The sequence below is a fragment of the Onychostruthus taczanowskii genome, unplaced genomic scaffold (genome assembly GCF_017590055.1).
Source record: "Onychostruthus taczanowskii isolate IOZ18803 unplaced genomic scaffold, ASM1759005v1 scaffold1, whole genome shotgun sequence".
Classification (NCBI taxonomy): Eukaryota; Metazoa; Chordata; class Aves; order Passeriformes; family Passeridae; genus Onychostruthus; species Onychostruthus taczanowskii.
Window position 1 is genome coordinate 25,985,101 of NW_024496525.1, and position 144,179 is coordinate 26,129,279.

The window sequence follows — 144,179 nt, forward strand, 5'->3', positions numbered from 1 at the left end:
AAGGTCTCCCCGGATTCTTGGTTTCTCCAGGCTGAAAAACCCTCAGCCTGAACTCTCTCAGCCTATCTTCATAGGAGAGGTGCTCCAGCGCTCTTGATCGGCTTTGTGTCCCTCCTCTGGACTCGCTCCAACAGGTCTATGTCCTTCTGATGTTGGGAGCCCCAGAGCTCATTGCAGTACTCCAGGTAGAGTCTCAAGAGAATGGCGCAGAGAGGGAGAATCACCTCCCTCAACCCAACTCAGTCCCCCCAGATTCTGTTAAGCTCCACACTTCAGATTTTTGAATGATTTTATGATGCCATAGTTACTACATATAGTACTGCTGTATAGCCAAAGACCAGAATGAACCAGTACGGCTATGGTTTGTACCGATATAAAGAAAACCCCAAACAAAATCACTCAAACCACATCACCTGTGCTCATTTGGAGAAGGACATGGATTTTCCTTTGGTGTCAAAGGCTCAGTTCAATAGTATTTGGAAGCTGATATGATTTGATAGGTAGGAATTATCAAAGCTCAGTTCACAGCTTAGAAACCTTTAAAAGACATCCCCTGTATAACAAATGTCTGTACAACCAACTAGGACAAAGTCAGGAGATCAATAGCTGCAAATTAAGTTGTACAGTAAAACAAAGAAGAAAATAAGAATGTGTTTAAAGACCTGAGGAAGGCAGGTGGTCCTGTTGCTGATGTGTTAAGACAAATGACTGAAGAACAGTTTGTGCATATGAAACATGACCCCAGTAACTCTGTCCAGTTCAGTCAGCTGAGGGACAGTGTGATTTGTTGGGAAGGGACAAGCAGTGCCACGGTGCTCTGCAAGATTTCATTTACCAGAAAGAGCACCACATCTTATGTGATCAGCTTAATTACGACTTAAAAAACAAGACTCAAAAGTGACTGCATGTTTCTCACACTGCCTGGCTGCCTCTGTCCTGGCCCCCTCTCTTTACTTGGAGTGTCCTCACCCAAAACTACTTTGTGGGGTCTCTCCTCTCATGTTTATCATTGTGCAGAAGAGAGGACAAAGCATCAGGCACGTGGAAAAGGCTGTTTGTGCACCAGTCCTGGAGTGAATCTCATTAACTCATTAGCTGTTAACAGGCACTGCTAATGCTGAAACTGCTTCTGAATGTACACAGGGCTTTCTGAAACTGTGGAGTTGGATAGAAAATGAAACTGACCCTTGAGATAGTACAACAGCTCTGTAAATACCTGTAAAATGAAAGTCACAGGGTTTGCAGCCTAGAGCTGCACTTTGTTCTCTGTATCCTTCAGCTTTCCTAGAGGCCAGGATCATTCTGTCTCTGCAAATAGCAATGCCAGCACCTCCCAGGGAAAGGAAGCTGAGGGGGTCCCTCAGGATCTCATCCTTCAGACAAGAATGACAGCTGCAAATGTAAAATATGACTTTTCAGCAGCATGACAGCTCCTGTTTTGACTGCAGTCTTTCATGTTTTCAGAAATTAAATCAGAATTTTCCACTGAATGAAGCATTCTATTTCAACAACATTTTCCCTGGCTTTCCCTCTTCTACCAAAATGCTTGGAAGGATTTCAATTAAAACTGTAAACTACTACATACATTTTTAAATTTTTTTTTTTTTTTTTTTTTTTTTTTTTTTTTTTTTTTAATTTGGCCATACTAAGTCCGTTTCTATAAGAAAACCAAATTTTTGGAGCTGCTGTGGTCTTTCTTTCTGTGACAGACCTGCAAAGCCAGAATGGTGCCCATGCCCATTCCACCATGACATAGTTCCTCTGGTGGAAATCAGGAGCTCTGACAATTAAATGAACAAAATTCAGAAATGTCTCATTCCTCCTCTTTGCACCTTTTTTATCCTGGGCAGTGTAAAATGCAATGAAATTGCACTGGCCCCAGGCAGCTCTGGGTGCTGGGCAGTGGCAACCAGGTGCTCCTATTCCTTACCTACAGTTCCCCACCACCTTCTTCCAGCTCCCATCAAGACTCCTGCCTTCAGATGCTCACCATTGCCCACTACAGGAACATGATTTAATCCAGCCCAGGTCATTTTACACTTGAGCAAATTGGGATTTAGCTGCTGCAGCCTCTTGGGGGAAGCCAAACAGTGGGTAGCAATGTCACCTCTGGCTCATGTCTGTGGATTGCCCCACTGCACCCCACTGCATGCAGCCAGATTCCCATAGGAATCCCTTGTGCCGCCCCACAAGGATCTACGCACAGCCTACCAGTTCAAATGGAGAGCTGGTCTCAGATTGCGAGGGCATCACAATTAGGAGTCTACAGAGTGCAAGACTGAAACATCTGAGTGAGATTTACAAAAGAGAAACCCACAAGAAGTGTCTGAGTCTATTTATGAACAGACACTGAGACTGTTTATGAACAGAAGGGAGGAGAGTTAAACAGTCTTTGTTTCAGGCAGGAGGCAAATGGGGAAAACAATCCAGAGCTGCTGTGTCTCCACAGCTTTGGGACAGGAGCTGGGTTTATCCATCTGATAACAAAATGCCAGTCCTTACTGTCTGTGCCCACATCTGCTTGTTTCACACTTCTGTCTGGCTCAGAAGTTTTCCAGTTTCCTTCAGCCTTCCTCACTGGGGAGAACATAAAGAACAACTGTGATCATTGTCATCCCCGGGACTAAACACAACCAGATCAACATGAGGGCACAAGAAAAAAAATGGCTGAATTATTCGGAGGATTTACGTGAGGTTAAAGTGCAGTCTGCTTCATCTTTGTTGCTGAGACAAACAAATTACCAAAATTTGGCAGATTTGGGCCAGGTAAAAGGGGCAGTGCAAATACCCAATGCTCCTCATTTCACTTGCGAACCGAACACAGGAAGATTTACAGAGAGGTAAACTTGGCCAGGGACACCTCTCAGAGGCTAAGGGAGCGGAGGGAATGCCGCTGGTTGTTGGCAATGGCTCTGCCCCGTGGGCCGTGGGCCCCGTGGGCCGCGGGCCCCGTGGGCCGCTTTGGCCGCAGAGGCCCAGGCTTGGCCCGGGGCAAGGGGCGCGGCAGGCTCGGCCCGGAGCCCGGCCCGGAGCCCGGCCCGGAGCCCGGCCCGGAGCCCGGCCCGGAGCCCGGCCCGGAGCCCGGCCTGCTTTCCCGGCCCAGGGCCCAGCCTGAGCCCAACCTGCTTTCCCGGCCCTGAGCCCAGCCTGCTTTCCCGGCCCGGCGGTGCCTCCCAGCGCCCGCTGCCCGCTCAGCATCCGCGGGCGGGCAGGAGTCGGGAGTGAGCTGGCTGTGTCCTAATGAGCTTAGCTGGCTGAAGATACAGCCGAGACAGAAGCAGCACAAGCTCCATTGCATTCATAGACACACGGCCACTGTGACATTAAACACCAGAGATGAATGCTGGCCAGTTATTTCATAGAGTCGTGGAACAGTTTGGGTCAGAGGAGACCTTAAAGATCATCTTGTTCCAGCCCCTCTGCCCTGGGCAAGGACGTGCCCCATTAAACCAGATTGCTCAAAGCCCTGTCCAATCACCCCACAGGAAAAATTTTCTTCCTAACAACTAATCTAAAATTTCTTGTAGGGCCCTTTGGCTACTGGTCTAGTGGAAGGTGTTCCTGCCCATGGCAGGAGGGCAGGAACTAGATGATGTTTAAGGTCCCTTCCAACCCAAGCAATTTTGTGATCCTACATTTTCACCTAAAAGGTAATCATACTCCACAACACAGGGAAGAAAGAAACAAAACAAAAAAACCCAAAAACCAGCCCTGAATAATTCGTCCCCCCCCCAATCCATCAATTTCACTTATCCTGAATTTTACTTTTAGTTGTTTAAACAAGACATCAGAGTTTTGAATTATTTTTCCAATCCAATAGAATAGAGCATTTTATCTGACATCACATCTGTATGGCTTCAGAACACAAAAAAGCTTAAGGATTACAGAACAGTCCTTCTTTGAGGCTTGCAGAGAACCAGTACACTGAAATATGGAGCCTGCTGCCTCCTGCAGGAGACAGGAGAGTGGCCCAGGCAGGCCTGCAGCCCGGCCAGAGAAGCCATCGATGAGCACTGCCTGACACAGGCAGAAACAGAGTCACCTACCAAGTAAAACTGCAGACAGTGCTGATGTTTTGATGGGAACCCAAAGAGCATGCCAAAGCTGGCACATGCAGCAGCTTGAGACACCTTTATTGCCACGTGATGCTTTCAGTGGGTGAGAAAAAAGCACCAGACAGCCCAGGCAGACTGTGGTGTTTATGGGCAGAGCAGCTGATTTCATCTTTCCACGGTGAGTAATGTGCTAAGCTGAGCACTGCTGTGGCTGCACCTCCAGACCAGGCTGCAGCTCTGCCTTACAAACTGCCCAGAGGATCACCTGCTTGACACAAGCAGCAATGAACACAGGCAGAAAATGAGACGGAATGTGAGCAAAGGCACTTCAAGAAATCAGCAAGACTCCAGGAAACTTCTACTTGTACTACAGCTGTGGCTAGTGGAGCCATGTTGCAGATCTGAAACAAACTCAACTGTCCTGTGAAAATCTCTCCTTTCTCTTTTTCTGTCAATGCTTTGGTCTGTCCCAAGTCCTGCCCCATTTTGGTTCTCTCTGCTGTGGGAGGTACAGGTCTGTGCTGGCAGAGGGCAGCAGCCACCAGCACAAACACAGCCGTTGCCAGTGGGAGGATGATGGGAACAGCAGTCAGCGTTTCAAGGTGTGCCAGCTGTCCAGGAGATAAAATGTGGGAGGTTCTGGTGATATAAATAGCTATTGCCTTAGTGCTGGATTAACAGGAGAAAGGCCAAGCTTAATCCCTCTCTTAGCGTGCTCCTGCATGCTGGGAAAAGGGCTAAGGAAGAGACTCCTTTCAGAGGTGAACTGACAGGTACAGAGCATTTTGCTTGAAAGAGAGAGACACTGAAGGAAAAGACATCACCTGGAGTAGGAATTCCCTGGCTGTAGTCACTTACATTTAAACAACACTGTCCTATTGCAATTTTTATTTTAAATCATATTAACAAGAGATAACAGATGTTTTTGCTATGAGTATTTATCATCTTTCAAGACCTTCTCTTGTATTCTCCATCACTGCAATGCAACAACACTTGGCAAGATTTGGTTTTAGTGCAATAACTGAACAAATAAATATAAGGAAAGCTAAAATATAAAAAGAGAAGGATTTCTATAGTGATAAGGCCTAGGGAAGCAAGGCAGAAAGGTGGGTGGTAACTACAGGCAGTGGTGAGGGACTTTGACATACAAGATGCAGAAGCAGAACTTAGAGGAGAGCAAGGTTCTGCCTTTCATCTTAATGGATTTCATTTTCCTCGTGCAAGGAGGGAGGATTCCACACAGGGGATAACCACTGCGTGTGCAGCAGCATCACTCTGGTTAAGTTTTGTACATGAGACAAAACAGTATGTCCACAGAAGACCTCTGTGTGAAATTTGTACAGGACTTAATCACTGCACCAGCTTTACCTCTCAATGTATCCACTACTGCAATGTGTTATGCACTTTGTAGTCCAACACCAAATGGAATTTATTTACTTTAAATTCCATGCTGGGTAGGGAAAAATATACTATCAGATTTGCCAGGATGGATAAAACCAGTGGCTAAAGCAGAGAGAAGGCCTGTTTACTACTCACAGCAGCAGCAGCCTTTTGAATTTGATGGTTTCCTTCAAAACTTGGGAAAAGATTTGAAGGATCATGGAATTTTTCTGCAAAGGACACAATATTCACCAGTCACCAAATATTAACAGAGGAAGACACCTGTCTATCCCCTGGACACCAAGCAGCCTGCTGAACAAACAGGGGTTCAAAGTGACAAATGATTTGGCACCCAAACAGGTTCTGACTTAGGGGGTGTGAACAGCCTTTTGATCTGTGCTTGTTAAGCACACAGGAACCTGATCTGCAGCTGGTGCTTCTGGCTGTATCAATAGTGCTGGATCAGTAACTAATGAGAGCTGTCAGGAATTAGCAAGCACCACTTATAATGCTGTCACTCAAATCTAGTTCCCTCCGCACACTTTAAGGTATTTAATAAATTTTTCTAAATGAGTGCTTACTTTTCACATTAACTCATCCGAAAAGTTATGCTAATAGTTTAAAAATAAAGCAGAGAAAAAGAACATGAAGTTCCAGTAACTGCAAGGTCACAGAAATTTTTTCTTGAACTGCTTCCTTGCTAACTCCTCTGCTTTGGCTGTTGTGTAGAGCAAGGCACATTTATCAGCCCTGTGTGTACCTGTGCCCTGTCCATTAGTCCTCTGCTGGGGAAACAGGGCCGTATATGCAAGTGCCTGACTTGCTTTTCAGAGCATATAAAATGGTCATAAATATAAGTACACCAAGGAGCAGAAAAGTTAATTTATGGCATTGATTGCCCAGCAGTGGAATCAGTGTCTGGCTGTTTGCTCTTGCACAGTAACTCAGCTCTGGAAGGCCACAATTCATCATAAACTGGGTTCTGGTTTCATCATCTGTGTAAGGAACAGTTTAATTAAAATACAGGAATAACAGACAGCTTCCAATTGTATACAATAAATAAACTTTTCCCAGTCTAGGGGTTTGGGCTGTTATTTGGTTTTGTTTTTAAATAACAAGGCATAGCAGTAAAATATGAATGTCACATAATGGAAACTGCAAACATTTTCTTTATTTGAAGGAGGAAGTTGTCCCTCGTTATGGGTAACACCAAGACTTTTGTGTACAGAAAAGTGCTTTTGTGTACAAAAATGGTGGTACCTTTTCCTAATTAAACAGTCCCTGATAAATTTACTCAGTGTTTATTTTTGTGCTCACACTGATCATATTTTAAAAATAAGAAAACAACATTAAATTTCAACTTGATAAACCTGTCCTAAGGTTTTTATACCCCAAATATCAGGTCTTCATTCCTGGGGTTTTTTTGCCAATAAATCAATGTAATTTTTATTGTCCTTGTATAGAAAATAGGAAGAAAAAAGGTAAGACAATAAGAGGAATCATATTTCAAGGCTTAAAGGAAGCTGCATTTTTTTGGCTCAGATTTAGTTGAGATAGAACATTGATATTTTCCTGCTTCTTTTGAAATCTGTGATGGCAACACTTTTTCCAGTTCACTTTCATTTATCATTTGGTAAACATATACTTTATTTTATTAATGAATGAAACAAACTACTCCCAGGGGAATGGAGCTAAGGATAATGATTTTTCTTATATAAAAATATGTAGTTTAATTAGCTAAGAAATCACACCATATGCAAGTATATACACATATATAGTTGAATAATGTACTAGAAAATAGACTTTTGAAAACTTCCATAATGAAAGGGACATTATTTCCAATCATGTTTATACCTGCATATATGTGCAAGAAACTGTTTTCCCAGCTGGAATTTAGGAGATTTTGAGATCTAGAAAAATAAAGAAAATTAGTGAGAAATATTTCAGCAAGTTAATTCTCCCAATTTTTTTAACTTTCCAAGAAAATCACACTGTGATGTCATTCAGAACTGTGATGATGGAAATGGCCTCACTCAAGCCAGCATAGAAATAACTTGATAAGAAAGAGCAGCGACTGCACCTTATACTTTATTCATGTGTTATAGAAGACATTAACTGTTCTTTCTGAATAGACTAATTTAGATTTAATTGCTTAGCACCAGTAACTAAAGCACTTGAAGCTCTGACTGCAAGGGCTGACTGAGAGCAAATTTTTTGAGAAAACAAGTGCTGCTAACACAGAAGTAGCAGAGTCCAGCAGATGTGAGAGAAATGAAGAAGGTAAGGACAAGGAGGAAAGAGACAATTCCAAGAGAAGGAGGTAACTTCAGAGGAAGGCCAGGCCAGCAAGAGTGAAATCAAATAAGAAATCAAGAGACCACTGACCAGGATTAAGGGACTGGATGTATGGATTGGGTAGTGGGTGGTGCAGCTATAACTGAGGGGCTTGTTCTGGGGTAGGGGTTCCTCCAGGGACTACTAGGTTTTGCCATTCCTGCAGCACAAGGCAGCCAGCTTCTGTTTGCATTTATATGGAAAAATCAACATGGACCCTCCTGCCCCCATAGCTCACTGGCTCTCCTACTATATTCTTCAGCTTGTTTAAAAATGACTTGAAGATATTGTGTGGATTTTTAGGCACAGCAGCATACTGCAGAACCTGGATATTGGGGGAGAAGCTACAAAGGCAAAGGCAGTGGGGATCAGAAATATATATATATATATAGTATCTATTTCTATATATAGCAATATATATAATATTATATATATATATTTATATATATATATATATATATATGTTCCTTGTTTTGTATATACTATACAGTGGGATCCAGAAAGAGGAAAGTATTTCGAAAGTACAAAAGGAGCTCCTGCTCCTGCCCTGGGATTGCTGTATTATTCCAGATAATTAGAACGAAGTGTGAGAGCAAGGCGGAGCGGGCGCAGCTGCTCCTCGGAGCGTGGCCACACCGCCGCCCCGTGGCTCCGCGCCGGGCGGAGCTGGGTCCTGCGCGGGATAAACTCCGCGGGAACGGAGCCTCGGGAGCCGCGACCGTCACGGAGAGCAGCAGAGCATCACCCCCGGCTCGCCCCTCAAGCCTGAATGCCCCCCATGAAGTAAAACTGATTTTGAAGAGACATGCTACGCAAGCATTGTCCCCACAAACGGCACAGCACTATGATTTAAAATAATTTCACTATCCTAAATGAGAATAATGTTATTTTAAAGAGATATAGTGTTTTGAATCCAGCAACTTTACTGCCTGCTCCTTATGATGATGGGCCCTGTTGTGATTGTGCTAAGGCTGTGTTTCACTCCAACTGCACACAAGATCTGCTGGATCAGCATCTAGAGAACTCAAATCTAACCCTTATCATGGACAGATCTTTATGCTACATTAATGGAAAATGATATGTAGGCTATGCAGTGGTGAAAAAGCCAGAAATACTTGAAGCAGAATCTCTACAAGCTTTGATGAATTAACTGTGTTAGCATGAGCAGCCTAGTGGGGACATCAGCAGTGTTTATTCTTATTTTAAGTTTTCGGAGAGTGTCATGCAATGGGTATGCTATAGAAAAAATGAAGGTTCCTTACCTCAGAAAGTATATTTCCAATGGAACTGGAATCTGAATGCTCTTGGAAGCTATTCAGCTTCCAAGGGAAATTCCTGTAGTGTGCTGTCCAGCCCAAATCAAAGGGTACAGCAAAAGCAGAACAAATAATGAACTGGCAGATAAAACAACTGCTGTCCAACAACCTATAATGAGTGTGCCACCATAATAACTACCTCTGCTGATGGTTGACTAGAGATCAGTAATCCACCCCAAATATATGCAGAGGTTATTCAGGACAAATGGGCTTGATTGGAAAGTTGGGAGGCTGTGAAAGACAAAACTGGAATTTGGACTACTGGGAAATAACCTATTTTACCAAGAAAGTATTTAATGAGTTTGGCTAAGTGGTTTCATGATAAAATACATGGAGAGATGATGGCAATTGTTAACCAGATTGAAAAAATGCGAGCAGTCCCCAGAATATATATGGCAATGAAAAGTATTGTGATTTCTTGTCCCACACATTGAAAGTTGTCCCACACAAAACACAAACGAGATTGAGGTATGATCATATTTGTTTTTCCCATTTTCAAACTGGTTATGCTGACATGCCTCTTATGAGCACTGCTAATCATGGATCAACTTGGATAGAAGCTTTTCCCATCAGGAAAACTGTTACTGTGGGAGTGATTAAAACATCCTTACTAGATATGGAATACCTGAAAATATGGAATCTGCTAGAGGTTTTCACTTTCCAGCAGGAATACTAAACAACATCTATAAAATTTTAGGAACACAGTGACAACTAAACATTCAGTATCATTCACAGTCCTCAGGAGAGGGGAAAAAAATTAATAAGACTCTCAAAAATAAAATTACTTGAATTTGTAGTCAGGTAGCTTGGAAATGGCCTTCAGGAACAGACTATTAGAAACACCTGCCACCAGCAGAAATAGTGTTTGGCAGGCACTTAGCTGTATCTGCCAACCCTGTCTCTGCTATGACCAGTCCCTTAGATGGAGAGGAACCAAATTTATACCAGGGACACAAAAACATCTACAAGAAAACAGGCACAAGACAGATGGTTTCAACTAGTTTTATTATTGGGCTGTCTTCTATACCTTAAGATACTAGAATTAAACACTTCATTGTATAGATGTTTTGGTTCCTTTTGTTTTCTAGAATGCAAGGACAAATGAGACAATTCCAAGAGAATGAGGCAACTTAAGAAGGGCCAGCCCAGTAATAGTGAAATCTATATGAAATAAGAGATCGCTGAGCAGAATGAAGTGATGTGTAGATTGGGGGATGGTTGGTATGGGTATAACTGAGGGGCATGGTCTGGGCAAGGGGTCCCTCTCCAGAGGCACAGAGCTGTAACCTGAGAACTAACAAAAGAGGAACTGGAAACCTTCCCTTGGATGTGACATTAATTAGTGAGATCCTAGAGTTGGACCCTGTTAAGATGGCCAGTGTGTGTAATTCCATAACACCTGTCAGATTTTACTGCTATAGATATTGCAATGAGTAAAGAAAAAGAAACTTTACTTCTGAAAAAAACATCCCCACTAGTGATTAGACTCATATAATCACATCAATAATAAAAAATAAGCAGACCTTTAACTAGCCCAGTGGTACTAAAGCCCCTATGTGCTTTGTAGTGCCTGTTCTGCTTTTGCAAGCCAGGTTTTGTATTTATGTTCTGTATGTGCAGCTCTCACCTACAGAAAATTGACAATTTGTACCATCTAAAGTTGGTTGCTCTGGAAACTGGCTACAATTTCTTCCAGTTTCACAGCAAGAGCTGCTGAACTCCAATGCAAGGAAGCACAGCAGCTCTTATTCACTTGCTTCCCCAGGCCAATAAACTTGCCACAGGAGTGACAGATTATTTTCTTCTTTTTTACTCACTCTGGGAGGCCAACCCCAGGAGGAGCTTATGACTGACTTGAGAAAACACTGAAGCATTTCAATACCTTTCACAAAAGAAGCTGAAATAGAAAATCTCTCACAGGCCAGAACAGTATCAGACATCTTCCAGAGTGTCAGAATGGGCTATAGAGGGAATCTATAGAGGGTTACAGAACCAGGATGATTTTCCTAAAGAGAGCCCTTCTGTCTTGTGCCTCCCTTCTACTTCCCAAACCTATGACCACTGACAACATCCTACTTTTCTGCAATGACTGTTGGGTATTATTTACAGATTGTTGCTTGCTATATCATCAGTCATTCATTTCATGTCTTCTGAGCTCCTTCTTTCACCAAGCCATTCATCAAAAAGTCTGGGATAGCTCAGGCACCCAAAAAACACATCCTGCTAGCACAGGACATAGCAGTGTGTTTCAACACCCAGGAAAGCACAGCATTTCCTACATTTTCCTTTTTGTCAGGCTGTGTGAGGTAAGGCTGTCAAAAAGTCTCCCTTTCCTATCTCCTGTCCCCTCAGGGAGCTGATCCACACTAATTGCAGTAAGTGTGGGGTACCCGGCCCTCTCTCAGGAAGGTGTGAATTACCTCCCCTGTGCCACATGGCCAGCCCTGTGCCTGGGCTGCTGGCATATGGCAAGGCACCACTCCAGCTTCTGCTCTGCTAATTTACTGTTTTATTAACATACAAGGGAGGAAAGAAAAGGCATGGGGAATGTCAGGAAACTCTCTTGTCTAATACATGAGATCCTGTCCAAACTATCTCCTCAGCAGATGCCTTAAACTGCAGGGACTCTTCCTTTTCTTTATAGAGTATGACAGAGCAGGAACTCTGTGGCAGGGATGAGATCAACTGACCCCATGCATTCAGAAAATAAAGTTCAGAAGCTATTGTTTCACCTTTCTGTTAGGTAGTACTGGTTGCTCTGTATCAGCTTGAAGCCTACCACCACTCTGCTGAAGTCATGCTTTTATTAAACTACTTGGAAGTTGCTTTGACAGCTTAAATAGACTTAATAAGTCCTTTAATGATGGGTATTTCAGCAGACATAAGCTGCCACAAAACACGAGATTACTGGTTAGAGGCCTTAGTATAACTGCTGTGCCAGCACAGCATTAGAGAAAACATTTGCTACTATGTATCTGATAAACACTAAGATTACACTGCCCATATGGACTTGATGTAAAATTCTTCATGTCTAATATGCACCAGTACACATACACATACAAATCAGAGATAGAGAAAACATTCCACTTGACTGTCCTCTTTCTGCAGTAACTTCATTCACACAGGAGTGGGGCTGCTAAATGGTAATATCGTTCAGTTATAGATTTAACAATTTTTTTAAAATTAGCTAAAGCAAATATAAGGTTTTTCCTCTAGCTAGAAGACTCAGGGTATTCTGATAAGATAATGACAAGGCAAAACAGACAGCCACAAGAGAGCTTTCAGAGCTCTAGACAAGTGTTCTTTTTAAGACACTGAGATATTTTTAGGGTCCAAGCTCTGCTTTACTTCCTGTGGGGGTGCAGCATCAGTAGATTTAAGCATTGAGAGTTCATGCAGAGCACATAAGAGGCTACAGAAAACCAGCCCCAGAGCACGTCCCACAAGCAAACGTGAACCATTAAGCACTGGAACAGGCTCTTCAGGGAAGTGGTGCAGTCAGCACCCCTGGAGTGTTCAAAAAACAAGTGGATGTGGCATTCTCCTATTGGGCATGGTGGAATTAGGTTTTATGATTCTATGAAAGCAGCAAGTGCCATGCTCCATCCTGGATAGACTTGGCAAGACAGTGGGCTGGGAGTACGAGAGCTGGGTTAAACACAAGGAAACAGAAGCAGCTGAAAAACTTCATAGCAATGATAGAAATGAAATAACAATACTCTCACTGTCCCCCAACTCAGTTCTCCTCATGTTCTCACGGAATTAGAAATTGCCAAAACTCATGCAGATTCAGACAGGGAGATGCTGAGCTCTGTTGTCAGGATCCAGACTTGATTTTGTTAATGAAATGGAAAGAGAAATGCATCATAAGATTCAGAAAAGGCTTACCTGATCTTCAAGCCCTTCAGGATGCAAAACCAAAACAAGTTTCCTTTTTATAATGTAAGAGTCTGGTTAAAAAGGTACAGGAAAGAAAAGAGGGCATGCTCACTTTTGTTCAGTTCCTTTTTTCAGCCTTCCTTACAAAGAACTGTCATAAAATTGTTTTTATTTTTAAGATGTCACATTAACTCCAAAGATGCATCTCCTCATGTGAGAGAGGAAACAGAACTTTCCCATCTCTTCTCCCTAAAACTTTCCCCTCTGCTCCCAAGGGCATGAGACAGTGCACTGCAAGGAAAGTCTCATACATCATTGACAAGCTCTGTACGCTTTTGATTACACTGTCAGAGCTCTTCTTCAGTAATGCATGAAAACAAGAGAAAAGCCCTCCAGAGACAGAGGGCTTCAATTATTTACACAGATGAAAGAATAAAGTTTGCTATTCTCACATATCTAGGAAGTCTCAACTCCATAGACAAATTTCCCTGGGTAGCTGAGTAAATTGGTGCTTCTTGTCATGGCAGTGACACTGGTTCATTCCACACTGTTTGAGACACAGAAACCAAGCCTCATCCAGAGCCAGCAGGTGAAGGTTACCTGTCCTCCCGCCAATACAGATTCCAGACTCCACTGTCTTATGTTTTGGGTGCTTTTACCCTCTCTCCTTGCCTGCTAAGTGTAAACAGCATCAGCTATGAAGGATTTAAAAATCTCACGTAACTGAAAACAGAGACAGGTTTTGAAGTTTATGGCAGATATAATTTAACAAAAATTTAAAATATATTTTTCTGACATATTTTTAAAAACAGTTTAAAAAATATTTGCCCAGATCAGGTTAAAATTATTTAAAAGCATAATTATCATGGCACAATCTTCAAAATTGACATTTCAAAACATCATCTCTTCTAATACAGTGAAGATCATGGTTCTAACATGTTTCCAAATACAGGCTTAACTTCAAATATTAATCAAGAAAACACTGAGTAGCAACACTTATTTCTCAGAAATCTACTCATCTCCCAAGGTCAGTCCTGGTCCATTGCCACCCCAATTTTTTTTGTATTAATTTAATGTATTAACACAGGACTAAGAGAATTAAACCTGGTGGAGAAAATAATTGAGAAATATTATCAGAGGAGAAAAAAAACTTGGACATTTCCATAACCAGAACTGTAGACTTACTTGCAGCATTATCTGTATTTTCTGCCTTTCACACTGAGCTGGAGGCAGTAAAAGCCAAACCTCCCACTACCACTCAGACTGTACTTGCAATGTATATAGCTGACCTTCCCCTGTCCTTCAAAACATTAAAATTCAAATCAAGTTTTACCATTAGAGTATGCCCACAGTGAATTCCACTCAGTAACTCTTACCCATCTCACAAAGTGGAGTAATTATCAGAACTATGTGAAAACTAATTAACTTCTATTAATATAGAGATTTATGAAAAAAATAAGAACATAAAAAAACCAAGATCCAAGACAAGATTCAACAGTAACTAACCAGAAGTTAATTAGGCCTTTTAAATCAGCATTTTGTTTTGTGCCTGCACAACCAATACACAGGCAACAACCTTACACAATCTGTCTTCTAGCTGGGCTCCTCCATAAGCACTGACAACCTTGATTGAGGATAGTCCTTGCTTCTGTGATCTTGCTGTTGTCTAATTTTATTTTATTGATTTCTTCTTCTTGGCTTGCTTTTTGGACATGGCACCTAGAGCTGAAATGCCCTCTGATGTCTGAGGTAAGAGTAGTTTTCCAGACTGTGTTGGGTACTTGGTTTTCATAAGGACTTTAAACAGTGGCTGGGACAACATATGTTTCAGTTGTTTTTTCATCCCCTTCAGCATCTTTTGCTTCTGGCTTTCTTCTTGCTCACTAGCTTTTCTTCCTTGGGGCAGAAATCAAAGATACAGAATGTTACAACAAGAAAAAAACTTGCATTGCAGGTGTTTGTAAGACCTGATAAGGGCAGATGCTGACCCCAGCTTTCTCTCTCTAACAAGGTCACTCAACTCCCAGTCATCTGTGACTTTTTCAGATCACCCAGGCAGTTCACAAGATAATGAGATTGAAAAGAATCCTGACTACTGAGTAATGATAGTTAAGGCATGAACTGAGGAGAAAAATGAAATCAAGCTTGCTGTAAGGTAAAATTGAAAGCACATTACTGAATCTATGGTAACTGTGTAAGAGGCACTTCACTTATGGCACGAATGACTGGGAGTTTAACTGGTCTCCAACAAGCTACACAAGAATTAGAGACTGTACACTTTAAAGCATAAGCCTGGCAGGTTTCTGGGTGACAGTTACAAAGTGTTTCACTTGAGAGTCACAACTTACTTGGACTGGATGTGCTATTTGGAAACTCATTCTAAAGCACAGCATACTCAGATTATGTCAAAACAAGACAGCAGAGTGCTAATTATCTGAAAGCACTCCTGAACAATGCAGACAGAGATGGTTAGTGTTTGCTTGCAAAGTGGTTGAGAAGCAGCTAGTCCAGGCATGAATAAAGAAAGCCATGATTCTACACATGTTTCAAAATTAAGGCATTGGCATATTTAGCAGCTTACAGGTTAGAGCCAGACTAATCTGAAGTAACCTCTGCAGTAACCCTATTCAGCCTACCTTCAAAGAACTAGTAGGAAATCATACCTTCAGCTCCCAAAACATGAACACACAATGGGGCATTTTACAGTGCATCTAAGCTTTGCAAAATTTCATGGCATTGAACTAATAGCTACTTGCAGTTGTATAGCTATACACATTCTCTCAGCTACAGCCTGCAAAATATTTAATTTTAAAAATGTAAAAAATTATTTACTCCTAACAAACCACCAAAAACCTTGTCAACTTCAATATATGTATCGGCCATTTAGCCCACACAGCTCAACCTACTTAAGGCTCACATAATATTTGGTGTTCCCTAGCACTTCCTGGTTGTTCCCACACAGAGCTGTCAGGCTCCTGTCCTGATGCCTGACTACAAGAGAGTGGGAGAGAGAAGAAGAAGTGTGGAAACAGCTTTTTCTATGACAAGAGGGGACAAGACTCAAATCAGGACATACTGGGCTGCTTAGATTACTCTGACATGTTTGCCAGAAGCTCAACAGTTCTGGTCTGTTCAACATGTAGACTTGTCTGCAACTTGCCAGAACAGTCACACCTCACTTCCTCAGCTCCAGCTGCACAACCATCCTGAAAACACCACTAACACCATGCACCAACACCCCTTTCCTTCCCCCCAGCCCCTGCCCTGCAGCTTTTGAAGCTTCTCTGCCATGGTAAGGCTTCTTCTGGACACCAGCACTATCGACCCTACTGAGCATATCCATGAAAAAACATTTTCTACTTGCCCATCAACATGTCATCATCAAGATCAATCTCAAGAGCCTCTGCAGCTTGCTGGAGCCAGGAGTTGTGTTGCTTTGCCCGACTGTTGAAAAATTCTGCCTTCTCAATCTGCCTTGCCAAATTCATCCGTTCCTGCAATGAAAGTACATTTAGACAGTACATTTAGACATTATGATCAGGTTTAAACGTGGGGTACTTCAGCAGAGTAAGTGTTTGAGAGTATGCACTGCAATGCAACTGGGGTGAAGAGACACTTTTGTTCCCTACTCACATCCCACCTAATAAACACATCATCATTCACTAGTGTTCTCCTTCCTTAGATCCATGATAGAATCTGACTTCTAAAACATCTCAATTACTAAACATACCTGAATCTTAACTTTCTGTGAATGAATCATTATAAACATTCGAGAGACATCAAGAACAAACCCTGATTCAGACACCAATCATTTCCAAGTTACATATTTATATAGTACAGCTTGATCTCAGAGTTATTAGTCTCAGCAGTAAGGAGCAGGCACTACTCTCATTCCACTCTGAAGAAAGTGAACTCTGCAGGCCATATGAAAGGAACAGATATTTTCAGGAATGCATCTGGATCTTGTTTAGGCACAGGACAGAATGTCCTGTCCTTCTTCCCAGCTGCACACAGGTGGAACAAAGATGTCCAGCAAACTTAACCTGACCTGCAGGTTTCCAGCTGGGCCAAACAAATAACTAATTCACTGCAGAAAGAAAATGTGCACTAACAGTAATTATGAACCACTAGAAGCAAGTTCTGCTCTTTGGAATGTGCCTAAAGTTGCATAAAACAAAACCATGCAGGAATCTGCATAGTCAGGTGCTGCACAGTAGCAGCAGCAGCCAGGACTGCAAGGGTAATTACTACAGAGAGAGAGAGAGAGAAGAAATAACACTTGGAGTGGACTACTAAGTCAGTCACTTGTTAGATCATTACAAGAAATTTAAAGTAAGCTTTTCCATCTCTGTAAAATTTAAGTCCTCTTTAAATCTATCTTGGTTCAACAATTCTATTCCTCTCAAGTGAAATCCCTTCAGACTTTTCCTGAACTTGAATGAAGGCATGCAAAAGGAGGGAAGGACAATGGGACAGACATAAACAACAGCACTATTAGTCCAAACTACAATGACTTTGTGATTAAACCCAGGAGAAAGCCTAAATAAGGCCTGACTGTTGCAAGGGCTTATGAGGCTGGAGTCCTGCAACTACAATTACAAAGATCTCTTCTGGGGAGAGGAGCACTATTGCAGCTAGGAGAGATCATTGTGAGATGGCGACTGGAAAAAGAAAGTGTAGAAACGACTTTTATTTGCCCATCAATTGATAGAGCATTATAAGAGCCAACAACTACTCATCAAGAAACACAGAAGGATCCTCTGAAGCAACAGTCTTCAAAATAACAGATTTCTCTCAGTAACTAGAAACATTTAGTGGGTGGAAGGGGACAATGGGGGAGACAGGGGTGGAAATCAGATTCTCTTCATTACTACCAAGAGGAGAAAAAAATGAATCCGTGGAAGAATTTATTTGGTTTTCTTTCCTATTTCAGAAAGCTGCATTTCCTGAAAGGAATACCCTATTTGCAGCAAGCCTGGGTTTTGAAAATTCCTGTCATCATTCCCAAGGTGAGGATACTGCTGTTGCCACTGGGGTAGACCCTGGGCTTAGTCCAATACAAGTAGGTAAGCTTGAATCAAAATAACATGAGGAAGATATCTGCTGCATTATCTGACTGTCTTTACTCTTCCCTGTTCTCAATGATTGCACAATATTCAGACACTTCTACCCCAGCTGGATTCCTTTAAAATCTAGTATTTAAATATGTCCCTTTTGTGTATGACTGACAATCCAAACTGCTAAGAGAATGCTGAGACATGAAATAGAATTCAAGAAGTAGAAAATCTGCAGTGACTAGATGCTTTCTTAAACACACTGTTTTGTAAATTCTAACCATTGTCTGCCTTGTGAGTTAGTGAATGACTAACTCACTAGCTAACTTTTAAAGAATCCTCTTTAAAATGGGCAATAACCTAGGAAAGGGAAACACACAGTTTGACAGGGTTCAGTGGCAGCTGTGGCCTCACAGTACAAAAACTTTTAGAAATGCATAAAACTCACAACTTCAGATGGGAAGAGGCAGGTGAAGACCACTGAATATCCCTGAACCTGCTAGTGTTCTCTAGTCTGTTCCTAACATAAGAGGCTTTAAAAAATGTACTTAGCAGTGCCATCCCAGCTCCACAGCCACAAAACATATCCACTTCCTTACACTGTTTCTGGAAAAACGCAAGTGATGTTTATGTTTGAACAACTTTCTTGGGCCAGTTATTGACGAGAAATCATAGATATTGCTTAAAAAAATATAAAGTGTAATGAACTTAATTTTCTAATCCAGATCCTCAAGAGTAAACTTCATCTGAAACCTGGAAAGAACACAACAGGCAAAATCATATCAGTAATATAAATAAGCAAGCAACTAATCATGCTGCAAAAAGACCATTATTACTTTACCTTAATAGAAGTCATGCACTTGGCATCAACTGGGAAAAATGGCAGCTCTTCACTCTTCTCCAATGTTTTATAGATTTTCCGAAAATTGATCAAGTCCTCGGGGCCAATCAGCAGCAGGCTGAGGCCTTCGTTGGCAGCTCGGGCCGTGCGGCCGCTCCTGTGCACGTACAGCTCCGAGGTGCGGGGGACCTGCAGGAAGCCGGAGAAGCCATGAGCGGGCCAGCACAGCTGCCAGCAGCCTGGCATGCCTTGGACAAGAGGCTGCCAAAGAATCTTGGCTTTTACACACACAGTACATTGCACGTAACACAGATGAAAATAATGTAAAAGATGATGTCAGGACACACTGTGTTCTCTGATCCAGAACTTTTCCTTGTGTAACCTTTTGTGAGTCTCTCCTAACTTCTGACCCTCTGTCATTTCACTTGCAAAGCAGGAAAATATTTTGTGTGTCCTCAGAGAATAGTTATAAGGCTGAGTAATTTGACACCTTTGTATATAAAAGGTAAGCAAAAAGCAAGGAGGATCATATCTATTATGTCATTTCTTATACATAATCACACATTCATAAAGTGCTACCTATTGCAGTCAGTCACTGCAGAAACGAGGTCTTTAAGTACAAAGCACTGAGGACAGTTAAATGATTTAATCTCTATACTTGGGACTATACTATACATGGGACCAAGAATTACAGCTTTACAGTGTTCAAGATTTGGATCAGCAAAAACTCATATCAAACCAAAACAGTAAAAGGAAAAACACTAAAAATGCTTAACCTGGTAGTGGATGACATGCTGGACATTAGGAATATCAAGACCACGAGCTGCAACATCTGTTGTCAGGAGGACACAGCTGAGAAGTGACAAAATGTAATGAACATAAAATTGAAGAGTAAATAATTTGCCAAGGAACATAAAATACAACAACTTAGAATTCTACCAGATCAGTTTAAGAAACAGGTTTATACTGTATTATCTGTAGGACATATGCATTCTGTTTGCCCTTACAGAAACAATACCCAATTTACCTCAAGGGCAGTCTTGAAACAGTAATTCTTAAGAGTAAAATTTAAAATGCAAGTGTTGCCTTCAGCATGTCTACTCTGTTTTCAATAAATAAATGCACTACCTTGCTGGATCCTGTTTTCCTATGTTCTTCTTCTCTCTCAGTTCACAAGAATGCTAGAAAAAATTGCTATTCAATGAGGAAGGGGGTGCATATGCCCCTGCATTACACTTTTCAGTGCACTGTCCAGATTCTAAAGAATTTCTTTAGCTTGCCTTGACCCCACCATTAACAACACAGTTGATCCGCTGGCAGTACAGACATGTTATTAAGAGTTTCACCAGTTGAGAAAAATAACATTATTAACATTATCTATTTAAACAACAGTTTTTGGGGGTGAAGTATCTTTTACCAACTTGCACTCAAATACACTCTCAGTAAATTAAAACCTAGAAAAAAGGGGGGAAGTTCTGTTCTAACAATTACTATTTCTCCTTATCCCTAGAGAAGATGAACAAAAATGTTGTTCTTTTATATAAGCAGTCTCGACAGAGACAAAAGTCTCCCCAGGATATGGAACAGTTTGTTTTAAAAACATCTCCCAGCAAGTGAAATGAGTAACTTTCAGGTGATGGAAATTTGTTAAGATTTTATGGCATCTGACTGCATACTCTATTGCTACAAGGTTCAAAGCAGATATAACAAGAGAAAAATTCTACAGCTAGCAATCTGCAGAAGGCCATGACAGATGGTCTCAGACTTCTTGCCTGCCTTGAAAACACTGCAGGCTCTGAAAACACTTCACCTGACCAATGCAAATGCTATCAATACATTTGCCAAGGGATGCTGCAGCTCCATGACAGCAATTCAACCTTTGTTCTCCATGCCTGGATCTATTAACAAGGTACAAACTCCTAGACAGCATGCAGCAGTTCACAGCAGGACTAAACTGTGAGGCTTCTGGACTATGGAAGTAATGACATGAAAAATCTCCTCCCAAAGGCCATGCCAAAGAGACCCCAAAACATTGTTTCATAAAATGGCAGGACAGGTCTGCTTGGGTAAGCCCTGGCTGCCCACTACTGCTGAAAGGCACAACTGCCCTTTCTTCTGCACTGCTCAAAGATACTTTGACCCTTGGGATACTAATTTATATAATTAAACCTGCAAATGAGTAATAAGTGTTAATTTTCTGATGGTTTAGGGAGATTCAATAACTTACAGAGGATCAAATGACCTGAGTCAAGATCCAGGCAGAGCTGTGCAGGACAGTCCTAAAATAATGTCTGAAAATAAGGCAAGTGACAGCTCCTTCATCAGCAACAAGCTCCTGGACCACAGACTATTTCAGGCTCTCATGGGCCTCAGGAGGTCTCTAGTAAAACCTCCTCTTCAAAGCAGGATGAGCTGCAAGACTGGACCAGGTTGCTCAAGGTTTTTATCCAACTGAGCCTCAAAAAACTCCAAGACAAGCAGCCTGTTCCCATGCTCAGCTGTCCTCACAGAGAAAAAGCTTTTTCTCATATCCAGCCTGAATCACTTATTTCAACTTGCACTCATTACCCCTCATCCTCCCATCAAGCACCACTCTGAAAAGCCTGGCTCCATCTTCTGGATAACCTTTTTTATGGTGTCAGAGGGTAACCACTAGCTCCCCACAAAATACTTTTCCTCGGTAATAGAAACACCCAGTCTCTTCAGCCTCTTCTCTTGCAGAGCCAGTGCTTCTTGAGTATCTTGGTGGCCTTCCACTGAACTTGCTCCAGTTCATCACCTTAACTGTGAAACCTCATCCTCAGTCGTTAATATCTTGAGCTCATGAGCAGGGGATTCACATCCTCAAGTTAATTCACATCCCAAGTTAATATCTTGGGCTCATGAACAGGGGATTCACATCCTCAGCGAACTTCCCCAACCTACTCCTACTCTAACAGAGTTGCTTCCCCTCACCACCACCCTTCATGCAATTTCATTTTTTCTCTACTAGGAAAAAAAAGAAGGAAGTTCTTTTTGGAACTAAGAAGTAGAAAATCAACTCACCTCTCTCGCTCAGCAAATCTTTCCAGGTTTTTCAGCCTTTGCTTTTGGTGCATGTTGGCGTGCAAAGGAAGAGGATCACAATTTAAGATTGTGAGGAGAGAACTGAGGCGTTTTACACAGTCTATGCTGTTTGCAAAGACCATGGTTCTTCCTGGATACTGGAGAAGAAAGTAATAGAGATAATAGTCCTTCTCATTTGTGTTACAGTGGATTCTGGTTTCTGTCAGTGTCTCAACAGTAGCCTCTTTCCTTGTTAAGTCTATTACTTTGGGTTTGCCCTTTATTCCTACTTTTTCCATTAACAATTCTAGTTTGGTCTTCTTGTCCATCTTTTTAGCATTCTTTTTTTGTAAAACTCTTATGGGAGTCTGATGGACTAAAGTCAAAGTGGCAGAAAAAACAAAAGTCTGTCGTCGAGGGTTATACTGTGAATCATTTAAGATTTCCAGCAACTGAGACAGCTCTAAGAAGTGACCTTTCTCAACCATTCGGTCTGCTTCATCAATCACAAGGCACCTGTCAAGTAGAAAACACACAGTAAAAATACCCTTGTGCAGCTAAATACAAACCTGATACATTTAAGAACAACTTTTCCTGCTAAACACATAAAGGATATTATGCATATAAAACCAAAAGGAACACCAGGTATGCTGGGGCAGCTACAGTAGCCTTCTGCATTTCTTTTTGAAAAATCAGGTTTTTACTACTGTCTTTAACTGACATTTCCCTCCATCAAAATAACCAATGTGCATTTCAATAAAAAACTCACACAGAAATAGGTGATCTTGTGTAGTCTAAATTATTTAATCTGTTAGTAAACCTAACCAGTATGCAGGGCTGCCCAGTTCAGTATCCAGCAGTCATCTGAAAAGGCACCTTTACCTGAGCTGACGAAGATTTGAAAGATGTGGGTGTCTCTCTTTAATTAACTCCCACAGACGGCCTGGGGTTGCAATTACGATTTCTGGCTTTCGATTCAGCACACGTTCTTGCTTCTGTGCAGCCATGCCTCCTACTAGGATTGCAGTCTTAATGCCTAGAACATATAAATAACAGATTTTATTTCACTAATTTACCAGTGAATGTTTTTATATAAATCTGCTTCATGAAGTGCTATAAACAGTCTACCTTGCAACTTTCAACAAGCATTTTGCCCAGGAAACTTCAGGGGTTTTATGTAACACTGAGCTTATAGAAATGCACTCAATTTTACAGAAGAATCCTCATTATAGTTAGATGCCAAGAATTAGTGCACCAGTCTTTCAACAGCATGAAGAATCACATCCATAGCTGTTAGTTTTATTTATACAAATTTCTGAGTCTCGTGTTTTCTCTATTACATTTGCATGAACAAACATATTCCTGTTAAGAATAACCAGAAGATCCTTTCAAGAATAAGACTGAGAAATGCTTGTCTTGCTAAATAGCTGCTTATTTGCTATGGAATAATCCTACCAAGCATGCTCCCATCCGATTACTGATTCTTGCACAGTAGCACAGGCCTCCTTAGCTTTAAGTAGTTTGCAGAGGTACTAAAAAGAGTTTATCTTTGGAAGCAGACTCCACACATGGCTTATTTCACCCTACTTCTTCAAAGAGTACACTGGCCCATGATAAACTCAATGCTACTTTGCAAGACCCTTCCAATATACAAGCTTCCAGATCTCTCTTCTGGACTACTTGTGAAACACTACAGCAGTTTATTTTTCCCAAAGTGAGTTTGAGGCAAAAATAAGTCCACATCAAAATACTGCCTCTCCTGCTGCACCAACTGTATTATCACTTGGGCAGCAGATTTTTATACATAAATAGCACTGCTCCTATCAGAACTGTACGACATAAATTGTTTACTTCAGCCTGGCAGTTAAAATAAGCCTTCTAATCAGATGCAGACTGATGAGCACAGCAGGACATACAGACACCAAAGGAAGGTGGACTTAAAAGTAGTGTGTTGCACTACATATCCCCTTTAATAAATAAACAATTACTGGTACTGGAGAGGTGTAGAGAATTGGGAAAAACTCGCTGTCTTCAAGTTTCATGGCCTCACTCATTCACTTAATAGATGTACTGATTTCTGGTTTGGAAAGGAAAAGAAGAGGGGGGAATTGCTTTTGTCAGGCATGTTACTCAGTAACACTTCTGTAGCTTGACTGCTGCAGGAGGTAAGTCAGGCAATCCAGCAATGCCATCCACCCTAAATACTTATGGCCATAACATTTTTTTTTAAATTAGGCAGAACAAAGTTATACATATACAGTATATACAAAGATTGATATGCTTGTTAAAAATGAAATTATATATACATATAGATATATAAAATAAAAAACTTACAGATAATGAAATTATTAATTATATATAGCCTACATTACCCAAAACTAGAACAAGGTTAGCTGTCACCAGGTATCTAGTACTGATTCTGTGTTGTGAGAGTAGGAATCAATACCTATTTGATGGAAGACACATTTTAAAATAAACAGCTCACATTAACTGCTTACTTCCACATGCATGTCACTGAAGAATCTCCACGCATTTCTGACACATCAGTGGCTAAAAACTCTAACCCCCTCAAAAGCTATAATAATTTTATGATTTTATGGAAGGAAGTGTAGCACACATTCTGGCTCAACACCAATGCCAAGATCCAAACACAGTCTAATCTGGCTGTGGAACATGGCCTCTGGGATTTACATACCTGTAAACTTTGCAACTGCATCAATGTGGTGCTTTACTTGTACAGCTAATTCTCTTGTAGGAGTAAGGACCAGTCCTAAAAGAGGTCTGTTTTTATCAGAGTCAACAGTGTGTGTCTCGTCATCAGAATCAAATTCAATGTTTTCCAGCACCTTCACACAGCCTGTAGTGAAAGATGCATCACCTTCATCTCCACTATCTTCAGCCTGCTGATGGGTTAGTTTTTCTGCTTCATCCTCATTTTTCCATCTTGGTTCATCATGATGCTGATGGGACTCTTTAGAAACACTGTCATTTCTGGTTGTTGAGTTATTTGATTTTTGCCACTGCAGCACAGAGTGAATCATTGGAATTGCAAATGCAAGTGTTTTGCCGCTTCCTAAAAAAAAAAAACAAACAAGAATAATAACACAGACTGACAAGTCATTTATTTGAAAAGATGAGAAAAGCAACAGCCAATCACACACTGTTCTTAAAACACACCATTGTAACAGATGCAAACTCATGATCTTTAGAATACCAGAAACTTGCAGCAGTAGCATCTTTTCTCCTGTTCCCTTTATACATCTCCATTCCCCTGTTCCTGGGGAACAGGTATTTTTCCAATCTCTAGCAGGTCAGGCATATTTATTTATTCTAGAAGTGTTTTTAAAAAGCTGTAGTAGCAGTCAAGATATTTTTAAAGAACTGTAAGCCCATAAGGAGAATACCATGCCCTAATTGAAAGTTCTAATCAACATTCTCCAAATAAAGGAATAGCAAACGAGGCCAAGGACAAACTGGAATGCACTTGAAGGATTAGCTTCCATCTTCAATTTATAGTCCTGTATTTACAACTTTCTAAGATACTGTATTTTGAAACACTCCACTGTCTAATTTCCTAACCTAGCACTGGGTCATACTTTTATAATCAGAACACATACATCTAAGTTAGAAGAGAGAATCCACTTTGGAGTGATAGGGCTTGTCAAAAGCAAGTTTAATTGCAAGGGTTCACTGTACTAACTACCAGTTACATCCCTGCCACATATTCCCTTCTGAACTATCTATCAGTAATAAAGACATTAGCAAAAGCCTGGTAGCACATCCACCCCAGTGAAGCTTTTCAGATGTAGCAGTTCACTAAACATGAACGCAGCATCCAGAGTACAAGACACTATTACACCATTCCTGTAATAGGCCACTGCTGGAAAGTAGTCCTCTGGAAATCTCTTCTCAATTCCTTCCATATCAAAAAGCTGTAAAGGTTTGCCTAGCAATACAGAATTTTGCCTGTTTAAGGAGAGAACTGTATTAATATGAGTTAATACAGATAAGCTCAGTGTCATCATCCTGACCAGGGCTGCTGCAAAGTCTTGTATCCACTTACCCACCTTTCAGCACGGCTGGGAGGTATTTTACGACTTCTGCCTGCACTTGAAGCAGAAAATATTTATAACCTGTATTTAGAGCACTTATACAATAAGGTTGTGGTAATACAGAACATATGTCTTGAAGGTGAAGAGCACTGCTGATTTTGAATTAAACATAATGCAGTTTGCTGGTGCAAATGTCAGACCAGACAGATTATGGCTGTGACAATCAGGACTATTCTACAGACACTAGATTCACCCACAAATTAAACAAATTATCACCTCACTGGACATGTTATCGTTATAGCACACAAACTACATACCACAGACAGGTGTGCAAAACCAGGAAGAAGGAATATACTGGTACTACAGTTCAAGCCAACTCGTGCTCTTTTAAACAGTTTCATATTGTATAATTTCATGTAGATTTGGCTCCTTAACCAGGAACCTCAGCAGTTCCACATAGTAATGAACAGCAAGGGTTAGACCCACTGCAAAAACAAGTCTTGACATTCCCTTTGTCTGATCTGCACATGGATCTACTGCCATATCAAAATCTTCCCAGTCTTCCCAATGTTGCTACTAGAAAAGATTATTAGTTCTTTAACTTTGCGTATTCCTCCCTCAAGCCCAGTGCTAAGAGGGGCTGCAGAATGTAGAAAAAAGAACTAGAGAGTTTCAGCTTGTCTCAACTGCAGCACCTCCTGACAAGCAGTTGTCCACATCTCCCAAGTTTCTACAAGAACATGATGATCCAGCAGACTCTCTAGAGAGAATATGGATTTCACTTATGAAAGAATAAATGAGCAAAACACATTCCTACTGCCTCAGGGTTATACAAAGTTATAAAGCAACAACACAGCCTGCCAACAGCCATGCTTTCCATCCTGCAGCTAGAGAGGAATTTGCTTACCAGCGCTGCCAAAATGGCACTTTTTTGCAATACAAAAACACCATTCAAATTTTCAGTTCCATTTTTAAAAACACTCCCTGTGGGGCTTTCTAATCTTACTAAAGCTAACAGCATCAATGCAGCTTCTAATTAAAATAAAAATGCAAATGACTGCATATCTTATTAGTTACTATACCGCCTTGCTGGAGAACAGTAAATGACTTTACAGAGAAGCAGTGAGATAAAGCAACTGGAACAAATGAAGACAGTCTAAAGGAAGCTTTTAAACCAAGGCAGCTTTCAATTATGCTTCCTATCTCTAGGTGTGTTAGGGGAAAAAATGTTGCTAAAGACAAAACTTCAAAGGTATGAACTGCAAACAAAGTTTGAGGGAACATAATGTTCTGAGACTTCACAGCATTAAGTAAACAAGAAGCTATAACATATTTCATGAACGCTAGCAATGTTGAAAGCATGAGCTGAGCACAAGATGGATGTGAATCTACCTCTCAAATCATTAATGTAATAACTTACTTCATGCACTTTAAGCAGGGAGAAGGGCTGGTGACAACATACAGGCAAAGCCAGGGGACACAGCACAGGGTGGGCCCCTTTAGCTCTGAGCAGGGCCTGGGTCATATTCACATTTAACTCTGTGCCCAGTGTTTATTCACTGCTCCACACTAGCATGAATTACCTCCACAGATATCTCCACAGATTGTGTTTGGCTGCTGCAGAAATGGCCCTGTTTGCTTCACCAATCCTGCCTTTTTGCAGAATATCACCTTACCATTCCCAAAACAGGAAGCAGTTTGACAAACAGGAAAACAGACTTCTGCCAAAAGAAACTCATTGAGACTCCAAAGCTTTGCATGCTTTTTAAAGATGGGAGTTCCCATGGTTGTAAACATGTAAGTTTCAACATGTAAGTTTGTAAACATGTAAGTTTCCATGCTTACAAACATGTAAGTTTCAAAGTTTTAAAACTCTACTAATACGCTGGATATGCAAAAGACAAAAGCTCTTCTCTTATAAAACATAAAAGCTGCTTCTTCTGCATGTAAAAACTTGCAACCATGGGCTACATTTTAAGGAGAAAAACGGATGCTCCCAGCATCCAGGATCAGTTGAACAGACTTGTACCTGTTTCTGCAGCACCAAGAACGTCCATATTATCCCGAATGGCAGAAGGCAAGGCTAAGGCTTGAATAGGAGTTGGAGCACTGAACCCCAGGTAGCTCAAGGCTTGCAGCACTGGCTCAGGTACAAACAGATCTTTCCATGCAGACACATCAGCTTTTTGATCAGCTGAGGCAGATAAAACTTCTGTTGTCCAGTTTTTGACTTTTTTAGAAGTAGCTACTGATGGAAGGGCTTCCTGTGCTTGAGAAGCCTTGTTTTTAGGCACCTTCTTTTTCTTCTTCTTTGGAGTGTCTCTTCTGCTTGATGTGCTCTCAGTCACATGTCCATGGTCTTCACAATTAGCTTCTTCTTCGATTATTTCATTACACTTTGCCTCTTTATCGACTAGCACATCAACTTCTGCTGCATTAGGAATATTACCTTTATCTGTCTGGCTTCTCAAATCTTTGTTTTTCTTTTTCTTTTTTGGAGGAACAACAGGCTCTTCCACCTCCTCATCGCCTTTTTCAGAAGCACTCTCAGCCTTTCTCTTCTTCTCTTTTACTTTCCCCACTTTGGAAGAACTTACTAGCTTGTACTCTGTGAGCTCCTCCAAGCACACTATGTCTCGAAACTCCTCCTCAGCAAACAGATTGGGGTCAATCGGCACGGTTTTCCATTTTCCTACTACTTCAATGCCTTTTCGCTTCAATTTAAAGGAAGATCTAAATCTCCCTCCTTTTCTGGCCTTCATTTTTTACCTAAAAAAGAAATTGAGGGAGAAAAAAAAAAGGCCTTAAAATCCAAGGAATGGAGACTACCTTGGTATTCAAGTAAACGGGTATCCACGAAATAATTATGCTACTTTTTTAAATATATCAATTACACAATTTAAATATAACTTCAAACTAATATACATGTTGCTAAAATATAACTTAAACTATAATATAACTAAGTACAACAGGCAGGCCAGGCCTACTGCGTCCCTCCTGGAACACCTCCGGAGATAAAACAGAACCGTTGGATAAATTCCCTGAGCAGGCCGCGCAGCGCTCCCACCCCTGCCCGCCCCGGGAACCACCGGAGCCGCGGCGGGGCCCAGCACGGCCTCCGCCGCCACACGCGGGAGCTCCGGGCACTTGCTCCCCCCGCCCCGCCCAGAGCTTACCGCGCTCAGGAGCCCCGGGACGGAGAGGGACGAAGGGGCACAGAGGGGCACAGAGCGGGACCGCCCGGGCCCGGCCTTCCGCTAGCGCCGCTGGCCCCCGCGTGCGCTCCTGGGCGCCGCCATTGCCGCGTGACGTCACCCGGCGCGGGGCGTCACTGCGCGGCGCCCGCCGGGGCCGATCCTGAGGGAAGGCGGGAGAGGCCGCGGGAATCCCGGTTGGGATCCGGGCTGCGGCCGCTCGGTGTCAGCGGCGCTGCTCGTGCAGCCACAAACATCTGTTATTCAGCCTTGGTGTTCGCGTGGTGCTAACTTTAATGCCTTGTACGGGCAGAGTTACGTGTTGCAAATAGCTCCAGGGAAAGAGCGAGCGCCGCCGAGGTCACGGCAAGGGTCTTCTTTCCTCTTGTGTGATCCCGGCTCTTCGCAGCCTAGGAAGGGGACGGCATGAATGATAATGGAAGGTTTTTGTTTCTTCTGAAAGGTTGGCTGATGTTCAGAAGAGCGTCTTGCTATGAGACGGAGAGTGAGTTAAAAGCCCGGAGCTTTGGAGGTGATAGAGACTGGGAAGGTTGAAGTACAATTTCAGGTTGAAGTACAATTGCAACAGCAGTTACAATTGTTTCTTCTGCTTGGTGTTTGGAGGACTTTACTGGTTCTGTGAGAAGATGGGAAAACAGAGGATTGTTTTCTCTAGCTTTTTCCATTTTTTAAATGTCTTAGGACCAAGGGCAGAAATAAGCATATTAAATATTTTCAGTGACAGTTTCAGTTCCAGGTGGTCATCGCTAATGACATCACCATGCACAATAAGGTGTTTCTTTCAATTCATATTCCATGAGCGAGGCTATAGAGATTTGATGCTGGGTCCTGATGTTCTGTACAAGATTTATTTAAATCAGTGATGGTCAGGAAGTGAGTTCAGGGAGCAGGGACTCACCTGTAATTAATTTATGGTGTATTTCATGCAAAATATATCAGTGTAGTTTATTAATAGTCTAATTATCAGGATTAAGTGTATTTTCTGGCACTACTCAGAATTTTTCCTGGGCTTGTCTGGACAGAAATATGTACACACCCTTGAGTTTACTTGCTTGTAAATATGTGTTGTGATGTGCACAGTAAACATGTCTCAAATAACTAGAAATCCCCCCAAAAATGTGTAAAATACTGTTCTTCCCACACAGAAATACCAGGGCAGTGTGCCTGTGGAGATGGAGACAGTGCTGCTGTTTTTTGTGTGTAGAACAGACCCCAGTGAGTAAATTGCTCTTTCTGTGGCAGAGAGGACATGTTGCAGGAGTTTTCCTGGTGAGTGGATTTTGGCAGAGAGGGGAAGGTCAGGCTGCCAGTCAGGAGGGAGCAGTGTCACTTCTGCCACCACAGCGAGCACTGCTGCCCTGTGAGCTGAGGCAGTGACTTTGGCACGTGGCAAAAACCCCCAGCCTCAGCTCTGGGGCACTTAGAGGATTCAGTTTTCAGATTCTTGGTGTGCGTGGTTTGCATTTACATGGTGCCTTTCACAGTACAGCCATCAAACCTTATTTACGTAGGACTGAGCTGGAGGCAGCGATGGCCAACAGGACTCTCACCAACAGGAACTGGGACTGCATCCTCATGCCAGCCCTGAGGAGGGGTCTCAGCACTCTTCATGCATTCCTTCATTAAAAATACTTTTCCCTACACGTTGTTTAGATTCAAAACAAGTGACAAAAAAGCTTATTTATAATATTTTTCATTTTTTCTCTTCTTATTTATTGCATGTAAGCAAAAGTAAATTTGCAGAAGCAAAAGGAACAGATTACTCTGAAATTCTGGTGTGGTTGACTTAACACTGACACTGAATAAAAATAATGAAAAAAACTTGGACAGAAGAGTTCTTCGCTGTTACTCCTAGGTATAGTTACATGTCCTTTTGTAGTTGTAGAATTTCCAGCTTTGTCCTGAAAGATTTAGTATGGAAATAATTTGCCAAATTATGTTGAATTGTGCTTTCTAATGTAATTGTGCACATGTTTTTACAGGAGATAGGAGTATTCTGATTTTTTCTTTAAGAATGTGAGGGGTGCAGCTGGTTTTCTTCTTGATCAGTACTGAGCTCTATATTCTAGACTGAGGGACTGAATTACAGGCCATTGGTTATTTGAGTTGCTTTGAAACGGGATAACCAAGGGAACTAAATATTTGCTTAGTATTACAGTAACAATAATCTTTCTAAGCCTTTGTAACGGTAATCTTTCTGAGCCTTTGTGACCTGAAAGAGGCCCAGCTTTGGTATGTTGTGACAAGGCTTTGTCAATGAGAAGTTCACCTTCGTGTCTAACAGAGAGTCAGCTGTTAAACTCTGGGTAAATACAATTCCATTACTGCCAGTGCAGAGTGATCTCTTAGTAAAACTGTAAATGACAAATGAAACAGGTCTGCTTTACCCCCCTAGGGCTTCTTTAGATCAGCAGTTATTTAAATACCAGGAAATTGTGAATTGAAGATAATAACCTGTATTAATAAGTTAAGGAATTATGTCATTTGCTTGCATAACTCATGTCAGTACATGCATATTTTGTTATTTTATCAGTAGTTTCCAAGGTATTTAAGCCTTGTCTGAGAGCCCAAGAGAACTTGAAGGGTTTGATGTCCTCATTACAGAACTTTACCTGGTAACAGATCATGTTCTTCCCAGCTGTGAATTTACATTTCTGCAGATCAGTAGCCCAGGGATTGTGGTTTGGTCCCTACTGTGCAGTATTACATAATAGATATTATATGTTTCTTCAATTAATATTTTGATTTTTTATAAAATATGGAAGACTTCTCCTAAGAAAGCTTAAGCCAGAGAATGTTTTGACCTTTAATTTTGGGATTCATGTAGCTGAATTCAGCACCAGGAACAGCTGAATGTGCATGTCAGCAACTGTCGTAGGCTTTCACTTAGTAATCAAATTCTTTGGTTTCTCTCTTTTTTTTTTTTTTTTTTTTTTTTTTGTCTCTTGCAGGAATGTCAGTATGTGCTTAATTACTGAGTTTGATAGCTATTTCTGCTAACAAAAGAATGTCCCCGTACTGTGATTTATATTAATACTCATAGTGCACTGTGCACCTGAAGAATGTGCAGCTGCTGGCCAGTGGGGGACCTGATGCCTCCTGTGCTTTGCAGACTGTAAAATGTGCTCTTCTCTCTTTTCTGTCATGCAGCCAGATGAGGCTTGTTGTCCTGGTCCTGAAGTGGCAAGGTAAAGCTTGGTTCTTTGGCTTAAGGCCTTTGTTGTCATTTTCAGAAGTTCTGGAATACTGTTCTAGGACTGACAAGATCTTATGGCATAGCACCATGGAAAAAAATAACTCTCTGATGTTAAGCCTCATTTGAAAATATATACCACTTTGCCTGTGCTGCCTTTCTTTACTTTTTCTCTGTTTGTTCTTCCATCTTCACAAATGCATTTCTTCCTCACCTCTGTGAAGACAGCATGCTCCTCCTTCAGTTAATGTGTTCATAAAGCCAGGAGAACAAGATAATCTGTAAGCATGAGATTTAAGAGTACTGGCATGTTTAACTCTAGTTGTAGTAGCAAAGACTTTTTCAAGTACATATTTTTCAAGGTGAAGATTTTTCTGTGTGATTGAAGAATAGCAAAGACAACTCCATTTAATATGAGAGAAACACTTGGAATGGTTGCAAATGTAGTCAGATCCAGTAGATACTTCAGAAGATACTTCAGAATGTATTTTCAAGGAAAAAGGAAGGAAGAATGCTAAAGGAAGTTATGAAGATAACAGGAAATTAAATAAAAGTCAGTATTGGTTAACCAAGGGGAAATGGGAAATCAGGCCATGTCCCTTAAGAGGGTTTTCTGGGCAGAAAAATAAAGTGCATGTAATCTTGGACAACCTCAAAATATTATTATTGGGGGAAAAGGAATAGGACAGAACTTCAAGGGAAATGAAGTTGGCTAAAGGGGAAGGGAAATGTATGTTTCTTTTGGGGGAGCACATTTCTGTGTATATTGATAGATTAACCCATCAGCTATATGGAGTTTACTTGCATTTCTTAAAGTCTTGTGGACTAATCTTATTTAATGAATAACTGTGATACAGTATTAAATTTGCTGATGACACAGTTATTAAAACAGAGGGGAATTATGATATCAAGGCCGATTGAAAGGACCTTGAGGACCAGTATAATTGGATGAATTGTATTATCCAAAGTACAGCACTATTCAGCTAAAGCTAATACTGAGAATGTATACCACTAAGATGGGGCTTAATTAATTTTTGGTCACTGTGGATGACAGTAGTAATTGACCACAAGATTAACTGTGAGCTGCCAATATAGTATATTTGGTAAACTAACTCTTCAATAGCTATTCATTCTTTGCAAGATGCATTTCCCAGATATTTTTTATTTTCAATACTATATTCTGATCACCTTAATTCAAGAGAGGTGAAGTCAAACTGCAACAGACGCCAAGGGAACTGCTAGGGTGCTCAGGAGAATGAAGAGCCTGTTTTAGGAGTGAAAACTAAATTCTGAGTTAGCTGGTTTAATCCAGGATTAGAGCAGATATGACTGCAGTCTTTACATACCAGGAAAGGAAGAATAAAGTAAAGGACTCTAGCACAAGAAGAAACTTGGTAAAGTCGCCAACAGTAATTTTATGTAGGAAATCTTAAGTTTCTATGACAACTAATGAGTAAAGAATACTTGAAGACAAAAATTTGTTAGTTTTAATATAATATTTGACATGAGTGTGACAGTGTTCATGGTTGTCATAGGAAGGAACTGGACTCATCATCTTCCTCTTATGAATGTAGCAGAGCCAGTTTTTACAGTAGAAAATCATTCATTTAAACTTTGTAAAGTAGTTGGGTATTAGGTCCTACTGCCAGGTAAAAAAAATCATACAAATAGCTGGAAGATTTGAAGAAAAACAACATTTTCTGTTTTCTCTGTTGTTAGTCTATCTTTTTGCATGTGCTTTTAACTACTTTTGGACAGAGGGCAGCAGATTAGACACTGTAGGAGCACATTACTAGTTCTCAGGGAAAGACAGGGTGAGCACAATGACTGTGATATTACAGATTTTATATGTTACATAAAAATAAATTTAAGGATCTTTTCTGTGATCTCGTAAAATAATCTATTTGATTTTTTAGATCTTTTTGGAGGGAATTAAGTTACAGGAAAGAATATGGGAGACCAGGCTACAGATGAAAGCACATGGAACACAATCCAGTGCTTTTCCCTTTAAAATCCATTTATTTATATAGCTGTTACAATGAGATGACCAAAATGGCAAAAGAACAATCAAAATTTTTCTGCAAATGACAGTAGTGAAATGAAGCAACAGTTTCTTAGCAACAAACTGGAAAATACACTAAATAATATCTTTTTCCTACTGAGGTTTGGGTATGCTACATTCCAAGCATTGTTCTGAAGTAGATTCCTATTTTTGAGCATGTTTCTTTTCTATTATTCTCGTTACATGTTTGCCTTGACACAGAGATTTCCTGAAGAACCACTGTTCATGACTACATTTTTACTTGGAGTACAAATTGAATAAAAACAACCTTGTTTTGTAAGGCTAAGGGATTAGATTGAACATCAAAATTGCATTTTTTAAGAGAATGGTGGACTGTAAAAACCAATTCCAGTCAGAGGTCGCTCATTTGGAGTGGTGAGTGACAGCTGCTGCAGCTTTGGCTGTCTCTCAGTGGTGGTGAACAAACAAAATTCTGAATTGAACTTCTGCACAGTTCAGGTGCTGAGTCCTGAGCGGAATTGTAATTACACAGTGCATAAACTACATTGAGTACATTCTAAAGTGGTATTTATTTTTCTTTGGACTATTAAATTAGGGAAAATAGGAAATTAAGAATGATTTTGTTTTTGTGGGTTTTTTTCACAACATAATTAAAAAATATTTTGCTGAATTTTTCCTTCTTCTTTGGTTTGGCGATGTGTGAAAAATTCTGGCTCTTAATCAGGAGCACGCATGTTTTGCCTGAAAGCTTTTCTTGGCATGTCTTTATCCCCCAAACCAGTTCCTCCATATTTCAGCTGATTCAGGCATTGCAGTACATTCTGAGACCTCACAAGTTTTCAATTTCTCTGTGAACAGTTTAATTTAGAGGTAGATTCTTTTGGTACGTGTAACAGGTATGGTGAGAAACACAACTTTTTCAGAGCAGTTTCTAAAAGGCAGACACCTCACTGCTGGGTAGTAAAGGAGAACTGTGCATCTGTCCAACCTGACAAATCACCCCAGAATCCTTAGGTAGAGTCAGAGTACCTGAAGGTACAAATTCCTTCTATGTATGTTGTCTTTCTGAAGGAATGAATAACATCTCTCTCTTCTTCCACTAGGTATGGGTGCCACTTTCCCAGGTGCTCTGCAGTTGTCTTCCTCAAGGAAGGATTATTTCAAATCAGCCTGGTACTATCTATCCAAGGTCACATAGCCCCTGTGTTAAAATGAAGGCTCTAATTCACTCGGGATTTCACTAAAGCAGCATGAAATAGCTCTTGATTCTAATACAATAGCTATGACAAGGTTAGAGTGAAGCTGAGAGTAGAGTTTCATTTGAGAGAAGAGAGGAGTGGAAAAGGGAGGAGCTGAGAGCAGCAGCAGTGGAAGGGAAGTCATACGTGACTTTAATCACAGATGAGAATGAGAGACCACTTGCCTGCAGGTTTACTATCAGAGGGAATTCATTTTTATGTATGTGGTTTTGGAACAAAATATGCAAGCTTCATTTTTTCTGTCAAATGTATGTGTCACAATGAGATATGTTTCTATTTAATTCCTTCTGTGTTCTTTATTCTAGTCCAGTACTATATCCAGTGAAAAAAATATTTTTGTATTCTGCTTTTCACATTTCCAGGATATTTGTAGATATCTTTGACATATCTACAGATTTTAAAGTTAATGGGAATCATGTCTGCTCTGTCTTTCCTGGACTGTTCCAGTACCTTGAGGGCATGATATGAGTGACATGGCATGGAACGAGACCACGATAAAATGGACCAGGATTAGCTGAGGCACAGTGCAAAGGGCCAAAACATGCCAAAACAAACCTCAGAGATGTTGCAAAAGCAGGAGAAAAAAAATCAGGGAGCAAGACAGTACTGAGGACTGAGTTAGAAGAACAGTTTTTTAAAGGCAGTAAGGAAGAGATTTGTTTCTAAATGTTTACACATTTTTAAAAAACTCTCTTCCTTAGTGACTTACAAAGTTTATGTAAAATATAACATGAGAAATCAGTCTAATTGCATATTTAAACTCTGTATTCTTCAGTCTTTAAAACTGTATTCTGGAATTCCTTCTTTCAAAACTGCATTGAGTTCCTAGTTCAAGGCCTTCAAAAGAAAATACCTGTGATCTCAGAAGATCTCTGATTCATGAGAATTACTTGCAAGGTGAAATAAGCATAGACTGGTTATTGGTATTGATCTGTGCAAGTACTTGCAAAAGTATTTTCCTAATTAATTGTGTTTGGGATTTCAGTATGTTTTCCTAATACTTGTCACTGGCAGAAACCTCCATGTCAGGATTCTATATTTGAGGAGGGAACATTGTCTAAAACTCTTTTTTTCATTTCCTCTCACAGAGCTAGTTCCTTACCTACTCCAAGAGGACTTAGGTTCAGTTACAGCTATTTATTGTATTTCTTGTCTAATGATGCTCCCTGGTTAAACAAAGGAGATGTTCAAAAAAGTGTTTCTCATTTTAATTCATCATCCTGCCTTGAAAATTCCAAATGGTTTTATTTTCTATTACATAACACTTTAATTATTTATATGTATATTGGATTAGATTTTCCTGCTAATAGTTCTGTTGTACATTTGAAATTAATGGAGATCCTCTAATTTTTTAATATTTTACTAGTTTATTCGAGCACAGGATTTGGCCTAACTGGTAGACAGAGAAGTAACACATAGGGGACAAGGGTTATTTTTTGCTAGATAAAAGCTGAGGTATAGAATAAAAATTAATAAAATTCTGGGCAATATATTACGTAGTATCATATAATCATTACGGTTTCTGGTATTACTTATAATCTTTCATCAACAAAACTCATTTGGTCACGTGGGCATTTCACAAGTATAAAAAGACATTGCACCCCCTCAAATAAGCCCTTGTGAAATATTTACAGGTTTTTTAATTCCTGGTCTGAGTATGACTGATGTGTTCATATAAACACTGCAAAGGCCACTGTCTAGAGGTCTGGTGAATTACTTGCATCATTAAATGCTGAGTCTAACTCTGTATGATAATTCTTGTCCTGTATGCATTTTGCATCCCCAAAAGAAGCTTTCTTACTAAGTTTTTATAAATTATCCATGCTTATTTGTATATGAATCAGAGGTAATTAGCATACATTTATTTTGAAAAAAGTACTCTCTCTTCAACCCCCAAGGCTATCCACATTTGTGAGCCAATCCAATGCCAATTAGGCATCCAAGGCCTAATTGCATATATCAGGAAAATTATCGGTATGGGGATCTGCGCTGCTGCTGTGTGAGTGGTGCGTAACCTGCGTCTAGAATGCAAAAGGTGAAGAATAAGAGTTTATGAAGGGTGTGATGTCTTCATCAGAATTTCACAGTTTACTGCCAAAGAAGTATTTTTTTTTTTTTTTAATGCATTAATGTAAAAGCGTTCATTGGGGAGGAACCTGTTTTGGACTTTTCATTAAAAACAGCACTTGTTTTCAGTTTCCCCGGTGTAATTTGATTTCACACAGCTGTGAGACGGGCCGCACTGGTGGGGGTCTCAGCGCCCTGGCTTGGAACGCGGTGCCCCGCACGGGAGGTGTCGAGGAGCAGCGGCCGAGGCCCTGCCGCCGTGCGCGGGGGAGCCCCGCGGGGCCGGGCGCTGAGGGGGCCGCGCCTCCGCGCGTTCCGCCGCTGCCACGCCCGGCCCTGCCCTGCCCTGCCCTGCCCTGCCCTGCCCGCGGAGGCCGCGGTAGCGCCGCGTTGCCCCGGAGACCGGCTCGGCAGGGCTGGGGCTGGCCCGGCCGTGGGCTGCGGCGCCCACCCGGGGAGGGAGCCGAGGGGCTGCGCCGTGGGACGGGGGCGGGGAGCGTCACTGCACCGCAGCGACCGTCCCTCCTCCCGGGCGGGCGGAGAGGCGGCACCCGGGCGCCGCGGCGGGGCTGTTTCGCTCCGCTCCGCGCCCTGCCCTGCCCTCCTGCCGCACCGGTGAGGAGCGAGCCCGCAGCCCAGGGCTCCGGCCGACCCTTCTGGCGCCCGGGGGCGCTCCGGTCCCCGCGCCCTCGCTGCGGACAGCGGTGGCCAGCGACGAGGGCAAACTTGGCTCGAAACTCCCGCCCGCCGAGGCACCAGCGGCCGCAGCGGGCTCTCGGGGCTGCGGGCGCCGGCCCCGCCGCCTGCCCGCCCGGGCGGAGCGGAAAGTTTGCCGGCAGGAGGCTGGGCGGGGGAGGCGGCCGGCGGCGCTGCCGCAGTGTGCGCGCCGAGCCGGGGCTGGCGCCGGCCGCGGGAGCGCCCCGGGGCTCCGCTCCGGCCGCCCTCGCTGCGATGTGAGGCTCGCGGACAGCGTCGGCTGCCGAAGGCTTTAGTTGTTACATGCGCCCAATAATCTTCTCCAAAATGGATTTTAGTCATAGCAGTCTTTTTGGATACATAGAAGACCTGCAGGAACTAACTATTATAGAGAGGCCAGTACGCAGGAGCCTGAAGGTATATACCTCGGAAGAGAACCATGCTTTAAAATCCATTTAAAATTTGGTGTGTTTTAATTACGGAAAATAAGTGAATAGAACGTTTTTTTGGCGTTTGTTTGGGTTTATTTGTCTGATTGGTTGTTTGGTTTTTTTTGTTTGTTTGTTTTTTTTGTTTTTTTTTTGTTTTTTTTTTTAATAGCACCAGGATATGAAACATTGTTGTCAGTCATTTTAGAATAAACAATCTCGAATTCTATATAGCAGGGATTTGATGTTTTCAGCATAAGAATGTGAAGATGGGAACAAATAGACTAGCTTGGGTCTTTAGATTAAATTATATGCCACTTGTTTAATAGTGATAGTGTCTGACTTGAAACTGTACTTCTCTGACATTCCATCTTTTCCTGGTGAAAGATTTATTTGATTGAATTTGAAATGTTGGCTTGAGGTTTCATGAATAAATTCAAATTACTCATGAAGCTAACCCTGTATGTGTGGGGAGAAATGGGTTGTTTTAAGATTAAAACAGTGAAGTAGTCAGGCATTGTAAACTCATAATCTCTATTTCACACTTGACAGACACCAGAAGAAATAGAAAGATTGACAGTTGATGAAGACCTCAGTGATATTGAAAGGGCTGTTTATCTACTCAGGTATTTCCTAAAATGTTCCTGTGAAATATTGCTGATCATTGTGTTTACATACAGCTTTTTTAGTGTTTTACTCTTCACTCCTTTAATTTTCTGTCTATTAGTAGTTCTTCTACCTTCAACTATGTTAAGCATATAGGCAAAATGAAAGTAGGTACTGTAATTTACAAAAAAATCACCCTATAATGGGGTGTCTCTATAAGAATGTACATGTATAAGAATTTCTGAGCTTTTAATATGTTCCTCACCAGCACAGAGTTGTACTTAATCATCTTTTCCCCTGCAGTTGATTTTGCAAGATTCCCTGAGTGCTAATGTTATTAATACCAATAATTCAGGGAGTTCATACTCACACCAAGCAAATACTCACTCATGGGCAGTTAAAAGAGGCTGGTAACAGAGCTGTTCTAGCATCCTGTGTGTGTTTGAACTTTCAGATGAGAAAACTTGAGACATTAGTTCTATAGTCCTTAGAAATTACTGTGGTTAATACTGTGTTAATACTTCCCTCTGATCTGGTTTTCATCATCTTACCTCCTTCTTATTGAAAGTATTTATTTGCAGCTATTTGAATTCTTTAAATTTGGTAGTTTAAAGTATGAATCTTTCAACTACTGTATAAGTCATCTTTGAGAGTACAAATGTTCTGGGGAATTTTGAGTTGAATATGCATTTTTAAACAATACCTGATAATTGGAGAACCAGCTGCAGCTCCCTCTCAGTTTGCTTATTCTGCTATTTTAAGTGCTTTTCTAGTCTATGCCTGCGCTCAGTATTTAGAATAGATATTCTTGGTGATACAGTTTTCTCTTTGTAGGGTGCATGGCATTATCTGTAAGTTATAATTTTTGTCCACTGATACTGCTTTTGATACTGACTTCTGTTTATGGTTTGGGTATTTTTTTATGCTGAAATTTACTAAATAGAGGATTTTAAAACTTGCTGTGCTCTTAGTTGCTGTAATCAAAGCAGTCTGTTGACTGTAGGGAAATTTGGAGGAAACAGTTTGCTAGTGGTACATATCACTGAAAGGATGTGTATCCATCCTGGGTTTTACCTCACAACAACCAGCATAGGTAATTTTTTTTTCTTTTCCAATGTGGCAGCAAATTTCTTTGCTCTTTTTCTGGTTAAACATCACATTTCCAGCATATATGTCCTAACTAGATCATTGCCTTTTTAAGTGGCAAAAGGTTCCACTTCATGTCTTTCATCTTATCAATTGCTTTTCAACCTGGCCTTGACCTTCCCCTGACATCTTTATCTGATTTTTTCTACTGGAGCAGCTGTTTGAGACATAACGTTCTTTTTCTTTTAATGAAGCATTCATTTTTCCCTCTGCATTGTTCTCATTGCTGAAAGGTACCTTCAACTCTGCTTGGTAGGCTTTTTGTGAGCTAGTTTTACTGTGCATGTATGTTAATACAGTCATCCAGTGGCAGCTGGTGCTGTTGAGTAGCATCTTGCTGTCCTTGTACTGAGTGGAGTAAAAGCAGAGTTGAAAAGCTGCCTGTAACCTAGTAGTACCTTTTATATAATGTACAAGAGTATGTACTTTTGGCTTGTCAGGAATTTTTCGTCTATTTAGATACAATATGCCTGCCTATTGCTGTTTGATAGTAATGTCAGTCCAGTCTTTCCATGCCTCATTTTCTCACACAGATGCATTATTCACTGTCCTTCAGGTTATTCCTTACATGGGACTAATCTTGATCTTACCCAAAAAGCCACTGCCTTTTCTGAAAATCTGTCTATAGAAATAGCTTTGCTGAGATTGAAACAAACTGTTAATGACACCTCTGTTGTGTCCCATTTGGAAAGGATGGTGTTATCTCCATATACATTAAAAATATACAATAATAGGAAGCAGATCTTAAATATCTACAGGTAACATCAAAGTACTGTTTTTGTCACAATGTCTTTTGTATGGTCATTTACTTATTTCGCCCTAATCTGCAAGTTGAAGATTTTCAATTTACTAAGGTGGGTATCTTCAGTGTTTCTTGTACAGTGCAATGGAACTGATTAGTAATGGGTAAAACCTTTGTATGCTATAGTGAAGCTAATGTTTACTAGTGATTTTCTGGGAAAGTTCAGAAAGAGTCTTCACATTTTAAAGGCTTTCATTCTGAACAAAAAACCTCAACCACTTTCTTCTCTTTTCACATCCTTTCCTTCTAAAACCTGTCCACAACTTCTCCTCCCCACTCTTGAACTTGGATTTTCTTATATGCAGAGTTGTTGTATGTTTGTTAGATACTTGTTTATAGAAGATTTCTGCTCCTGAAGTCTTTACTATAGTAGCCTGAAAATGGCTACATTGAGATCCAAGTTGGAGAGATTTTCTTTTTTTCCCCTACTGACTGATTCTCACTTACTGTATATGGGAGAAGGTATTAATTTTCCAACTCTCAGACTTTCATCAATTATTCTTCTGTTTTCACTTCTTGTGTTCTTTGCTTCTCAATTGCCAGTAGTACCATAGAGTTTCTGGTGTGGACTTTTACTTGATATTGTAAAGTTAATTTAATTAATTGTAAAGTTTGCTTTGCTCATCTGGTATGTATTTGTAACCATCTAATGATTATTTTGTATTTCCACAGTGCCTTGTCTGTGTCTAGCCATGATGTATGGTCACAGATTTTGTAAATTGCTGTTCATTGTGTTCACTTAAGTATAATGTAATTGTAGACCTACAAATGTTTTTAGCATGTGGTGAGTACATTGATAGATTGATCTTGTGTGAGATCTCAGTTCCATAGAGACATGATTTCATTGTAATTGTTTTTTTTGTTGTTGCCTATCATAATTTAGTTTCACATTCTAAAGTGATAATTGTAATTTTGATAATCCTGAAACGTTAATCTCTCTCATTATTATTTCTAGTGAATGTCTTTGCTTTCAGTCTCCCCTTTTGTGCTAATAGTATTTTTCACATAACTATGTAAAGAGGTAGATTGATAAGAAAATCTAGGTAAAGCTGATAATTTCTAGTCGCATTGATTTTCAGATAAAGCAACTCTTTGATTTGCTACATCATGTGGATATAGAAACAGTTCTGCAAGCAAAAGGAGAGGATGTAGTAGCTCTCCTGGTGCCTAGGGTTATTTTAATATGATTTGAGTGGAAGTGAACTTCTGCTTTGAATCACTGATGCCCAGATTACTCCGTTTTAATTAGGTAACATTCTGCAATTAGACAGAGCAAGTTCTAATTTAATAAGAACGTGGTAATAAAGTGGACTGTAATTTATTTTAATCTCATTTAACCTTGATTGTGATAGAGGAACTGGGCTTCCTTAGACCAGACTGTCAGGGATGTTTATGAACTTCTCATTGAAACCAAATGGGTTTAGGGACGTAGGGAGGGAGGGGCATTTGGGTGTCTCAGATCTATGTATTACAGCTTCAGCTTGTGTGTTTGGTGGTTTCTGGAGCCTTAACAGGAATCACTTAAGAGTTGTATTCTGTCTGTACTTTGCATGATGCTGGCCCAACAGAAGAGCAAAGACAGCAAAACAGCTGTGTGTCTCAACCAAGTCAGCGTCAAGATTGATGGCTTATCATAAAACCATCAGCAGATTAAGAGAAGCTGCTGGACCACACTGAAGCAACTGAATAGTTTGCATTCCACCTCAGGGTATCGTGGCCTCTACCAGGCCAGTGGCAATAAGCAGCTCAGGGACAATAATTTTTATTCATGCTATGGATTTTTGCCTGTAATTAGTTTCCATGTTTTCTGATGCTTGATTTGTGTTATTACTTATATTAATTTGTCTTACCGTAGCTCACTCTTTTATGGTATACAGCTCAAAGTAGGTATTCTTTGCCTGATGAGAATCTGGTTCTGGATGTTTACTGGCATGTGCACTGCAGGGTGGTTTGTTTTCTGGGGACTTTTCTTATAGATTTCCCTAGGGCTTTTACATTGTTGTGTGTACTGTGTGATTTTGTATTCAGCTACTTTTTTTTCTCATTTGTGCCTGCTTAGTGTTAAAACTTTCAGACCTTGACATTTGTGTCTTACTCAAAATAACACAGTAATAATGAGTTATCAAGGTGGAAGACTGAATTATTCACCCTTTTGGGAACAAAACCATTGTTTTTGGGGAGATCCTATCTATCAGTGTAGAAAACAGCAGAACCCCTTTCTAAAGCATTTAACACAGTTTTTGAAGACACAATAGATACTCTACCTAGACTGGAAAGAATTCAATGTCTCTAAAGTTATGGTGACTTGAAAAGGCCACAGCAACAAGAAAAAGTTGTACTTTATTGTACAAGGTATCCTTGATTAGCTAGAGCATTCTCAAATTCTGAACATATTTAAATGCATTATATGTTGTTGATTGTGAATGTTAAAACCACTACTTTTTAAAAGTTTGTGGTTTTTTTTTTTTTGTCTGGTTTTTAGTGATGGTGTTAGTTTTGGAAAGTTTAATTTTTCAGTAGGTGCAGGCAAATCACTTTAAAGTAATTTGATTTTAAATGAAAGCTTTCATTTACGTGTAACTTTAGGAGCCGATTTTCTGCATTGTATCATTTTTTTTTCTGTGTGTTACATAATCATGAAAACTGGCTACTCTATTCTACTTATACAATTTATGGTTCTGATGCATACATGGTATACTGAACAATCCAGCTGTAGTGCTCAGCATATTGGAAAATAGTTCTTCCATCTGTCCTGTCAAGCTGTAGATATTAACGTAAAAAGTATTTCTTCATTTTCCCCATCCTTTATTTTTCAAATTGCAACTTATGATAAAAGTTTCATTCTGATTCACCTAGTTGGGCAGATGAACAATTTGTTTGACCTTAAATATGTTATACAAATAAACTAATTGATTCTTTCACCTTAAAGTAAAAGGTGTACCTGTAGACTCCTAAAGTGTTGCTAAGTCACATACTTTTATTTAAATTTAGATTGGTGCAAATACTTCTGTTAGTCATATTTGCTGAGTTGAAACTGCAGCTGAGGAGCCAGCTGTAAATACCTAGAGCAGAGTTCATGTAGTGCATTGAGAAGCATTAAAAAAAAAAGGAGAGAGAAAAATTTCAGTTTTCTTTCTCAGGCTACAGTGCAGGAAGATGGCAGTGCCAGTCCTCTCCCTAGTCTAGTGTTTGAACTATGTTTGCCCTTTTGCCTGCACAGCACACTGAGGACTTTATCTGAGGCAAACCCTGAAAATTATGCTTAATTTTAAAACTGATCAACTGTGTGGTCCAGGACTTTGTATACTTTAAAGAAGACCTGTGCCAGTGCAAAAGAATTGAATAGCAGCATGGAATAGTGCTTGGGAAACGGGTGAAATGCTTGAAACTTTGCCTGGCTTATGGTATTTATGAAGCTATGGTTTCCTGGTGTCTGGTTTTACAGTCAAGTTAAGATGAAAGAAGCTTTCCTGATATCAGAGAGGAGCTCACCTCTCCTTTCATTATGTGACTGCATATTACTGATAAATTACCAGCACTGATGCTGTTGCAGCCATACAATCTCACAGTCAGATTAGGGAATACATTCTAATTCTAACAAAATTTTCAGATGGTTGCTTCCAACGAAGTGTGCAATAAAATGCAACTGCTCATGCTGCTATAAATGGGAGCATAAACAAGAAGTCACAGCTGGTAGATGACTCTCCTATCAATAGCAAACCAGATTTAGTTCTTGTTACTCTAATTTTGAATGTATACTTTGAATCGGTGAAGTTAAGTACTGGTTTAAATGAGCAGAGGATAGAAAGTATCAGTTGTTGTTTGTATAACAAGGCCTTGTAAGAAGTCTTTTTTTCAGCTTTCCTGTAGGGATTCCCTTAGGTACTGTAGGGCTTCTGTAAGAGGCTGCTCTCTTCTCCAGTCTGAACAATCCCAATTCTCTCAGCCTTTCCTCCCAGGAGAGGTGCTCTATCCCTTTAGTTGTCATTGTGACCCTCCTCTGGACAGGGTCTTTGTTTCCCTTCTTCTTCAAGCATGTTGATGTCCTTTCTCTACTAAGGAAACCTCATTCAGCACTCCAGGTTGGGTCTGATGAGAGCAGGGTAGAGGGACAGAATCATGTTGCCTTGCTAGCCACACTGCTTTGGATACAGCCCAGGAGACAATTGGCTCTCTGGGCTATTGCACAGCTCACATCCAGCCTCTCTCCCACAAACACTCCCAAATTTTTCCCAGCAGGGCTGCTCTGATCTGTTCCTCCCCTGGCCTGTATTGATACCAGGGTTTGCCCTGACCCAGGTGTAGCACCTAGCACTTGGTATTGTTAAACCTCATGATGTTCTAGCAAAGCTCAGCTTGGTGTTGGTGGCAGACTTGCTGAAGCAGCACTCAATCCTTTTGTCTGTACCATTAATGACACTGGTACTGAATGACACTGGTTCCAGTATGGATCTCTCAGGGACACCACTCATCACTGATGTCCATAGAGACTCTGAGACAATGACCACTATCCTCTAAATGTAAACATCCAACCAATTCCTTATTTACTGAATGTGTCTTTCTTGCAAATTCCTTTGGTGTTTTGAGGACTACTTTGTTGTAGGCATTGGAAGCCCTTCACATGTCATGATGTGATGCTTCTGTGGCCCTGCACTCTGACTCCTTATGTTGCTAACACAAAGAAGAAGCAGCAGTTAGTACTGATTCAGCCACTCTTTCCCTAAAAGCAGGTTAGTAGCATACACCACTACCTGTCCCAAAACATCCGAGTACTCTGAAACTCTTCAGAAGAGTGACCCTTAGTGCTGATATGCTGATACACTCTGTATTTTTGCATTCAGGGCTGTTTGAAAGCTTTTCTGAATCTCTGCAAAGCAAGGTGGATAGAACTCCACTATATATTGGTTCATATTGCTACACTGTAAGCTTTATGTGAAGTTGTTTTACTGAGGTGAAATTCTGATTATAATTTTAGGACTTCAGGAACTAGGATTGCAGTCTTGGGCCTGTATCTGTGCCTTTGCAGATATGCTGTGACAGAAGAATTTGGAACAAGACAAGAAATAGCTTTGTTGAGATTTAAAATTAATCCTGCTCTCTGGGGTAAACTTGTATAATAGTTCATTTAGCTATTTTTAGAGTTAACTTTAGTAATATTAATGTTTTTTTCCTTGTTCCACCAGCTGGTACTCTAAATGCCAACACTGAGTTACCCTGGATTTTGTCAAGCCTTGGAGCCCAAAGCTTTATGTCACAGGAAACAAAACGAGGATAATTTAATCACTTAGACAGAAATTTTTTAATAGTGAAGACAGAATGGGAATGTAGACAGTCCTTGAGACTAAGCAACTCAAAGAGGTCTACATTATTCTCTGAGAAGTTCTCCAACATTGGTAGGAACATCTTATTTAATCTTTTAGGGGCAGTTTTTTGTATAACAGAAGTTCTGTTTAGTTCTTGAGGACAAACAGAAAAGGAAATTGTAGTGATTTCTATAGCAAGGGTTTCTATTGACATAGTCTGGCAAAACCCATATTACAGCTAAAGAACCAACTGTTTTAATTATACACAGTTGTAGGGCTCTGTACCTGAATAAGAAGGTCACTTCAGATTCAAAAACTGAGGCCAGAACTGGCAAAAGTTCTAGCCAAAGACAGTTATGTCCTCAGAGAAAGATTTTTTTAAAAAACACCAGTAATACAAAAGCACATTGATGGAAATTGTTCATAACTGAGGTTTTCTTGAAATTCACCCTTTGAGAATTAATGTGTCACTGGCATTCTTACATCTTGAGTCTCCTCTCCTTCCCCACAGTGAATCTTCACCTTCCTGGATCAGGTTGTGGATGTGTCTTTGCAGTCTGAATAGTAACTGAATCCTTTGCAGGCTTTGAAAACCAAACTTTGACAAGATGAAATCTTTGCCTTTGAATGCTAATTCCCCATAGCCTATCCACCCTTGTATACAGAAGAAAAATGTCTTTCTAATGTAAGAGTGATATTTAAACTGAATGAAGAAAGGGACCACTTGAAAACTTTTGCTAGATCTCCTGGACACATCTGTCTGAGGCTTTTTTGCCGCTGCCTGGTACTTTTACACTAGCAGAAGGTACCAGATGTTTCACAACCATGTTATTATTTGAATGGACTCTTGATGATGCAGGTATTCTTATTTAAATTATTCCATTTAGCTTCTTTTAAATTCAAATAAATGTTTCTGCATGTTTCTCTTTGCAAAACATTACCCTATTAGGGGTTAATGTTAAGAAATAAAAATATCAGGCTTGGGATATGTCCCTGTATCTTGGTAGCAGTTGTTCCAGCAGCAGTTTTGTTTATTCCATGTTACATGACTGTGGGTGCTGGGAATGTGTACAATTCTCATGTACAGTGTAGCTGAGTCATTCCTTGTCAGTCATATCAATTCAGAGCAGGACCAAGGGTAATTGTTCTGCTTTGCTGAACTCATTAACTGTTGTTGGAAACGTCTTCCCTTCTATCCCTTATATATTACTTTTCCTAATAGACTACACAAAGACAGTTTTTCTTAGTCATTGCATGATTCCAAAATTGCAGTTGCTCTGTTTACAGAAACATGCTACAGTGTGAATTTGGCCTCAGTGTTTCTATGTAATGCCTACTTTCACGTTCTTCTACTTGTTTTTGAATTTACTATAAGAAAGTTAGATGTAGGCTGTGTGTAAGCAGGGATAGATGAACTGGCATGAATGGAATTGCATCATTTTAAGTGTGTGTGAGTCCAAGCTGAGTATAGTAACAGAGGTTTGTTGTAAGACTTCAGATTTTTTTTTTAAACTGACAGTGTTTGTAAGATTCTATGAGTGAAGATGACCCACATTGCTAAGCCAGTATAATGTGTAATGGTGAAGAAAGGCTGCAGTCCCTACATTCTTTCTAATAGGGAAAAAAAGTAATTTATGTATTCTTCTTTTCCTTATCTGTTTTTCAAGACTCATCCAGTTTTAGAGAATACTTCTAACTTTGGAAATAGACTAATAGGGTATTTTTTCCTAGGGAATTTTTCTCATAAGTTTTTAGAGTTAAATCTCCTATTTGATTGTTGGGGGAAAACAAAAAGTATTTTTTTCTTTCCCCAGTCTATCTTAAATCAGAATGATATAATTTTTTTTTAGTTTTTTAAATGGCGAAGCAATGCAACTTTAAATAAAATTACATAAGTTTCCACAGGGTTTTATGTGATAGTCCAAGAGAAGAGGTATAAGCAGAAAATCTTGGAGGACTTGGGGTTTTTTTTGTTTATCGGAGTAGCTTTGTGTCCCAATTTTCAATTATGCATCTAGTAAAAATATAACATTTTTTGAAGTAAAACCAGTAAATTAATTTAGGTAGGCATCAATTTGCTTCTCCCTCTCCCCACCCCTGCAGCATCCCCATGGCTATTGTTGAACAGCAAAGAACAACATTAAGCACTGGAGCTACCAGCTTATGCTACGATTAAATAAAGGCTGTTCAAAGCTGGTTGTTTAATTCCAAAGCATTTCTCTTTACCAGTTGGAATAGACCAGGAAAGCTGGATTCCAGGTGGACCAATGCATTTTATAATACAATTGATATTAACAGAGCTACACCGCAAAACTGATGTTGCACTCAATAAAACCATTGCATTTTGCTTGCAGTAGTTTATGCCTACAAAATGCGATGATTTACTGTCTGTGCTGCATGAGAAGTGCAGCTGACCAGCTTGTGGTCAGATTTTCTAAAGTGTCTGCACTGGCTTTTTTCCCTTCCTCCTTAGTGAAATTGCTTGGTAACTTCTGTTACCAAGAGTATATTGAAAGTCTCAACTAGGAACAGACAGAAAATGCTTTAAACATGCTAATTATATTTGTGTTGTAAATAGGGATTGATTGTAATGTTTCTAGCAGAAAAAAACATATGTAAAGGAGAAATGTGAAAGGCATCTACTTTAATACACTTTTTTGTATGATAATATTGCTTACATTGTTGGGCAGGCTTGGAGATAAAAATCCTGTCTTTAAAGGGAGAAACAGAAAAGATGCCATTTTCACTGCTGAAATTGTAACTGAGCTTTTTGAGGGGGAGGATTTATGTCCATATTAAATAGCAAAACATGAGTCATTCCCTGATTGCTTCTCACACCAAAATTCTTCTGTTAGAAACAGTTAAAATCTTTTATGTAATTTTATTTCAAAGCTCAGGATTAGGACACCTATTTCTCTGCCATTTTGGGAACTAGAAGTTAGTTAGACTAAAGTTAGTTAGATTCAGGGCAAGACTTAATTTTAGTTTTGGGTTTTTTTTCCAACTGCAGCAATTGATAGTCATTAAATCAATGGAGGAAAGAATGATAGCTACTTAAAATTAACCTGCTTCTTTACTACAGGTTTTAACCCAAGAGCATGTCTATTTCTTCTTGTTTTTATTGCCATGTAAAGCAAACTTAGGTGTATTTTAAGGGTTACTTGTAAATTCTTTTGAACCCTGCATGCTTGTTGCATTGCAAGAATATACTTGCACCATGAGTTTGTAATGAATCATTAGATGCATACTGGTATGTAAAAATCAACTCTTATTGTGGATAAATACACTTGTGCTTTGATCACTTAAACTGTCCCACCTATTTGAGAATGATGTGTTAGAGGGTAGATAGATCAATAAAACTAATTTACAGATTTTGTATCTTACTTATTCATTGAAAATTCTGAGGGCATTAAGTAAAAATTTCTTCAGTGTCTCATCTTCCTTATTAAATGAAGAAATCGGTTTTGGTCTTTTTAAATGAACAGTTGGAACATGGCAGCTTTTGGATCTGTTTGGTATAATGTCCCACACCTGTAAAACCCACGAGCTGAAAAAGATTCTAAATAGAGTTTAGTACTTGATAAGTCATTTGAGATGTTCATGACTCACTTTACCTTCTTTTTGGTAAAGGATGTGTGTACTTTTCCCCAAGTGTTATTCCTTCCCCTTTTTTTCTTTCATTTTCTTTGCCCTCATTGCTGTGACTGAGAGTTTGCCTTAAGCTCATTATTTTCAGGGGACTGCACAGTGAATACCAACTGGTTTATATGACAGACTATGTTGGCCCAGTGAAAGTTGTATAGAACTTTGGAGTTCTTTATGCACTAGAATAACATAGATAGCTTAAGTACTGTGGGCTGTGTTTACAGTAAATTCTGCCACTCGATATCCATTTGCATGGGTGCCTCTTCACATAGCTAATAAAAGTATTGTTCATGAAAGTAATATATTGTGTTAATACTACACCAGAGCTTAGACTAAAAATTTGTTCTTCCATACCTTTCAGTGATCAGTTAAAGTTCTTTTTCAGTAACAAACAAACCATAAGGAGGAGGGCAAGGGAATGGCAAGCAAATAGTATTACATCAATGGATGCTTTTTAACGTAATTTTTCTTTTTTTGTTTTACTTTTTCTTCCATAGAATGATATTGATATCAACATAGTAAATACATAAGCCAGAAATTCTGGTACTTAACACTGAATATATGCTGTGAAGGATCTATGCAGCTGAGCATATTTGATATGCATTCAAAGGAAAGAGATATTATTTTCTTCAGAGTTGGTTCTGGACTAATTTTAGTAAATGTGGGTGGAATTACTGGTAAATGTCTTTGTTTATTCTTTCTATTGCAGAACGTCAAATTTTCTGGGATAACTGTACCACTAGAAATAAGTTAATATGACTATGTGAGGAAAAAATAGTGTAGCAAAAGGCTATTTAAGATTATTGTAGTGATTTTGAAGATAGGGAATGTTACTAGGACTACTACAGTTACCTAAACCTAATGGAGTAGTGTCTTGGATTAACCCCAGACAGCTGCCAAGCGCCACGCAGCCACTCACTCACTGGGGGAGAATCAGAAGGGTAAAAGCTGGAAAGCTTGTGGGCTGAGATAAAAACAATTTAATAGGGAAAGCAAAAGCCATGCACACAAGCAGAGCGAAGCAAATTCACTGCTTCCCACAGGCAGACAGGTGTTCAGCCAGCTCCAGGAGAGCATGGCCCTGTTGTGTGTAATGGTGACTTGGAAAGTGAAATACCATCATTCTAAATGTCCCCCCATTCCTCCTTTCCCCTCCCACTTTATACACTGAGCATGATGCCATATGGTCTGGAATATCCCTTCAGGCAGTTTGGGTCACCTGTCCTGGCTGTGTCTCCCCCCAGTCTCCCATGCACCCACAGTCTCCTCCCTAATGTGGAGCAGAAAAAGCCTTGGCTCATGCTCAGCAATAACAAAAACTTCTCTTTATTATCTACCATGTCTTCAGCACAAATCCAAAACAGCCCTATACCAGCCACTAGAGAGAAAGTAACTCTACCCCAGGCCAAACCAACATAGGTAGGTAGGAGGATTCTGATAGTGTGCTGACAATGGTTTTACAAAGAATGCAGATATGGATTAATTGTCTGTGTATGTAATGCTCATTTTTATCCATCTGTTTGAAATTATTTTGTCAGAGAGCTGGAAATGTGAAAGATTTGTGTCACTGCTTCAATTTATTTATTATGTTAATTGTATTATCTGGTTTGATTGTCCACTCCAACATGGAACAAATGTTTGTTTGAGAGACGTGACTCTTAACTCTTCTATTTAATTGAGTAGCCGAATTTTATCCTACTTTCCAAAATATAAAGCAAGTAAAGCACATTTTTTTGTTTGACAGAACATGAATCAGGAACAGCTTGAAATTGAAGCAGTTTTTAGTTATTTGTGTATTTGCCTCAGAAAGCTGCCTTCAATCTATGGTTGCTTTTGATACATGAGAAAGCAGCACTAGAGTCATCTGTTTGAGATTGTGTTGCTGATGCATGGAACTGCATCAGTCTGAAGTGGCTGTCCAATATGCTTGAAAATATGAGTATACTTCAAAATATGAGTCCAAATTACTTGAAAGTATGAGTGTTGAAGCTATGTATACTCCTTGAATAATGAATAGAATGTGAACCAGCAAAGCTTTCCACTTCAAACTTGTCTAAAATCTAGCTCTTATATGGAGTAAGTTCACTGCTCATGTTCATTTCCTAATTATTTTTTGCTTTTGAGTCATCAAGTCTTTTGAGTATAACAGCAGTAATTTGATAGAAATTGAATATGAACTCTTGAAAGTCATTGTGAGCCCACAGTTAGATTTCCTTGGCTGGGAATAAAGCTGCTTCTACAGCTAAAACTTCAGATTGTTTCTAAAATTTTAGATATATTTTTCAGTGCTCACAATTTGACTCCTATATTTTTCAATTTAGAACATAAGCTTGGCTTATATTAATAGATATGATGCCTATCTACTTACAATATATATGTATCTATAGAAAATATATCTAAGATATCAAGTTATGGTTTTCTTGCATATGAGGAAAATGCTGTGATCAAAAGCTTCAAACCCTCTCTTTACCCTTTTCTATTTTTATTTTGTTATGGCTTTTCATTCAGTCACTGTACTAATACCCTGTGCTTTCATTCTGTACTTAGCTTTTTCTGGTGTCTCTATGATTCTTTTATATTTGCATTTGCTTTTGATCCAGTCCCTGTGATTTTGAAAAAGGCTGGTCAATTCATGTACAAAGTATGTTTTGTTCACCATTTGTCTGTGTTCTACTGTTAGTAGGATTTTGTTATGGGGATCATAAGCCTATTCTAAAAAGTTTGACTTTTTTGAAAGATTGGTAAGAGTTTCTACTTGTACCTTAATTCTAAAAGGCCAGGGTTATTCAGGATTTTACCGTGGTCTTCAACTCTTGCATATACAGAAAGGTCTTTTTTATGTAGCCAAGCAGATACAGGCAGAGTTAACAGTTAACAGTTAACAGTTGCTTTCCTAACCTTTAATGTGCTTTTCTTAATAGCATGCAGAGGAACTGCAAATGGATTTAGCATAGCATAATTTGTTTTTAAATGATTGAAGAGCCTCATAGCAAGGGTTGAGGTGAAGTGGCAGCTTCTGTTAGAGCTGTCAATAAATCTTGAAAAAGTAAACAATTTTTTTAGACCTCTGAGTCAGTTTAGAAAGGAGAACTTGAAATGTACAGCTACAGCTTTCTTTTTTTTAGCAATTCTCATCAGCTTCTATGACTGTTAGATTAGAGTTGCTATGAAAAAAGAAGTATGGCAATGATTCAAGATGGAATATGTTATAGTCAGAAAGGTTGAGAAGGCATGATAGAAATACACACAGTAATAAAGTGCAAGCTTTGGGATCTGTTGTTTATAATGCTCCACACAGGTAAGACCCACAAACTGAAGAAGCCTCTAAGTAGATTTTAGTACTTATTAGTACTAAAGTACTAAGTCATTTAAAGTTTTCCTCTCTGTGTGAATGAAGTGTACTGATAGAAAAAATAATACTGGAGAATGAAAAGATATCCTGTTTCTAAATTAGACTATAAGAAAAATTTAGGTCAGCAGAAGTAATTTATCCTTCTAGAATTCAGTTAGCATCTGTGATTTTTTTTTCATTTTCAGTTTAGAAAAATTACAGGCCTTGTACTTTTTCAGAAGACTTCTTATAGCACATAATGCATGCTGTGAACATAACAAATCTTGTTGAATGTGAAAATTATAAGTTCTGGGTCAATGAATGAAGACTGACAGAATGAAAGATAATACAAGCTCATAGTTAATTTTTGCTGTATCACCTAGGAATGGGAAATGGCATTATCTTGATCTTGAAGTAAAAAAAGACTGGCTTTGCTTTTCACATTCAGACTCAAAATAAAAAATGCCAAAACAAATTCTGCCCAGAAATAACAAAAAGCACGATAAACACAGAAACCATACAAATTGCAGTATGTGTTATAAGACCTCTAAGGAAGAAGAAACATTGATCTTCTAGGATATTGTAATGCTGATATTTGAGAGGAAAATGTGTTCCTTTGAGGCACTTATATTCTTGAAACTTTTCTTAAAATTCAAGGGAGAAAAGCTCAATGTTTACTCAAAATAATTAATGTATAAACTCATAGATCTGATGATATTAGGAAGAAATTATTGTGTCATTATAATGTATTTTATTTGGTTCAGAAACAGAAAGGGGTATCTGTATGAGTTAGAAATTCTCCTTTCTCTCTTTGATAGATATTCAGCAGGGAAGCAAAATAAGAGACTTCAGTTGACCAAACCTATCCTGGTAAACAAGGTTGCTATGAATACAGAACTACTATGCAGCTAAATCTTGGGTTTCAGTTCTTACTTTAATTACAGTAGAAGCTTTATATGTAGTGGTGTCAGTTCAGATATGTACTAAAATCAGATTAATTTCTTCTTATTTAATATAAAGACCATGTAGGTTTTTCACAATAAACTGAAGATGATTCTCAAAGGAAGTCTTATGAGCCACACACTTTTATGTTATTGACAGAAATATTTATCCAGGTTTCTAGTTTGCTTGGCAACTGTAGATTGTACAGTAAAACAGAAATCCTGGAGGGAGGATTGAAGTTGAATAATTCTGAAAAGGCTAAATCCTGTCAGATACTGAGCTTTTATACAAATAGGAAATTAAGTCTAGGATTTATGAATCCTAGTCACAGAATAGTTTAGGTAGTTGGGGACCCCTGGAAGTCATTTGGTCCAATGCCCTGGTTAAAGCAGAGCCAACGTCCAAGTCTGATGCCATTTGATGTTAGATCACATTGCTCAAGACATTGTCCAGATGAGTTACGAATGTGTCCAAAGATTCCCACAACCATGGACATCCTTTTTCAATTTTGAGTGTTTGTGAATTTCATTTTTCCAGTACCCAGTTAGTTACTGAATACTTTAATTTTTTTAAATTGTGGTGTTCTAATCCCTCACTCATAGAAGTTGCTAAATTTTTACTTCTGTCAAATTTTACTTCTAAATTTTACTTCTGAACAAATTCAGATTTGGACCAACATAGAACATTATAGAATCTTGCACTGAAAATAATGTCACTTAAGGGGTGTTAACACTTTTAATTCCCTGCAGCCACTCATCAGAACTTCTGTTTACACAGAGCACAGACTTGAGTGATTGATTCAACAATGGCTATTTAACAAATAATTTTTGCCAAACTGGTTAGCCGCAGTGTGAAAGAAAAGCCTCTACACAAACAGAGCTTCAGTAAAAGCTTGGGTAAACATTGTACCTTAGTCTTCTCTACAGTACTGTATTTTGCTCCTGCCATTGTGTTTTGTAGGCTAGTGTGAATGAAGGAGAGAGAAATGTAAATCTGTCTTTTCTTTTTCAAAATCCTTTGTGGTAATATTGTTTTGCTGTACATTGAGTGACTAATCTTCATTCTTCATGCTGCAGAAGGAGTTGTAGTACTTCCATCTATTTCCAGATAGAAATGTTTCTAATTCAGTACCCAATGACTTTTAAAATTTTCTTTGTTCTTACTTTGTAGAATCTGTTTTTAAAAATGCTTTAAAAATTAATATAAGTAATCTTATTGTCTTCCTTGAGCTTCATGAAAGTTTGCAAAATTGGCAGCACACACCCTGAATCATAGTATAGTTGTGGGAAGGGATCTCTGGAGATTATCTTCCTACTCAAAGTAGTGTCAATTAGTGGCAATATATTCAGTGTTGTCCTAAACGCAGGATTTTGAATTGTGTGGACAACTCTTTCCAATATTTGAATACTCTGACATAGACGAATTTGTGTGTTTTTTAAGGTTTAAATGGAATTTCCTGTGTATTGAATTTGTTCCCATTGTTTTGCATCCTATCACTGGGCACCACTGGGAGGAATCTGCCTCTGTCTTCTCTGCTGTCTCACATCAGAGTTTATAAATGTCAAATAAGGCCCCCAAGCTTCCTCTTCTCAAGATTAAAAATCCCTTTTGTCTAAGCTTCTGCACAAATACTGCGATGAACTTGCTGCCGCCTGTCTGTGAGATTCTTGTGTTGAATAGAGAATAATCCTGTTCCTTGAGTTGCTGGTCATGCTCTTGATTGCAGCCCAGGATGCCGTCAGGATGTCCCTCTGGGTCAGTTTTGTGTCCACTGTGACCTTCAGTCCTTTCCTGCCAGGCTATTTCCCACTTGGTTGGTCCCCAGCCATACTGGTGCATGGGGCTGTTCTGCCACAGCTACAGAACTTGCATTTCTTGCTGCTGGACTCCATAAGATCCCTGTTGGTTTGTTTCTCCTGCTTGCTGAGTCACCAGAGTCTTCTGGTCTGTCAACACCTCCTCCTGGTTTCGTGTCATCTGCATACTCTATCCCATCACCCAGGTCATTAATGAAAACTTTATTGCCCCCAGTAAGGTAAACCATGAGGTAAACCACCTGTGGCTGGCTTCCTTGCCACTAATCACAGCCCTTTAGGCTCAATAGTTCACTCAGTTTTCATTCCACATCACTTTCCATTTGTCCAGCTTGTCCTTCATCAGTTTATCTATGTTGATATGATGGGAGGCAATGTCAACAGCCGTGCTAAAATAAGTTAAACGACTTTCACTGTCTCAGCCAGTCACACGTTGTTAAGTTGGCTGGTCAAGATTGATTTCCCCTTCACAAATCCAGGCTGGCTGCTCACAGGCACGTTTCTGTCCTTCATATGTTTGCAAATGGTTTCTAGGAGGATTTGCTTCAGTCTCAAGGCATCACAATTATTATGTGGACTTCATTTTATGATGGTAAAAGAAACAAGTAAAAACAAATACAGGGGCTAGAAGGAGAAGGCTTAGTGCTGTGCTTGTGCTTGAGAAGTGTATGAAAAGTGCTTTATAAGGGGTCTTACAGTTAGTCCAGGTCTGGTACCACTGGCCAGCGGCAAGCAGCTGCTGTCACGGAGGAAGGAAGTATTAGGACAGGAATGTTGGGGCCTGAGAGCTTCTCTCCCTGCAGGAGGATTCCCAGCATTGCTAAGTCACTGGGATCTCCTGTAGGATGAACTCAGAAGATGAGTCCTGAAGTTTTATATTTAAATGGTATGTGGATTTTGCTAGCACAAAAGAGGCTGAGCTAAATTGCTTCTAAGTATAGGGCTCTGTTGCGTTCTTCTATAGTTAGCACTGTTAATAAAGGAATGGTGCCTTCAAAACACTGAGCTTATTGTGACTCTGAAGAAAAGATTTAGCATTTATTTTTGTTTATTAGTACCAAAATGTGTACCTCTGAGCATTTTGCAATAATTCACTATAATTCTGGAGTCTTCAATATTTAAAGAAAATCTATGGTGCAGCTCATTTGGTAGAAATAGAAATCTTCTGCAGTTGGAAAATTACAGACTGTGTAGGTGTTGAAATGCCTCCTGCTTCACTTTCTTAATTGGCAGTAGGCCAGATACTAAGAATTTCTGGTTTAAAGGGAAATGCTTCCCTTTTCTTTACATTTTGATGGATAAAGGTAGCATTTTGTTTGCATTTTTTTAGAAGTTAGGGTTTCTTCCATCTTGCTACAAAATTAATAAAATTTCAATTGAATAACTTCTCCAAGCTACCTTGGCTTTTTGCATTACTACTGAACACAAAGATATGCATGCCTTGCCAAAGGAAAAGGATGTGTTGATGTTTAGTTTTAATTTTGGCATCCAGACCCTCTTGCTTTCTGATTCTATTCTAGGAGTTGATCTACTTGAGTAATTTTTCTTTTCACCTCATACTTTTTTTCATTGCTGCCTACCATTTCCTTCCCATCCTGCTTTTGCTTTTATTTCCTTTTTCAATTGTGGGATACCATTGAATGAGACAGAATGAGGAGAAGATCTCTAATTTAACCAAGTTTTTTACATCCTTTTTTAATCATGTTTGTGTACATATGACTATACGTCTGACTGCTGTCCCTACAAAAAGAAAATAATGGCATTTAAAAATTTAAATGTTAAATATTTTTAAAATACTGTACACTGTGTGTTGTTTTCATGTATATCTTGTATTTGCTGCCTTCTTATGGTTTATATTGCCATAAGGCAAAAGATTCCGTGAAACCACTGCCTTGATCATCTGGTTTGAAAAGATCTTTCAAAAGTTTAATATTTTTATGCAAAGCTACACTAAAAATTAAAACATTCCATGTAGGAAATTACATATAATAGCTTGATACGTTGATATTTTAAAATGTGATCTTCTACCACATATTATGTAAAATAAAGCCTCTCTTTGCTTGCATGAAAAACCTGAGTAGTGTAGGTTTATTCTTCTTGGTTTTGTTTTCTTTTCTAATGAAAGCCATGAGCTTGTAATCATCATAGTGAGTAATGTATTGTATGTTTATGTTTTTGTAAGTTCTGGTCAGGATATCCAAGGAACAAGTGTGGTGGCAAATCTTCCAGTCCTTATGCGACAGAATCCTGCAGAAACACTTCGTCGGGTTTTACCAAAAATCAGAGTAAGTTTTGTGTGTTGAGGTTTGAATGTATCTTTTTTCTGCCAGTTTAATTATTTTAACAAAGGAAAAAAAAAACCCCCACTTTTATTGCAAACGTAGTCTCTAGGAGATGTATGTCCAGTAGGTCTTCTGCATTAATTCACTGAACTTACGGAGTGTTACAGGTATTACAGTTTTTTAAAAATTATTAAGGGGGGAAAAAAACCCCAGAATTAATACTTTTTAAATATTCTAAAATATTTACCAGTGTTTTGACAGCTTTTTTGAGAATTCTTTTTGAGGACTATCCAGTCATAATAGTTGATTCTGATGTTCTCAATCTCCTCTCGTCCAAACATTAAGATCTTTATGGTGCTGTCCAGAAGAGTATAGTTTGCTTTTAGCTATCTGTGCAATTTCACATTCTGCCCTCCACATTTTTAGTAAGTTGCTGCTAGTTGTGATAAATGCATGCTGACCAGGTAATGTTGTACAGTAATTTTATCTAGAGATATGTTTTTATAAAGGATATTTGGGTTGTTTAACCTGGAGAAGGGAAGGCTCTGGGTACTTCTTATTTTGACTTTTCAGTTCTTAAAAAGGGGCTTATAAAAAGGTGAGGACAAACTTTTTGACAGTGCCTTTTGAGATATGAGAAGGGGCAGTGGGGTTGAATTGAAGAAGGATAGATTCAGACCAGATATAAAAAAGAAATTCTCTGACATGGGGATGCTAAAACAATGGAACAGATTGCCCAGAGAAGTTATGCATGCCCCATCTCTGGAAATGTTCAGGGTCAGACTGGATGGGACTGTGAGCAACCTGGTCTAGTGGAAGGTGTCCCTGCTTATTGCTGTGGGGTGGAATACCTAAATTTTAAAGGTCCCTTCCAACCCAAACTATTCTATAATTATGTGATTGTGAAGAAGATACCTGTCTCTGTATTTCCACTCTGTCCCAGATATGTACTCTTGCTCAGAAGAAATGTAGAAGTTATTTAAGGTGTGGTTTTAGGAGCAGCCTTGGCCAAATAAGAACAAACTAAATCACAAATGCAAATGCAAAACTTAATAATGCTAATGACCCCTAGGACCCCTGCAGAAGAAGAGAGTTGGAGGGGGCCTTATCAATGTATACAAATGCCTGACAAAGCAAAGACAGAGCCAGGTTCTTTGCAATGGTACCCAGTGACAGAACTGCAGCAGTTGTTGCAATGCGCACAAACAGAAACACAGGAGCTTTCTTCTGAATGTCAGGAATCACTTTTTCACTGTGAGGGTGACTGAGCAGTGGCCCAAGTTGCTTAGAGGAGTTATTGTCTTCCTCCTTGGAGGTATTCAAAGGCAGTTTGGGCATGTCTCAGCTGTAACTTGCCCTGCTTGAGCAGGGGGGTTGGACAAAATGCCCTCCAGAAGACCCTTCCAGCCTTCAAGCATTCTGTGAATATCACACATCACCTCTCAACTTCATGTTATGTCCCGAAACTTCTGTGATCTCAGGAGACTTTGGTTTCTTAAAAGGAGCTGTTTCAACTTTTATCTGATCATTTAGATTCAGTAAATGGTCAAGAAATAGCTCTTCTCAGGACTAAGGACTGGTATAGACTGACAGTCTGGTTTAGAAAACATTAAAGTGCTTCTGCTTGCATTTTGTGCTATAAGGTCAATAGGCATTTTGCTCAAATATGTGTGAGTGTAAAAGTGCTTTGAGAAGAATGATTTGAAGTTGCAAAGTAATTGGTAACCCTTTAACTTGCACCAAATATTTGCAGTTACAACCACATTAATCTGACATGTATAATCCAGTCTTTCTAAGTCAACCTACTGGCTTCAAGAAAGGTTGGTTTGGTTTTTTTATGCTTACCATACTGAATCCATTTTTGCCTCTGGTTTTCTACTTTGAGAGCAGAATTCTTCCTAAAATTAAGGAGGAATAAGAAACACTGGGGTTTTCTACCCTTATTTTTCAGGCTGTGGAGAAGGGCTGGTCTTGACCTGTCTTCAATAAAAAGTCTAGTATGGGAATACAGTTTTTGATTCTAGTTTTAAGTTTTTTATATAGGGATGAAGAAAATATTTGGAAGTGTGATAATTTCCATGAGTAGGGAAGTATTTGTACAGTGGGAGTTGTATCTCAGTGTGGTCTTTGATCAGGCTGAACTTAGTTACTTTGTAAAAGTATCTTCCTGTATAATATTGAAGACATTCAACTGAAAACAGTATATGAAGAAAGAAGCATTAGGGGTTTCTATGAAAGACAGAAATGTCTTTCTTCTTAGAAAGATACCCATATCTTTTTTATAGAAATATCATCTTTCTGTGAAGATAGAAATATTTTAAATGAAGCAGACAACTTTAATAATAAATGCAATCAATCTTTGAGCAAATTACTGAGAAAAGTAGTGTGGTTTTCATCTTACAGTATCATTTAAACCCAAACTGGATGTCTAGAAAGACATAAATTAAATGAAACCTAAGTTAATGGGCTCCAGACAGAGGTAAAAAAGTAAAATATAATGAGGTCCAAATCAAAATCCAGGAGTTCCTTTAAAGTTTAAGCTTTATAAACTGAAAGTTTGTGGAATGTATATGAATTAAGTTCCTTTCTGTGGCAATGCTCTTATAAAGCCAGTTCTTCAGTGGTGTTCTGTTATCTAATATTTATCTGTAATAGAAGTAAAATGATGTTGTAACCACTTGCACTGCACTTTTAACTGCAAAACAGTATTTGACATAATTAACTTGACCTATTTCTTTTTTCTTAACCTTGTTTTTTATTGGAGGAATCATCCTGACCATTAAATGGAAACTTTTATAGTCTGTAAAGGCATAATTGAACTCCACTGTGATTAGAGCCTTGCAAATGTAATCTGCCATTGCAGGGAAATAAACTGATTTAAATTGCTGCACTTGGTTCTCCTTCTTTAGCTTGGGAGTAATCATTTGTGAAATCAAATTGGCACATGAAAAATGAATTGTGCAGTTTCAGAGGGCTGTTTCAGAGGGCTGTTTCTTTGAAGGCATTGTTACAATATAATTGCATAAGGAAACCAGTGTACTTATTTAGTATACTTGCAGACACCCAAAGCAAAATTAGCATTTTTATTAGAGCTGAGGGTAAAGCAGATGAAGAAAGAAATAAATACATGGAATGTTCAGTCTGAATACATTGCAAATTTGTATTTCGTTTGTGAAAAATTGATAAACCTAGTTACTTCTAGAAATATAGAAATGGGTGTATGCAAATTGCTTATTCTGTGAAATATAGTTAAATTAAAATTGTGTCAAAGACACTATATATTTAACATAAGTGTTTTAGCTCTGAGATGAGTAAAATCAATACATCAATAAATGGGACATACATATAAAAGTAATTATTGAATTCAGTGTCAGTATTTTGGTTATACTATTTAAACAAGCATACAGTATATAATTTAGATGTTAATGTAGGAATGAGATTGGGAAGTTTTCTTTAAAAATTATGCTGTTAAAATGAAGTTGCATCCTTGCATGTGTTCTTCTGCTTAGAGAAGCCCACTCTGGATTTCTGCATGCACCTCCTCATGAACCTTGGAAGCCATTGAAACGCAGATTTAGGGAAAGCTTAGATATTCTTATAAGCATTTCTCTTTGTGCACAAAATTGCTCTTTTCAAATGACATTAATAGTATTTTTTCTGCTTTCCATCTTTGGGCTCTGCAACTGAAAGTGGTGGAGGGAGATGCAGGTGTCTATCTGAATGACTAATAAGACATTTTTCCAAATGCTGTGATTGCAGCAAACTATGCTTATTGTTGTGTATATATCAAGCTTTATTCAGTGTTGACTGATTAGTTCCAAATTAATTTTCAGAGTTACTTATTTTCTTAATATATCAGCCTCCTCTTGAAAGCTTTTCTTTTCTGTAGCTGATTTTGTAGTTTAAGAAAAGGTGGGGTCATTTTTATCCTTCCTTATACCAAACATTAATTTTAAGATCCATTCTCATTATATTCTTCAGCTTCTGTAATCTCCATTATTTCTGTGTCTTTTAGTCTTTTAGTCTAAAATTTCTGTCATACCAATGCAGTCACTAAAATGAATTGACTATGTCTCTGCTTGCAGCATTCATTCAAGAGAATTCTGTTGTTGCAGGACAAAATGTGCATTTAAACTAGAGATGAATTTTCATTTTTCCAATTAATGGAATAAACTAGGCTTTCTAAATTTTAAGTTTTGAAGCCTGAGTTTAACTTTCAGATATTAGAATATTTAAGAACATGTTAATACCCTTAAATTCCATTAAATACTTCATGCTTGTCTGAATAAGACAGACAGGGAGAGCTTTTTTAGTCTGGAGTGAAAATTTGTGGAGTATCCATGTATAGAAAAATACACTACTTTCTAAATAAATATATTAAGTAAATTTAAGTTACTCAGCTTGGGTTTTATGAAGATGGAAATAGGAGACCCATGCTTTTCCAAATGCAGTACTGTACAGTTCTGAGTGTGCAGGCAGGTGTGTGAGCAGTCTAGACATTTACATTTCAATGTCTCCCGAGGTTCATGAGGAGGCACATCCAGAGAATGTGTTCTCACACATGACTATCCAGAGTTATATGAATCAATGGAGGAGACTATTTGGAAACTTTGTTTGTGGGTAAGTAGCCCTGTTTGTATTACGTACAAAGTAAATATGTACGGAAAACTGAATTCATAGAATCGCAGAATTATTTAGGTTGGAAAAGACCTTTAAGTTCATCAAGACCAACTGTTAACCTGGCACTGCTCCATAATTTTCTGGTCTGCACTGCTATGTTAGCACCTACAGTGTGTGGATAGTTCTCTTGGTGATTTGATTTTTGTGACTTGTTTTTTTGAACAAGTGATAAGCCAGAATCCCAGAAAAGTATGGACAGGTATTCTGATCCCAAAAATATTCAAAATGCAAAACTGGTAGGTGTCCTTATTCTTTCTTGGCTATGGCTGTAAGAGCAATGGTGGAACAAGGACAGAGTCTGTGGAAATAAGAAGGTGGTTTCCGTGGGTGTTGAGTGCAAATATTTTGTTGGATAGCAGCACAGTGCTGTTTCTTTTTTTCATTTGCGGGAGCAAGGACACAGAGAATCCTTTTAAAAAGAAACGTGGTTGTAAACTGGGATGGGTCTTGAAAGAGAAGGTGTTGTTCTCCTTGAAATAAGCTAATAATTGTACAGTTGTATGCACAAATGGCTTGACATTTGTAGAATGAGAACTTGTTTTATACCAAGTCAAATAGTAATTTCTCAGATGTTCTCTACAAACTATTTTCTCAGCAAAATTCCTCTGATATGCAATGCTTAGAGTCATAGAATCGTTAAATCTGGAAAGACCCTAAGATGATTGAGTCCAGTTGTTTACCCAGCAGCACCATTTTCACCATGTCCCTGAGTTCCATATCCAGGTGCCTTTTGATCACTTCCAGGAATGGTGATTCCATGGCAGCCAGTTCCAGTGCCTGACCACCCTTTCAGTGAGGAAATCCACTCTGTCCCCAGCCTGTAGCACTGCAGGGTTTGTGTGACCCAGTGCTTGCCTTTGTTGAACCTCAGGCCATTAAGGGTATTAATTAAGAGATGAAACAGGACTGTACTCAACACTGAGCCCTGGGGATCCCCTGGCTGCCAACTGGATGCAATTCCATTCACCAACACTCAGGACCTGGCCATGCAGCCAGTTTGTGACCCAGTGAAGAGTACAATTCATAAGCAGCTATGCACTTAGCTGCAAAATTAGTATTTTTTAAAAATCTGATCCAGGCTTATTTTTATTTTCAATTAATTTCAGCTTATTTTTGATTTTAGGTGAGTGATCTGAGAAACCACTGTTCATATCAAGCAGTTTAAAAAAGAAACAAAACCACATACATCAAGTGCTAAGTAGGAAGTATGGGCTTTAGACTCCTATTGAATTTGGAGTAATTTGTAAAATGAGTAGTAGTAGAAGAATAATGCTTTAGTAGAAGAATAATGAACTTTTTATTTTCTTGGGAAATAGAAATACACACTTAGAAAAGTAAACAAATAGAATGTTCATTTAGTTGATAGATATTTACAATTACTAATACTTACAATGAATGCTGTGCCAAAGATTGCATCCTGCAAGTCTGTGCATAAATCTGAAATTTAAAATTTAAATTGCCTGTTTTTAAACTTAAAAAAATAGTAATATTTCATTTCACTTCAACATACTAAATTTGTTTAACTTTTGAATGGATGATTTTAAAGACAGCCTAATTCATAACATTTTTGTGTCAGAGCTCAGAAATAAATATGTTTAGTTAGCTAGATAAATATTCTAGTGTATCTTGCTTTATTCTTAAGACAATATATATGTACTTTTCATTTGCATTCTCTGTTAGTCAAGGGATGAAATTTAAATTGTCTTCTGCTATTTAAGTATCTCTTACTGAATGAATGAATGAATGAATGATGAATGAATGAATGAATGAAATATTTATTTTTAATTCATGTGCATAAACAACAGGAGTGCAATTGTTGGCTGGTCTGTTTCTACCTCTCGTTTTGTAAAGTAGAAAAATCCACGCATTGCATTGATGAAACTTAAAGTCAAAAAGAATATTATAAGTAACTTCTTTTTTTCTTGGAAGATTCATGATATATCATAAGAAAATTTAATCTCTGCAATAAAATGTTATTAAGAGAAAATAATTTTACAGCAAATTTTTTAGTTTACCCAAGTTGTTGCATATTAATTTTAAAAGTGAATGTAAAAATTTGGATGTTCTTTTAGTACATTCTGCCTCACTCTAAATTGTTATAATTTGTAATTATACAGGAGGTTCTGCATGTTGCAGGAGTGGAAATGCAGTTAACAGCTGCTGTTTCTTTTTTGACTGTTCTGCAAGAGGAGTCGGTGTCCATCCATACGTACTCCCATTCCTTCCTACACATCATTCTCCAGAACCTGGAACACAGAGATGCAGGTCAGGGCTGCACAGCTACTCTGATGGCTGATGACCTCTACATGTTTTGTTTCCTTAGTGACCCTACAGTGCTTTGTCTACAGTGAGTGCAATCACTGTGACTTTCTATCCAGACTTGCATGAATGGAAAGATTTTTGCATGATGACCACTTTCATACTGATATTTAAATGTAATTCTGATTGAAGCAGGAAAAACCCCTCTTACTTTGTCTGAAGGATTAAATCCTAAAGTTGTTTCTGAGTCTGAGCTTCTCCTGAAGTACCAATATTTTGTGGCTGAGAAAGTGGAGGGAGGATGGTTGACAATTCTTCTGTGTTGCTTATTTTTTCTTAATTTCTTTGACAGTAGTTTTAGAATACAAAGGAAAGAAAAGGCCTGTTGTGCAACTGGAAAGTTTCAGTGGGTGTAAGAAAGGAATATGCTTCTAAATGAGGGAAATTAGCTTTATAAAGCAATTAGAGTACTTTTTAATTTTATATAGGAATTGGAAAGTGAAAGTAAATGGGGGCAGACCTTGCTTCTTACCTATCCTACTTCATACCCTGGAGCCTTGAAAGTTAATATAGTGGCTTTCAGATTCATAGCTCCTTGAAGATGTGTGTAAAAAGTTAGAGCAAACTTTGTAAAACTGGTATATGTTTTGGTTTAGTTGTTGTATGTACAGTATAAGACATCACATATAACTCATACCTTTTAAACAGGTGTCAGCAATGCATGGTTGGAAACTCTTCTTGCTGTAATAGAAGCTTTACCAAAAGAAACTGTCAGACATGAGGTAATACTAATCTCTCATGCTAACAAAAAAACCCTAAGATTGTAAAATTGTATTTCCCTGTAAGTTTTATCCACCCCAGTCAGATTTGTGGCAGTTTCATACCTGTGAAAATGGTAATGGTTGTGGAACACACTGTAAGAGACAAATGGGCAAAAAGGCAAGACAGGAAGGTCACTTCAAAAAAAGTAGTGTTCTTCAGCAAATAAAATTAACACTTATTTACACTCCATTATTTACACTCCATTGTAATATTTCCATTGCACTTTGTACTTTCAGTGACGTGTTTTCCTGCAGCCTGTTTTGATTTACAGGGTAGTATCTCACTCTATGTCTTCATGAAGAAACTACATTTTGTTTACTGTTGGACTAAAATTGCAATATCTGCTAAATGGATCTGAATGCTGGAGATCCATTGCTTAGTGTATTTCAGTACTTCTTGGTGTACCAAAACTCTAATGCACTGCTTAATTTTTCACTGTGTAGCTCAAGAAAGAAGAACAAAATCTGTCACTAAGTTATAATGCCAATCTCCTTTAGTTAGATAATTTATTCACTTTTAAATGTTCATATTTTTTTAAGTTCAAAAGCTTTGCAACAGACATACTGACTGTGTTAAAACAATATGGAGTTTTAAATATATGATTGTTTGTGTAGTATAAAAATTCTCATTAAAAGAAGAGTAAAATCCAGAACTGTTTAAAAATTCAACTTCTAAAGGGAAAAAGATAAGGTTGGAAGAAGCACAGAGAAATTATTCTAGTCACCTCCAAAATCTAATTGCACTGTAATTTTAAAGATGTCATTTAAACAAAATTGACTATTAATGTGCATAGGCACCATTATTTTTAATACTGATTAATTCAGTGAAAAGGTTAATGACGTTTGGGATATGTTTTTGTAGATTTTTGTTGGAAGAGGAATACTTTGATGCTCACAATTTTTCTGCTCACATTTCTTCTTTTTTTCCCCACGTAGATCCTGAATCCTCTTGTTTCCAAAGCACAGCTTTCTCAAACACTTCAGTCTCGCTTAGTTAGTTGTAAAATCATGGGAAAAGTAGCTAACAAATTTGAAGCTCATATGTAAGTAGACTGTCAATATATTTTCATTCTGCAGTGTAAACCAGTATTTTTTTGTTAGTGGACAAAAATTACTACAAGAAAAGTAAACTTTATTGCAAAAATAAAATACTTTTTTTTTCACAGATCCTTTTCATTATTTAATTGGCATGTTTAGACTTGCTGATGTTCATAATTTTATAACTTGAGTTTGTATGTTCTTTCACAGATTTGAATGGATACCATTTTCAGGCCATTCTTCCATATTGTTTTTCTTACTAGAAAATAAGCCATACAGTGGATTTCTCTGCAAACTTACAGGCGCAAAATAGAACTTCATCTCCTTTGAGTTTCTTGTCATAGGAGGAGGAATTCCATTCCTAACTTTTTATTATGTAACCAAATTTAGCATGTAGATCTGGGGGTTTTTTTTCTGTCTCTAATTAAAATGTAGATATATGAGGAACTACTGCTGTTCCCTGATATTATCCAGCCCTTAGATTCAGTGTCTGTGAGCCTGGACAGAAGAGCGTGCAATGATGAAAGTAAATCCAAGTCACTCATCTGCTCAAAGCAGCTGGTGTGGCACATTCCTTGGTCAGTTTAGCCAGACCTGTGATAGCAGGACCACTTCCCCTAATGTGTTTGTATCCAGGCAATCCAGCACAGCATGGCTTTGAATTACAATAGAAATCCACCGTGGGCCACTAAGTGCCCAGGAACTGTCTAGTTGAGGAAGCACACTCTAATAATGATTTTGATCTGCCCCAAAATGTAAGAATTCAGCATAACAGAAAAGAAGAAAAACATGACAAGGCATTTAGGAATAAATTTCTTTAGATTATGTTTTTTTTCTTCAATAAAAAAGAGCTAGAAGCACCCAAAAGGAAACTATCTAATTTTTTTTTTCTTTTCTGTTTAGACTATACTTGTTGGACATTCAAAATTTAATGAAAATGGTAGAGTAGTATTTTTTGAGAATGTTACCAAATATTTATGTTCTAAATCTCTAGGACTCTGTCAGAATAGCAGCTGCGTTTATTTATTTGATGTTACATTCTCATGGAAATAAGTGACTTTACAGATTACTTGGAATCTTATGTGAAATATAGTAGTGTTAATTAGTAGCCATAACAATCACATCTTTTGTGGTGTTTCTTCAACATGATTCCTTGCTCTGCAGAAGCAGGAATCCCCACTTTTGAGTAAACAGGTCTTAGCACCTTTTCTGCACAGCCACTACATTTTAAGAAGATAACTCAGAATTTTCTGGGATATCTTGTTCTTCTGGTAGAGAGCTCTTGAGTGCAGTTCAGAGCTGGGTCCTCAGGTTTAGAATGTGGCAGACTGAGTAAAATTTGGGATGCACTCTCATTCCCCTTTCAGAAGGGCTCTTGGTACAGGCCCAGGAGACGTATCTATCCTCAGGAGTAGGCAATATATAAGCATATCTTCACTTTCTTCTGCAGAATGGCACAGTTTTTTCTCATAAAATTTATACTAGAATTAAAAATTTTGTATTTGATGTTACTCCCAGGTTATTTTATATCCTGTCCTTGTCATGGAACATTAGTTTTTCTACCCTCCAATGTTCCAAGTTAAAAAGTCTTTTTTTCTTTTTATGTAGCCCCTAATTTAGAGTATTTTAAAATGCTGAACTTCCAAGACTGTACAGTTTTTGAAACTTGAGGCTAAATTTTTTCTGTAAGAGGTAAATAAATTTTCACTGAAATGAATGGAGGTTGTGCAAGCTGGCTTGAAAATTTGCTTGTCACTGTCTACGTATTATTTATCTTGAGTTTTGCAATAACATAAGGATTTTTGTAGAGATATTTTATGAATACTTATAACAGAAGTTTCACTTGGGCAGTGAAAGGAAACACAATGGCTCATTCTGCCAAGTTTTAATATGTGTTTTTACTGAAATAGGAATCAAAATTTTTATTTTGTATCTGCCGTTGACTTACATGAATACTTGGTCTACTTGCCTGAAGGCATTGCAATATTCAAGCTTTTAATCTTAAATTCTTTTTCTCCTTTCTTCCTAATTATATCTTGGGTGATACCTGCATATCAAAGATGAGGTATTACAGACATTTAATTGGGATTTGTATTTCCATTTATATAATATTTTTATTCTTTCAGTGGCTGTTCAGAAATTGTACTGAAGATTAGAAGTTACTAAATGAGGACAGCATTCTACTAAAGTAGCCTACCTACTATTTTTGTAGTTTATAAGAAATAATAGATGAATATGAGCAAATTATAATAACAGTAAATATTCCTTTTCCTGTCTCTTTGTAACACATATTTGCATCCAATGTACAATATTCTTTTCTAATTGCTGTTTATCAGAAAAATACTTTACTGTCTGTGACAAATTAGTAACTTTTTATATGGGATAAACAAATAATATGTGAGTAAAGTTCAGTACTACTCATTAGATTTTATATATTCTTTATATTAATAAAAAATGTTCACATTTTTAGTGTTAAAAGAGAGGTTCTTCCATTGGTAAAATCACTGTGCCAGGATGTGGAATTTGAAGTTAGAGCTTGCATGTGTCGGCAGCTGGAACATGTAGCTCGAGGAATAGGGTGAGTGCAATTTGCCTGATTGATCTTAAATGGAAAATATTTCTCTAAAATGTTAACCTAAACACTCTTTTTAAAATTGCTGAATTAATGCATACTCAATAATGAATTTGGAATGTACAGATGTGTTCTTAGTAATTGGCTGTTGGCAGCTGTCTCTTTTCCACTTTTAGATTTTTTTCTCTCAATAGTAAAACTGCTGAAACATAAACCCAGCAGAATTTTTAAAATAATTACTTCATCTATAGTTTCTTGAAATTATCTCAGTTATCCATTGGTGGTATTTGTGTTGTTTAAAAATTCTGACAATTATTAGCAGTTTAATAATTACTGTGCAGTGTTTTGAGAAAGAATGCTAAATGGCTTTTGTAAACATATTTCAGCTCAGTATCAACTTTTACTTGAAGCTTGAAGGCCTTCAATATTCACACATAGGATTGAAAAAGTCTGGAACTTTAATAAAAGAAAATGTTAATTACATACAGGATTGGTCTCTGAGTGAACAAATATTTTTAAAATTTGAGGTCTCTCTACCTGTTATTTTGTCAGGGAGGAAAAAAAGCAATAACTTCTTTTACAGATTGAAAATTTGTCAAGTAACATTCCTTACCCAGTGCTAGACAGCAGAGATAGATTAGATCTTATACTAAAAGTAACCATACTGGAAAGGAAATTTTCTTAATTCTGTCTTTAAAATGAACTAAATTTCACTTATTCTATCTGGAAGTTGAAAGTTTAAAAAAATCACAGGTATTATGCAGTGGGAAATGAAAGCATTACTGGTAGTTTACCCCATCTTAGAATAGTGGGTTTAATAGGGTTAAATACTTTGTTATCAATTAGTGATCTGTCCTGTGTATTTTGATTTGATTCTTTCCTCACCAGCTGTTGTTTTTAGCATTAATGTATTCATATAGACTGTTCTATCTCAGAAGTTTTTGCTTAATTCATTATTAGTGCTTTAGATGATTTAATCTCATGAGAAATGGTGAACATTGAGTGCTTTCAGTATGGAAGCTATCTCAGTGTGTCATGTTGAGGATGAATAGGTAGTAAGTAAATAAAAAAATAACTAAGCAGACATGAACAGCAAATTTTCAGGTAAATATTGAAGGTATAATGTGACAACAGTCCAAATACTTATTTTTACTAGTTAGTGTTACTGCCACTACATGATCTATCATTTTCTCGTAATTTTATTTGAATGTTTAATCATTTGCTTGGAAGAATACTGTTAACACCTCTTGTTTTGCTGGTGCAATAGGTATAATAAACTCTGTAAGGTGCAAATCACTTTGATGCTGATTATAGATATTTAAAAGGATTATTGTTTATATTGACTTACCAAAGGGGCAGCTGTTACTGCTTTAGTCTGATTGGAAGGGATATTTTGAGCATTTTATTTTAGCATCCTGGAGTTAAGTATTAGCAGTATGTTAGTAGGTCAGTACATACCAAGGTAAAAAAGGACAAGCAGAACGCCTTCTTTACTGCTTTAAACCAAGGCCAAAAGTCAGTGTTTAGACTAGAAATGGCATTTTCTCTGAGCAGTAGATGTTCTCTGTAAAGGAGGCTCATCTTTCATGTATAAGATTTCCAGACACTTGAATCCAACATGGCTCATACTTATTAAATGTTGACTTTGGACCATCATATTGAGCACAGTTGATCATAAGAATTTTCTTAGTGATACAGTGAAATAGCCATAGTCCTTTGATTTTATTTCAGGCTACATTTTTTCTAATTTATTTTGAGCTAATTTGAATGCTTTTTTAATGATGAAGTTCTGCATTTAAAGTTTGCATGTTTCCTTGGCTGACAAAGAAGAAAAGTCCTGAGATTGATCGGAGGTTTTTTATTTAACATTAATTTGAACTTTGTTTTTTCTTCTTGACTCCCAAAAAAATATCTAAATGAGTATTTAAAGGGAGAATTCTGTTTTGCAGTGGCAGTATTGTTTTAATTGTAAGTTTTCTTTTAATTGCTTCATGTTGCAGGGCAGAACTAACAAAAACTGTGGTGCTTCCTGAGTTAGTGGAGCTGGCAAGAGATGAGGGCAGCAGTGTACGCCTGGCTGCTTTTGAGACCTTGGTGAACCTGCTCGATATGTTTGATGCAGGTAAGAATCTAATTTAGGCTTCCTAGCCCAATTTTTAGTCCTCTAGTGCATCTTAAAATTGTGTTTAAATGCTTTTTGTTCTGACTGCATTATTCAGACATTTCTAATTTTATTTTGTTCGTTGCTTTGTCCTTTGTATTTCCTTTTATTTCATGTCTTGCAGTGCTTTATATGCAGAAAGTTTTAAGGGAGGTGAGGTAGTTGTCCATGAAATCAATTATCATATTCAAAATTTTTAACATAATATGCCTAAATTGAATGAGTAAAATTACTGCATAAATTATGGGAATATTGTGTTGCTAGTATTTAATGAATTAATGTAGTGCAATCAGTACACAGAATACAAAGTGTTAGCTCGACAAAAATGTACTGCACAGCAACTTGGTGATGAATTACTACAATATATGGTTGTGTTTAAGCCATATAGAGGAGTGGGTAAGCAGGAGAAAAACGTAGCTTAGTTTTGGGGAGAATACTGTAAATGGACTTTTTAGCAGTGAGTCTTTATATAAGTAAGTATGATAGTAGGTTAATTTTCTGATTCTTGAGCCTCTGTATTGATGCTACCAAGTTTGTGCCTCTGTTTGCACCTCTCACTCTTCCCTCCTCCTCGCCCACCCCCTGCTGTAACTACTGCTTTGAGTCACTGTAAGGAGCTTAGAGAAAGCAATCAGGGGTTATTTACAGGTTTTTAAGGAAAGTTTCTAGAAAATGGGATTGCGTGGGTTTTACTTTCATTGCTGAACTAGAAAATGAACACTTGAATGTAGATGACCCAAAATTACATTCTCAAGTTTATCTCCCCACAATATCAAAATATTTCTTCAGGCCAATCTAACTTTGTTCAGTCACAATTATTTGCTGAATGTTGCTGTTGATCTACCATTAAAAAATCATTATACTTTTAAAACTCAAACATTTTAACACAATTATTTTATTTAAAATAAGTCAAAAGGTACAAATTTCTTGAAAATTTTGCGTGTTTATTTTATAAGGACACAAAGTGTTTGGATTTGGCTTTAATTTCTAAATTATTTCACTTCTTTCCTGTGTCCTTAATTATTTTGTTTCTCTGTGAATTTATCATATACCAAAAGATTTTGAAACACTTCTCAGTAGGTTAAAAAAATTAACTTGCAGAATATCCTTATTTTTCTGTTTACCATCAAAGTCATGTTCAGTCTTGATCTCCCTGCATTCCTACTATTGTAGGAAATCTTGTTGTAGTAGTACTGTAGTATTCTTTCTCTCCCTATATTCTTGGTGAATGGAGAAGGTAGTGACTGATTTATTCTCTGCCTCCTACTTTACTGGGGGATGCCTTTTCACTAACAACAACAACAAAATGAACTTAACAAGACAGGTACTAAATTTAGGATCATTCTCTCTACCTCTTGTTTGGTACCTTCAGTGAGTGCCTGCCAGAACTAATCCTGAGAATGTTAAATGAAATTTTTCTCATTTTATTACAGAAGTTCAGTCTCTGTGCTCTTTTTAAAATGTTGACAAATGGCTAATTCTAAAAATTTCTTCTGTTTTTCAGATGATCGGAGTCAAACTGTTCTCCCATTAGTGAAAGCGTTCTGTGAAAAATCCTTCAAAACAGATGAATCTATCCTAGTTTCTTTATCTTTCCATTTAGGGAAACTGTGTACTGGATTATATGGTATGATTTAATTTCTTTTTAAAAATCTTAAACATGAGGGAAGATTGGAGAATTAGAACCCCTTGGAATGGTAGTTAGATTTTGGAAGTTTCCTCTGCGGGTGCCCATCTGCATATTGTTTATTGTTGGTTTTGTTTTGTTTAGACAGGGTCAAAGATGGCAGCATGGTGTTTGATCTTTATTGGTATGACTGACTTTTTTTGGGTATTCTGGAGCTTGTGATTTGGATGATTGAATTTTTGAAACTAGAAACCTTTGAAAACATTATGATAACTTTGTTCTTTTCTGTGCTTGATCTTCTTTTTAAGGCACAGTGCAGAGTGTGGCCCATAAGGAACTTCAGGGGAGAAAGGGGATGCCATTTGGATTCCCCAGTTGCAGCTGAGGCCAATCTGTACTCATTACTTTTATACCCATAATCTGTGCTTGAATTTTCACTTGAGAACAACTTTCCTTGATAATTCTGCCCACCATATTTTACCTGTGGAGGAAGAGCACACAATCGTGGCTTTACGTTATAATTTCTCCCTAGACTCTTAAAACCTTTGATCTTTCCTACAGCTCTTTAAAATAAACCTTCATGATTATGCTAGAGACAATCGAAGTGTCCTTTGCTTCACTACAGATTACTTGAAATGGCTGTTCCACAGTGTCAAAATGTTATTTTCAGAAACAGAGAGCTAGGACAGTCCATCCTGTGTTTATCATGTTTTTTGAGTCTTCTTTTCTCTAGGTTGAATGACTAACTCCTGATCTTTCTTCACCTCTGAACTCTATCTGACAAGTCCATATTTTTCTTGAAGTGTTACACCTTAGGACAGTTGAATGAAGTGAAAGGATTGCTTCACGTGTCTTGCCAAATATATTGCTGTTCACATTTTTCAGTATGAAAAATTGCCTCTTTCAAAAAATCTAGCAGCTAGTTAGTCTTTCTCTTTCCTGGCCTTGTGCAGGTGATGCAGATCAGGCTAAGCATGGTACCTTACTGCTGTTCTAATGGAATAATAGTCTAAAGTTTTAAGACCATATGTCCAGTTACTGAAGACCATTTTAAACTCTGTCTTTCTGAAGAATGAACATTCTCTGTCCTTGTTTGATGCTTTCAGAATGCTGAGTAAGCAAAGTCTCTAGTTTAGCATCCAGAAAATGTATGAAAATACTGAATAGTACCACAACTAGGATAGAACTTACTTTATACAATTGCCTATCTTGTATATGGGTAGTTTTCTCTTACTTGTTTTTCCAAGCAGTTTTGGAGCACTTTTAGAGTTTTTAATCTATCACTCCCGTTCCCTTGTTGTGAAAGTCATGACCCTTATTGCCTCTTTTGTTTCCCAGGTCCTGTTTTCCCATACTAGAAGGAAATTGAATCAGTTTGACAAGTCCTCCTTTTGCCATGTTGGCTACTGCTATTTTTTTGGGGGATATATGTGGGGGTGTGTGTATGTTGGTATTTAGTAGTAGACTTTTTTTTTTTTTTGTTTCAATTTTTTCAAACATGTGAAAGTAACCTGACTTACGTAATTACATGGCTTGTCCTTTCCCTCTCCAGTTATTAAATATAAGTACCACTTCAGATCTTTTCTATTCTGTTATTTAAGATTTCAACAGCTAGTACTTTGAGTACTGGAACAAAGCACATCTGACTGCACATTTTGAAAACCTTTTGTTTAAGATTCACTGATCTGTTGTTTCTCTACTTAAAGCTTGAATTTTTGTCAGACTTATTAATTGTACTCTACTAATGATATTAGTGGAACTAAAAAAAAATTCTTAAGAATTTCAGCTTTCTTGATACCAATCAGTGAGAGCTTTCCCTTGCTCTCTGGAATAGAAAATTGCACCTTTTCTTGGTTATTCTCTTATTACTAATGTACTTGTAGTTTTTTTAATTCTTCTTGCTAGTTACATTCCAGTTTGTTTTGAGTACTTGTGTGTAGTGATTATACTCTGCTAGATTCAAGGCAGGTAGAAGGAAGAGGAGAGATAAAATCAAGATATTTGATAGATTTAAAAATAATATTTGTTTGGGTACATTATTAATAGCATTTGTAATGAGGAAAGTTTGTTGTTTTGTTTGGTTTTTTTTTTCTTTTTTTGAGGCATTTTTACTCCTGAACAGCACTTGCGATTTTTGGAATTTTATAAGAAGCTTTCCACACTGGGTTTACAGCAGGAAAATGGGCATAATGATAATCAACTACATCTGCAAACTCTGGAACAGGAAAAGAAGTATATTTCAGTGAGGAAAAACTGTGCTTACAATTTTCCAGTAAGTAATATTAATTTAAGGTTTAATCTTTAATTTGTGTTGTGCATGTAGTTCTCTAAATAGGACGATAGAAGTGATAGAGGAGTTATTCCCAAATTGTTCATTATTATCTAGATTTTAGCTCTTTCCTGCAAAATTTCAGTTAGTGAGGTTGTGCAAAAGAGTTAGCAGGAAATACTACTCTGCAGAGCCTCAGAAAATTATTGGCAAATTTGGACTGAGGAAATGATGTTCTAAGAGTTGACTGGTCTTATTCTTTCTTACACATTTTCTCCAAACGCTTAGCACAAAGGATTTGGGGAAGGGTCTGTGAAACAGAGTCCCCAGTCTCAAACCACTTGAATCCACACTTTGACATTCATTGTGTGTCACATCATTCTAGGGAGCTGGAGATTGAAACTGAATGCTCAGGTTGATGTTTTAGTCATGTTCCTGCGTGAGTACATAAAGTCTTTTCAATTTTATGTGAGGTTTTTAAATACACCAGTCATATTTCTGTAAATCCACTTTGTATTTTGACATGCTGCATTTGTATTCAATGAAAACATTTTTGCACCAAGAGCCAGTAGACAGATATTTTTTCTTCTGCCTTTTAAAGGCAAACACACTGTAGGTAGACATCTGTTGGTTTATTTGAGCAAAACCAAGATATGTACAAACACAATCATATTGAAATTCAGATTCTAGCTTTGCTGCTTGCTAAAATGTTCTTTGTTTTTGAAGTATCCATTTGCAGTTTGTGCTAGAGTACAGAAACATTAACAATATTAGAAATCTTAAGTTTTATATCCCACGGTTTTAGTCCTTATCTTCAAAAAAACAGCCTGCAGCATGTATGGAAGATAAATAAATTCAGTTTAGTTCTCGGCTCTGGATTTTGTCTGGTGCCTGTGTTTTAACAAGGCCAGCAAAACCTCCACACTTCCTCTGTAAAATAACAATCTGTTACCTCTCAAGTTCATCTGATAATCTCTGCTAGTGTCATCCTTTAGCTGTGTAATTAAAAAAGGACTTTATCCTTCCACAGGCCATGATTGTTTTTGTGGATCCAAAGAACTTCCATTTAGAACTTTATTCTATATTCTTCTGCCTTTGTCATGACCCCGAAGTTCCTGTCAGATATACCATGGCCATAAGTTTTTTTGAAGTAAGTCTACAATGGTTCTTTGTTACTGTTCACGTGGTTTTATTTTATTTTGTTTTCATCTTTAAGCTTACATTTGTGGCTGTTCAACCAAAATAAAAAGACATAAGAAAATGTGCTGAGATTATTTAGTTTTTCAAGGGTGTTTGGTTCCTTCTAACCTCTGTATATAGCCCATATACACATGTTATTTTATTTGTGTGACATTTGCCTGCAAGAGATTACTGCTAGGTCAGATTGTAAGGAGCAATGAAAAAAATGTACAAATGCATAGGTATTATTAACTACATGGAGTGAATTCCAGAAATTGTGTTTCATAACACTCTTGTGTTTCAGTCTTTGATCCCATTTTTTTGCTGGGGAAATTGGTAAATTAAGCAGTTTGATGAAAATTTTTAAATGAATAGCAGAGGGAAAAATGGCTTTACTTCCACCATTGTAAGAAAGATGTATGGATTTCCAGTTCTCATTACCTATTGATGTCTTGTTTTAATGAAAAATAGTCCAACATAATTGTTGAAATTATAAAATTAGCATCAATTCTACATAATATTTTGTTTTAACTGTATAGCACTATTAAGGTACTGCCTGAATATAAGAAAAGTATTTTAGCTCATTAAAAAAAAAAAAAAAACTGTAAAATTATACCTTGGTCTAAATGTACATTTAGTTCTTGTTGATTTAATTTTAACAGTTTAACTAGGCAACCACATGACAGGCAAAAATGAGTAGTTTATGGCATTCCCTGCTAGCTGGATTACTTTCCAAAAAATAAAGTCCTTGTAGCTATTTCCTTAAAGCTTCATCTTGATTGAAAGTAAGCTCTTATTTTCACTTGGCTTAAAGGAACATTAAAAAACATCATCTAAATATTTCTTGTGGCAAAAAAATCTCATTCATTAAGTTTGTGTTATGCTTGCTGTAAAAGCTTTTTAATAGCATGGGGATGGACTGCTGGTGTTTTTTAAAAATTTACATGAGACTTATGAATCACATGAGTCACAGTCAAAAACCAAAAGGAGTAAGGAGTGGAAACTTTGGGTGGAAAGTTGGGGAAACTTCAAATCCAGCACAGGATAAGAAAATTTTGCATTTCATCTTCTGTAAATTATACAGCAGGCTGGCTCTTAACTCTCCTTTTACAGCATTTGAATATTCCTCAAGGAAATTTCTAGCCTTGCAGTGCAGCCTAAAAAAATCTTGTTAAATGTGAAATAGAGTTAATTCCAAAAGCATGTTTCATAGTTAGATAATAGACCTGTTTCTTGTCTCATGTTCTTTATATAAGCATATTTTTAATGTGATCAGTGGGAAAGTACACAGCTTTAGGAAGCTGATATTAAACACTTTTTTCTGTGTCTCTTCATGCTTGCTGTAAAGTAAGAAAGTAGTGTTGTGCCATAGAACTAAAGAATGTTTCACCTTGCTATCTTACTGTCATTTTTTAGGTTGCTAAGCTTTTAAATTCTGATGTGTATACAATACATAAAGAACTGGTTACACTATTACAGGATGAGTCACTGGAGGTAATACACTTCTATTGAAACTTTTTTTGCTTGTTACATCAAGGTAGATTATCTTCATGTTTAATAACTCTTCACTAACACAGCAGGGTAACAATTTGAAATGATTAGCAGCTTTTACTTCTGTTGCACAGACTCTGCATAAAGATGCCAGCCTCCTGTGAATAAAAAGGAAGAAAATAGGAAGGTGTTTGAATTTAGTAAACTTACCACACTAAATTTATTTGGTTTTAAAAATACTAATTCTAAATAGTTTTAATTGCTCTATTATTTATTACCTTATAAACTCTAAAAAGCTTTAGGTTTGGTACTATATTAAAATAATAGCTGATAGGATTCAAGGTCTTTTGCTTTGTTTCATTTTTATTGTCCAGTAGAGGAGGAGATAAAGAAGTTGTGTATGGTTTGAAGAATAAGATTTACAGAAAGAGATTTGGTCCGTGGTAACTTGCATAGAGCATGGATCTGTTACATTGCAGTTAACACAGTGAGACTTTTTAGTATGGAAAAAAGAGACATATTCAAGAAAAAATCACCATTTCCTCTGGTACCAGTTACTCCAGTAATAAGTTAGACTACTCCAGTTGTAAAACTAGTCTGAGCACATAAATAAAATCTGAGACCTGTAATGCTTATATTACTTACTGCATTAAAATATCAGTCATCAATGCAGCTAATCAATACAACTAATCTCCATTTTTTTTCAATATGAGAGAGCAGTAACTTGAAAGGTGTCAGTAGGGACATGTTGGTGAGAGTTAAAAAAGGAGCTGAGTTAATTTACAGGCCTCTTTCATGCAGCCTTTCTTTAAATAGGTGTTAGATGCCCTAGTAGGTCACCTTCCTGAAATCCTTGAACTAATGACTAACGGAGGAGAAAACAATGGATCAGAAAGCAAGGTGGGTATTCTCATGGGGTTTTTAACATTTTCTTTCTAAGTGAGGGTAGTAAGAAATTTCAGACAAATTTTGCTTCCATGATTAGTTTCTGCTTTGGAGAGATATCCATTTGTTGGGGTTTTTTTGTTGTGTGTTTTTTTTTTTTTTTTGATTGTTGACATTATAAGCTTCAACTTTAAAAAAATTTGGAAAGATTAGAGTTAATGTGAAAATGAACAGTTTATACATGTTCTTTTTCTAATTGACCGGAGATAAGTGAAAACACTTTGGTTTTGTGTTAAGGGATTAATAGCTAATACCTCTTTTAAATTTTTTCATATTGATGTATCAATTGCTCATGGGTGCCATTTTCAGGCTTCTGCTAGAAGGAAATCTATTTCCTGAAGTGAAGACACTGAATTGAGAGATCAGTACTCAGCTCCCACCTTTTCTAATTTAATTGTTTGTGGCTCTGGGTGATGGTTTATTCCACGACTCCTCACCTCTAAGATGGAACAGAAAGGATGCTGTTTTTGAGCATACTTCCTAAATGTATGATAAATTGAGATATTGCAGCAGTATAAGAACTGAAGAAGTTTATTTTCTTGTACGTGAAGAAGTTGACAGTGTAATTTAGAAATTGTAAATATATATAACATACAGCAAATGCAATGTCAGGTGTGGCGGTCTGTTTAATTTTTCTTAATATTAAAGGGAATTTAGCTTGGATACTAAAAATTCTTTGCCTTCTACTGAGAAAAGATGTACAATTCCTACTAAAATTAATTCCTACTAGAACTAATTAGGGGATTGAGAACAATAACTACAAAGATTAAGAGGATAAAAGAGAAATAGGATTCATTTGGTTTGAGAGAGAGAACGCTGAGGAGAGTTGGCGTAATGGTTTTAATATCTGTAAAAGGGTGTTACAAAGAGAACGGTGTTTAGTTTTCTTTTGTCAGGAGAAGGATTGGAGATGAAAGTGAATTTAGCTAGGTACTGAAATAGCTTTAGGATTAGTCTTCCCTTTTAATATTGTTATGATTTGCTTTTTAAGCATAGTGACAAGACACATGTAAAATTATTGTCTATATTTCTGTTTCTAGTTACTCTCTATTCCTGACTTGATTCCTGCATTAACGACAGCAGAACAGAGAGCAGCGACTTCTTTAAAATGGAGAACGCATGAGAAGCTACTACAAAAATATGCATGTCTCCCTCATATCATATCAAGTGATCAGATCTATTACCGTTTTCTTCACAGGATGTTGACAATCATTTTGACAAATGTGAGCCCACCTGTCGCTTTCTCATTTGCTTTTGTTTGTTAATGCAAGTTAGACCACTGGATATTTGCTTTGTGTAGTACTTCCTGTGTTATATTAAAGTCCTATCTCTTTCATATGGTATATCAAGCCCTGTCATTTTTTCTATGAGATTTTTCAATGAAAACTTGCTCCCATTTGAGGAGCAAAATTTGGATTGACAGTTTTCCTCCTACCCAATACTTCTTCGTTTCCTTGTGCTCATCATCAGTTTGTTTCTAGTTATATCAAAACTTTTTGCTCTGAAATATGCCTTCTTTTTCCTGATTCCATATATTACATTGTCTTTGTTCTTTATGAAAGAACTCTGCATTTCTAAAATAAATTACCATTTAGAGCTACTAGTCTGAAATTTTACTGAGTTAATTCAAGAATAAAACTGTTGTAAGAGAAGATGATGGAAATTTTATTTCTAACACCTGCAATACAGAAGGTGCCTTACAAACATGGAATATTTTAAGGTGCTTATGAAATAGTTAAATCTACAAGTTGGGCAGAAGGAATAAAGAATCAGGTGTCTCATGAACTGGCCAAACTTCATAATTCTCCCTTATGTTATGACATTTATTTAAAAATTTATAAAGTTAGGCTACTTTCTAGCTTTTTTTCTAATTCTGTATTTGCTTTTAGTCATACACCTGCAGATACATTTAACTGTGTTCCCTTTATTTCTTTCAAGAATGTCCTGCCAGTCCAAAAAGCAGCTGCTCGGACTCTCTGCGTTTATTTGCGCTACAATCGCAAGCAAGAACAGAGACACGAGGTTATTCAGAAACTGATTGAACGTAAGAGGATCTTTCCTCCATTACTGAGAAATGAAAGTTAGTTTTGGCTGAAGATCTATTTACAGTTGCATTTATTCAGTGTAATTTCCTTCCATCATTGGAGGGACCATGCTTGGAAGACATTCAGTTGCTCATATTATCACCAGCAAAATGTACAGTGCGTATGAGCTGGAGTTTATATAAGTTTATATAAAAGGATTGGGGAAGAGGCAAGAAACTGATAATGTGCCAAGACCCTTCCAACCCTACTTCTTTTAGCCAAAATTACTAAGTTGTGGGTGCAGCAGTATAAAAAACAGAGTTCCACTGTAGAAGTAAAATTCTCTAGATACTTCAGCTTAATAAATCTCAGAAATAAATTTATTAATCAGTCACTTAAATTTGATGTTTTGGTGTATGCTATGTGTTTTAAAGGTAGCTTAGGAGTTCTCATTAATATTCCTTGATGTTTATGCAGTAATTTTGATACTCCTGTGACATGGTTTGAAAGGCATACAGGATTTTGTTTAACACTGTAGTTAGTTCACTTGCTCTTTTGCTTTTTCAAGTGCTCACTGACAGAATTAATTGGATTCAGAATGTTAGTTTTTTACTAAAAGAAAGAATTGAGATAGGCTGAGAATGTGTCTTTTGATGCCTGTGATTATCATCTTTTAAGTCAAAGGTCAGCCTGTGAAATGTTTTCTGTCTGACATTGAAAACTTGACAGATAATATCTGCAAATTTTTATTTTTCAGAACTGGGCCAAGGAAAAAGTTACTGGAACAGACTTCGTTTTTTAGATACTTGTGAATTCATTATGGAACTGTTTTCAAAATCATTCTTCTGTAAATACTTCTTTTTACCTGTGCTTGAACTTACACATGACCCAGTGGCAAATGTCAGGTATGTACAATATGTAGCAATGTACAGGAAAAAAAGCTTTAAATAATATATTAAGAAATACTGTTAAAAGTTTTATGTTTTGCTTAAATAATGGAACTTGAGTAAAAACATAAAGAGCCTTCAGAATGACCAGTATTAAAGATGCAGGGGAGCATGGGAATGGTGCTAGAAAATCCCAGAAGCAGGTCAATAGGTAACAGATAAAGTTAGGTGTGCATATCACTTGGAAAATCTAGAGGTCTCCTTATTTTTCTAGATTTTAAAAAAAACCCAGACAAACCAAAGATTTTTGTGGACTGTATTCATGATCTATAGAGACTTTTTGAAAACAGTATGTCTGGAATCAACACATAAGCAACAATCACTTCTGAAAAATAAGACCATTTAATTATTTTGTGTCAAATGCTAGCATGCAATACATTGAGAATTAATGATATATATTAAGCATCTGCATCAAAAGGTGAATATTTGGGTTGTTTGTTTGGGATTTTTTTTTTATAGAATGAAGTTATGCTGTTTGTTGCCAAAAGTCAAATCTACTCTGAAGATTCCCACTGATAAACATTTACTTCAGCAGCTGGAATTATGCATAAGGAACCTTCTGTGTCAAGAAAAAGACAAAGATGTCTTGACTATTGTGAAAAGAGTAAGCACTTTTCTTTTTAAGCAGCATTTAATCTCGGGTTTATCACTAATGTTATGCTTCCCATGGATTTTCTTAATATAAGAACAGGAGATTAAAAAATTCCATTCTCTATTACGCAATTTTGAACAATTAAAAGATGATGTAGTATAGTATGTTCTGTGAAATTTAGGAGTGTTAATGTTTCCTTGGTTACTTAAATTGCAGTTATTTTGTAGTGATTCAAATTCAGGATTTTGGCTCAATGACCATTTATGAAAAAAAAAAAAAAAGACTAGAGAAAGATTGAATGTTGATTTTATTAAAATTCATCAGGTTTGTGAGACAGAGATATCTTGTTAGACTATATATTTTACAATATACAGACAAAGCATTTGCAGGATTTTAAAATGTTACAAATGTGTTTTTAATGTGGATATTCAAAAAAGTACATCTTTAAGGAATGTCCATGCTTGGTCTCAAATTTAGAAACCATGATGTGAAATAGCTCAAGTAGGTGGCTTCCTCACAGGGCCAGTCTGCAGGATAGAGACTGAGTGAGCACTTGTGTGGAACCTGCTGAGTCAGACACAGGTTCCTGAGTTGCTTTTTTCACTCCTGGTTCCTAAGCCTGTGCTATAGCTATTCTTGCTGAGGTGCTTCCTTGACTATATTTTGATTTCCATATAGATATTCTGTGAATCTACTCATTGTGTGTCTCAGCAGGGCTCTGAGAATACTCTCTGACACTTTTAAACTGCATTTGTACCACAGAAATAAAAGCATAGGCTTCAAATATGTAGGAAGAAAAGACAATTTTTTACTTTATAGTGTGGCATGCCATAGAGTAATAATAAATAATGTTTTAATTTTCTTTATAGACAGTGTTAGAATTGGACAGAATGGAGATCTCTGTAGATGCTGTAAGTACTTACTAAGTTTAATACTTATCAACTACTCTTAGTTTCCATTTTCATGTAGTGATTTTTTATTTTTATTTATTTTATTTTGAAGTTTCAGAAAAGATTTTACAAAAATGATTTGTTGGATCAAGAAAAAGATAGCCAAGAACATCTCCTTTTGGAAATGGTATATTTTATCAGTACACTGTCATTATTTTAAATAGATTGTAGGTCCTTATTAATGAGGCAGTAATTTTAAGGTAGGGGAAATGTGTATTTTGGAGAGACCTGATGGGTTCATTATCTGTGTGTGGTTTCATTTTACACTTTGTAATAGAGTTAAGTCCTTCAAAGTAACATGTAACATTTTCTTCTTTGCTACGTAACTTTTGCTGTATCAATTAGAAAGGCAAACTTGAGTATAACATGATAAACTGCAATGAAACACCTCAGAATTCACGTACAGCTTCCCTAGGCAAAGAAATTGATCTCATAACTTCTTAACTTCTTTTGTCCCAAGGAAGCTGAAGAGTGCTTATGCTTACAGGCTTTCCAATTAGCCAGGAAAGAGACAAAAGCAAAAGATGCAGTAAGCACTTCAGCACACAGCTTATATCTTCACCACACCTCCACAAAGCCTAGACCAGACCACTGCAGTCCTCCCATCTGCTGCCTCCCCTCCAGCCTCAGCTGGGAGAAGCTGAGCAGCTGACAGGAGTCAGAAGATCCTAAAATTGTTAGCATGATTCCTGTGACTTCTAGTAACTAAACTTCTTTGTGGTGAACCAGAAGAGATTCAGCAGTGTCCCAAAAATGCCCTTGTTTCCTACCTTTGTGGTCCACTTTGATGTCAGTGGGTATTGCGGGTCAGTATGAGCAAGTACACCTGAGCCACAGACTTCTGCCACTTCACTGTCCCCAGCCAGCTCGAGCTCTGTGTTCTCAGACCTGCATACACACACTCACAGTCTTGAGCTGAGCTCGAGTAGTCTGCAGGTAGATACAGTCTTTTATACTGAAATGCTTTATACTTTATGCTTTTATACTGAAAGGGTTTGCATGGTGCAAAAGAGCCTCCAGTGCTCCTGTGTGTTGTATGATGACATCAGTTCTTACCTGTTTCCACAGCTATACTTTAGAAAAGCACCTGAATTTTTATGGTATGGGCACTGATCTGTGCCACCCTTCTGTAACACAAAGGCCTCATTAGCACTGTCTGTGAGTGGCATGCTTTTGGGGATCCTGAGAGGGACACAGTGAATTGTGGCATGTTGCAGTCCCAAACAGATGAAGGGCCATTCAACCCATTAATGTCAGATACATTAAATGTATCTGACTGCTAAAGATTTTAATACTGAATATGTTAGCAGATTTCCTTAATTTTAGTAGTTGACTTTATAGAAACTATTTTCCAGCAACCCTGACCTGAATTAATTACCTCTTTCTTTTCTTGATTAGGTAGTAATTAGAACTACATGGAAAATATAGATGAGAGCAATTACGTTTTATTTAACAATTTTTATTATGAAAATGGTATAGAAAATAAGCTATTATTGTATAGTTTTTTGAAGCTGGAGTGATATTTACTCACCAAATGGAATATACTTTTAGGCTGGGTAGTATTACAGAAGGGCAAATAAATTCCATGAACCTCAACAATTTTACATAGTTGATTTTGTTTTTCATAAAGATTCATCAACTGTAGATGTTAATTTTAGATCTTTATAAAGTTTGAATATAAGTGACACACCTTAAAATTTATAAAAACATTTTCATTGAATTGTATGAAATAAAAGTGTTGCCTGTTCAATTTTCAGAGTGTCTGTGTTATAGAAAATTTTTACATTGCCAGCTGCCAATGTCTGTATCTTTTTGAATATAAAAAACCCCAAAAGCCAGGCATAATTTCAATTATAAGTTACAGATGTGAACTTCAGCTCTGAGCTTTCTTCAGATTCAGTGGTTTCAGATTCAGTGGTTTCTTCAGTGGTTTTTAAATGAGATGTGTACCCTGATTTCTTTCTGCACTACTTAATTGGCTCTCTGAATATTCATCAGGGATTGTACTACTAACAGGAGAGTAGAAATGAACTGTTATTTGGAAACACAAATTATTTACTTTTATCTGAATAATAGCTAAGAAAACTATTCATTCTTTTAGGAACAATTAGAAAAAGAGAAGCAGAAAAATGAAGGAAGATCTACAAATATTAATGATAAAATGTTTGAAAAGAAACGTAAGTTTGTTTATTTGTGTACATGTTTACGCATGATTTACTCTTCTACAAAGGTAATAGAGGAAGGAGCAGGAAAGAGACACTTTATAACATAAATAGAGATTTAGAAATTGCATATAAAAATTGTTTCTATGTATTTCTGAAGTTATGAAACATTATCTCATACTTTATATATTATAATACATATATGTTTTAATAAATTAATAATTTAATAAATGTATGTTTTAATATAATTAAAATATATTTTAATTATAATACATAATATGTTTTATTTTGGGTTTATTAATAAAATACATTACCGTTTTAGTTCTCTGTTATTTTTAATTTTGGGATATACTGTAAGTACTTTTCTGTGGTATTTCTGAAGTGCTAGTAGCAGTGCATTATATATTATTACTGTTTGGTCCAGGACTATGATATGTTATGTCCTCTCTTTTATAAAAATTGAAGTTTTAAGAGGGAAGGGATTATACTCGACTTTTTTTTTTTTTTTTTTTTTTAGGTAGAGACAGTAAAACATCATCAGTGTTGGCAAAAAGTATCAATCTCTCTATTTCTGGAAGCTCTTCTGGTACCTCAGCAGGTAAGAAGAGGTCAAAAACTCACCTGGAACACTTTGATCTCACATCATCAGGTTAAACTCCAGCAAAGCTGCTGTTGACATCTGTGGACCCAAGTTACACCTACTGCACAGTGGAAAAGATGCTTCTCCTAGAACTGAATGTATTTTCTATGGTTTTTTGTTTTGTTTAACTCTGTAGTATATAAATAATGACCTAAGGTTTATTTTTTTTAATTGAAGTATTTAAATAATCTCATTCCTTCATGTACTGTAGATTGACAGAAAAATATATTTTAAAGTGTTCTTAATTATTGAGGAAATTCAATATTCATATTAAAAAATGTTTTCTGTATTTTTAGGCAAAGAAGAAAAAAAATCCAAGCTGGTTCGAAGCCAATCTTTCAGTACTCAAGTACTGCATCCAAAATACAGCAACATAGACAAGTGTCCTAAGTATCTTTATAATCTTCATTGCTTACCTCATAGGCAGATGTTTGCTAATAGACAGCTCTTATGAAATTAATGCTCATGGATTTGTGAAAGTAGTGATGTACTCACTGAACTGTGACTTGTATTTTCAGCTTTCTGTTTAATTGATTAACTGAGGGAAGAAACATCTAAGGCATGCTGAAACCTAGAAATGGTTGTGAATTTCTTTTAAGTTAATAATCACCTTTTATCATATATTAAAAGGATTTTTCAATATGAATTGCTAAATCTAATTTCATGTGTTTCTTAAAGACATTTCAGCATAACTTTCTCATTTAATTTTTTCATATAAACTCAGAAATAACCTCCCATACTATTAAACGGCAGGATGATACAATTAAGAGGAACACTTTTGGAAATAACCAACTTGGTTTTGTTTTTTTTGATTTTTTAAAGTAAAAGTTCTGCTACAGGATATACATCTTCAGTACCAGGAATGGGAAAGAGTTGTATGTTATCCTTTAGTGGTAAGTAGGTTATTGTAATGTGTTTTACTGCAGTTTTTTTGTGTGGGTATTGAATATATGGGCCCAGTTAGGCAGGCGTACTCTAAGATGTCATCCTTCTAAAGAAAGCAGAATAATAGATATCCAATACATTGGGACATTTAAGTGCTAGTCTAGTAAGTGTATTTTTCAGATTTTTTTTTTTTTGCCTATACATTTGTTTTAATTTACATTTAAAAATAGTAAAAATAAACTGAGTTTGTCATGTCCTGGTTGGAATTTCAAGTATCATCAAAAGGTTGGGTTTGGAGTTTTCCCCCACCTATTTTACACGAGGAGAATGAGTATTATGTAAAACTTCAACTGAATTAAGAGAGAGAAACTACTGTTTACATTTCTGACCACTAAATTTTAAAGAGTTTGGATGATTAAAGATAAGGTCGAGATGAATGGTTTCCTAGAGAAATCTGTCTTTCAATTCACTACCATTGGGCACTAGGCAATTAAATTACATTAAATAGCTAAATTTTAAGCAGCTAAAGATTGGCCCAAGAAATCACACTCTTTACATACTTTAAATGTATGGATATTTTCTTTGGAAATGTGTATTCCAGTTATTTAGTGGGACTTTTTCATAAGAATACTTGAAGAAATATTAAGTAGAAACCATTCCATTAAAATTTTGGATTAGTGCCATAGGAAATATGCCACTATTGTCACAGGAAAAACCGCTCATTCTGTTTACTTTCTGTGAAGTGTTTTCAGCCAAAGTTCTTTGTCTGAGCTGCACCTCTGTGTTTCAGATGATTCATTCCGGGCTCATGCTGCTGGCAACAGTGGGAATGCTGCCTTCCCTTCCAGTTCTTCTCGCAGCTTATTTAACTCAGCTGACCAAAAGAGCAATGCAAATAAGGAGAGTCAGTCCCGAAAGATGAGCATGTAAGTTGTTGACAAGATGTTAAACTGAACCTAGGGGTAATGTTTTCAAAGGGAGCTCAAAAGAGCCATGTCAAATTAGGCCTGCATTTATTATACTTCTGCACACAGATTTTGAAATACTAAAATAGCAGGGTAGAAATGTGGTATGCAATTGTAAGTGTTTCTAAGATGGCATTACCTTCTAATTAGTCTTTCACATTGTTTCTTCTGCACATATTTGCATTCAGCTGGTATATAATTGAGAGGGTGGAATGGGAAAAAGTGAAGGTTAGTGCCTTTGCTATGTAATAACTACAGTCACAGTGATTTAGCTGCTGTAGTTGGAGAAATAGAAGTATTTTTAGACTACTTAATTTCTAATTTTCCTTCTTTTTGTGAACTTATATATGTTTTATCATTATGTAACAATTCCATCATGAATCGTGAGACTTAGGATGAACTGGTACTGGTATTTGTTATTAATGCTGCCTTTGCCTTACCATTTACAAAAAACCAAAAATTCAATGCTAGGCATCTTCCTCAGGCTGCTTTCCTTTAAACACCAGCCAGTGCTGTTCAGCATTTTGCAAGAACAAAATCAAAGATGTATTTTTTGCTCCTGTGCTAAAACTGTAAATCATAGAAAATCACTGTGACATACACTCACCCAAATCTCTGTAGACTCTAGCAACAAATTCCCTGCAGATTCCTTTGACACTGTAACTAAATTACTGTCATTGGACTAACTGTAATTTTGTGGGCTCCAACTGAGACTTTTCTTTGCTAGCAGAAATTTGCATTCTTAGCCAAGGCAGAATGGAGAAAGGGAAGGAGCCAGCTACAGCAAGAAAGGGAGTCTGGGAAAGTAGACTTCAATGTAGCAGAAACTACAACTGGAAGCTAAGACAGGAAAGAGAAAAGATCTTATACTGGTTTGCTAGGTATAAAGAGGCAGCAGTAGTGATGGTCTGTTTTGGTGAATTAAACATCTGTATGAACATATTTTTCCACAACGTATTTCCAGTTTCATTTAAAAAGCAAACCAAAACATCTCCCCAGCTTTAGTCAGGATTTTAAGTTAATAAAACTACTAAATTGTAAAATAAAACACTAAAAAGTTTAACAAACTAAAAAAAATTCTCAGGACAATATTAATTTAGTTCCTTGTGTACTTGATTTTTTGCTGGAATTCTACCATCTTCACTGTACAAGATAAATTGTTTTCTAGAATGAACCCAAGCTTGCATAGTGACCTATAGCTTTTATTTTGTAGAGAAGGTGGGAAGGTAAGTTGTGAATGCAGGTGGCCTCTGTTGAGTAAGTGGCTGCACGGGAATAGTACTTTAAGGTGCCAGATGCTTTGCCCTCTGTCCCTGTTTTTGCCAGTGTCTAATGGCTTCTCTTAATACTACCTACAGTACTTCAGACATTTATAGGTGATCATTAGGGGGTCACTTATTTCAAAGTGCACCATTTCAAAGTCAGCAGTTAGATTAGTAGAAGTGCTGACATTTTCAGCTATCTCTTAAGTAAGTGGGGCATTTATCTTGAGAAAATAAAATGTAACGGAGTGCTACATAGTTAAAAAAATTAGGTGTGCTCAAAACCTCATTTTCTTTCACCCTAATCACTGTATGCCTCTTTTCCTCACTTTAAAACAGAAAATTAGTTCAAATGTTCTAAATATTTTTAGCAATCTGTAGAAATTCCAATTACTTGGTGTCCCACAAGGATTTGGGGAAAATGAATGGATTAATATTCACAAAGCAGTGAGGTGCAAAGGTTAGCTAGACATATTTTTTATCACATAAAACGTTTCCAAATTTCAAAGGTTTTTCTATCTTTCATTTAAAATAAAACTGATATCTTTTGTTTAAATACAGAGGGACAGGAAAGGCTCACACAGAGGAGTTTGCACTTTTGTCTTCAGGCAGGAGAGTGGAATGTAAGAAACATAGCTTTGAGTCTCTGTGTACCATTCCCAAATGAATGTCCTAAGAGCAGAGTATTTGAAAGTAGGTATCTGATCGAACACACTGATCTGGGTGCTTTGTCTGGTTCAGAAAGTCCCTGAACTGCATAGGGTCACAAGCTAAAGAGGATGTATCAGGGGAAGAAAAACATTTTTGGGAAGAGGAAGCTTAGGATGTCCTACATTTAGTTCTGAATAAGAGTTTTAGTGTTCTGTGTTCTTATGGGAAAAGACGTCTCTCAAGTTGGTCTAATGTCTGCTGTGCTGTAGATTCAACTTCTCATTTGTAAGCTGACCCAATACTTAACTGTTCTCATAAGAAAATGAAGCAGCTCTGTAAGTAGATATTAAGAAATACAGGAATGTTTGGTGGTAAATGCATTCAATCACAGATATGTTTAGCTGTACTTTTTATCTTCCTTTACTCAGGAAGTCAGGTGCTAAATATATGCACACTTAAATTGAAAAAACAAAAAACCAAAAAAACAAAATAACAAAAAACAAAAAACCAAAACAACAAAAATGTCAGTTTCAAGGAAGCATTATTTTCTCAGTTTAATGATGGAAAAAAATGATATCCAAATATATAAGCAGCTGACTGAAATCACTCTGTGAGAAGAATTTGACAATTGTACAATGAGAGGTACAATTTAATAGATGCTCATCAATGAGCATCACCTTTGGTGGACTGACTAAGGCAGAAAACTCACTAACATGAGAAAATAATAATTGGCTGTTTTTTTAAGAATGTATCATCATGCAGATTTACATATGTGGTTAAAATTTACACTGATCATGTCAATTCTGGCAAAACCCAACTTTTAGTTTGCTGCCTCTGCAACTTAAGTAGGGTAACTTCTAATGTTTATTTTTCTAAGTAAATATGTGGGCAGTAACACAATAATTAGAGTATAAGCAGAAAAAATTAATGATTCTTAGTTTGAAGTGGTATATGCTTGAATAAAATATTGTTTCATTGCTTAAGTCTAATATTTTCTATAAAAGTTCTCTACATAATATTGGCAGATGTTCACTTTTGACAATATAGTGCAGTTTGCAGGGATGAAGAATTTCTGATTTCATGTAGGATAGTGCTCCAGGAATATTTCAAAACTCAGAGTTACTTTGGTGGAGAACTGAAGTCTTTTCTTGCCACACTCATGCATTCAAACATTGTTTGAACTAACTCACAAGTATGTGCCGATTAAAATTTTATCTCTTTTTGAAAATAAAATGGATGCAAGAGAAAAAAAATAGTAAATCATGATCGAGTGCTCACAAGCAGGTGACAAGAATTGTTTTAGTGTAGGTGTCAGTTGCTAGGTCTTAGGTAATACTTAGGCCATAGAAAATGTCAGAATTATGCTAAAGCAGCACCCATATAACTTAATGAGAGAATCACAAAAGAGAAGACTACCTGCTTTAAATACCTGATGGAATAGGGAAGAATCAGAAAGAGCACTGGTTGGGTACTTTGTCCCACAAGAGATTTAATATGCAGAGCAGAATTTTTCTCACTTCCTGTTGAAGAGTTGCCAGTTGGATCATGAATCATCCTAGTGCAGACATTGACATAAATCATGAACACTGTGTTCTATCAAGCAGTCTGATCTTGTATCATTAGGCTATGCAGCTTTATTATATTCTTTTGAATGTTGTCAGCTTTATGAGATTGTTAGGTATAAGATGTTTTGCTTGAGTTTATATTGCTGTAGTATGACTGCAAATGTTCAACATGCAATTGTTTAAAACTATTTAGAAACTTTATAGATTCGTCCATGAATATATTCACTTCATAGATGGCATTTAAGTATTTTGCATCTTGCTTATAGACATACAGATATTGGCTGATTTTATTTCACTTTGACTCAAAACTTTCTTCAAGGATGTGTGGTACAGGTTTTCCATCTTATAAAAATAGGGAGTAGATTTATTGTTGCATAAAAAATAAATTTCTAATTTATTATTAGAAATTTCTAATTTATTATTAGAAAGATAATTTTTATGCAGCAATAAATCTAAATAAATATCAGTATTTTATAAGATGTCCACAACTGACCTATAAGGCATCCAGTTTGGTGCCTGTACTAGTTATATGTTTAAGATAAGTATCTTAAAGTAATGTCTTTCATCCAGTCATATAATTGCTTAGAAAGTTAAGCACAAGATGAAATAGTTCTGGCACTGATCTACTACAATTTGAGTTGGTTACTTACAGCTTTTAATCATGTTTTCATCATGACATTTAAGATGCTGGAAGTTCTGAGTTCCAGTGGGACTGGCCTGTGTTTTATGTCCCATTTCTATGATGAAGCTAGTAGGTATCCTGACACTGATGGATTATCATATAATATATGCAGTTTTAAAATATTCAGCAGTTTTAAAAGAATAAAACAGAACAATATATTGTGTTATATGTAAATGATACTGTAAAATATAGATGCAAATTAGTTTTTCCAAGAGTTCTAGAAGTTACACCCCATCTTGTAAATAATTCTGTCTGATACAAATAGTTGTTAATTGACAGCTACAGCTATTTAAAACTTACAAACAGTATATCCAAAGATTTAAAAATTAAGGCATGAAAAATCCAGAAATTACCCAAATGACCTTGTGGTCAACAGAACACCTAGAAATCACAGTGCAATGTGCCAGGCTTTTGGCACTTCCTGTAGCCATGAGTAACCTGCTTGTACCACCTGAATCATCTGTCAGATGGATCTCTACAAGAACTTCTGTAGACACCTGAATGGAGAACTTCACCCTTCTTGAGAAGAATGCCCTCAGAATATATGCATTTGGCTTTTTCACTGGGTGCAATAGAACAGCTAATAATTTTTAAAGTACAGCAGCCAAGAGTTATGTTAAAATTTTCTGCACAATAGCAGTTAATATGTTATGCAATTTAATAATATAGTGACAACATATTGTGTGTGTTTCTTCTTTTGTATGAAGAAAAAACAGAAAATCAAACTCCTAGATCATCTGAAAAAGGAGGGAACCAGAGACTGAAGGAAGCAACGTTCTGGTGGGATAAGGTGGGAGTAGCAGATGGGACTCTCTAATGCCTGGACTGAGTAAAATGCATCCTGTAATGTTAAAAATTTAAAATAAATCTTTTAAATAAAATTCCAATCTGTAAAATATTTTCTGATAAACAATGTAATGGTTGCAGAATACTAACATTGTAGTGAAATGATATGAACCATAACTTCAGCTATGTGCTCTTAACTGCTGCAGCTAAGGAGAAGATTTTTGTTTTCTTCAGTTATGCCTTTGTAGTTTGAAGTCTTGGATTTAGAATGCACATACCCATTATTTGATTGGCTTCTTTACAATCTCAGCAACTCTTAGCTGCCATATTTTAAGGTAGAAATAGAAGGAATTGTTATGAATATGAAAAAGGAATCCCACATTTTAAAGAACCTGCAAATCTGATTTTAAGACCAAAGTCCAGAACCATTGATCAGTCTATAAAAAAACCATAGACTTTTGAAGCATTGTGCTGTGAATTTGGAATTAATGTTTTTACAAGTACTAAGTTCATAAAAATCCTGTATGAGTTTCAAAGCAATCTAAAAGCAAATGTCTCCAGATGCTGTAAAAAAAAGTTTTGTTTCGTACATTTTGTTGTATAAATACTTGTTTTAATTTTAGTATTTCAAATTGTATTTTCACTTTAATAATTTATAATAATGAATCTAGTTTTTAATCAGCTGCTATTGCAAGCTGCCATGGTTCAGTGATTTCATCTGCATTTGTTTGCATTAATGCTAATGTTTCTATCAAAATGTATGTGGAAAAACATGCAATCATATTTTGAAAAGTTCTATTTATGCCAATACTTGAGAGAGATTATGAAGCTATTGTCAGCTTCTCTTTCAAAATGGAGGCAGCATAAATATATTGATATCAGAAATATATGATTTTTAAAATTCATTGGTGTATGATAAAGATGATCTGGTCTGTGTATGCATATGTGAGTGTGGTTACTTTTTATAATGTAAGAACATGAATAATGATTTACTCAAAATAAAACATAGGACAATGCTGTACATGCATGTTCTTGAAAAAAAATTTTCAAAAATTCTCAGGGCATCTTTTATAATTAAAATAAATAAAAACAATTACCTATGGAGGGTATTTATTTAAAATGCTAATAATGCTGAATGTATGCTGTCTTGTGTGAAGTACAGAATGTTTCTTTGGATTAAGCACTGTCTGAATGCTTAAGCTTCCTACACCTCAGTTAGATTTAGCAGTATCCTTTGTCTTAAGTCACAGGCATTGTTTGGGTTCGATGGAAATACTTAATTTTTCAGTTTGTTCTGCAGCCTGGCATAGGATCTTGTAAATCACAGATTTCTTTAGAAGCTTCTTTGAGTTTTATGATGTTCAACATTCAGTATTGATAGAGATGTACAGATGACCTGGGCTGGCTCCTCCTGGGTTCTGCTTTTGGTTCATTAATGCAAGCAGATTCTCCCCGTTCCCCAGGCACAGCTGACTCAGGTGCAGCTACAGCTGCTCACCCGTGGGCACAGGAGACTGCTTAGGCTGCTCTTAGTCTGACCTTTGGCAGGGACCAAACTCACATCATCAGTAGCCAGCTGTAGAACAAGACTCAAAACTGTGTTTGCCCTTTTGATGCCTTGCAGAGCAATGCAGAACAACCAGTAAGTTCAGAAAGTCGAAGCTCTTTCTCCCCTTAATAAGCAGGTAATGAGTTCTGTGAACAGTCTGTCTTCTGTTCCTTCTTGGCTGTCAGTGTCTGTCATTTTAAACTGATTAATTTATTTAATGCTGAAAACATGTGCTCTAGTCAATAACCAAAAATTCCTTCAATGTAATCTTTAAATGCTCTGTTTAGACATTTTTGGACTGGACATTTTCCTTTTGCAATACCTCTGGTGTCTTGTGCATACTTTCATCAGTCCTCTGCACTACGGACCTCCGTCCAAGCAGTCTTTTTAGGGGCCACTTACTTCTGGCCCCTTAGTTCTGTTAAACAGCACCAATGCATTTGAACCCTTATACCTGCTGGTCAGCTGTAGCTCTGGAACAACAGCTGAAGGTCAACTGTGCAGTGGCATTTGTTGGTTTTCATATAGATCAGTGGCAGGAGGGAGTGATTCTCTTTCTGGGTACATTTGTAGTGCAGTCTGGAGTTAGCTTAGACACCCCTTCATAGTCTAGTCAGATAGCAGAGCCTGCCTCCTAAGTCCTTTTGTGAGTGGAGTACATCAGTGTCTGGGCTGCTGTGGGCAGACAGCAAATGGTAACTGAGGGGATTTTTTGAGATTTACCAGCTTTATCCCATAATGTATCTTTTGTATCTCCTCTAGCAGAGGTATCTGTGAATGTGTACTGATAGACACCTGTGAAGTTCCTTGCCAAATGATTTTGAAAAGTCTTCTGCTCCTTTTTGTGCAATTATTTTGTGAAGGTTGTATGAGCAAGCAGAATAATGCTGACATCTGTTAGTTACCTAAACCTAGAAGTAGCTTTTTCATTGTTTTGTACTTTGTACATAGGACTCTGCTAATTAAAATCTATTAAATCTTAAGATCTTGTCATTCTGTTGGATCCATTCTGCTCTACTTGAATAAAGGAAATTCTGGTTAGATCATGGAAATACTTTTCTGAAAATATTTCTGAAATACTTTTCTGAAACGTCTTTGCAACACCTTTTGGATTTTAGGATCAAGTCTATGAATATATTTATTCCACTTTAACGCAGGTATGTTTTTTCCTACCAAAGTCTGCTTTATTTCAGTATAGAGTCCTGTTACATAGTTCACCCTGGTGTCTAGGTGATACTACAGGTAGAAATTCTGGGGTAGGAGAGGGCTGGCTTTGTGCTATGAAATAGTATAGGCCAGATTTTCCAAAATCAGAATACCTATTTTTCAGAACTATTTTGTTTTTAATTCAAAGAATATTTTCAAGGCACATCATGTACTCTGAGAAAATAAGGTGATTTGACAGTCTGCGTAAATGCTTTGAAAGAGGTCACACTCACAGGGTAGACTTCATGACAGACTTATTTTCTACAGTAATAAAATAAAGATCTCTAGACAAAGGTTACAAATTCTCTTTTAGGGCTTGATACTGCTTCTGTTTTTATAACTGGCAAAATTCTGCTAACGCTGAGGTCACTGGGCTCTTCAGTCTCTGTAATAGAAGATAACATTGAGGAATCTGCAGTGTTTGGCAGTGAGCTTCCTGAATATTTTGGCATTTGAATGTCTGGGGCTTTTCAGATTTATCACTAAAATACTGATTTTTGTAATTTCACTTCTGTTGTCATTGGGTTTTCTTTTACCAGAGGTAGATTTTACAAGTCACGTTTTTGTTGCTTTGAGCCTTAATGAAGTTAGCTTGTTGTGTGGCATCAATAAAATACTGCTAGGATGACCTAGTGCTAGCTTGGAGAGACAGGACATGTTTTCACATTTCATATTTCAGTGTATTTTTATTATAAAATAAATGATTTAAAATAAAGCTTCTTACATACCAAAGAATAGAAACTATTACCTTTATTCACATTTCTGTTGGATCAACCACCCTGCCAATGAACAGTAATGTTTTAAAAGTTTCTTCAAAAATAATGAAGAGGAATGGCCGGTCCACTTTGATGACAGGAGGCACTGTGAATGCAGTTATTTCTGAGCCACTTGCTGCTGCAGCCTCAGTACCTTCTTCATCCACTTCAATAACTGCATTTTGGACAACCTGAAATGCAAGGCAGAAATAAGTATGTGACAGGAGTAAATACTAACATGAAGAGTATTTTTCCAGCTGAAGGCATTCAGTTGCAGTAGGCTTCTGTCAAGGATTAAAATGAGCAGTTCAGTGCAGTCTACCTCTGTTAGACTGGTAGAGGAGTCAGCACAGCCACTGTGCCCACAAGGCTCCCAGTGTGGATGCCAGTTCAGGAGTCACTGCACTTTTCCACATTTCTGAGCATAGACCTCCCTTGGAGACTGGGGGTTTTGCATGAAACAGCCATTGCATTTTTTTTTTGTGTAGAGTGCCCCTCTTTGACACCTAACTGTGCAAAGGCGTTTCTCAATTGTAGGAAATGTGTTTTCACCAGTCACAAACACTGACTGCCTGGATATATCATTTGCAGCTGATGTTGTGAGAGCTTAGGGAAATGCAATCATTTCATCCTAATGAAATTGCAGCCTGGCAGAATATGATTTTTCATTTTTTCATCTTTTCCATTTTGTTCTTTCTACCTGCTTATACCTATGAGTTCTTCTGCTGTGTTAGTGGCTGGTGAACTACCTGGTCATCTAGTGGATTTACAGCTTCTAAACTCCTAATTCTAGGAATTACTTATGTGAAAACAGTTGAAGGACTTCACCAGTGTTGAGGTTTCTGCTACATATTATTAAATAATATTTTTGTCTTTCACAATTCCCAGGGACAGGATGCTCCTCTGGCACTTTGTAGCTGATGCACATATTGCTTCTAATATCAGTTAGCAGTTCCTGTTAAAGTGTGATTTTTTCATAACACAATAGAGTTAACTGCTGAGAATCAGCATGAAAGTTACATGATCAAGAGGAAGGGAGAAAAGTGCTGCAGATTGCCATTTCCCAACAGTGAAATAGTTAATACCAAACTGAAAATCACTGCAATTTTATCCATTAAATGTTTTTTCTTGGGATGTTACATCTTCCCAGAAAGGTTGTTCTGTTAAGCCACTGCAATTTTGAAAACCTGTAGCTCAAGCATGAGAGTTTTTGAAACTTGCAGAGAAGTGTTTATTATCCCACCCTGTTAACTGGCTAATCAGAAAGGCTTCTGTAAGGATTTGGTGTAGGGAGACTTGTGAGAGCAGCACCAGAAGGATTCTTTCTCATAGGGTACAAGTACCCAAAGGGATGCTGCAAAGAAGGTGAGCCAGGCTCATCAGTGGTGCCCAGTGACAGGACCAGAGGCACCAAGTGAAACACAGGAGGTTTCAACAGAGGAGATTCCCTCTGAACACTGGGAAATGCTTTTTCATGTGAGGCTGACTCAGCACTGGCACACTGTGGATTCTTCCTCTTTGGAGATATTAAAAATAATATAAAAGCTGTCTGGACACGGACCTCAGAAACTTGCTCGAGGTGACCTTGCTTGAGCAGAGGAGTTGGACCAGGTGACCTCCAGAGGTCCCTTCCAACCTTAACCATTCTGTGATCCTGGGAAGCCTCTCCTGCAGTTGTGGTCCTGGATTGTCTGTGCCATACAACCCTCCACAACCACGAGCAGTTGCATGCTACAATTTCCTTACATAAGTTTATAAAGCTACATTTTAAAATCCTGTGCCAGAGTAATTTTATTTGGATCTTGTTTATAAATTAATCTTGTTTCAGAATTTTTTTTTTACTTTTATTATAATGTATGAATTTGTATTTAGAATTCACTGCTTTTCATCTTGTTCCACACACTCCAATCTTGTGGGCACAAGTATCTCTGTGTGTTTTGTCTTTCATCTCCTTTCTTTGACCATGCATTTCAATTTTCTATTTTCAGCAAGTTGTTCTTCTTATAGATTACCTTTCTTTTTCATAAGACATCCCTGGTCACATAGACCTCTTGATATTGATGTGATTGCCAAGTCCTTTGTCTTCCATACTCTTCTGCTTCTCATTCTTCCTCTGTTTTCCGTCAGTCTGAATTTCATCTGTGCCCTCCCTTAAACAGTGGTACAAAGTCTCTCTTCCTGCTCCTCTTTTTACGTGGGGCTGTGTTCCTGCCTTCTTGGCCATTCACTGCCCTTGCCTTTACCTGTTTAAAGGTTCTCTGAAAGCTTCAGCGTACAAAATGGAACATCTGTATGGGTTGGAGTACAACTATATTGTGCCAGTCCTTTCCTGTGAGATTCCGTTTTTTCTCTTCCATGGTATATAGAGGGAAAAACAGGAGTGCTTTGACTTCTCTTCCTCACTGTTACCTTTTTGAGATTTTATTATAATAAACTTTCTAAGGTTCTTTATTTTTTGAGAAGTATATCTGTCTCTGGACTGTCTATGAGGAGTTCTTTCCTTGAATGTCCTTCCTTGCCCTGGCTTTTGCCATTTCACTGTCATTTACATTGTCTTTCTTGTTCACAGTTTTTGTGAAATTGTGCTCATTCCCTGCCAACGATATTCCTCTGGAGGCAGAGCTTTTCTCCTGTGGTGGGTTAGCTTTGGGAGGTGTTGAGCACCTATGAGATGTCACTACCCCTTTCCCCTACACACCTCATACTTGAAGTGGGATCCATCCTGATTAAGATGTGTAGATTGCACATATCTGGCAGATGAGGTTCTTTGCTGTTAGTGTCCCTATAAATCCATATGACCATCTTGGCTGGGCTGTTTTTATACTATTACAATCCAAACAGCAAATAATTTTAGTGCTTACCTGTGAAACTGCTACATATTCTTCATCTGTCAGATGACTAAGATCTGCTGAACGTGTAAAGAGCTTTTTAATTCCAAGACCTTGAAGCAGTTTCTTCATTTTGTATTTTTGCTCTAGTTTAAACTTTGGAAATGAAATATCCACTTTTCTGTTAAAAAAAAAAATCAATGCAAACGGTCACTTGACTGCTGAAATGCACACTACTCAGGAATTAAGCTTTACACAGAAAAAGAAGGGACAAAAACTGGAGAGTCTCTCCTGGCATTTAGATTGGCAGAAAATAATTTGTAACCTGTTGGCTGCCAGTGATGCTAGAAATAATCTCCTTCTCTAGATAAATACTTCCACCAGCAGTTACAGTGTCCTGATACCAGGGCGACACACTAATTTATTGACTGGTGAAAAGAATTTTCACTTCAGGAGCTACATTTCACAGGAATCATTGAGGTTTACATGTTTATATTCAAATTTATCAATTCCTCTGGGTTTCCCCTGGTAAGAAATGTTTAATAAATGTCTAGATTTATAGTGGTTTTTGCTTGGCAGTACTAAATTTAAGGAGAAAGGAGACCTAAGGAAGAATATGGAAAAACTCATGTCTTCTCTCACAGAGAGACATTTTTAACTGAGATAAGCCGAAGTTTTGTTGTCTCTGAGTCAAAACTTTCACATGCCACTTGGGCTGTGGATAGGCCATTAAAGGACCTCTACTCTGTAGACACCTCTTGCCACAGAGATGCTACCATGGGAAAAGGCTTAGGAAGCTGAACTTTGCTGAGTTTTGTTGCAATAGACATCAAAGACATGAGGGCCCCATGGGTGTCAAAGAAATACCTGGTTTTCATGTTTCCAAGCCAGGATTCCACAAGCTCTGTAGTCAAATGGTCTTCAATTGAAATGTAGTCTCCCTCTTTTTCTGGGATCACAATCAGCATGTGGGCATTCCCTTTGTAAGGTATCTTTATCACCGTGCATCTTAAGTTTTCATCAAAAGTGGAATTAATTTTATCTGACTTGAACATCATAGGTACCTGTACGCTTCTGTATTTGTTAATGTGGAAAGTCTCAATTTCCGTGAATTTGGAATTAAATGGAGAGACCCACTTGCCTAAGGAAAGAAAGAAAATAAATATATGTGTTTATATTTGTTCAGAAAAATGATCTAAAAAGTTAAGCTTAGGATATTTTCTGTATCTAGTTGAAGTGGCTGTCAGTTGTGTTTGGGATAAGTGGATGACAATTTCATTATATTTTATGTTTATTGTATATAAATTTTTTTACAGAAAAAACCCCAAAGTAATCCACAAAATAAACTGCTTCATTTGCACAGAAAGAAGGGAAATATGTTTCTAAGGCTGGTTAATTGCCACTCAAGTTCAGAATTTATGTTATCTTTGTTTTATCAATGCCTGGTGAGCATGTGACCTTTCCTAAAATGTAACCTTCTCTGAAATTCTCTATGAACTGTTCAGTATCCTGTATTTAATATAATTATCCAATATTTTGGATGGGGATTCCCTGACTTCTCCATGGAATAGTTTCTGCCCATCACTGGTATTTCTTTCCCTCACCCTGTAAGGTTATATAATCAGGTACTTGGGTTCCTCTGGGGCAGATGATTCTTGATGGAAATGGAGAAATTATTTTTGTTTCAATGATTTTGTGTACTATGTTAAATCAATCCATGATTTTGTGCCCAGTATTCAGCATTTAAGACTGTTGTGATTAAGACTTTTTCATTTTAATGGGTGAATGAAAATAAAACATTGTTTCCTGTCATGAAGAGGGAGAATTTGGAGATGGACTGAGATAGTTTGATACAGGGCTTTTTGTTCTCTTTGAGACTCTATTGTGTGGAAGAAAGCATAGAAGAATTGTGGTTTCCTATAATGAAAAATAATTTCCTATTAAATAAGCTTAATAGAAAAAAGTAATCTTAGACAAAGACATAGAGAAAACAGGACATCTAAATTCATTTAAACTCCCCCTAATGTAGCTTAAGTTAGAGTCTTGATTCTCCTAATAAATAATTATTCTGCAAAATAAAAACAGCAATTACCTTTAAAGAAAATGTAGTCCACAAGCACCAGTTTATTATGGCGGTCCAGCTCTTCAAAAAGCCTTGGGATTTTTCCTTTGGTCATTTTATTAATGTTTTGATTGATGAAAAGTTTTGCCTGTGTTAAATTTTCAAAGTCCACTTTCAGGAATTCCATATCAAAGTACTGCTTAGATAAATTCAGGAAGGACTCTTTGAGTCTGAAGTCCTTTTGAATAAAAGAAAGAACACCTTGCATGAGGAGAAATTCTTCATTCATTGTGATGTTACCTATCAGCTGTTTAAACAAAGCTGGTAAATGTTGGTAATCCACTCTGTCCTTCAAAGCATGGAGGTTCAGACCTTTTACAATTTGTCTATGTGTTTCTCCTTTGGCTGCCATCATATAGACACTCATGAGAGCAGACACAGAAAATGGAGAGATGACTACATTGTTATCATGTGTCATTGCAATTTTTCTGTAGAGGTTAAATCCGAAATTTGCAGTCTTTTCAGTGAAGTTGTGAAGAGTGAAGTCTTCAAGACCTTGGTCTTCAAAACCTTGGTGTTTAAAAGGCTTAGAGATATTTTTGTGATGATACCACTCTTTGGAAATAGTGACGTTATTTCTTTCCAAGAAATTACTCTCTTTTTCCTCCTTTGGAAATTTAGGTTTGATACCAGCCTGGATGAATTCAAAACATAATTCACTTAAGAGAAGTATGTAGATTCCTGTTTTCATGTTGGCATCCAATAATGAGCTCTTTAGAGATGTTTTTTTTTCCTAGAAAAAAAAGACAACAAAAAGACTTTTTAGTTTATTCTTCCATTTACAATGCAGAAGGTCATAGATATAATGAAGTGGTCTTTCTGCATCTTCAGGGTATATACTCCAAAATATTCAGAGAAGATCAGGCAGATCTTACAGGACACCTTAGGCAAACCTTAGCATCAGACATTGTGCAAATTTGCAAATGAAATACACTTTGCAAGCATAAAGTGCCAATATTACCATCATCCATCTTTCCATAAAGCAATGTATGAATTTTCTCCCATACAGCAGTATTGAATTTCACCTTATGGAAAAATTTTTAATGGCTACAATCTTTGGAGATGCATTTTCCTGTTATAAATTAAATGGGATGTTCAAGACCACCAAACCTGCACAGATTCCTTTTGTATAGCAGTGGGCAAAGGGATAAATGAGATTAAAAACTGGATTATATGGCCCCTCAGTAAAGTAGTAAGGGATTCAAAAGTCTAGAATCACGTGGCAATTGTTAACTACTCCTTTTAAGCTAAGGATCTGTAACAGAAAATTACGGTCATTGTATAATTTGTGATTTGGCATATGGGAAAGCTGGTTTTATCCGGTTTATTCGGAGTTCAGCTGAATTTCACAGTTGGCTGATTCAGGCTGTGGGAGTTAGTCCTGAAAAGGTATGTTGATGTGAGTACTGAGACATTTGGGTGCCAAGTCACGAGGTGCTTTTGGCAGTCAGGTGGTGTGCTATTTTCTTTTGAGATAATAGGTCACGTTCTGTACTTGCTGCAACACAGATGGGCTGTCATGACTTAATGGGGAGGCAGTGAATTCGATGAATGTTATGCCTGCTCTCGAGTGCATGGCAGACAGAGAACAGAGCAAAATATGCAACAAACATGTTGTGAATATTTTTTAAATTTATTTTTCTTTCCCATTAACCCTTGATTTTTTTAAAATGAGATTCCCAGTGTCTGGATTTTCAGGATTGGAGTAGGGAAGGGGATGACTTGACTTCAGCTCCTGCCTTGCTCGTCAGGCAGTGCCTGTGACATCTCCAGTGCTGGGATACTCACTGTCCCCTGGCAGGCTGAAGCAGTGCAGTTCAGAGCTAGTGCAGGAACTGCTGAGCATTCCTTCTGCTTATGTAGTGACCCACTTCTGTGGAGGAAGCACAGGCACAGAGGTCCTGTTCCTGCCGCAGTGCTGCACCTGCCCTGGCAGCAAAGAAGGAGATTCTTTCCTCTGGGAGTCATCCCTACTTTCAAGAAGCATCCTTGAACACTGCAGAGTCAGCTCTAACGAAGAGGCAGGGATTGGAAAATTTTGCTTTTGATCATATTCAATCACAGGGAAAGGATTTTTTGCAGCAGCAGTTCCTCCTCTAAATGCAGTCAGCATCAGGCCTAACTGCTCACCAGGTATTGCAGAGCACAAGCCCTTCCTCATCTTTTCTGGGCAGGGTGCAATTCCTGCACACAGCGCTGCGCTTGGCAGACGTCACTGCTGCGTCTCTTTCTGGGAGCTCGGGGACAGGACTTGGCTCCAGTGCCACCAGCTTCCCCCAGGAGATGGGAAGGGACAGACTGGCAAAGCGCTGCTGCCTTCCAGGGGGCTCTGCCTTCCCAGCACAGAGAGGTTTTGGACAGAAAGGGCAGGACAAATGCAGGAGCTCTTTTTTCCAGGTTTATCCCAAACTATTCAACACTCAAGAAAAGATTCCTGAATCCTCAGGCAAACACATACACATCTGCTACTGATTTGGGTGCAAAGAACCCAAATGAGAATAAAACCTTGCAGTTGCACTAAGTAGTCACTGCAAATCTGAGATTGCAAACATTTAAAGTTAACATTAAAGCGGCTGTATAATTCACCTTTACTAGTTAGAAATAGAGCATGTCCTCTAGAACTATAAGAAAAGCAGTTCTGGGAACAATAAAGTAGAATTTATGTACATTATTTACTTGTATTTTTAGACCTGAGTGAAGCTTATTGCTAATTTTAGACAACTCACTTTATTTGTAGAGCAGACAGTTCATTAATAAATGTGTGTTAGAGCAAAGTGAACATTATTTCCATTTTAAGAAATATTTATTTCTAGAAATATCAATATCAAAGAAAGAAGCTGCTTGTGCAAGTGCCTTTTGTTTTCTGAAAGCATTACAGCAACAGAAAAATCCATTAAAAGCTGATTAAGGTCTACAACCATTTAAAACATCACATCTAGAGAATCACTGATAAATATGTAAAATTGCATTATATATATATATATAAAAGATATAATAATCTTTCCTTTACAATCTAAATGCTTTATATGAATCTTATCTTACCTATTAGGTAGCTCTTCTGTTAAGTTTCTCAATCAGTTATGTTTAAAAATGAGATGAAGATGTCTCTCCCATTTGGAAGTTTTTGAACAAATATTTGCTCTTCCAAAGACAGATAATCTGGTTTTGTCTGTTATAAATTAACTGCTTTATAAACACTGAATATGTGTTTCCTATAAATGGCATAATAAGGGAGGGATATATTCCAGTAAATATGTCCTGTCTTTCATGAGAAACAAGAGAACAATAAATTCTTTGCATTTAGCCCCTCAGCACCCTATCAGGATGTGGCCCCCCACATCCAATAGCCCATGAGAATTATTTTTCAGGCAGGCTCTGAGCTGTATAGAACCCTGCTTAAATTACCCCCTTACATAAAAGAAAATGTCAATATTCACCATGGCAGGGGGAGCATGAGGCAGGGAGAGAGGGAGAAGGTACAGAACATTGGTAGGGGTGTTACCAGCTCCCTTGCCCTGCAATTTGGCCATGCTTTGAGAGGAGAGGCCAGGGCTCCACTCCCTCTTTGAAGAGCATGCCAGGTATTCAGTGACATATCAGTCTGCTGACATCAACTGCCTGATAACCACTGAGGGAAGTTCTCCCATAAAATACAAAGTGGGCCACGCTGATATCCCTGCTAAAGTTATACAGAGCTATGGGAGGCATTAATAAATTTTTTGAATTTTCAGTTGGTCTTGCTTCAACAGATTTGGGTCTTGAGACTTATTAGTTGGTCAAGGCACATTTTTTAAGACAGTTCATTCAACAATTCCTCAAGCGTGGGATGGTCTAAACTCTTCACTATTTTGATTGTTGGCCTAATTCCAGATAAAACATACACATGGAATTCCCTATCTTCCCCTCATGCTCCTGAATTGTTTTCAAAAATATTCCCAAATGAAATAGAACACTTAATTTTGATTTGGATTGTAAAAGAAAAATAGTTTGGCTTTCAAATGTGAGATAAGGGTGCTAGTCTCTAATTTTCCACTGAACTGAAAAAAAATAAAATTATATGCAGTCTAAATGGATGTATTAGACATTTTAGAAAGCCCATTAAGAATTAGGGCATCCAGAACTCAATTTAAACAAGGCTTTTGTTTGTTGCTGATGCATATTGCTTCTATAAGAGTGTTTGCTTACAAGATGCAAGATTTCATTAGAAAGGGCTTAAGAACTGAACGTAGCCCCTCTGTTGTCTAACCAGATTTGTATCGTTGTTGCAAGGATACCATACTGGAGGGCAGTTGTGGGGTTTATGCTCTTAAGGAGTTCAACAGAGGGGTCACAGGCTCTAGCTTCTTAAATTCTAGTTTGTTTAAATTAATTTAAAATATTCTTCCTTTTAGAAGCAATGCCAGTCATAATAGGCCCCCAGTGTAGGCAATGTATTACAGAATATGGGAAAATAAGATGGGGTTACGAACTGAAGGCCTTGTAATATCAGGCACTCTAGTCCCTAAACATGAAAAAGCTCTACTGTGGATGCCCCAGTGACTTCAGAACTTCTGTTCTCTGTCCATGTGACTGGACTTTTTTTTTTCTCTACTTCCTATTCTTTATGTATTTGTGGTTAATTCAGTTGGATTTCAAATTCAAATGTCTTCTTATTGCACGGAAGAAATTTGCATCTGATATGGTTGAACAAAGCTGCATTACTGTGGTGTGCCTCTGAATCTGTGTGTCTTCTGGAGACTGCGGTGCTGTGGTTGTGGCCCAAAAGAAAATACAAGGAAAACCTGATGGACATAGATCCTGGCTTTTTTGCTCAGCAAAATCAGCAGTTACTGCAATGAGAGTAGCAAACAAGCCTCTTCCTCCTCACACCAGGATGCTGACACATGCTGGTCACTGCTGGAGGCTAAGAGACTCAATATTGACGTTTAATATTCAAAAGATTAAGATTGTTGTACTGAAAAGAAGGGTTTGAAGAAATCTTAAAGTCTGAATCTCTAGGCTAAATCTTTGCTGGACCACAAAGCCCATATCAATCCTGTTTTACCCAGAGGAAAAAGGAGGCTGTTATGAGATGTATTGGCTGCGTACAGAGATCTGAGAAAATTGTCTTCCTCTCTAGTTACTCACAAAGCCCTAGCTAGGTTTTTATGCCAGGTAACACCTTGCTGAGTGTATCCACCATGCACTATCAGGAGTAACGTATTCCTCCCACCAAGTCCTATTTATATTGTCAGTTGCCCTTTGGATTCAACAGAGCTTTCTGAGCATTTAAACTCCACACAACATATGGGTAACACTCTGCTAAACTATACATACTCACAGAGTGATTTACTGGGAGAGGATTGCCAGTGTGTGACTCTGGCAGAATTGCACTTTTCCACAGTTCAGGACAGAACCGCCTCTGAAACCAGAACAAGCGAGGCCAATACAAGTGCACTGCTGCCCAGTCGTGTCTCTGCTGGGAGCTTGTACCAGTGCTGAGGCTGGGCAGCAGCTGAGATAAAGACTGTCTGTTCTCTAATAGACAACTATTTTTGGATGCATTTGCAGCTCTGAAAAACTTGGCAGTGATGATGTAGTCCAGGTTCTCACCAATCTGTTTGACAAAACTCTGTGACTCCTGAGTACCTGGGGGTAGACATTGCAGAGGCAGATTCAGCTGCTTGTTCCAAATAAGCCACAGAGTTTGTGTTACAAGAGAGAATTCTTCCTTTTGCAGTTCTTGTGGGGCTGGCAACACCGCTATTTCAGTGGCTGATCTTCCTCTTAATTTCCTCAGTCAGTTTTAGGAAACCTTCTGTGACCACGAAGAAACCAGTCATCCTAATATTGCGGGTTTGGGGGCTTAGATTCCCTGTGCTGAGTGTGATTCCTCCCAGTTATGATCTCCTTGGAACAGCAATAGTTCTTGACTGTGTAATGCCTCTGTTCCACATTCCATGACCCATTTTAGCAGTTTGTAACTCGACCACAGCTGAGATTCAAAGTGGGCTATGAGATATGGTGGGCATGATTGCACTACTGAGAGCAGGTTCCAGGAAGGAGATGGGTGGTTTAATTACTTGTATCTGTACCAGCTTCCCAGTGAGAGACTTTTTGGAACTGAATTTCTTGCCTTGCTCAAACAAGGTAGTGACTAAACAGATACATTTCACTCCAGGCCCTGCAAATTTCAGTCCCCAGCTAGTGGCTACCCATGTGGTTCTCAAGGGCAGACACAGGGTATTTACAACTGTCTTGAGGGATCTAAGTGAAATCAGTCAGAAATACTGACCATACTGGAGACTGATGAGAAAGTAAAAAGTGTCAGTTCAGGAAAATATTGAGGCTGAATGTGATCTAACCTCTTCCACATTTCTTAGACTAAACAAAGTCCCAGGAATAGTGCAGGGGATGGATGATTTGAAGGGATCTGTTCTTCTTCTGAAGTCTCACTGTGAAATTACTCATAACACATAAACTAACATGCTCCAACAGCTATAAAACAGCTCCTTATACAGTCTTCTGAACATAGTTTGTCAACGAGCTGATTCATCAAGGTGACTGCTGCTTCTCCCACTCCAAGAACACACAATATAATTGAAGTCATCAGGATGCAGCTGTGGCTCCAGGCCCACAGGCTGTTCATAAGCTTGACCCCTTTGGTACAGCTATGCCACTGTTCATGTGACAGGATTCCTGTAGTGAAAGCCTCTTTGGAAGGCACCTATTCCTGCATGTCACCTGGGCAGGGATGGGTGTACTGCTGTACAAGGTGGACAAAGCAGTAAAGCTGTAGTAGCTCATAAATAGGGCAGAAGTATCTCCATTATGCTTTCAACCTCACAGTCAAGTGCTAACTGTCCTTGAACACACAAATGAAAGTATAATTGTCTGTTATTAACAAATCTTACTGTGGAATCTTTTATAGGAAATGCAAAAATGATGAAACACTGTAACACTGTGTCCAGAGAAGTACTATCAATTTTCAGTAAAGAGTAAAACAATCATCTGTGATGTGTGATGGAAGTAGCACAAACCCTGTTTTTTTCCAGGAAATGGAGTAAATGACCTTTTAAAGTTAGCCTAGCCCTGTTTACTGTAATTTTCTGACTTGAAGCAATGAAAAGTTTTAATTCACAATTATTTATTTATCCTCCATTTTTACCTGCAAGTATTGAAGAGCTCTAGAAGGGGCTGGCTGGTTTTTGCTGAGTCCCCATGGAGCCAGCAGGTGTCATCACAACCTTTAGTTCTCAAATGGGAAGAAGGATAATTTTGTGTGTTTGGACAGCTGCCCTTCTCTGTGCCTTACTAAGTTTTTGTCATGAGACAGGACTTGGGCAGGCAGGAGACACAAACTTAAGAAAATGGCTCTGGTAGATATTTCTGTTCTCCAGGGAGGGCATTTAAAAGTTTTTGCAGTAGATGTGAAATGCAAGTGCATTTCTATTTTAAATTCCTGGAAAAAAATTCAACTCGAAAGGCAGGAATGACAAAGTGTGTAAGAGATTGGCATGTCTAAGTGGAAAAACCCTTTTTTTGCACCTTCAGAATGGCAGAAAATTTTACAACCAATAACCTCTGATGACCCGAACTTGAAAAATTATATATTTGCCCACTATTTCTTATCCAAATTCTATATTTACATGCACTGCACATGCATCTCCTTACTGCTGTGATAATCAATCTAAGTCCCTGGGACTTGCAGTGTTTGACTGTCTGGCATGAAGCAATTACCTGATGTAATGAAGAAATCGCTGCATTGTGTCCTCTCTAGCAGGCATGCAAAAGGTGCCCTCTGGCACCTGTGAAATGTGCTGAGGGTTACTAAGTACCACGTGAGTGCAAGTTAGTGCTACCTGCATTTCCCAGTGACTGGCAAAGAGCTCTGCATTGTGGGGTTGGGTACTTGTGCTTCTCAGGGGTTTTTCCATTTCAACAGAAATATCAATGCAGTAACCAGGGCAGGCCTGGCACTGAGTGTGCTCTTCCTGTTGGAGGATGCATGGATTCAAAAGCAACACTACTTCCTCAAGAAAGTTTATATCTACCTGGCTGTGCTCTCATGGAGTATTTCAGCAGGAATTAGTTTTCATACAGGACTTGGTGACTTAGTTTAAGCTGCTCCAGCACTTTACATCACCTGTTCTTCAATAAGACATGTCCCTGGCTCTCTGGTTCTACTCATTTCTACTTGCTGGTCTGTAGGCCACCTCCAGGCCCTTCCTCATGTTTTCAAAGACAGTATCTGTGTTGTGATCTATGTAATAGACCTATGACCATTTTGAAGACAGTATGCACAATATCTACATTTCCATTTTTCTTTCTCAAAAGGAAAATTATTTAGACAGGGAAATAATTAAGTGGACAGCAACCTCTGTCTATGAGCTGTATAAGTACTCAAATATGTCTTTATGTTTCATAAGAATATTGAATTTAGTATGTGGGCAGTGCCAGATGTGAGGTGTTAATTTTTCACTTCCTTGATTTAGGCGCTAATGTCACTTAGCAACCCTACTCGTCTTTGAAATGGAACTTCTTAAGGATGCACATACATTGCTAGTGAGAAGATCATTTGTATTGGAAAAAAATTTGGCAAATGGAGCAAATTTATGAACCGCTTACAGTCCTGATGGAAACCAGGTGCTAAGTTTAAAGCTCTTTTGAGAGGCTTCTTTTAGACCACTGCTCTTCCCAGTTCCTGATATTTTCTGGTTAAAATGCCATCCAACTCTGAACTTTGAGTCAATAAATTTTCTGCTTGGGTTTTCTGAGATTTAGGTTATATTTTCTTTATCTCATTCTCTCTCTCGCCTTCTCTCAATTGCATTTTAGGTATTTTGAAAGTATTCTTTTTTGCATCCACCACGACAAAATGATAAAGGTCTGAAACATACCAAATTAATGAAGCTGAATGACCTGATCCAGGGCAGACATTTTTACAGCCTGTACTGTGGGAGGAAGTGGTGAGCTCATCTTTGCCAGACATCAGATAATCCACACCAGAGAAGTTATGGGATAACTTCCAGGTTTCACTGAATCTGCAGGCCAGATAACTCTTTGTATGTACCAAAAAAGTGAAAATACGTTTGCTTTCAGATACTTATTTTTATGCTGGTAAATCAACGCCATCAATGTGTCAGAGGTAGATAAAATCTTAATATTCACTTCCAGGATAAAAAAGCGTAATGAGATATGTTCACAATTAACAGTTTTTGTACAAGTATCCATTCCTATAGGGTGATAGGACAGCTGGAAGGAGGAGAGAAGAAAAGGATGACAATCAAGGTTGCAGAAAGCTGAGACTTTATCGAAGAGAGCTCAAAAAAAGTCACCTTGTAGGCACTCAAAACTTGGCCCAAGATTCCACCAATCCATGAAACAACTGGCTGTTTGAGGTCTGTTCCTTGGCTAGTACCAGCACATTCCCAGGAGGCTGGCATGGACAATGCAGTCTCTCAGGGAACTCTCTGGGTCACTTGGAGTAGAAAGTTGTGGTCCCACAGGATGTGGACCATGGGTGAGCTCAAAGCACCTTCACTGTCAGGACCCTGGTGGCAATTCAGCTGTGGGTCAGTCTTGCTTTTCTGTGCTGCAGGCATAACTACAGTATCAGCACTGTTCTTTATGCCTTTTCTTGGAAAGATTCCTAGCCTCCTACAGTCAGGATTTTGTGCCAAACTGAAGCATTTAAAAGCCTATAATACACTGTATTATATATTCCTTTAAAGAGAGTGGTATCTCTAGTGTGGGAGCAGTCCTACTTCAGACACTTCCTGGGGCTGTGGCCAGATCAGAATAAGTGACTGAACACATCCAAGACATAATTCTTACCTCCCAGAAGGCCTCATCTAGCATCTTTACTTGTGCCTTCTTAGGCATTTTTGATTGAAAGCACCTATTTTGCTCCCTATATAATGAAACAATTTTTGGATCCCACTGAAGTCGCTCTATAGTAAATGATAGTAACCTTGGTCAGCATGTGATTATAGAATGAATGCAAGATTTTTGCATCATATAATTTGCTTTTGATGGAGGTATTCATTTTTCTTTTTGGCATTGTAATGAGCATGGAAGCATTTGCATTGACAGGAGGCTTAAATTACAAGACACCACCCATTCTTCTTCAGTGAGCAGTGGTGTCTTCAAGTTCCAGTCACTGTCCTTCCAAAGGACAGCCAGTCCTGTGGTCAGACTTCTTGTCAGCCAGCATTTCTGTTCAGTAGAAGATAAGCGTGGGGTGAATATGATATTTCAGCTACATTTTATTGAGCAAGTGGCTATATTTAACAAGACTTTGCTCTCTCTGACCAAAAAGCAAACAAGTGCTCTTGTGAACACACAGTGCAGTAATATCAAAGAATTGAGGACTGTAACAAGAGACTGTAAGAGAAGACTTTTTAAAATCTTGGTTCATACACTTGCCACCCAAACCTGTATCTCTCACTTGACTGTGGTTATGTTACAGCTTAGGCACAAGGTAGCCATGGTAGGCGTTGGAAGATCTAAGCTTGGACATAAAGATGTTCCCATTCTAAAGGCATAGTCATTGCATTCTATAGTCATTGCATTGTACTGTGATGCTTGAGGGAGGTCAGACCCAATGATAACCCACCCTGCCTGCACTCCATATAGGTTGGTCTGGCAAGCATCTTTGCTTTTACCTGCTGCAGACATCCTGTCTCAACTCCTTCTTAGGCTTGTGTATGAGCAACATGGATCATGTGTGACAATGTGCTCTGTAGTTATGATATTTTATTAAAAATCCTTTGTTAGGATTTTTCTTCTCCTGAGGAGCTGAAGGCCTCAGGAAAGAAATGTAAACAATGACTATCTGCTGCTGTGGAATGCAACAGGTGCATCTTCCATTGGTCCATGTGGATTGTTTTCAGTTGATGACCAATCACAGCCACCTGTGCCAAGGCTGTGAGCAGTCACAGGATTTTGTTATGCATTCTGTTCTATTCTTGTTCTTTATAACCTTCTGATCCTTCTTTTCTCTCTGTTCTTTTAGTATAGTTTTAATGTAGTATTTTAGTATAATATATAAGATAATAAATCAGCCTTCTGAGAAACATAAAGTCAAGCCTCGTGTCTCCAAACACAGAGAGTTCACCTCAACAGTGCTCAGCCTCCCGCTGGTGTGTACCAGATCAAATTGCTCCTCCCAGGTAAGTGTAACACCATGGGCTGCAGCAGATCAGGAGCACAAAGCAGAAGATCAAAACCAGAGAACTGATGTTCTTCGTATGAAAAAGAAACATATGAGATACATATGGAACATATAAGATACAAAAGGAACATATAAGTTCCAATAGTAAGGGGAGAAAAAATACCAGTGTGGATGTTTTATTATTATATCAGTGAATTTTAACTGACATTGGGCTGTTTACCTGAGGAAATAGTGCAGTGGAACTGTGATGGGAAAGTGTTACTAAAGCCTTGTGTGAACTTCTGTTCTAGCATGAGTGACTTCTTGGGTGAGCTTAAACTCTCAAACTCTTCAGCAGATGACAAATAAAGATTTCTTATATCAGAACAAAAGTTTCTGCACAGAAAATTTTCAATCTAGAACTATATTCTTTTAAATCAATCCTTTAGATAGCAGAACCTTGGTTTTGTGTGCATCTAGTGTAATGGAAGATGGAATGATTCAGCACTGAATATAATTTTGGGAAATTAATTTAACTCTTTTGGCATTTTGACCAAAATTCAACATGTGAAGCCTTGCAAAACTCACAGCTTCCACTGCTAACTAGCACCACAGGTTAGCTGTTGTCCCTCTGTGGCTGTGTGACTCCTGTACTCAGCTGACTTCCTCAGCAGCTCTTACTCTTGGCATGCCCAGACCTGCCGTGGTGTTTTGAGTTCTCACTGAGAGCTGAGCCAGTGGGAGACTCCCTGTAGGAGCAACCATACCAATACAGCTGTGCCTGTAGCAGTACAGCTCATGCACTCAGGGAGGTGACATAAAGAGTCTCCGTATGAGACAGCGGTATCATGACATAACTCCATCACTCCACTGAGCAGGCTCTGGCTTCAACTGCCCTTGCTCAGGCAAGGACCATAGCAGTAATTAATTATGCACATGCTGCAGTTTATGTTGGTAACAGCATGTCTACTTCAAGAAATGATAGATTCAGCTGCTGAGGCCAGTCCACAGCATGACACTGAAAGCCTGCAAGCAAACAAGCTCTGACAGATGAGGTTGCAAAAGCAAAAGTTGAAGCCAAGCTAGAAATTTTGTCCTAAGCACATATGAAATGCAAATGCCTCATCTCTTTTCAGCTCTGCTGAAAAGAAAAATGAGCTGTGCAATGGAGTCTTTGCCCAGAGTTTTATCTCCTAGTTTAAAATCAAGCAATAGGGAGTCGGGGTGGAAGAACAATGCAAAGTCAGCATGCTCGCTGCAAAGCAAACATGAGTGTTATCTTAAATTTGCCCTGAGAGAGCAGAAAACAGAGGTATAAGCTAGCAAAGCATTTTCTCATGGAACCTCTTCTGTGCACTGAGTGCCTTAGCCACCATCTCCTTTAGAGTAATGTGGTTTAATTATACTAACAGTGGTTAACACTTTGATGTCCCCAAACCATACAGTAAAGATCAGTGTGTGCCAGTGTGTGCAAGTGTGTCTGTGTGTGGGTACATCTGTAGGAAAGAAAAAGAACACTGAGCCTGGGTTCCAGAACTTAAGCAAACAAATGCAGAGCTGGGAGGACCTGGGCTGTGTCTCTCTGTCCATTAGCTAGGGTTTGCTTAGGAATGATGGCAAATTGCAGTCACCCTGAGAGCAGATTTGGGAAGGAATCTGAGAAGACAGCATGCCTTGCTGGAGCATAGCCCACAAAGGGAGCCCTGTTGGCATGTCAAACAGCCCCAGCACTGCTCAGTGGTGTGCTTTTGTCATCTCAACAGTGAGGCATTTGAGCTGGGGATAAATCTGTATTATAAAGTGCTGTCGTCACAGTCTCCCAGTAATTTAAAAAATGTCCAGATTTTGTGCCATCTTGATGTGTGGTTTTGTTCATTTCCCCAGCTGCATGAGGTCTGAGACTCATCTCTTCTTGATGCACTTTGGGAGCTGTGGAGATATGCCCTGTGTTGGTAAATGTGACCTGCATGTGTTACAACATGATATACATGGTAGGCAGAGCTGAGCTGAAACAAAATGCACTGGCTGTCTTCAAGTGTCTATTCTTGATTCTGCAGTGATAAGGTGATCTCAGCTGTCATATCCTAAAAATTGTGCCATGTCAATTGCTTGTGTCATGTTAAAGGGCACCTTTGGAAATTGGTGGTTTGTTTCTGCAGGGAAGTTCATGCCTACAAATATGGCAGCAAAAACACATTCCTGACTTCAGACTTCCAGCTTCATGGAAATCTTTCCTTTCCCCTCATGCCCTTGTCTGTGCTACCCAAGGAAGGACAGCACACTCATGGACACCCCGTGGATGACACTGGCATTCTGTATCACTCTGCCTGGCAGCTCTCTGCCTGGCAGTGAGGCTGAGAGCTACAACCCCAAGGCTCCTTTCGCCTCAACTCCTGCTTATCATCAGCTCCCCTGTAGCGATGCCCCCATTTTCTCTGCCCAAGTGTCCTCACACATGGCCAGGCTGAGCCCCAGCACTGCCAGTTCTGGTGGCCATGGGCAGAAGCAGAGTGAAATGACTTCCTGTGCTATCCAAAGAGGCTAAGCTTTTCTGCAGCCACCAACTTAAACACATCATTGAACTTTGCATTTATATTTTACTAAATTCTTGAATCATTAGGAAGTTTTTCTTCACAGGACGCAAGTTTGACAAAAAAACATGCACACAAAATCTGCCTGTTTGGGAAGACTGCTGATTCAGACAGGTGATGCTGCTGAGCTCCATTGGATGGCATCACCCTCACTGGCCAGCATGACAGGCTGAGCTCATTTCCACTGTAGAGCCACCCCAGTAGTGTGTCTTTTCCCCATGACTGTATAAGAGATTGAGGATATATTTTGAGAATATTGAAAATTAAATCCACCATGAAATAAAATGAAATAAAACAAAATAAATCCCCCAAGCTTTTAAATTTTTAAATGTTAAAGTTTTAAATGTTATACAATTATTAAGTCATGCTAGACTTTTACCTGTGGCCAAACATGTGAAATTGATTAAACAGTTATTTCCCGTGCTTTGAAGCCAGATATTTCAACACAGCAGGTAGTCTGATAATCTCTCAGCTGTGCCATTTACCAGGCAAACAGCTTCTCTGTGTAAATTAACACAGCCAACCCAGGGATATAAAATAATGGCTAGAACTAGATCAAGCTGTAATGTTACCCAGATAGCCCAGGGAGGAATGACAAACAAAACCAAATTCTCATGCTTGTCTCCCACAACCAGTAAACTGCACAACCACATTCGCGTGTGGCCTGCAAGAAGGTGTCCTTAAGAATGCTGGCTGTTCTCAGTGCCCCAGCACCAACAACCCTGGATGTCTCAGCATCAGTTCTGGTCAGAGGCTGGGAACGCTGACACATGTGAATGGGCACACAGGGGTTTTGCCACAGCAGCTTCTGTGTGGCTGTCACAGGACTGACAGGTCATTTACAGCTGTGAAGATTTGTTTTAAAATAGCTTTTCTGTGTAACCATGAAGAAAGCAACCTACTAGAATTTTAAACTGTGATTTCACCTCTTTTCAGTGAGCTCCTTTCTTTTGTCAATGAGTAGAGTCATGCTCATGCCTTCCAGTAATCTGTAGCTGACTGGCTCAGCTCTTGAAGGTAAAACAGAATAAATAATGATGACATCTTATTTCTTGTAGCTATCCAGAGGCAAAAAAAAAAAAAAAAAAAAAAAAAAAAAGGTGCTTTTGGTCAAGTTGCTAAACATCTAGTGACTGAATAACAGAGTATCAGCATAATAGATAAGATAAGGAGGCACAGAAAAAGGAGTCCTACTGATGCCTGTTGTACTGCTCTCTTCTGTTTCTGGACTAACAAAGAAAGCAGTGTGAAATTCTGTCTCCTGGACAGAGCTCTGTGCTTGTTGGCCACAGAGTGGTCACCCAGAAGGTCCTTGGGCTGCGGGCACAGCCTCCTGCCTGGGGGTGTCCCCTTGCCCCTCTGTGATGTGGCCTCTGCCAGCCCTGCTCATGGCCTTGCTGCCCAGAGTGTGCTGTGGCCCCAACACACAGCAGCAAGCTTGGTGGGAGGGCAGGCCAGGGGAGGGTCTTTGGGGGACAATCAGGACTGCCACCCAGGGCTGGCTCCTTGCCTCTGATTCCTCTTCTCCCTCTTGCACCAACTTTTGCCTTTTGTCCAGCATTGATCCACAAGGTTTGAAGCACTTGGCAGAGCTCACTGACTGACTACAAATGGGGTGTTTGTGGGGGGGATGTTTTCTTTCCAAAACGTCAGTTTTTCATCTACCACCAACCTAAGGAAAGGGATGGCCACAGCCTTGCCAGGAGTACAAGGAGCAGATGTAATCCCTATGCTCTGGGGTCTGCTTGGGATTTCTGTGGCATATTTGCTCACCTGTTCTTCCCCTCGATTTTCTTCAGTGTTTCACAGGTCCACAGTACACCTGGACACTGTACCTGTGCTGTGTTTCACATACACTGCATTCAATCTCTGTTCTTGTAGTTACTAGTTATGCCCCAAACCGTTTTCACCCAGCTCCCAAGTCTGTAAAGGTTTGATGACCAGTGACTGAGCATTGGCAAGATGATTTCAACTCTGTGGTGTCCAGCATCATCCTCTGCTTGTACTCTCCAGTCCCCTTCTATCATCCCACCATGTCTGTATGCCTTCATTTTTCATTCTGGGGCCACAGACACTTCATTCTGTGCAGAACTCCTTGTTCTTAATATCTCCTGGTTACATAAATATCTGTATACAATCATCCAAAGCTAAGGAAAAATTTGAACAAAGTGGGTAATAGCGCTTAATTGCTGGATAGTTACTGTTGCACAAAAAGTAGCTAAAAGAAAACCCCAGGCAGGCCAGGGCAGGTCCAAGCAAAGCCTGGCAAGTGCAAAGAATCAAGGCTTGTGCTGTTAGTTTAACAAAAAGCAGGCCACTGGGTTACAAGAAACAACAACACCGCTGTATTTGCAAAGTTAGAGGTTTTACTGACCTGTGTCTTTCCTCCTGCTGAGCAAGAGCTATCAGATCACACCTGCCTGATCCGTAAATAGGGCATCTTTCCCTTGACTCCTCTTCAGAGGGAAGCTGAAAGGTGTGGGGGGGGAAGGGAGGGGACTTTTGGCTCTCTTCCTTCAGGTACAGCCTCGGTGATGGTGAGAGAAGAGCAGAACCCTGAACGGCTACTTCAACAGTGTGTAAGCCCCGGAGGCTGCTGCAGTCTCAGGATGGGCTATCCGGAGCACCTGGAGGCTGCTGGAGCCTCGGGATGGGCTATCCGGAGCACCTGGAGGCTGCTGCCGAGGGGTGCAGTCACTGAAACAGGACTGGCACCTGGCCAAGAGACAGGCAGGTCACCCAACCCTGGGATGACCACAAGCACAGCTGTCACTTCCATCCTCACACTCTACAGCTGTGTCAGCTGTTTCAATGGCTAATGAACATGGTCATTAATTGTCCCTGAGATGTGTCTGGCTCGTTTATATTCCCGCATTGCCCATCACAGCAAATGCCAATAGCCTAGTGACCTGAAGCCCTGCCCTTCTGCCCAGCTTTCCTCACAGTGCTGTAAGTGCCCTGGAGATGTTTTGTGGAAGGCAGGGAACCCTGCTTCTTCCTGCCCTCCATTTTTTGGGAAGGAGAGACGAGGAGCAGCCGGCGGAGCAGGCCGCAGCCGAGCCGGCAGCATTCCCCCCCTGCGCGCACAAACGGCGCGGCAAGTGGGAGGGACGAAATGTTAGCCTGCAGGAGGGAGAGTGGGAGGCTGCGAAAAAGAGCTGGTCCGGAGAGGAAATGAGAAGTGAGTGTAATGAGGAAAACCTGTTTTGTTGCTTGCAGCAACGAGAGCAGGATTAAGAGAGTAGGGCTTGGTGGATGGGGGGAGAGATGAGAAGGGGCCACATCACCACCAGCGCAGCGCGGGTGTGGGCAGGGAGCAAGCTGTCTGCTGCTCTTTTGTGCTACGTGTGGTGCCTGCCTCTTCTTAACACTGTCTCTGGCAAATCCTGCAGTGGAAAATCACAGCATGCTGCCAGTACAGCAGGAGCTATTGCCTGATGAAGCGAGTCTCCCAAACGGCTCCTGGACACCGATGGATAGGCAGGAAATCCCCTGTGGGAGCGGCAGACGCCTCTCCTCAGCGCCCCTCCCGCGGCTGGCACCGCTCCGTGCCCCGTGACCTCCCCGAGACATCTCACAGGCACGGAGAGATCGGGTGAGAGCTGCGGTGAGAGGAGAAGCCTCCCTCCCACTGCCCCCTGGGCTCTTCTCCCTGGAATATGTGAGGAAACACAATTCCAGCATCCTGCTTGTGAAGGGGGCACGTCTATGAGGGCACCAAGGCACTGACCGAAGGAAAGGAAAGAATCTCAGCCTTAGCTGATTGAGCTTAGGTGGGAAATTCTCTTCAATTCTCTTCAATTCTCTCCCAGATCCACATCGGGACAACTTGCCTCCTACTATGGTGTATTTCTACCTTTATGTCTTCATCCACTTCAAAGTGTTTTACAAGGGAGCAAGCAATACTTAATTCATTTGTGGCCTCTGTTTCTTTCACCCGTCTTGGGGTAAATTGAGGATCACCCTACTAAAATCAATTATTTCCATTTTTTAACTGCAACTCTAGGGAATTCAATACATAACTAAGGATCTCGCCTCTTTGAGCTCTTTACCCCCTGAAGGTTTTACTGTTGCTTTACTGGATGCCTGTTGTTTAGCAGCAGTTAACAGTAGGAGTGATAACGACTCAAACTGACCCCACGGAGGCTGTGCCCTCCAACTGTATTTAAGGGAGATGAAAAGCCTGCACTCAGGTGAGGGGTCTCGTTAATCACTACTGTGTGGGTGGGGTTGGGCTACAAGGGACCCAAACAGATAGAGGAGTATGCAGGAATGTGCCAGAAAAGTACATGCATCTTTGTCCCAGTGAGTTCTGCCTTCAGTGCTGAGTTGTTGATATGTTCATCTATACTGAGACTATTTAGTCAAAAAACACCTTCAAGCATCCTGTTAACAGAGGGTATTTACTGGGAACACAGAGCAGAAAGGGGGCTTTCCTTTAGAGTGCAAGAGGGGAGACAAGGCTTTGCACCACACTAATAAAATCACGCTTTCTTGTAATTTCGCAGAGAGCGCACAAGAACTTGCTGAGGTTGTGTTTGCTTCCCAAGTCTTTGACTGCTCCTAGCATCATTGGCAATGACACCATTTCATCTCTTCCGAAACCCCACAATTTTAGGGAAAACAGAGCCAATTGTACTCCTTCTGATACCAGCTGCCAAGGCAAGTCCATTGAAAGTGGTTCCCAGCCAGCCTTCAAGCTGCCCTATGTTCTGGCATCCCCACCTGGGTCAGATGATTTGCTTATTGAATGCTCCTTACTTACATTTTTGGCTGTAAAAGGACAAAAGCATTTGAAAGATCTCTGATTTTCCAGAGTCTCCTTTTATGTTTTCCACAAATTTTGGCTGACAGTATGCTTGAGTAATTGACATCCAAATACCTCACCTTCCCATTCAGCTACATCCTCCTTCTCACCACCGATGGATACATGTGTGAGGAGTCGGTAACTCCATCTAAATCTGTCAAATTGGTAACACATGGTGAACATCAGATTCAAGGCAGATTTGATCCTCCTGCTCCCTTTTAAGCTGCAAGAAACTGAGGAAGATATGCTGCTAGATTGATACTAAGAATGATAAAAGGTTTCTGGTACAGAAGGCTGTTGAAGGCAGCTTTTCATATTCCCAGTGCTGTCTCCATTAGAAACTTCAGGTTTCTGTGACCCTGCAATGTGGATCCAACTGTTCTCATCTCAGATTTCCTTCTGGTAAATTGCAACTACTTCTGCTTTGTTTGCAAGAATGTTCATAATTTTACCTGCTGACTACCTCATATTAAGCAGGAGTCTTCCATTGTAATATAAACATTTCTTTCCAAATGCTGGCAAAGCTTAGGTCTTTCCTTGTCTTTCAGCCAGGTAAAAAAGGCATTATTTTCTGTCTGAACTTAAAACAGTTTCTTCCTTCCTCTTCAAGAAGTGTCATGGTCAATACCAATAGTGTTTGATGATGACATAAAATAAAAACTGTTACTAACAAAGAACCATATATGAGCTGGTACAAATGGAAATAAATCATGTCATGCATTTTCACATCTTTAATTAGTAGTAGCAAACAAAATTCACGTCGCTTCAGCTAGTGATAGTTGGGTTAACTATTTTTCCTATGAAGAGTGTACTGTTTGTATCTCTGTCAAAAATCAGCATGAGGAAGGGATGGCTGAATTCAATGGTTGGAGGAAGAGCCATTGGCATTATTTCAACAGCAGTTGCTGCTGCTGCCTCAGTACCTTTCTCATCAACATCCAGAGAAGCCTTGTGGACAACCTAGGAAAAAAGAAAATAGAGTCACTCTGGGCAGTCAACAGCCTCTTGAGAAATTAATCAGAGTCCTTTTAAAGCAGCCCTGCTTTGGGGGATCCACTGAAAAGTGAGTAGAGGCAGAAGAGCTCTATTGTTGTAGTCATGGCTGCTTAAATGAGGTTTAGGATGCAGCTATGGAAATCTCCTAAAAAAAGTCCAAAATACTGGATGAAGGATAGAGGCTCCGCCTGTAATTGTGTGTCTGTGCCTCCAAAACTGAGTCTCCAGGGTGAGAAGTTCAGGTTGTGCTGTGCCTGGGACCATTAGTGGTTTTCCTTGAGGAATCAGGAGTTGATGCTCCTCTCATGTTTCAAATACTGCCCAAAAAATCTTGGCCAATACCATTCTTGGTAAAAAACAGGCATGCAGCAATCTAATCTGATCTCCAGTGCCACCAAGAGCCAATCTCCTTTTGTAAGCTGGGTGACCCAGCTGCAGGCATGTTGGGAAGCTGGGAGCTGTATATACCTGGTATTTCTGGATGCTACCACTGATGGATTTTCCTGCATGTTGTGAAAGAAGAAAAATACTTACTTTGGAAACCTTCAGGTCTGGGGTGCCAGTGATGCCAGAGAGATCTGCCTGGTTGGTGAACACATCCACAATTCCCATCTTCCTAAGAGTGTTACTTATTTCATAGCTCCCAGAAATAGAAAATTTGGGGAAGTAGAGGTTCATAAAGCTGTTTGATGGAAGAGAAACACAGAGAGTGGTGAGAAGGATTTTTCAGCAATATAAACAATGGTGAGAAATCTGTTTAATTCCCATGAGCATCAAATCCCAGGGGTTTGGACCCTGAATGTACAGTGAGCACCAATTCAATTGCTGGTGCTTCTCATGGTGATACAAGCACTAAAATACTTAATAATAAAAATAACAATCATAATAGTATTTATCTGGTGTTTTGTTCCAGGAAATCTGAGAGCTCTCAACAGCAGCAAGAGCCCCTCTTTACAGGCAGAGACAAAGGATATGTTGCTCAGGAAGGTGGAGACCTGAAGAGAAGTCCTGACAAAGTCTGCCTGGGGAGAAGTGTGGCGAATCCCAGCATTTCAAATCAAATAAGTATTTTTGGCATAACTGGGGCATTTGGCATGGCCCCAGGAAAGGTCTGCTACATGCTGCCTGCACATTTGGATTCCCAGTCCTCTAATTGTCTTCCTCCTCTGAGCTGGCCATGATCAAGTTTGCCTTTGACTGTGAGCTGTGTGTAGGCAACCCCTGCTCAGTGTGATTTCTGTTGGGTTTCTTTTCATGCTCTGTCCAGGGGTCCTCAGTCACCCACAGCAGTGATTACCCTTTAGGTAGCTTAAGTCTTTTGCTGTCTTGCAACAAAACAGTAGAACAGAAATTGCCATTTTGTTCTCCCAGCTTCTCCCATGAAGAGCTTATTCCTATATTGATCCTAAATGACCTTGCTTCACAAATTCATTTAGATAGGGGTTTTCCTGATATTGCAGCTGAGAATGATACATTTTAATTTTGATATTTGAGGTATCACATTATTAGCTCATATTCAGTTTGCTACCCATTATGTTTTTACTAACTGTGTTGGTATTTTTGTGATGATGCACTGAGATATATGGGTGTGAACTGCACAGCCTTATTAGTTGTGAATTAGGGCAGAGCTTGGTAAATTAGGCATGTGTTAACATTGATATTACTCATCTACTGTTGCTGAGATCTCTCCCAGTCAAACAAGGTTGTAAAATGCATTAGCTGTTGTTGGTGTCAATGGTTGAAGCTAACAGAAACTCATTAGATATTTATAGTTTCAAAACAAAATGCCAGAAAATCAGGACATCCACAATTAATCACTTGCCTGTTCTAACAACTGAATGCTGCAAGATAATTGTGTAGGACATATCATGCCTGTAAGCACTACTGCAAACTGTGTAAGTTATGCTTTATTTAAGGTTCAGACTTATGACTGAGTCACAGTGTATCAGTGACATAAGAGAGGAAAAACACACTACTGAAATCTCAGTATAGAAGACTCGGCTTAAAATTGCAACCATTCCTCTCAGTCCATGGAGTATTTTAGAAACACCAATCTAGGCTTGCTATTCCTTAGAGAGGAAGAGGATGGTATCTGCTCTAGCTGGGAGAGCAGCAAGTCACTCACTATTCAAAAGAATAGTTAAATACCAACCAGCTGCAAGATTTTTACAACTAGGGCACACGAGCCAAAAATAACCCACTCAGTTCCCAGAATCGCCACATTCACAGTGTTTGCATTCCCCAAAAACAAAAATTACTATAAATTAGGTGCCACTACAGCTGACTGGCAGAAGATTACCTCTGGAAGAGATGGTCTGACCATTTCTGGATGGTTTCCTTGTCCAGAATTTGCTCTAACCGCTTCATTTTCCCTTTTGCTGGCAGAACCAGAAATGCAGTAGCACTGCCATTATAGTGCAGCCGTACCACGGTGCATGACAGCTCCTCGTCGAAGTAGAAATCAAATCTGCCCATCTGGTACATCATAGGGACTTTCACAGTCGTTTCAGCATCCACAAAGAACTCCCTTTCTTCAGTATGCTCTGCTTTAAAAGGCTTTTCCCAGCTGCCTGACAGAGAGAAGGAGAATATAACTGAACATCCAGTATTCTGTCTCATCATAGACTAAACTTTTTTGGCTAATAGTAATATTCACCTGTTTCTCCATGTGTTAAATACTGAATTTTCAAATTCAGTTTAGAATGTGTATCACAGTAATGCAAGGATCTTTTACCTGTTCAAAAGAGTGCATTGTATTCCACTTTCAATTTATGTTTCAGATGCCAGTAATTATATAATTAGGTGGTGTTTTTGTACCTACCACTGCTTTTCTGTTTAGGAGATCTAAGTGGCCTTTATGTAAACATCATCTGTGTACTCATATACTGCATGCAATTAAGTTCTATTGACTTTAATCATAAGCCTCAATTTGTAGATAAAATAATGTAGGATCTCATATCTGAGTGGTGTTATGTCAGGCTTAAGGGCACATCAAACCCACTTCAGAAATGCACATTGTTTCTGCTTTGTTACTTAAAATTTTCTCCCCTGTTCATCACTAGCTTCTCCCATATATAAATGTTAGTGTGCATGTATAAAGGACTCTGACAGGGGAAAAAAAAGGAGTATGTAGTAATTTAGGCTATTGAATTATGCATAATTTAAAAAGAGGCATTACATCATATATAAGTCTCAGTGCCTTCACTGAAAATTAGAAGAATATGGGACAATTGGAGTTATGGTCAAACCCAGGAACACCAGCTGAGGCTGCATGGAAGGCTGTGGCTTGGAACAGAGCTCCTGGAGCTGTCACAAAGAGAAACAAGACTGTGGCCTCCGGCTGTCTCCCCATTACCTGCCTCCTGTTACCTCTCCACCACCTGCCCTATGCCATTAGGGGATCTTCTGGCCCAGCAAGGAGCATTGGAAATTTCCCCCAGACCAGTTTTTAGTTGAGGTAGGTGACATTAGATTTGTTGATAAGAATGAACAGTGAGAATGTGAACCCTAGAGGATACTTACCTTTAAAGAAAACAAAGCTAGCCAGAAGCATTACAGTTTGTGGGTCCATATCCTTGACCAAATTAGTAATTTTCCCATGTGTTGTCTTCTCTATATAATCACTGATCTGCTGCTCAGCTTCTGTGGGTTTGTTAAAGTCAGTGGCAAAAGCCTCCAGCTGATACAGAGCTTTGGCATCATCTAAAAACTCTTTTAGGAGTTTCAGCTTCTCTGTTACAAAGATGGCATTGCCCATGTTGAGCTGGACTCCACCCTCAGGGTGGTTCAGCATGTGGATTAGGTTGTGGAAGCCTTCATGTATCTCTTTCTCCGGAATCTCTGTAATGTTGAAGGCGAGTCCTTCCAGGATCTGAGACTGTGTGGCTGATCTAGCCCCAAGGGCCAGCATTGCAAAGGCAGTGGAGATGCTCACAGGAGAGAAGAAAATGTTCTTATTTGGTGCCTCCTGTGTAACCTCCCTAAAAAACTGGAATGCAAAGTCAGCATTGTTTGGCACAAGTTTGAGGCAAGCCATCGCTTCACCTCCGTGATGTATATGGTGTTTAGGGTCATTTGGGTCATGTCCATTGTGATCGCTGGGTGGGAGCTGGCTGTGGGCAACAGTGTGAAAGCCAGCCAGTAGCAAACTTAGGTAGAATGTGGTCTTCATGTTCTTGTATTAAAATCCTAAAAAAAAAAAAAAAAAAAAAAAAAAAAAGAGGAGATGATGTTACTAAGTAAATTAATTAAGTAGAGAGTTATTCTGTAATTACCACTGAATTGAAAAGTCTTATATCTTTCTTTTGTCCTCAGTTTCCATGTTCTCCAATTCTTGCCAGAATTTTTTTTAATTTTCCCAGGCCTCCTGGCAAGTCTCCGCCAACTCTTTCTGCCACCCCCACCCTAAATACCTGCAAAGACAAAATTCAGCATGGATTAGTTGAATACACAGCACCCTCAGCAGGCTGGAGAATGGAGCATATCCCTCAAAAAACACCTCTTGGCTAATAGCTGAAAGGCTGTGGTGCAACTCTGCTTTTGACACTAATGGTCTGAATAATTCCTTAAAATTTCATCATAGAAGAAATCTGGTGTCTTGTGAGTTAGGGGAGAAAGAGGAAATTCATGCAAGTGAGCAGCAATCAGTAGCTACATGGAAACAGAATCTGAGCAAACAGGCAGGCAGGAGATCTTTAAATTAACTTTTGGTCTGATTGATAAGGTGTCCTATTTAAAGAAAGGACAAATAATGGGGGCTGTTCTTCAGTAGCAAACCAACATAAACACCTACCTCTCTCTTAGGAATAGGTGGGGTTTTTTCTAAATAGAAATAATATAATGTTTTAAATAAGAACCTGAATCAACGTGCTGTCTCTTACACAAAACTGTTGGAGTGGGTTCATTTTCAGCACAGCAGAAGCAGTCAATGCCATTAACAATGAACAAGGCCTTATTTTTATCAGCTGCTCCACTGGTCAAAGGGCGAAGCGTTTATCAATGTGTTACACTTGGCTGTGGTAGCCACGTTTCATTGCAGGGCTGACACTCTGCACTGGATAAGCTCTTAAAAAGAGACCTTGGAAATGGGGATATGAATGTCCCAATAGGCCTCATTTCTGAGGAGGAATCTAGGGCAAAGAAATGGTGCAAGAGTTGCACAGGGTTTGAGGAGATAATGAGCCAGATTTGCTAAAACTGTGCACAGAGAGACATATTACACCGATTGCATCTTTCATCTCTGGCATGACTCAACTTGAAAGACTCGTCAGAAAGTGCTGTGCTTATGGTCCTGCTTTCTCTGTATCATCAGGGGGAGCAATTTGTATTAGCAGTTGAATATCCACTTACAGATAGACTCATGAGAACAACAAAACATTTTCAAGCTATAATCAAATATTCAAACATTTACATGTTTGTTATAAGTAATTTTAAAAAGCAGGCCTATTCACAATAACAGCATTACTGACAAGTGTAAGAACTATAAGGGTTGGGTTCTTGGCAGCTACATTTTCCATTACTGTACACAGTAGTTTTAAATTATAGTTTGGTCTCTTCTGATTTTGACATTGAAATAATTCTTGATGTATCTAGATACTTTTAACTCAACACAAGAGCTCCAGTTCTGAGTTTTTAGAACTGCTATCAGTGAGCCAGTGTATTAGTCAGACTTCAAAGAGAAATCAACTCCCAAACAAAAGCATCAGAGCTAAGCCTAATCTTTTTCCACATATCCAGCAGGCTGATTCAGAAGTTGCCTGTGGATAAATTATTTACTATGAACTATTTACTCAGCTGCAGTCATAATTTATTAAGAATAACGTGAATACCAAAAAAAGAGAAACATTTCATTTTAAACATAAGTTGCCACCTGTTCTCTATCTCATCATATTTAATATTTATTACAAAATATGACATATGATAGATTGGCTTTTCTATGTATGCCTCAAACTGCCAATTCTATTTATTTGGAATGCAAAGCAGAGAGGGATTTTAACTGGCTTGACCTCAAAATTATGGTGAAAGGATATAGAATGGTTTTGCTGTAAGGATTCTGTAAAATATTAATTACAGTTTTCTGAAGGAAATTTTCCGTGTCCTGATATTTTTTCTCTATGTAGTTACAACATGTTCACATTTTGTGGTTAATTTATGTACTTTCATGGTATTAATTTCATTTTATTACAGCTCTGAATTCACAGATAATTAAATACAATCTGAATCATCCATCTGTTACTCAATATTGGCCAATCGCAAACAGTCAAGACTCATGAGTCAGACCTCACAAAAATCTTGATAATGGTTAGTTTTAAAGGCATAAGATTATAAAAGACTTAGCAGCTGTGATTTGTAGAGGTCTTTTTTTTGTTGTTTAAGCTTTCAAGATAGAAGTGGTCCTCTTCATTAGTCCCTGTTTTGAAACCTAAAGGTACTTTTATAATAAGATTTGTGCCCTCTCAACCTTCAGAATATGATTGTGGATTTTTATTTCATATTTGATACTTACTATTTCATTTCACGTTATTGTGGCTTCTGGGTTAGCAAGTGATCAATTACTGACAAATTGACAACAGACACCATTTCAGCAGGAAATAGAAGATGCAGATTCTCATATGGTCCTAAAGACTGATGGATTTTCCTATGGAGCATAGTTGCTAATGATTTATTAAAAAGCAAAGGGCTGAGAACCTGTACTGTAAAGCCTTTAGGAAATTCCCAGACTGGAAGAGTTAAATTTGCAGAAAGCTCTTTAAGACCTTTATAATTTCCAGAAAAAAAAGCAGTTTATCCATCAATATGGCAGTAGGAGTGAAAAGCACTTCAATTCTAGTTCCAAATCTCGTCTGGCTTGTTGAATAGCCTGGAAAGAAACACATTAACCTCTGCCTCTTTTCTTTGTGTGTGTTACACAATGACAGTTTATTTGTGGTGTTCAAGAATAGGTGTCTTTAAAGAAGAGCTTTCAGTCAAACCAGACAATGATACAAGAGCATGCCAGCACTTGGAAGACAGCGTTTGCAGCAATTTATCTGTAGTAGACTTGGTGATAACATTTGCTGACTATATTATCTCTTCCCTAGCACGCAATATTCCCTACCGTGTAACTCAGAAAGAAAATGGAGAACACTGGGATTAGGTGAAGTTACCTTAGAATAATTCTGCCAGACAACCAGGGAATGGGCTGGACTGAACAGACTTGCTTATTTATGGATATAGGTATTTTGTCGGTTTTAGGGCTGATTTCTGTCTCTATGATTTGAAAAGATTCGGGAGACAGCTTTCTGCCTTTAGAGTCCCATGTAATATTCCAGGAGATGAATATTCATCCCATACTACTCCCATAAGGGGTCCTCACTGATAATCTCATTTCAGGCAACATGAAAATTTGTACTACTCAAAAGCATATGCAGGCATAAATAGAAAAGCTGTTTGCTCACCAGATGGTGCTACTTCCCTCCTGATTGTTTCTGAAGAAGGAAATCTGAGAAATTTGTTTCCTGAAAGCAGCACTGTGGGGCACCAGGCACATCAAGTCACAGCACCACAACCACCAGTGGTGTATGCTGAACTAAATATCAGCTATTTAGAGACTTGTAAAAAGAATCACCCAAGCACACAAAAAAATCACAAAAGAAAGACTTGACTAGCCATATCTGTGTGTGAGAACATGACCTCAGAAGCCAGGTCAGGCCTCTGAGGTCATGAAGCTTCATAGGTCCAGGACCACCTATTCAAAGGAGCACCACAAACTCACCTGTGCTTCCCTGGCTGGCCAGAAGGCTCTACTTATTTAATCATATGCACCTGAACAGGTTCAGGGCCTGTTCCAAATGGTCATCTAGACGTTCTCTTCTCTTCTCTTGACATTCAGAGTTTGAATACCTCTATGCCTGAACCTCTGAGGAGATTGCAAACACAAGCCAAGGCAATTGGACTGTTCAGAGAATCTATCCACTGTGAATGTTTCATTAAAAGTAATTCCTTTTGCAGCAGAAATGTGCAGTGCAAGCCTAGTTTACATTATTCTTTAGAAATGTATGTGACTGTTCATTCACAGGGCTGTTTTGTGTTTTTTCTATCTTCTGTGAGCCAGCTTAGCATTGGAGAACTCACCCAGAAAGTGGCATCACCCACCTCTAAGGTTCCTTTTACCTGGAAACAGGTGAACATGAGCTCTCACTCTTCTACCAGGTCACCATGAGTATTTGCTGTTGAACCAGAGTTACTGCACACACCCAGGGATGAAGCATCACTGACGCCAAGAGAATAAAAACGTAGACAAAAAAGAATGAGTGCAGTGGTTAGGATAGAGAGGATTTTCTTCTCTCTGCAAGAACAGATCAGACCAGGTTCTCAGTTTCTACATTCCACTGTATGCCTGACCACAGGCTGGTTTCTGGCTCATTAAAAACCTTGACCTCACTGTGATCTGAACATGGGAAAATCACCAACTTCTCCATTTCCCTCTCAAGGGGCCTGATGATTACCTCAGTAATGTCTCATCTAAAACAGAAGCAGACATTAGATACACCATTCCCTAAGCAATGGTATTTCTTGTAGACCTTCAGTATAAAAACCACCAGAATTACTTAAAAAGAAGCACCAATACTTTAAAAAAAAGTTCTAAGCACCCATCCTCAGACTTTTAATAAATTAGGAGGTACATGAGGGAAAGTCCCCCTTTTAGGATTTCTTGGCTCCAGAGACACCTTGCTTTCTGGCAACACACTCTGCTCTGCTTTTAGATTCTCAATCCTTCTTCCAATGACCTGACAATATGTAGGCAACTCATTCCCTCAATTGCGATGCCTGTGATGCCTATGTCCGGGTGACACAATAAAAACCTCATTATATAGGACAGATTTCAATATAAGATACAACCCTAGAGAAGATTTAAAATGGATTGCCTTCAACAAGAGGAGACACTTTTAAAGTCTCTATAGGAAGCAAAAAAATCACTACTTACAGCAGCTCCCTAGGATCCTGCTGTCTTCACCAGGACTACCCTGCAGCTCCCCCTCTTATTTATACAGTTGAATAGCATTATGAAAGCAAAATGTCCTCTAGAAAACATTAACCAGGACAGACAAGCATTATTACTTTAGGAATGGTGCAGAGTAAACAGTGAAGACAATTTTTCTGGGCAGGCACCTGATTTTTGCTGTATATGCATGGCCAGACCTGACCTTTTCTTAGAACAGTCCTAAGAGTCGCCCACATTTCTACACATCCTCCTAATGGAATCTAGCTACTCACTCTGGGAAATGCTTCACATGCATCATTAACGTCTGTAAACTGCATGAGTTCATACAGTAGAAGTAACTGAAGTGAGTGAAATGAAACATATACATAATAGTAGACATGAGCCAAAGGAAAAGACAGCTGTGGATGCATGCTGAGCCAGAACTCAATTTAGTATTTTTCAATGAGGTATTTTGCTTCCTCTATACCAGACTTTTAATAGTTTTTATTTGGCATATTTGTTTTAAATTATACACTATTTCTTAATTACCCACATTGCCATTAACAATGGTAAATTTCTGGGGACATCCCTTTTAAAGCTAAAGCTGCAGTACTGACATTTGTAGTGGCTGGGGCTGCTGTAGGAATGGCAGGATGATGGCAGGGATGTGAGGATCAAAATTTGTGAGGATCCAGGACCTCAGCTAGAGTGGTGTCATCACCTGATGCCTTGTCCAGCAATGGATTGAAGGACAAACTGCTGCCTTGTACTCACAGTGTAGGCTGGCACAAAGTGCAAGCACTGCCAAAGGCAGACAGGGAAGGGCAGGCCAGGACACCAGAGGCTGCTTTCACACAGACCTGGGTTTATGTGGTCAGGCTACCTGTGTTTTACATGACCTCTGTGAGGGTGTGCTCCTGCAGCACCCACGGAGGAGCAGCCACAGGGGCTGTGCTGATGTGGGTATGACTGAGGGTTTGGAAAACTCACAGGTCAGTACCCCAGTGAACACCTTCCATCCAGGAGGATCACACCCTGGGAGGTAGAGGATTCAAGGAAGAAAGATGCTGTACATCATAGAATCATTTAGGTTGGTAAATAAATCCAAGACTATCAATTCCAACCATTAACCCCGCACTGAGAACTCCATACTAAACCTTGAGGCTAAGGACCAGATCGACACATCTGTTAAACACCTCCAAGGGTGGTTATGCCACCACTTCCCTGGGCAGCCTGTTCCAGCGTTCATAATCCTTTTGGTGAAGAAATTTTTCCTAATATCCAATCTGAAGGTGTCCTGGAACAACTTGAGGCCATTGCCTGTTTGTCTGTTACTTGAGAGAAGAGACCAACACCACCTTGATGCAACTTCCTTTCAGGTTGTTCTGGAGAGTGATTAGGTCTTCCCTGAGCCTCCTTTTCCCCAGCATGAACTACCCTAGCTCCTCCAGCTGCTCCTCATAAAACTTGTGCTCCAGACCCTTCACCAGCTCTGTTGTCTTTCTCTGGACATGCTGAAGCACCTCAATGTCCTTCTTGTAAAAAAAAAATGTATTTTATTGTAGTGCAGTTAAAGAAGGAATCTTTCAAAAAGAAAAGCTTTACAATAACAGGATAAATGTTTTGTAAGGATTTTTCTCTGGGCCGTTCCTCAGGGGTTAGCAATGGATGGGAGCTTTTCTTCTCCTCTCAGCCTGTATGCCTGCACGTGTGAACTTACAGTGGGTACAGCATGGAAGGTTCTATGCTTTTAGGGCTTTAGTCCTTTCCTTCCTGGCTTCTACCTCTTACCTGTGCAAAGGTAAGCACAATAGTTCTGTAGAAGTTTTGATCCAGACTGCTTGCAAATATGTTTGAATTGTTTACAGACTGAAAAAAGCAGCTGGGCACATGCAGCCTGTTTTTCTGTAAGGTAGCCTCTGAGCTTACAGAGGCTACCTTAAACGTATTCAGACTGAAGATGAGTAACACACTGAGAGAAAAATGAGAGCACAAAAGTTCAGCTATGACTAAAGTTACCAAAAAAAAAAAAAAAAAGTGAAGGAAAACCCAATCAACTTAATATGACTTTATTTAATAGCAATTTATTCTTGCCACTGGAAGTGCCATTCACCTGCTGAAATTTGTATGGGAGTGCAGGAAGGAAAATGAAGGAAATTAATCTATGTCAATCTCCAATGCTATATCCAATGTGATACTTATTTTGTTTTTCCTCATCTATATAACAGTTTCATCCAATCATGTAAGCCACCCTGAAATTTGCTGAGACTCTGTTTCAATATTTGATGTCAGAATATGCTGCATACGAATTTGTAGCTCTCTTTTTATGCAGGCAGTAAGCTTATATAGGCACTGCTCTGGTATTCTGAAAGACAGCAATCCTTCCATTTGATTCACTTGGTCTGCAATATTAGGTTTCTTATTACTTTGGACACCAACTTACTCTGGAATTTTAAAATTATTATTATTATTATTATTATTATTATTATTATTATTATTATTATTATTATTATTATTATTATTATTATTATTATTATTATTATTATTATTATTATTATTATTATTATTATTATTATTATTATTATTATTATTAACAAGAGTCATCCAGTATGAATTCCCTTGAAATCAGGTTGGCTGTAGTCCAAAAAGAATTAATTATTTAAATTAGTCAAATATTTTAAAAATATAAAAGTGTTTCTCTACTTGAGAAGCAAGCATACAGTTCTTCCAATTTCCCTAAAAGCCATTTTAAAACACAACGTGTTGTTGCTGTTCTGCTGATGCCCTCTGGAGTACAGAGAGCACAGAGTCCTTCCTATGAGAGTGCTGAGAGTAAATGTCAGCGTGGAGCTGGTGAAAGCTGCATCCCACTCCTCCCTGCCAGGCTGTATTTAATTTGTGCAGCTCTGTGTTTCCAGAAGAAAGGCACTTGTTGTTACATGAAAAGGTCAGTAGTGACCTGCTGGAACAGGTGCTAATACAGATCAGGTACAATTGTGTCAAGTGCCTTCTCCAACGCTTCCAAGTGAGAGTACAGCAGACCTTTACCTTCAAATTCCTTCTTCTTTGCTGTCGTGCTGTGCATTGGTCTTGTCCCCTGCCAGCACCACAGAGTAGGTCTGGGCTCACTCCAAGGGGGAATGTCTTGCTCAGACACAAATTCCAGCTCCAGTGAGGGAAAGCACATGCAGTACTGTCCCCTGGGCCCCTGCAGTGAGTACCTTCCCTTATTGCCAGTCCAGCATCAGTTTCTTTCTGCAATGAAGTCAAGACCTTCTGGGTCCTGAGGAGAGTTATGTTCTATCACTTCCAAAATCTGGCTTGGAGTCTGCTTCCTTCTCTTAGGCGGGGCTGCACAGTTGCTTTAACCTGACCAAAGTACAGGATGCTGCTGCCAGAGATGTCTCAGAGATGAGACATCCCCCTGCATCTGTGCCATCTCTCCAGGATGGCTGATGGTCTCTGGGGGCTGGAGCCCAGGACAAGTGGGGAGAGGCTAGAGGAACAGATCTTTTCCAGCCTGGAGAAGAGAAGGCCAAGGGAGAGACTGCACTTGGTGTTCTCTCCCACATAACAGGCTATGCTAGAGAGCAGATGGAGCCAGAGATGCTCAGTGCTAGTGAGCAGGGTGTGGGATGCAAGCTGTCGCAAGGGAAACACCAATGAGATCTATGGAAAGGAGTGTTCACAGCGAGATGAAATACAAGGGCACATCTCTGTGTGAGGCCGTGAAACTGCTGTCCTTGAAGACATCCAAAACCTGCTGGCCATGGCCCTGAGCAACCTGAGCTAGATTCCAGGCTGGTGCTGCTGTGAGCAGGTGGTGGGATTGGATGACCTTCCAACATTGGAAGTGCCTTCCAATATCAATTATTCAAGTTTTTTAACAAGAAATTACTGTAAAACCATGCTCTCAGGAGTCCCTGTCTCCACTTGCACTGCAGGTTTGCATTTCATCCTGCAGGGAAACTCCCCTCTGCTTCTCACCACATGAGTCCAGAGGCTTTTCCCTGAAATACTCATCTCCTGGGAAGGTGTCCTGTCCCTGGTCCTCAGGCATGCCCCAGCACAGCCAGCACAAGGGAGGCAGGCAGGCTCCCTCCTGGCTGCCCAGACACAGGCAGTGCCAGAGCACAGCACACAAAATGCACACTTTTTGAGAACAAACAAATCTGGTGAGCCATCTGCCCTGCTCCCAGCACGCCACAGCCATGGCACACACCCCTCCATGGTGCTGCCTGGGCTCAGACTTGCAGCACTGCACAGGACTGAGGCTTTGACATTTCCCAGTACTGACTGAATCCCAGTAGGAATCCATGTAGCTGTCTTGATTTCTCTAGTCCTGCCGGTAATTAAGGCCTGCTGATTATATACTTTCTGTAGCCTACGTGGTGGAGAGATGGAAACTGGTGAACCTTGGAACAGGTGGGCTTGAATAGGCTACTTAAAAAAGTTGCTATGAAAGAAATATTTGATATGGCCATTTTCTTTCACATATGTCTGTTAAGATGGTAAGTTTTCAGATGTGTCCTTAGTGGGGGACTCAAGAAGTTGGGATTTAATTCCATTTACTTTCTAAGTGTGCAAAATCCTTAACTGCAAGTGTTTCAACAAGTCTGATTGTTTGCTGTCTTCTCTTAGGACAAGCTAAAGCATCTCCCAAGATGAAGTTGTGTGATTGCAGTGGGGAGGGCTCTCTCTGATAAAATCCTTCAGCACAGGGAAACACAGTTTGGAAAATGTTCAAGTACACACTCATTTGTCTTGCACATATTTATTATTGAGTAGATTTATGTTCTTCTTTCTTGAGCCATGAAAACAAAATATATGTGGCTGGTTCTGAGAACAAATGCTGACAGTACTTTACCTTTCATGTGGACAAAGCTCCTTCCTCTCTGTGTCTGTTTGCAATTGCTCCCTATGGAGAATCATAGGAAAGAGAAAGATTCACTGAACCTGTTGCTTCTATGCTCTAAAATATGTGGTCTGAACATACTCAGTGTTAGATCTTTAATTTAGTAATGGTTCCTTCTTTCACTGAAGGAAGGTCCTAGGTTTCTGCAGGCTTAAAATGTCTGCACACCTCTTGCCCTGAGCTGTGAGACGTGGTCCATAAGAGATTTAAACTCTGGAAGCTGCTCAGGGGTTATCAACATCTGTACATGTCATGTGGAAATGCTTTCTGCTTTCAAAGCTCTCCTTAAAAAGCACATCACCTCTGCTCAGATACCTTTAGATTTCTCTGAAGTGGCTAGGAATTTGGATTTACAGAAATTGGAGACACACAAATACCAGCAGATGGAAAACATTGATTTTGAACCCCATAAGTCTATCATCTCTTGTGTGTTAGGCTGATTGCTCCAGCATTTGTACTGTCTTCTTTCACCCCCAGAATATAATTTTTTGGTCTCATCTTCCATATGTAGTGATTATTAGGCACTTAGACACCTCAAAAATGGGATACTGTGGGTGATAACACCTGGAACTCTTGGAAGGGCTGTCACATGCCAGGCCCCTCAGGGGGAGACATTAACTGCAAACTCCCTCAGTTAGGAAATGCCAGGATGAAGGTGGCTGTGCTGTGCTTTTTGGTGAAGGACAGGACAGGTGGAGTCCTGCTCCACTGACAGTAATTTGACACGACATTTCTCCAGAGGTAAAACTCTGAGGCCTCAGTGTTATTTCCAAGCACAGATATTCGTATACCTGAAAGAAGCAATATCCAGCATTTTTTTCAACAAGGTGCTTTTCCTGAAGGAAAATATAAAGATACCTGCACAGAGGGTCTTGAGATGTATTTGTCAGTGACACATGAATTTCTGTATTTCCTAATACTTAAGCAGACAGCTGTGCAAATTCAGCACTGATTTAGCTCAGGTTTTAGCTGACATTGAGTATACTTTGCAACTATTTATATGATGGTGATCATGGACATGTAGCAAACACATCCAGCTAGTCTTGACCATCACCAGAAGTAACCTGGGCATGTACAGATACATCCAACACAGTCTGGCCAAATAGTGCACTGATATTAGCAGACAGGAGATACCCTATGTCTTTTGGTGAAGAAAAATTACTTGAAATATCTCTTACACAGTAAAAATGCCTTTTCATGCCAAGTTTCTTTGCTCATCTTGTTTTGCTTATAATGAGAAGACTTGTATGGTTTTATTTTTACTTCTACCTTCTTTATTACTCCTCAGAAACTCACATGGCTCACATGGGAGATGGTGGCCATGGAGGTGACTGGAGATGGCAAGCTCAAAGGAGAAGCCAGGGTTTTGGGGCTCTGAAGGTTTCAGTTTGTGAAAGATCTGATGCTCAGTAGCTCTTTCTAAATATTGCTGGTTTTTGGAGACATTCCTGCTCTAGTCAATTATCTCCAAAGCACAGAGTCTGTCCTGTTCTTCTATTCCCGCTCTAGTCAATTATCTCCAAAGCACAGAGATGTGCTGTCCTGTTCTTCATATTCTTTCAGCTGTTGAACAGTGTTATAAACCCAGACTTTATCATAAACATTAACCAGACCAGGGACAGATAATCATTCCTGAGGAACAGCAAATAATGTAGATATTGCCTGCCTTTCTTTTTTTTACAAAAGCCAAGAGAATTTCTAGTTAGGGGAAGGTCAGCTGCATGGTGAAGATGAGAGAGCCTCTAACAGGGTGAAATACTCCTGTCAAAATTCATCTTCATCCAGACATGTTGTGTCAGGTTGCCCAGAGCAACTTCTGAAGCTTTTGCTGAATCTGCTGAATAGTTTCTTCCCAAATACTTTTTAGATTAAAAAATACAGCATTTAGTTTTGATAGTTTCTGAACTGGAACAGTATTTTAGAAGCTTCTTTAAAATGTTGTCTGACTTTTACAATACCTCCCTCAGCTCAGTAATTTCCTGCTTTTCAGCTGGGGTCAGACAAAACCTGCTGATCTCTTGGAGAATCTTTCAACTCATTTACTCAGAAAACGAAAAGTGGTTTTCTGACAATGTTTTTCATCCAAAGGGCAAATCTGAAACTAGTTGTTAGAACTGCTCTGGTGTGGTGTTTCATTCTCCTGAGAGCAGATCTGGGGATGAGACCAGTGGGAATTAAGGAAGGGTGTGGAGGACTGTGTACAGGCACCAGCCTGCCTCCAAGGGAAAGGCTCCCATCCCACGCACACTCACTTCAGCAGAGCTGAGTGCTGCTTCTGGTGACTGAAACTCCTGAATGCCATAGAAGTACAAGGAATAATTGACCCAATTGATGCATGTAATATTTCAGTAATCAATTGCTATGAAATATTTTTAATAGTGTTCTTATGAAATCCATTTGCATTTTGGGGTTTTTTTTCCTATTATCTTCAGGTGAGTTTAAGGAGAACAATATTGATGGGTGTGAGAGAGCAGCTGGTCCTAGCCATGAGATGGAAATCAACCACCTCAATCAGAGGAGGCCCCATGTCTTTTGGACTCAGGCAATATAAGCAGAGGCAGATGATCTAGTAATGTGAAATGTGCAGTTGTTTGCTCAATAAATTAAATTCACATTTGGGAAAAAACAGTGCAGGAAGAAGGCTGTGTTTCTGGTTAGGATCAAGAAGGGAAATTTCCAGTAAAACTGAAATGGAAGAAAACCAACAAGAAACCAGAGATAGCCTGTAAGATGACGAACTGCAGTGTGGAACCTGTAGGTGTCTAAAGCATGTCATTTATATCCTTTGTTGTCCTTAGACATGAAACATAACACTTTTTTACAGTTCCCATCTCATCCCTGGCAATAACCAGCTGGTAGTGCTCCTGCAGTTCGTTGTGAGCAAAGAGAAAGAGAAGGACCAGTGGAACTGTATTCATGCAGTGCTGCCTTGCCCTTGTAGTAAAAGCATGTTGGACCCCTTGAGCCTTCTGTCAGCTACAAACCCCTCTTTCTCCTGCAGGTGCTGTTTACTCACCTGGACTCTATTCCCCACCAGAATCACAAGATGTAAGGAATAATTGCAAAGTGCAGCATTCTAGTATTATTTACAAGTATTGAGGATATCACAAAGTCAAACTTTTCACCTTGAACTCCATCAGGAATTTCCATGTGTTTGTTCTGGCATGTTGTGACGCCAGTGAGGGCTCCCTCTGTTCTTTTCTATTTTCTCTCTATTCTTTAATATTTTTCAGATCAGCTATCTAGATATTCCATGTTTAGACCAGTCAGCACACTACTGCACAGGTGTTGGGGATAGGAGCTTCTTTAGGCAAAGGTGATTGTGACAGATTCTGGGTCCAAATGCAGATAATTATTCCTGCAGTAGAAGGGTTATGTGGAGCTGCACAAAATGGGAAGCTACCTACAGGTGATCACATAGCAACAGCAAAGGAAGCAGCTATCAGTAGTGTCCCTGTGCAACAAGCATAGAATCTGTCAAGACCTTTGTCTTGGCAGTGCCCTGTATGTATTGTGAGTTTATATACAGCCAGGAATCCCATATGCTCCCAGTTCTTCTCAGCTTGTGATCCAAAATTCAGATGATACATGATGAAAGAAATGGAGAGTGGAAAGTGGATATTTATATACATCATTCTTCCAGAAAAATGCAGTTATTGCTAAGCAGCTTTTTCTTTTTCATCCTGAAGAGGATGGGCCTTAGGATGGACATTTCTGAGCTGGGCATGAGAAGGGAGCTGGGAGATGTGGTGAGAAGGAGGATTGATTTAGCTGGTGGGTCTGAACCGAACAAGGAAGTATTAAGAAGAGCAGTGTGAGCATCTGTGTATGTGACTTGGACAGATAGGCAGTGGGTGAAAGCTGCACTGTTGCAGGAGTCTTTAGCTGCAGCAGGAACCTTAGGAAGGTGTCCCAGGGGAAGAACCTCTCTCCTCTCTTACATGAGCTGTCCCTGCAGGTCAGATGATCTTCCTGGGAAGGGTTAAATGGGCTCAGAGGTGGCAGAGCATCTTTATCCCTTAAACATTTCCATCTTACCTCCACCCCTCCTTTTCCTTCCCACCTCTCAGTCACCTTCACAGAAAAGGCCCTGATCATAATTTTCCACATTGGCACAAACTCTTTCATGCCCCTCGCACTCTGACCCCCAAACCAGACACAGGTAGGATTTCCATTCATTGGAAGCTGCAGATTTGCTTTTGAGTTTCCTAATTCTCCCTTCAGATTTTCTGCTATGAGACTTCCTGGATCTTTTTCATGCTACATGAATGCCTCTATTCTGACCAGCTGAAGTCTGTGGAAGCCATCTGGGTACCAAAAAATTAGGCACCCTAGTTATCTACTAATGATTATCTTCCCAAAATCCTGTATCTTTCTACAATTTGTGCTCAGTGATCCATATTTGTCTTATTGCTTTCTTTAAAAGTTTAATTTAAAAATCATCCTCATGGTAGTGAAAATGTCATCTGCCTTCTTAGCTGGATAAAGAAGAGCTCCTTTGTAGAGAGTAGGCTGTCATTGCCCTAATGAGCTTCAGCTGGGCATGGATTAATTAATTGAGTGAATTAATATGTGACACAGCTCGCTAATTTGAGTTTAATGTCCTTAACTACTAAAACCTAATGGTATCCATGGCACTTTCAGAAGGACTCCATCACATTCATCTGACCTTTATTGCTTTTTGTGCTGTCTTTATATTGTTTGAACAGGCTTACACAGTGAACACACTGTTATACATTAAACAGCAAATAAAGTTTATACAGTAGCTGTAGAGCAAGCAGTGACATTGCTCTTCTGGGCACAGCTGCATGCCAGCACAAGAGAGCAAAAATAACACTGAGTGCTCCTAGGTCCCAATGGCTCTGCTGTTTCTTGCTGTCTCCTAAGGTTCATGCCAGAAATGAAGGGTGAAGGAATTTTCACAGAGCTTCTCCAGCAAAAGGCTGGTAGGATGTAGCAAATTCTCTGCTTCCCCTGCTTTTCTGATTCAAAGTCCTTCAGAGGAAAGTCAACAGCAGCATGGCTCCAAGTTCACACATATCAAATAAAGTTGTTTTCTTCATAAATCCTGACAAGCTATAGTGCGAGTTGTATGTTACAAATGCAACATTTCTCCTTGAGACATCTTTTCTAAATTGCATTTCATGCTTGAATAATCAACCTCTCCTTTAAAGCTGTTATTCACTTTTATTCTCTTTCCCATGTCTGATTACTAGAAAGAGAGTATGTCAGTCAGTTACCTTTCCAAATATTGGGAAATATTAGGATTAATTAAAATAATTATGACAAAGTTGAAGCCATCATTTATGTGGTACTTTGAATTAACATAATGACATACACTAAGCTGATCACAAATAACAAATCATGCCTATTTTATTTTCTATCTGAGTGTTGAACAACTTCCTAGTTTGTGGTTTTAAGATTAATTAAGCCTTTAGGCCAAAGGTGTCATTATGAGATGCTGTTCAGTTAAGTCTAAATAGGAAGCCTCTAAGTGGTATATTGATAAATGAAGATATTTGTATACTGAATATTGTACACTGAATATTGCTAGAGTTACTTCTGACTATACCCACTCAAAAACATCCCTAAGAATTTTGCTTCCTATGTCCCGTAGGGCTCAGCATGATGAAGACTACAAGGAAACAGCCCAGAGTTCCCGGAGAGCAAAACTATGTGCAAGGTTTGGTAAAAACTCTTGGAGACCAGCTGGGGAAGACCAGCCCAGAGGAGCAGGCACAGTAACTGCTAGCCAGGATGGTGCTACTGCTTAAGAGCACAGTGCAGTGCAAAGAGCTTTATATCAGATACTGTGTAAGAGAACACAGAGTGCTTATTTAGAGTGATCCAGTATGTGACTGGGAAACCTGGGTGTCCACGTGCAGGAGGAATTGTGAGTTCAGCTGTCTGAACAATGTGATCTAGCGCACACAGCCGTGTGTTTCCAGCCCTGACCATCACGGTAGATGCTCGCTGCTCTGGTGACCTCTGTGCCTGTGTCAGCCCCTCTGGGGCCCAGGCTGGCACTGCCTCTGGGAGGAGCAGCCAGGCTTTGAGAAAATCAGTAAATCAACAGAATGTGAGTGCCACATTGCCTGGGCTTCAGAAATACATTTTTACCCCTTCAGACCCAAGGGGTTTTTTCACCCTTTGGAGATTTTACTGGCTTTTCTTTGTGATTACTGCACTGGTGATTACTTCTTTTTGTCTCCAAACTCTGACTTTTCTGTTGTCTCCTATTTGGTATAAAGAGATCAACTCCCACTTTTTATTCACCTATTATGATAATTTCAGTTTGTACTGCCAGACAATTACTTTATTTTTCACCCCTTATTCATTGATTCACAAACTTATTTTAAAATAATCTCTCTAATTATTCTTTCAAAATCTCTCTTGAACACAACTCCCCCCACACACTACTATTTCACAATTGAACTACTCCTTAGAGTGTTGAAGGAGTTAAGTAGGGGGATTTATATTTTTCCATAGTGGAGTAGGAATTATCAGGCTCTGTTTTGGTAAGAAGAGAGGGAAATTGTCTTATTTCAGTTGGGGTATAATGGCTCCTTGAACATGACCACTCTGGGGAAAATGCTGAAAGGATGATTTACCCTGCTCCTTTCCCCCAATTCTGCAACATGCTGAAGTACCACCTTTGAGGGAATTGTAAACCTTGATGTCACAGCACAAGGGGAGAAATACCCCAGAAGAAAAAGCTTCCATTCTGTATAGGCCATTCAGTAATTATATGCCATTTACTTGAAGTAAAACTAGGGAAGTAAAACTAGGGAAGAAGAACTTCTTCCTTTCAGAGTAGACCTTTAGAGGCAAAAGGGCTTTTTTCAAGAAGAGTGAGTGATATGTTGTCCTTGTAGTATTGTGTGTAAAACAAGAGACCAGACCACATTTGTATTGTTAAGGCATTTGTCCTCTTCTGGCCTCCAGTGTATGTAAACATAGCAACCAATAAAAATTTGTATTCCAATGAATTTTTTCTGGGTTTTTATAGCATGTAATTCCAAAGGGCCTTCTAGTCCTCCTACATTTTAATTTCTGTAAGATAAACAAGAGATTTACTATGTCTATGGGATTTCACCACCCAGGCAGGCAGCCACTCAGTGCTTATGAGGCTAACTATAATATTTACTTAGTTTGGTCTTCATTTGGGCTTTAACTGATATTTTGCCATGGTCCTGGGTAATTTTATAATGAAATTCTTTGTTCATGAGACCTTTGAGAAACAGTGGAAAATGAAGCTAAACAAAGAAAAAGAGGAATCATTAGGAAATATTCAATGAACCTCTGTTTAGCCAGGTTTGTTTTAGGGTTTTCTTGACCACAGAAATCTTATTTCTGCAATGGCATATTTATCCTGTGACCAGATGGTTGGATTCACCAAGCAGTACTCATAATTACTGGTGCTCTGAAAGTTTTACTAGCTAATAATATTTCTGGTGAAAGGCATGGAAAATTATTTTCTTTAAGTCTGCAGTTTTAGGAAAGCAAGTTTTCTAAATTGTTTTTCTAGTTGTTTCTGTAATTTTGCTGAGGCCCTTGTCTGAGTTTCAGATCAGTTCCAGATCAAGCTGTCTCATTTTTGGAAACCTGTAGAAACTAATAAACCCTCGCTTTTCTTGGTACAACAGAGTTCTTCCCCTGAATCCTTACAACATGTGGTTCAGTGGCTGAGTCAGAGAGTTGGCTCATGTTTAGCTTTTATCTAATTTGCTTTCCTTCTGTAATACCACAGGGAGTGCAAGAGATAGGGATATAGATGGGAAAGTGACAGCACTCAGAATTTTATTTAAGTGGTTGGGGTTTTTTTAGTTTGGAATTGTTGATATCATCCAACTAATTTAAAAGTAATGAGAGGACATTTACACAACCTACTCCCCGCCTACAACCCTTACAGGCTACCAAAAATTCTCACACCAAACAGCCTGCAAGATGGGAAATTAAATTGCTCAAAATTGATGCTCTCAGAGAGAAGGAATCCTGATACTGCTTTCTCACTTTCACATCCATATGCACATGTGGGCCTCAGCAAGGAAATCTGCATCTCAGTCTTGAGCTAAAGCCATCTGCTTTTTTTAGGGACCTTGTTCTTCCATATGAACTGCTCTATTAGGGTCAGCTTGACCACTTTCTGAACTTCCACAACACTTCCACAGCCCTTCAGATATTGAATTTTCAGGTCTGAAGGTGAATGTCCAGGGTTGCAGAGGGTCCCTCACAGAACAGGCTAGTGCTCAGTTTTGGGCACTTCATTCTTGAATAAGAGTTGAACAAAGGGTGGTGTAAATGCACTGTACATGAGTGAGTGCCACGGACCCTGCAGAGATTTGGAAGGAATGGCTGTATTCCTAAATTAGACAGAAGTTGTGGTTTTCTGTTTCAGGTCCATATTTAAATGCTAAAGTCAATCCTGCCTGCAGTACACACAATCAATACAG

The 144,179-nt window shown here is 38.8% G+C and overlaps 4 protein-coding genes across 9 annotated transcripts; 1 reads left to right on the forward strand and 3 right to left on the reverse strand.

Moving 5' to 3' along the window:
* Window positions 1–13,746: 13,746 nt before the first annotated feature.
* Window positions 13,747–29,264, reverse strand: DDX24 (DEAD-box helicase 24). The gene is made up of 9 exons (XM_041412717.1): window positions 29,133–29,264; window positions 27,986–28,725; window positions 24,600–24,977; window positions 22,787–22,940; window positions 21,905–22,420; window positions 19,636–19,711; window positions 18,860–19,048; window positions 16,329–16,458; window positions 13,747–14,860 (listed from the first exon to the last, which is right to left on the reverse strand). Exons 2-9 carry the CDS (start codon window positions 28,716–28,718, stop codon window positions 14,637–14,639), a joined length of 2,400 nt encoding a protein of 799 aa, XP_041268651.1. The 5' UTR covers window positions 28,719–28,725; window positions 29,133–29,264; the 3' UTR covers window positions 13,747–14,636.
* A 109-nt stretch (window positions 29,265–29,373) lies between these two features.
* On the forward strand, window positions 29,374–94,949 carry PPP4R4 (protein phosphatase 4 regulatory subunit 4). Of its 5 annotated transcripts, XM_041412576.1 has the most exons (25): window positions 38,265–38,826; window positions 39,390–39,463; window positions 58,609–58,711; window positions 65,506–65,653; window positions 66,356–66,429; window positions 67,405–67,511; window positions 69,977–70,084; window positions 72,079–72,200; window positions 73,744–73,866; window positions 75,969–76,138; window positions 77,166–77,285; window positions 78,731–78,808; window positions 79,622–79,705; window positions 80,791–80,973; window positions 81,689–81,794; window positions 82,532–82,679; window positions 83,181–83,325; window positions 84,183–84,224; window positions 84,316–84,390; window positions 86,365–86,440; window positions 86,943–87,023; window positions 87,362–87,455; window positions 87,888–87,958; window positions 88,741–88,876; window positions 93,783–94,949. In XM_041412576.1, the coding sequence occupies exons 1-25, from the start codon at window positions 38,713–38,715 to the stop codon at window positions 93,805–93,807; spliced, it is 2,607 nt and encodes an 868-aa protein (XP_041268510.1). In that variant the 5' UTR covers window positions 38,265–38,712; the 3' UTR covers window positions 93,808–94,949. The 5 variants fall into 5 exon arrangements, 4 of the variants coding, with proteins under 4 accessions (XP_041268381.1, XP_041268510.1, XP_041268207.1 ...); XM_041412273.1 differs by lacking the exon at window positions 84,316–84,390; XM_041412447.1 differs by lacking the exons at window positions 38,265–38,826; window positions 39,390–39,463; window positions 84,316–84,390 and adding an exon at window positions 29,374–29,655.
* A 2,421-nt stretch (window positions 94,950–97,370) lies between these two features.
* SERPINA10 (serpin family A member 10) lies at window positions 97,371–103,027 on the reverse strand. The gene is made up of 4 exons (XM_041395697.1): window positions 102,292–103,027; window positions 101,067–101,340; window positions 100,233–100,380; window positions 97,371–97,562 (listed from the first exon to the last, which is right to left on the reverse strand). The coding sequence occupies exons 1-4, from the start codon at window positions 103,010–103,012 to the stop codon at window positions 97,371–97,373; spliced, it is 1,335 nt and encodes a 444-aa protein (XP_041251631.1). The 5' UTR covers window positions 103,013–103,027.
* Window positions 103,028–121,609: 18,582 nt separating this feature from the next.
* LOC121348463 (alpha-1-antitrypsin-like) lies at window positions 121,610–126,020 on the reverse strand. 2 transcript variants are annotated; one of them, XM_041428014.1, is made up of 4 exons: window positions 125,372–126,020; window positions 124,149–124,419; window positions 122,384–122,531; window positions 121,610–121,813 (listed from the first exon to the last, which is right to left on the reverse strand). In XM_041428014.1, the coding sequence occupies exons 1-4, from the start codon at window positions 126,018–126,020 to the stop codon at window positions 121,619–121,621; spliced, it is 1,263 nt and encodes a 420-aa protein (XP_041283948.1). In that variant the 3' UTR covers window positions 121,610–121,618. The 2 variants fall into 2 exon arrangements, with proteins under 2 accessions (XP_041283948.1, XP_041251615.1); XM_041395681.1 differs by having other exon boundaries at window positions 124,149–124,415; window positions 125,368–126,020.
* Window positions 126,021–144,179: the final 18,159 nt, after the last annotated feature.

Coding starts and splice junctions, on each gene's coding strand:
- DDX24 (XM_041412717.1), bottom strand. CDS start 28,718: ATGAAGGCCAGAAAAGGAGGGAGATTTAGATCTTCCTTTAAATTGAAG. Junction 22,941..24,599: donor TGCAGTTGCAAAGTTTACAG/GTATGTAAATCC, acceptor TATATGTTCTAG/GCATTAAGACTGCAATCCTA. Junction 19,712..21,904: donor AGATTTGCTGAGCGAGAGAG/GTGAGTTGATTT, acceptor GTCACTTCTCAG/CTGTGTCCTCCTGACAACAG.
- PPP4R4 (XM_041412576.1), top strand. CDS start 38,713: ATGCGCCCAATAATCTTCTCCAAAATGGATTTTAGTCATAGCAGTCTT. Junction 39,464..58,608: donor AGGGCTGTTTATCTACTCAG/GTATTTCCTAAA, acceptor TGTTTTTGTAAG/TTCTGGTCAGGATATCCAAG. Junction 84,391..86,364: donor AACATCTCCTTTTGGAAATG/GTATATTTTATC, acceptor TCATTCTTTTAG/GAACAATTAGAAAAAGAGAA.
- SERPINA10 (XM_041395697.1), bottom strand. CDS start 103,012: ATGAAAACAGGAATCTACATACTTCTCTTAAGTGAATTATGTTTTGAA. Junction 100,381..101,066: donor CTTGGAAACATGAAAACCAG/GTATTTCTTTGA, acceptor TTTTTTTAACAG/AAAAGTGGATATTTCATTTC. Junction 97,563..100,232: donor AATATGTAGCAGTTTCACAG/GTAAGCACTAAA, acceptor CTTGCATTTCAG/GTTGTCCAAAATGCAGTTAT.
- LOC121348463 (XM_041428014.1), bottom strand. CDS start 126,020: ATGAAGACCACATTCTACCTAAGTTTGCTACTGGCTGGCTTTCACACT. Junction 124,420..125,371: donor TAGCTTTGTTTTCTTTAAAG/GTAAGTATCCTC, acceptor TCTCTCTGTCAG/GCAGCTGGGAAAAGCCTTTT. Junction 121,814..122,383: donor CAGACCTGAAGGTTTCCAAA/GTAAGTATTTTT, acceptor CTTTTTTCCTAG/GTTGTCCACAAGGCTTCTCT.